The 144179-nt window shown below is 43.2% G+C and overlaps 3 protein-coding genes and 1 long non-coding RNA gene across 7 annotated transcripts; 2 read left to right on the top strand and 2 right to left on the bottom strand.

Moving 5' to 3' along the window:
- Positions 1-20520: 20520 nt before the first annotated feature.
- LOC310745304 (uncharacterized protein) lies at positions 20521-24866 on the top strand. The gene is made up of 4 exons (XM_083577489.1): positions 20521-20586; positions 21078-21218; positions 22706-22786; positions 24637-24866. Exons 1-4 carry the CDS (start codon positions 20542-20544, stop codon positions 24766-24768), a joined length of 399 nt encoding a protein of 132 aa, XP_083433615.1. The 5' UTR covers positions 20521-20541; the 3' UTR covers positions 24769-24866.
- Positions 24867-40202: 15336 nt separating this feature from the next.
- On the top strand, positions 40203-105574 carry PFKP (phosphofructokinase, platelet). 3 transcript variants are annotated; one of them, XM_083579433.1, is made up of 24 exons: positions 40214-40367; positions 46090-46578; positions 60153-60226; positions 67623-67700; positions 70144-70333; positions 72127-72292; positions 73548-73592; positions 73681-73789; positions 75244-75339; positions 77183-77275; positions 79429-79554; positions 80359-80423; positions 81517-81586; positions 86738-86884; positions 89079-89149; positions 89812-89899; positions 90806-90958; positions 95607-95759; positions 98401-98565; positions 98885-98946; positions 100479-100590; positions 102252-102351; positions 103978-104083; positions 104996-105574. In XM_083579433.1, the coding sequence occupies exons 1-24, from the start codon at positions 40358-40360 to the stop codon at positions 105132-105134; spliced, it is 2907 nt and encodes a 968-aa protein (XP_083435559.1). In that variant the 5' UTR covers positions 40214-40357; the 3' UTR covers positions 105135-105574. The 3 variants fall into 3 exon arrangements, with proteins under 3 accessions (XP_083435557.1, XP_083435559.1, XP_083435558.1); XM_083579431.1 differs by lacking the exon at positions 95607-95759 and having other exon boundaries at positions 40203-40367; XM_083579432.1 differs by lacking the exon at positions 90806-90958.
- LOC310746311 lies at positions 103753-104982 on the bottom strand. The gene is made up of 3 exons (XR_014540615.1): positions 104682-104982; positions 103933-104587; positions 103753-103853 (listed from the first exon to the last, which is right to left on the bottom strand). It is a non-coding gene; the product is annotated as an uncharacterized lncRNA (long non-coding RNA).
- Positions 105575-106420: 846 nt separating the features above from the next.
- PITRM1 (pitrilysin metallopeptidase 1) lies at positions 106421-140495 on the bottom strand. Of its 2 annotated transcripts, none has more exons than XM_083579353.1 (27): positions 140277-140495; positions 138270-138378; positions 136300-136406; positions 135794-135945; positions 134328-134442; positions 134134-134230; positions 132519-132675; positions 131461-131587; positions 129843-129931; positions 128446-128574; positions 126483-126596; positions 126198-126294; positions 124376-124510; positions 124014-124152; positions 123382-123498; positions 122207-122339; positions 119614-119734; positions 119259-119335; positions 115076-115241; positions 114602-114702; positions 113252-113372; positions 111655-111726; positions 110161-110273; positions 109051-109176; positions 108106-108251; positions 107597-107699; positions 106421-106985 (listed from the first exon to the last, which is right to left on the bottom strand). In XM_083579353.1, the coding sequence occupies exons 9-27, from the start codon at positions 129869-129871 to the stop codon at positions 106892-106894; spliced, it is 2133 nt and encodes a 710-aa protein (XP_083435479.1). In that variant the 5' UTR covers positions 129872-129931; positions 131461-131587; positions 132519-132675; positions 134134-134230; positions 134328-134442; positions 135794-135945; positions 136300-136406; positions 138270-138378; positions 140277-140495; the 3' UTR covers positions 106421-106891. The 2 variants fall into 2 exon arrangements, with proteins under 2 accessions (XP_083435479.1, XP_083435478.1); XM_083579352.1 differs by having other exon boundaries at positions 132519-132679; positions 140277-140421.
- Between the last annotated feature and the right edge of the window lie 3684 nt (positions 140496-144179).

Here is a 144179-nt window from a genome sequence, read left to right as displayed (position 1 = left end):
CAGGCCAATCCCACAGTGGCCAACCAGATGCCTGTGGGAAGCTTGCAAGCAGGACCTGAGTGCAACAGGATCCGATCAGGGTACAGTAATAGATCATTACACTGCATTTGTGCCTAGTACCATCCCCTCTGCACTTTCCCTCAAAACACAAGCTCCACAGCGTAATCAAATCAGCGATTTAAATTCATTTGACAAACCGAATTATTGCAGCTGAGAAAAATTATTTTAAACGGGCCACTTTATTTGGAGATCTAAATATGGGTAGCGTTGAAAAAGGAGCTCTGTTTAAAATACTACACGAGTAAATTACTTGCAAATGGACTAGATTAAATTTCAGCTGAATCTAATTGAAGGAACTGCTTTTGTTTTTATGAAAAAGAAGGGAATGGAGATTCGGTTGAGCTGTGCGTGGTCTCAACATAAGGCGAAAAGGGGAAGGATCCCAATCTATTAAAGCAATTGGTTAGTCAGGATTCATTGAGGACCCACTCTAAGTATGGCTGTGTCTGGATCCAGCCACACATACTGTATCCACCTATGCCAAGGGTGGTGAACCTTTTCAAGCATGAGGTACACGTCCTGGGTGTCACATGAGGTTCACGTTTGAGCATGAGGCAACGTCCTGGGCGTCACATGCCAGGAGTGGGTGGAGCTAGAAGCAAAAGTGGGTGGAGCAACAAATGCAACCTTTGTACAGTAAGCTAATTTCTACCTTCACTCAAACATCGCTCTCTATCTTTCATCCAGGCAAGCAAAGGCATTATTAGGGTTGAAGGACACTCAAGAAGGTCCAAAGTGTGGTATATTTAACATGCACGCAAACCACCTATCTTGCTAGATAGGCCCATGTTTCAAAGGCAATGTACCTCTGACAAGGGTTTCCATAGGTCGACAGCAGAAGTTGCCAGGCCCGTGGCATGGTTGTGGCTATTTTGGGATGCATGGGGCTAGACCCCAGGAAATATGATGCTGGGCTAGATGGACTCAGCAGCTCTTCCTTCATTCCCAGGTATCAATCGTATATTTTCACATTGATCTCTGAAGACCTAAGGACTAGAATCTTACTTTGTACTTTAAAAACACACACACAAACACCAAGTTGAGAATGCTCCATTAAGCGCCAAACTGTTCTTAATGTGGTGTGCCATGTTGATCATAACCACCATCACTTTTTGCGTGTTTCTTACTTCTTTAAAGGGACACGGGTGGCGCTGTGGGTTAAACCACAGAGCCTAGGACTTGCCGATCAGGTCGGCGGTTCGAATCCCTGCGACGGGGTGAGCTCCCGTTGCTCGGTCCCTGCTCCTGCCAACCTAGCAGTTCAAAAGCACGTCAAAGTGCAAGTAGATAAATAGGTACCGCTCCAGCGGGAAGGTAAACGGCGTTTCCGTGCGCTGCTCTGGTTCACCAGAAGTGGCTTAGTCATGCTGGCCACATGACCCGGAAGCTGTCTGCGGACAAATGCCGGCTCCCTAGGCCAATAAAGCAAGATGAGCACCGCAACCCCAGAGTCGGCCACAACTGGACCTAATGGTCAGGGGTCCCCTTTACCTTTACCTTTACTTCTTAAAATCAGGACTGCCCGGGGCAAGTTCTCAGTGGATTTTGCTTTGCAATGCCAACGATAAACATGCAAACTGCTTTATCGTTTGCTTCATTAACTGTTGTGAAAAGCCAGTTGGCGTCTTTTCAGGGAGTACCGCGGTGTGAGCAGGCCTTGACTTCCTTGGTGCTTCCACACGAACGCTGAAATGACCTTAATGGATTTTGCATGGCTGTATGGCAGTCTCTACTTCCAGCCTTTAAGTAAGGTAACTCCTTGAGCCTCAATATCTGCCACTGCTTGTCGCTGCAGACATCAGCCCTGGCGAATGCTGTCAATCAGGCAGCCTCCTCTTTACACATCGGAGCATCTGAAGAAACGGAGCAGATTGTGCAAAGGTGGAGGAGGCCAGCGCATGATATCTAAGCATTACCTGTGATTATTTTAATATGTAATTTGCTTGGTCGGCCACGATCTGCGAAGGGAGGTTAACTCAAGCATTGGAGAATGCTCCTTTTCTGTCTGTTATAGCGAGACGTAAGCACTCGCATTCATTTCCTCAGTCTATTCATTTTTATTTTTATTTTTTAAAAATGTTCCCATTAAAAGAGGGAGAGGAAATATCCCAGATTGCATTAGGATTTTTTTAAACAAATCCCTCTCATGCCTCTCCCTCTTTTAAAGCTATCGAAAGTTATAGTCTAGACAGCTGCTTCCATCTAGTGGTAAAAAAAACCACACACTTTAACTAAACCAAAGCTTAAATAACCAAGAATAAATCCTTGCTTGGTTTATCCTTGCCCATCTGCATTATACATTTAAAGCACTATCATACTGCTTTAAACAACTGTGCTTTCCCCCAAATAATCCTGGGACCTGTAGTTTTAAAGGGTGCTGAGAGTTGCTAGCAGAACCCAAAGAATCCTGGAAACTGTAGTTTGTGCTAAGAATTCCCTGGGAGGAAGGTCTGATTGTTAAGCTGTGGCTCTCTGAGAGGAATGGGGTTTCCTAACAACTTCCAGCACCTTTAACAAACCATGGTTCCCATGATTCTTTGAGAACACCAGACCTCCCCCCACGCTTGAATGCAAAGAACACATTGTCTTGTTGATTATGGATTAGTTTGTACCATTCGACTGCATTTGTTTTTGTTTCTTTTCTTTTTGAAAAATTCGTTAATTTATTAAGAAGAAGAATAAAAGCATTTATTCTCAGAGCAGCTGGAAATGAGCCAGCGTTTTGTAGTAATAAGAGTGTCAGGGTAAGTTTTAAGGTTTTAAGGTTTAGCTTGCTTTTCTATTAAAATGATACTCAAAGAAGCTTACAAATATTGTGATTTTACAAATAAAGTACACATTTTTTAAAAAATGCTAAGAGTCCATTGTTGCCAGGATGATTCCAGAGTAACAGAAGTGGCCATTGTTACTGAAGATATGGATGCTTTTGAGTAACACTGCACTGCATCTATGGGAAAAGTTAAGTGTGAAAGCCTATTTCTGCAACTCTGTTTAAATTAGAAATGAACAGGGAAAGATTGCCTCCTTGCCAGATGTTCTTTGAAGGAAAGAACCAAAATAGGTCAGCAGTAGCTATATGATTGGTTTCTCAGACAATTGTTTGGCTGGTCTCTGAACATGGAGAGGTGAATAGCTGTGACCCCATGGCCTGGGTTCAAATCCCCAATGAGTTGTAAAACATATCAGGTGAACTAGGGACTGTCTGTCTGTCTGCCTTCTCTCTCTTAGAGAGAGGTTATTGTGAGGATAAAATGCTGGGGCGTGTGGAAGAAGAACCAAGGGCTTCTTGGTGAAAAGGTGGCATATAAATTTAATAATGTATTTATAAAAATGTGGTGTGGGAGGAATTGTGCAATAGGGATTTAAGAAGAAGAAGAAAAGAAGAGTTTGGATTTGATATCCCGCTTTATAACTACCCAAAGGAGTCTCAAAGCAGCTAACAATCTCCTTTCCCTTCCTCCCCCACAACAAACACTCTGTGAGTGAGTGGGGCTGAGAGACTTCAGAGAAGTGTGACTTGCCCAAGATCCCCCAGCAGCTGCATGTGGAGGAGCAGGGAAGTGAACCTGGTTCACCAGATTACAAGTCTACCGCTCTTAACCACTACACCACACTGGCTCTCTTAAGGTTTTGTGCAGGTGGGATTTAAGAATCTGAAGGACCACATCTCCCTACATGAGCCTGCCTGGGCTTTGCCTCCGCCTGATCAGGCATGTTTGGTGAGGACACGAGAGAGGGCCTTCTCGGTGGCTGCGCTCAGATTGTGGAACTCCCTTCCATGGGCAGCTAGGTTGGCCTCGCCTCTGCTTTCCTTTCACCAGCAGACAAAATCTACTTTGTTCTGACAGGAACTTCAGCCACCAACCGGCTGTGGTGGCAGTGTCTTCTGAGGGTGGGTTCTACTAAGTGCTTTTAAATGTTTTCCCTATGCTGTTTTTAACAGGGGTTACTTATTTGTGTTCTTGAGATATTTATACTGTGGGTGGGTGCGCGTGTTTTAGCTGTATCTGTTTTAATTTACGCTTGGGTCCTGCGCTGGGAGAAAGTGGAAGATACAGAAATGTCACAGATACATGAACAAAGAAAGAAAGAAACAAGGCAGTTGACTGTTTCTTGAAAAGAAATAATGGGGAGAGAGAAAAGGAGGTTTGCTGTCCTTTCAGTATTCACAACCTTCTAATAATTGTGTATTAGAACCTTCCTTTGCTATTTATTTTGTCTTTTTTTCTTTCTAATTTCCTCCCCCAAGTCATTTGCATCTCATCCCACCCTTTCTAGTTTCTTTCTTTGGGTTAGGAAAATATTTCAGGGGAGGAAATGCTCACGGAAGTGATGGTGAGGCGAAGGTTCAGGAAATAAACTCTTGGTCTGCAGCTTGGTCTTATGCCTCCCTCTGCTGGTTGCTCAGCTTTATGCTGCTTTGAGACAACCTTTGGCCAGTCTCGGCCCCACAGGTGCTTTTGCTGTGATCCTGCAACACCAGAGGCTGAGGAATTGCCCTGCCCTCCTCTGCATCTCTTTCAAAGGGGACCTGCCGCCCCCACCTCCTTGGTCCTTTGCCGTCTTTCTCTTAGTAATGACTTCTTTTGTTTTATTTATCTATTTAATGTACATACTGTTCTTCATCTGAAGATCAATGGGAAGTTTACAACACGAAAAAGAAGATGATGAAGACAGTGGTGTGGAGGTGTTGCTATTAGGTAGCTCTTACGCGGACGAGGGGGGGGGATTGAAATCTTGAACCAAGGTATTTCCTCATGAGGAAACACCAGCGAAAGAACAGTGGCAAGAAAAATTGATGAGCTACGCAGAGCTGGCTAAATTGACATACAAATTGCAGGACAAGGACAACTGTGACTTTAAGGAAGAATGGGAGCTTTTTACAATTTATCTAAAACGACAACAAAATGAATTGGACTCCTTGGCAGGTTTTGAATAAACATACACAAATTTATTGGTGGATAACATGGTAGATGGATAATGTAAGGATATGTATAATTTTATAATATGCAGAGAATAATAAGTGCTGAGAAATCAGAGAGAGGAGCTGAGGGAAGTCTCAGGGGGAGGGTTTGAAGGGGGTGGGGGAAAAGGGGGAAATAATGACTATGATATGTTTCGATAATTTGTCATGTTGAAATTGTTAATAAAAAAATAAAAAAAATAAAACAGCTCAACCATTTTTTTTAAAAAAAGAAATCTTGAACCAAGGGGCTTGAAAGCAAGAATACAATGTGAAACCACCCAGTTACAGTCATCAGTTTGATCACCTGTGACTTGAATCTGGGTAAAGTGCTTTTGCTTTTTAATCACACGTACACCAATGCCAGGATCTCTGCATCACCACTAACCAATTTTGTGAATTCCCCCTGTTAATAACATAAGTATAATTGTGATTTCTGCACTTCATTTCCCTCTAGCCTTGCCATTCACTTTCGCTCTCTCTCCAACCTTATGTACCTGTCAACTCATTATAGCGCTGCATGCATCTAAAGAAGTAGACTGTTGTCTGTGAAAGCTTATGCCCTAATAAATGTGTTTTTAGTCTTTAAGGTGCCACAAAACCCTTTGTGGTTTTGTTTGTTTGTTTGCTGCAGCAGAATAACATGGTGAACCCTTTTGAATTTATATTTAATTAGGGTTGCCATATTTCAGAAAGTGAAAACTAGGACACCCCAAAATTCTTGAGTTTAAGGAAAACCCAGAAGTTGTTGAACCACAAAGATCCAGGACAAAACGCCACCTTTTGGAAATCCCCCCCCCCGAATTGGAATATAAGGTCCAGGGAAATCCGGACGTATGGCACCCCTAATTTAATGGTCTTTTATAGGGAGATAGTATGGATAATAATGTATCATTGTCAGTGTGTTGAAGTGCTTAGAGTGCTGGACTGTGCCAAGGGTCAAATGCCAAGGGTCTGTGACTATGCCAAGGGTCACTCTGAGCCAAACCTACCTCACAGGGTTGCTGTGAGGATGAAATAGGGAGGAGTGATATACATGCCACCACAAGCCCTTTGGAGGAAAGAGGGGGTATAAATAAAATAAATAAATACATAAATACATACATAAAGCCTCTGGATTGGTCACTCCTGGATTGGTCAGTTCTAGGAAATGTAGCTCATGATCAGAGCATCTGCTTTGCATATGGGTCCTAGTTTGAACCCATGGCATCTCCAGCTAGGACTGAGAGAAAGCCCTGCCAGTCAGTGTAGATAATATTGAACTAGATAGGCCAATGGTCTGACTCTGTATCAAAGACAGCTTCCTGTCTTTCCTACGGATGTGAGGGAACTGACTTTCTGCCTGGGTGATGCCTCATTGTCAGCAGTCCTGATCAAACATTGGCCCTTTCTCTGACTCAAGCATTTCAGCATCAGCTACTGACACAAAGGAAATCTGATGTGGAGAAGTTTCAGCTGTAGCCACATATGACTCCAGCCTGACCTTTTCCATGTCAAAGGTTTGGTGTCATCAGAACTGCAGGCACTATTGCCTTATTGACTCCCACTCTGATTAACTGGCCCTGGTAGCATTCTTGGAGGAGCTGGAGAGGAGCAAAATATTTTTAAGTTTCATTTATCAAAGGCTGCTCATTAAGGTCAGTAATGTTCATGCACATTTCAACATGTGCAGTTTCTTTTTCCTTGGGTGCCGCACTTCTATCTGCATCGAGTAGCTTCAGTTTCATTTACTCAACTTTTTTATATATATATATATATATACAGGTGCTTTTGTTTACAAGATCTGCTTTCTGCAGATGTGCTGCAGCGGACATGATGTCATGTTTCAAGTTGCCTGTCCTTGCTAAAATCAATATTGAGCTTCCGTTTGTTGACACAGAATTGTTCCTTGAAAAGGAAGAGAAATCTTGAGTCTCCAAGATGAGTAGACACACCCTACGCATTGCTGCAGGGGAATGCTTTGAAAAGCAGAAGCTGCCTTAAAACACACACATTCATAACACATTTCCCCCCCCCCCCAAAGGACTCTGGGAACTGGAGCTTATCCCTCACAGAATTACTGTTCTCCTGGAGCTATCCAAGGTGCTACCCATCTTGCTCATTGGCCTTTCTGAACTTAGACCTGCACTTTGACCGCTGTGTGCAACAGAGCACTGTTGCAGGAAAGCTACAAGAGAGCCTGTGGCGTTCGTATGGAGCCCCCGGTTGTCTCACGGACTATTGACCCGTACACCACTAATCCGCCACCACCAACCAGGTCCTCCCCGGTAAAATCACTTCAATCTCAGTCAGGTTCTCAAGTTAATAAAAAAGAGTGTAGTTAATTTCAGACACAAACAAACTTTAACAGCATTCCAAACACTGTTACTCTTTACTTTCTTAGTCTTATTTTCCTCTCTCTCCAACTGCCTTTCCCAACCAACCAACCCACTAAAACCAACCAACTAACCAACAACTAACTCAAACCTCGGGCTAAGCCCTTTTATAAATAGGTAGCCTCTGCCTCCGGCTTTCCTATTGGTCTACATTTTTAACCCTTTTTCTCCCCCCTGTTCAAACATTTTCAAATGAACTGGCAAACACCACAGAGCCTTCTGCACTTGAAAAGAAAAACAGATTTATTGTGGCATGAGCACCTATGGACTAGAGAGCCCATGAGATGGGTGGCATTTTATTAGAGGTGTGGGGAGACAGCTAATAGTGTCACCAATAGACCTTGAAATGCAAGAGGTAAATTCTGGGATGATTCAATACCTCCCTTTGCATGGTCTGCATGCAACATTAATCTCTGCTGACCCTCAACATCTCCACAGTAAGTGAGATGCCTGCATTGCAGGAGTGTTGGACTAGATGACCCTTGAGGTCCTTTTCAACTTTACAGTTCTATGATTCTCTGATTCTAAGTGTGGGTGTCTGACTCCTTCATGCATGTAAGCTGGCCTTTGTTTCACCAGGTATTTACATATTGAATATTCAGAATTTTCTGTTCATCATTAACTGTTTCATGTTTATATTTTGTGTACAGTGGACGCTCAGGTTGCGAACGTGATCTGTGCAGGATGCACACTTGCAACCGGCAGCGTTCGCAACCTGTGTTTGTGTATTTGTGCATGTGCAGGTTGCGATTCGGCGCTTCTGCGCAAGCGCAAAGTGTGATTTAGCGCTTATGCGCATGCGTGGCCACCGAAACCCGGAAGTAACCTGTTCCGGTACTTCCGGGTTTTGGCGGTTCGTAACCCAAAAAAATGCAACCAGAAGCAGCTGTAACCCGAGGTATGACTGTACTGATTTTATATACTAAAAGTTGTGTGTGTTTTTTTAAAAAAGAAGTATCTTTTTATTATCTATAAGGTAAAGGGTAAAGGTAAAGGACCCCTGGACAGTTAAGTCCAGTCAAAGGTGACTATGGGGTTGTGGCACTTATCTCGCTTTCAGGCCGAGGGAGCCAGCGTTTGTCCACAGACAGTCTTCTGGGTCATGTAGCCAGCATGACTAAACCGCTTCTGGCAGAACGGGACACCGTGATGGAAACCAGTGCTCATGGAAATGCAGGTGGCACTGTGGTCTAAACCACTGAGCCTCTTGGGCTTGCCGATTAGAAGGACAGCGGTTCGGATTCATGCAATGGGGTGAGCTCCCATTGCTCTGTCCCAGCTCCTGCCAACCTAGCAGTTCGAAAGCACGCCAGTGCAAGTAGATAAATAGGTACCACTGTGGTGGGAAGGTAAACAGTGTATTATCTATACAGTGGTACCTCAGGTTACATACGCTTCAGGTCACCTACACTTCAGGTTACAGACTCTGCTAACCCAGAAATAGTACCTCGGGTTAAGAACTTTGCTTCAGGATGAGAACAGAAATCGTTCTCCGGTGGCGCGGCAGCAGCAGCAGCAGGAGGCCCCATTAGCTAAAGTGGTGCTTCAGGTTAAGAACAGTTTCAGGTTAAGAACGGACCTCCGGAACGAATTAAGTAATTAACCTGAGGTACCACTGTAATTTATATATTGCTGCACATAAAATAAAATTCTAAGTGTTGTACAAGAAAAGTGTGCAGTCATAAAACAACAGCTAAAACGACAGCCATAGTTTCGAAAGACATTAGCCTACTAAGTCACAACACATTGGGGGGGGACATTTTATGAAGCAGGGAAAGTCTCAATAAATGAGTAGGGTTTTTAAATCTCGTCTAAAATCATAGCACCCTTGACAAGAGTCGGGGTGGTGGGTGCTTGAATTCACACTTGCATCACCCTTTGACCTCTGGCATTTTATCCATTCATCATTTCCCATCCTTCTTTATAAGTTTCCATTTCACTGAAATCCATGGGTCTCCAAAGTCGGTTTTGGTGACACCTTTCACTTCCTCTGGCAAAAATGAGCACATGCTATCTTTCAATGAAGACTTTCATGCAAGTTGAGACACAGGCACAGGATTTCCGGGCATTGTTTGAATTAGTATTTGGGGTGCAGGAAGGGAAAGAAAGGGTTGTAAATGAACTGCTTTCCACACCCTCCCCAAAACATCCTTTTATGCTTCTGACACTTGTCATGTTCTGCTCTCAAATGTGTTGCAATGAAGTGTTACTTAGGAAACTACCCTGTGGTTACAGTATCACCAGCTGAATGATGTTGTTAAAATAGGTGAAAGAAAGGGTTTCACTACTGCACTATCGAAGTTTGAGAAAGAATTGTTACAAAATAATGTGAAACTACTTTCTAAAATGTATAAACTATTGTTGGAATGGTTCACCAAAGATGAAGACGTTAAATCGGTAATGATTCAATGGGCAAGAGATCTTGGGTATAATATGCAGTTTGCAGCATAGGAAAAACTTTGGAGAGAGGATTTAAAATTCACAGTGTGTTATACATTGAAAGAAAATTATATGAAAATGATGTACTGTTGGTATTTAACTAGGACGCAGGTGGCGCTGTGGGTTAAACCACAGAGCCTAGGACTTGCCGATCAGAAGGTCGGCGGTTCGAATCCCTGTGACGGGGTGAATTCCTGTTGCTCAGTCCCAGCTCCTGCCAACCTAGCAGTTTGAAAGCATGCCAAAAGTGCAAGTAGATAAATAGGTACGGCTCCGGCGGGAAGGTAAACGGAGTTTCCATGCGGTGCTCTGGTTTTGGTATTCCATTGAGCCAGAAGCAGCTTAATCATGCTGGCCACATGACCTAGAAAAACTGTCTGCGGACAAATGGTGGCTCCCTCAGCCTGTAAAGCGAGATGAGAGCCGCAACCCCAGAGTCGTCTGCAACTGAACTTCACTGTCAGGGGTACTTTACCTTTACCTTTTAAGTTAGCAAAAATGTACAGGACTAGTTCAAATGTCTGTTGGAAATGTAAGGAAAAGGAGGGCACCTTTTATCTTATGTGGTGGAATTGTAAAATGATAAAGGAATTCTGGGAACTGATATATAATGAACTGAAATAAATGTTTCAAATAACCTTTGTTCAAAAACCAGAAGCCTTTTGGTTAGGAATAACAGGTGTAGAGATACCGAAGGGACTGAAAAGACTGTTTATGTACACTACAACAGCTGCAAGGATGCTGTTTTCCCAGAGCTGGAAAGATGATACCTGTGAGAGCGGACTGGCAAATGAAAATACTGGACTATGCAGAGATGGCAAGACTGACCAGGAAAATCTGAAACCAGGAGGATCAAAACTTCAATAGAGAATGGGACAAATATAGATCGTATATAAAAGAACACTGTAAACACTTGAACTCTTTGACAGGCTTCCAATAACTCTTGCAATAATACAAAGACTTTGGATAAAATGGAGGACTGTAATTTGGAGGAATTTATAATATGCAGTTGATAAAGGTATTTAAAGAACCTATGGAGGGGAGGAGGGGCATCCTAAGATTCGGAAGAATCTTGTTTTAATTCTAAGATTTGCAAGAATTTTATATGTGTGAATGAACTTGTAATACCAATAAAAACTTTATGAAGGGGGCGGGGAAATTACCCTGTGCTGAGTCAGACCACTTGTCTCGGTAGCTCAGAGTTTTCCAGATCAGATGTAGGCAATGTGGTGCTTTCCCTAAAGATGCTGCTCTCCTGCAACTTCCACCATGCCTCACCATTAGTCACGGGGGCCAGAGAGGGTGGGATTTGGAGTCCAAGAATATCCAGAAGGTCTCACACTGACTACGCCTGGGTCAATGACTGGCAGGTGCGCTCCAGAATTTCATACAGCTGCCTCTCCCAGTCTCCCTAGGATGCTTGAATCTTCTGCACACAATGCATGTGGTCTAGCATGCATGTGATTCAGAAAATGGCAACCAAGATGAAATAAAGAATGGAGAACGTGCCCACGCACCCCAAGGAAATGTTGCCACATTTGGGAATTTTTAGATTAAAGGAAAATAATATGCGACATAATAGAAATTTATAAAAATTATGCATGGCATGGAGAACTCGTGGACATCCAATGAAGCTGAATACTATATTTGTGTCAATTAATTCAACATTTATTTATTATAGTCGTACCTTGGAAGTCGAACGGAATCCATTCCAGAATCCTTTGACTTCCAAAACGTTCAGAAACCAAAGCGCGACTTCCGATTGGCTGCAGGAAGCTCCTGCAGCCAATCAGAAGCTGTGGAAGCTGCATTGGATGTTGGCTTCCAAAAAAAAGTTCAAAAACCAGAACACTCTCTTCTGGTTTTCGATCATTCGGGAGACGAAATGTTCAGCAACTAATCCGTTCAAGATCCAAGGTACGACTTTATATTTATTCCTTGCTTTATTTATATCCCACTTTTCTTCCAAGTAGCTTAAGATGGCTTGTTATCATCACATCTCTGTAGTGTAGATTAGGCTAAGTAGCAGTAACTGGACCAAGATCACTCAATGAGTTTCATGGCTGACTAGGGATTTGAACCTAGTCCAGCACTCTAACCATTGCACCACATTGGCTCTCAAAACTGCTGCACACCTTCACAAAGCACTTAAAGGACTTCCAACCTTCCTTTTGGATCAGTGAAAGTACTGCTTTTACAGCAGATGAAAAACATTGTTGCATAGGCAAGGGGGAATTCACCTTTTGAAAAGTGAGGTTAACACCTGCCAAGTCCATGCTGACCTGTACAGTGATTACACTCTGATAAGCCAGGAAATACACTTCTTAAAAAGAAAAAGGGAAAGGGGTTGGGCAGACAAGGAGCCTGTGTAAACTTGACTTCTACTGACAGAGACTTCCTCTCCTCCTCTCCCGCCCCAAAATAAAACCATTTCACTTTCAGGTTTCAGAAATTAAGAAAAGGAATAGAAAGAGAGAAAGACACACCGAGAAAAGAGTGCATAGATCATTTCCAATAATGGGCAAAAGGGACACGTGTGTGTCCGACTTGAAAATTTCGCATATAAAGTCATTATTTGCTTAAGTGATCTTCTTTTGGGAAATTTCAGGTAATATTACTTATGTAACATGCTCGTGTGTTTTTTTTTACTTAAATCGTTGTTCGTTTTCTTATTTCTGTTAACACAGCATTTACAAGAAGGCCCGTTGAAATGGATGTCCCTGAATTTTGTTCCGTTTGTGAATTTTGCTCCATTCATAAATGATTGATTTTTTAATAGAAATTCATTAGTTGATTGTAATCAAATCTCAAAGTGGCTTACAAAAAGACTAAAACAATAAAAGTATCAGGGAAGAATCCCAGTTTAAAAAAACTATTTGAAACATAAAAATAAAAAATAAACTAAAATTGGATTAAAATACATTTCTGTATATGCTTTCCGAAACACAAGAACATTTTCAGCAGGTGCGAAATGAATGAATTTTGCTGGAGGGAAGAGTATTTCTTTTCTGTTGTCTATTTCAGGGTAGTTCACAACCTAAAATTACAATACATAAAACAGAAAATGAATTATAAAAATAGAAGCAAATGGAAACCAATAATACCTCCTTCAACAATGCATTTAAAAGGCCATGAGATGTCAATCAGCCAAAGAGAAATGTTTTTGCCTGGTGTATAAATGTGTATAATGAAGGCGCCAGCTGAGCTTCCCTGGGGAGAGCATTCCACAAATGTGGAACAAGACTCAGACAAAGGTATAACTCTTGCATTTCAAGGATTCTACATGAATGGAAGATACTGTCAGGGGCTGGGTGGATGAGGAAGAATGGCGGAGACTGCCGCCCCAGGCATCACCTAGAGAGGAGGAAGGGGCAGGTAGCATAGACCTCCAGGAGTGGATTGGCACAGGGCAGACCTCAGAGGGAGATGAGGGCAAAGGTTGGGAAATAATGGGAGAGGAGGTGGACGACGTAGATAGCAGAGCCTGAGCAGCAGTTGAATGAGATGCTGTCACTGGAGAGAAACCCAGAACCCGTACCCTTGCCCCAAACCAGGCGTTCACTGAGAATAGCAGAACAGAGAGCTCAGAAGCAATTGTCACCGTCAGAGGCAGGAGGAGAAGTCATATTAATAAGGAAGTAATCCCCTGCTATGCAAAAATCTCCAAATGAATCCGAACTTCAGTGTCTAAAATTCCTGGTAGAGGACAAGGATCCTGAGAGCACATTAAAGGTAGCCAAATTCTGTGTGATTGCCGTAAAACTTAGGGAACAAGCTGTGCTATCATAATGATTAAATGATAATTTTAGGTTGTATGTTAGTGACTAAGTTTTAATTTATATATATTTTTTAACTGTTGCTATATTTGTATTGTCCCTGTTATACCTAATTGCAAATTCAAATGTATCCCTATCGTGTTTTAGGACTTCCTTGATATTGTATGTGAGATGGAACTGGTCTGTGACCGAAATAATAAATTCATTCATTCAATATGGAAGTAACGGAGAAGGGGGTGGAGCTTCACTCAGGGCAACGCTAGGCATTACGGTGCATCTCGCATTCGTCTTCGAATGAAAAAGCTTACCAGTTCCAGAAAGGATACCAGTTTCTCCCCTCCCACTGGCAATTTCCCTGAACAGTGTCTCTAGTGCCATGGGACCCTCCAGATTCACTTTGTATGCGGTACAGAGGACTACAGACTCACTGTCTCAAACCACAGAGTGGTAGAGAAAGTTTCATTCCACAATTAGAAGTCTCTTGCGCTAGTGGAACAGCAGTGTTTTATACTATCCTAGGCTATCTGCATATCTATTTTCCCCAAAAGATTAACATGGTAGAACAAGGGTTCCGATTAAGATGTATTTGCACTCATGAAACCAACATGCTGAAGGATCAATTCTGGGACCTTCTGCAACAAGCCACATGTTCTACCAAATGTGGGTCACCTTGACCCCATGGTTGAGGGGGCCTGGGGCCGTGAGACATCAGCACACCATGTGTGCACGCCCTGCAGTGTGCACGCATGTCATCAGCATGCTCCGCAGAGTGTTGACGTGTTGTGCAGAGGCACTGCAGCTCATGTGTGGGACACAAACATGCCCCATGTCATGCATACACTGCTGCCATGGAACTTTTGGGTGCAGCCCTTTCATAGAAAATATTGAAGAGCTGAGCCCCCCTACTTGGCATCCCTGCTGCCATACAGCATGGTAGCATGGGGTGTGGAGTTGGCCCTTATGTGGAGAAAGCTCGTAAAAGGGTCTTATCTATCTGTAATCTGTGCTTATTTGGGAGAATCCGGGATGCTGCAAACAAGGCCTCCAGAGCTATGGAATGGAAGGAGTCATTGGTTCAGAACTGTGGCTCGCAAACAAGCCTGCTTCGTCTTGCAGGGCAGAGCAAAGATTTTTCTCATCTCCTGGACCTCTGGATTCTGAAATGAAAGAAACAGCAGATCAAAGATTGCCAATGTGACTAGGCCTTGGCCAAGCTATGCTCCAGTGCCCCATGGTGTGAAGAAGATGTACAAAGATGGATAGGTACAGCAGGTTTTGTCCCAGAGTGTACCCTGATAGTCATGACCCCAGAATCATGTCAGTTGCTTCGGTTGACCCTGAGAACATGTCAGTTGTTCATCAACTGTAACATAAAGCGCTGTGATGAACACTTTCTTCTTCATCTGCCATTTACCAACTCAGAACCAAATTTGAGTTATGAGCAAAGGGGGAAGAAAAAGAACTCATCCGGAAGGAGGAATATATTTGGGTATGTTGGGGAGCAGAGAGTGGCTCTAGATTCTCCACTGAACTTCCTCTGAGCTTAATCATTTTTCACACAAGTAGTTCCTTCCTTCCTTCCTTCCTTCCTTCCTTCCTTCCTTCCTTCCTTCCTTCCTTCCTTCCTTCCTTCCTCTCTCTTTCTGCTGTTATTTCTCTCTTCTCTGGAACACACATGGCGAAGAAGAGAACTTTTAGCCGTCATCCTTGCTGATTTTAATAATTTTACACAGGGTTAGATTTTTTTTTCTGGGGGCTGCATTTTCCACAATCTTTCTTCGGACCTCTGATTAATCAGGGTTACTACTTTTGGAATATTTTACTTCTCCATTATCAGGAGGACTCTTCCTAGTGATTTTCACATAGCACATTTTCTGTGCAGGATTTTTTTAAAAAACCCACTTCTGATTAACTGTTACACTGAGCTAGAATTCCCTGGGCTTTGTGTTATGGACAGCTTTGAATATATTTGATTTTTATAGGTAGCTTTTCCTTTCTCCTTCTTTATTTCATTTATTGTGCGGAGGGGGAGGGCAGAGAGAACTAAGACTGTTTTATTCTTTTACGTATTTTTACTAGACACCGGACACTAGACTGATCTCTAACAGCTTGTATCTAAGACCACAGGAGCAGGGCTGACCCAGGATGCTTTGCTGCTTCAAGCAACACAGAAAATGACCCCTCTCCTGCCACTACCTCTCTCCTCCACACCCACCCGCCCCCTCTGTGCCCACCCAGGCCAGCTTGAAGGTGGCAGTTGTGATGACGGCAGATGGCTGCAGAGGAATACAATAGCTGACATGGCTAACTATACGTAAGTATTGGAAGGCTTTTTCCTTGGAAAGCTTTGATGGCAGATATAATAATAATAAAACCCCAGTGAACTACAGATGCTGCTCCTCAGCATCAATGCTGAGGGAGAGTTTATCTTGCATGGTTTTTTTTTTTAATCAGGGAGCTCGAAAAGGCTTACTATATCCTGGGTTTCTCTTTTGAGTCTCTTATCATCACTTTGCTTCAGGGTTGCAATAAATTTTTGAATACAGTGGTACCTCGGGTTACCGATGCTTCAGGTTACAGACTCTGCTAACCCAGAAATAGTACCTCAGGTTAAGAACTTTGCTTCAGGATGAGAACAGAAATTGTGTGGTGGCAGCGGGAGGCCCCATTAGCTAAAGTGATACCTCAGGTTAAGAACAGTTTCAGGTTAAGAACGGACCTCTGGAATGAATTAAGTTCTTAACCTGAGGTACCACTGTACAGCTGTCCTTGCTAGACCGCTTATGACTGCCTATTTTAGGTCAAGGTCAAGACTGCTTATGACTGCCTGGCAATAAATATCCCTATATTTTATTGATTTACAGTATTTATATACCGCTTTTTCAGGCAAAGCTCACAAAGCAGTTTTCAGGAGATTTCTACAACAATAAGCATCACTCTTTTTTAAAAAAGAAATAAGGTTACAATAAAATGGGTAAGACAAGTTATTTGTTTAGAAATAGCTGTTGCTGCTGCTTATCCCCTCCTCTCAGGGTAAAGATGCCCATTCAGACTCCCCTGTGGTAGCATTTGTGGAAAGGGAGAGACCACGATATATAATGTTTAATATTGAGATTCTGTGTTCGTTCCTTAGCTGTATTAACATGTGTTTCTATCACTGTTATCAGTTGTAATTGTCAGTTGCTCTAAAATGTTTTAACAGTCTGCTGGCTGCAGATAAAGAAAACCCTTCCATCACTGAAGTACTAATATTACTACTGATACAGTGGCAGGTTACTACTACTGCCGCTATTATTACACATAGTACAAATATTATTACAGGCATTATTTGCATCTTGCTAATATTACATGTCCATCTGAAATTGCACCAGATCAACATTTCAAATTCGGTTGTTGGCTCGTGTGAATATAATGCTGAATTCCAAGAATGAGGGTTTTTTCCCTCCCTCTCTCTCTTCTAACCTTGCCACCCACACATCACATTTTTTCATTGCCTGGAATTAAATTTACCTGAACAGGTGGAATACTGAAAGAAGGAAGTGCTTCATGCTTTATTGAGAAGTGGGCAGGACAGTGATGGAAGGGGAGATGGATATTTATAAGGCACTTGAGACAGCCTGCAGAATGGGGTCTCCAACTCTTCTCCAAAGCGGTGTGTCGAGATCTGAATCGCCTCAGCGAGGTAAGGGTCTGTCGACTTCTCTTTGAAAGCTATTGCCTAAGTAACATTCTTCCATCTCCACTGTGATGAAAAGGATAAAGCAGTTCCTTTGAATTGGAAGGACTTGTTTTCATATCCTCACTTAGGGATGAAACTCACTGGGTGGTTTTAGGCCAGATATTCTCTTGTCAGTCTAGTTTACCTCACAGGGTTGCTGTGAGGGTAAAAGGATTTAAGGATTTATGTCTCCTTAGCTCCTTGGAGAATGAGTAGGATATAAATGTAATAGATGGGTAGTTCCTAAACATTTTCTGCACCACAAACGTTTTGGGGAAACACCTAATGCTTTTTCTGCCTGTTGTAGCAATTGTAATGCCCTGTGCTGAATGATTTTTTTAAATTGTGAACAATACAACAGTAGAGGGAAAGTTTAGTTCCTCGACTGGTGGCTCCATTTTGGCTTCTTTGGGTACCTTCCAGCAGATGTGGCTTTCCAAGCAAGAATGCAAAGCAGGAAAGCAATGTGCAGAAAGGAAATGCCCATAAAAATCTGTGATTAAAAATAAATTTAAAAAACTGCTGCCTTCTCCAGTGCTTCTAATATTGGACAGCTTTAGCATACTCAGGAATCCAAAGTTTTATGTCTCTTTTGTAGGATATGTATACTTTTTTTGGCTTCTGCAATTTCCATTGCTCCTTTTATTTCATATATATTGCATTTTATTGTATTACTCAGATTTTGAATTGTAAAAACCACAATATAGGAAATCAAAGAAGCAATAAAAAAATAACTAAAATCAACATGAAGACTTAATGCGATGGATGTGCCACATCACAGATCCACAGACGTGGCATGGAGCACTTGAATGGAGCTCATGGACCACAGTTTAGGAACCTCTGATATAGAGGATGCCATGTTTTCCTTGAACCCGGATGAGCTGATGTGTGATGTAGAGCAAGGGGTTCACAAAGTGTGATCCATGGACCATCGGTGGTCCGTGAGCTTCATTCAGGTGGTCTGCAGCATGTCTGCATTCAATATTCATCTTTTTTTATTCCTTCTTTGATCTCTTATATTATATTTGATTGCATTGCAGTTTGAATTCCGTAAAATGCAACATAAGAAATAAAGGAAGCAAAGACGATACAATTAAAAATCATACAGCATCGAGCACAGTACATTAAAATTGTTACAAGAGACAGGGGGGGAAATGATGACATGGTCCGCAAAGACCACCAGCAGTTTTCAAGTGGCGAAAAATGTTTGGGAGCAACTGGTGGAGAGTGTGATGGAGTGCTGATGGAGCTAGCAGCTCTGCTTCCTTTCTCTCCTTTTCCTAGAGCCTGATGCTGCCAATTGGGAGAAGGAGGACACTGATGGAGCTAGTCTTTCAGTAGAGTCATTGGGATTAGAATAAATCCGTATTCCCAATGCCCAATGTGTTACCACTAGCAGCACAGACAACTATGCTGACATTCACTCTCATGATCAGGACACGGAAATGCAAAAGAAACTATGAGCCGTTCCTTCTTGATCAAAAAGGAGTTGAAACATAGGAGAAATCCTCACTAGAAGGCTGTGCTAGGGCAGTAATTTTTTTCCCCAGGTGGGGATAGCACAGAAAGTTATCCCATACATGCAACATCTTTTTGTCATGTGCAAAAGGGTGTTACAGTACGGTGGTACCTCGGGTTAAGAACTTAATTAGTTCTGAAGGTCCGTTCTTAACCTGAAACTGTTCTTAACCTGAAGCACCACTTTAGCTAATGGGGCCTCCTACTGCTGCCGTGACGCCACCGCACGATTTCTGTTCTCATCCTGAAGCAAAGTTCTTAACCCAAGGTACTATTTCTGGGTTAGCGGAGTCTGTAACCTGAAGCATCTGTAACCCAAGGTACCACTGTACTGGCAAACATGGGCAAAGATCTTTGACACTGTTTCAAAGCAAGCCACAGCTACTGTTGCAGTTGCTCAAGTTTGATGCGGGTTAACGTTAAGACCAAGTTTCTGTCTCTCAGAAAATGTGCTGGTTTGGAAAACTCCTTTTCTTGGCAACTGGTTGCTTCCTTGCACATGCTCTGCCGCATGCCAGAACCAATGAGGAAAACTGTCCCACGGTGAGGAGGTTGCGTGAAACTTGGAAAGAAATTGAAAAACTGGTAAGTTGCATTGGCACTGTTATGTGTACACCAATCTTTGAGAGACTTGGGTTTGGTTTCCTTGGAACAAAGGTCACCAGAGACTGAGGGAGTTTCCGGTGATAGAAGGTTTTTAGAAGGGGGGGAGTATAGTCAGGGCTTCTTTTCAGCCAGAACTTGGTGGAACTCAGTTCTGTCACCTCTCAGGTGGGCACCATTACCATTCTAAGAGAAAGAGGGTGGTGTTCATGGTGAGTTCTGGTACCTCTTTTTCTAGAAAAATAGCACTGGCATAGTGATTAGTGTGTTGGGCTAGGACCTGGGAGGTGGGGGTTCAAATCCTTGCTCCACCGTGAAGCACACCAGGGGACTCTGGGCCAGTCATAGTCTCTTGGCCCAACCAACCTCAAAGGGTTATTGTGAGGATAAAATGGGGAGGAGGAGCACCATGTATGTCACCTTGAGATACTTGGAGGAAATAATAAGGGAAAACAGATAAACAAAAATAAGGCGGGAGCCTCACAGAATTAACTCTCCTGCTCCCCTGTTTGGTATCTGCTCCACCATTAGATTTCTGCAGGTGGTCACCAAAGGCATAGCTTTGGGTTCTCACAGAGAAAAGCAGACCAGTTCTAGAACCAAAGATGTTTGTTTGCTTTCTTCTCTTTCACATCACCTCTAGTCAGAGGAGGAAGGGAAGCCCCCTTCCGCTCACCTTCCAGAAGGTTCTTTAGCTTTTAGCTCCAGTGACAACAAATCACCTGCACTTGGCCTACTTTTTGGATAAGCAAAGACCCATTTCCCCCACCAAAATGGAATGTGCCAAGCTATCTACTTAACAAAAGAACCTGTTTTGACCCTTTCCCCTCAATCCTCTTTTTTCTACAGGGTCAGATCTTAGAGCTGTAAAATTTCAGAGCTGGAAGCACAACACTATCCTCTCACAATACTACAATATTACAAAGAAGCCTTACACTTTCAATGATTTACTGGCTGCCTTGACATGATTTGTTTTTGTTCTGTTTTTATGAACCATTGAATGTGTTGTAAATGGTGTTCCTTTTCATTTTGTAAACCTTCTTTTCCTGATCGAAGAATGGAGGAGGCTCATCTCAGGAATGCGCATTTATGAACAAAAGCAGTTTGTGTGAACCAGCACAGATTGTGAAAATGGTAAGATGTTAAGCTTCAGTTATGCATTGTGACCCTTCTGTTGTTAAATGTTTTCGATGTAAGCCATGATATCAGCCTACTGCCTGAAAAGTGAGATAGAAATAAGTAATAATGCATTTTCAATGGGTATTTGTTTATTTCAGCAATTTATATACTGCTTCATTACAAGAATCTCTAAGTGGTGTACAAGTAACTCAAAACAATAAAAATAAAATATATTCCCCACCCTCATACTTTTAAACAAGTTTCACAAAGTAGTAGTCCATCTCAGTGGATTTTGTAGGAACAGAAAACACCCCAATTTTTTTTAAGTACAGTTCTCTAAATTCGGGGTAGTAGCCAGCACGATACTCCCCAAATATTATGTGCTAAAGCTCCCAGGATCCTTGGTGATGCTGGTGGCAGCTGATGTGAGCTGCAATTCAACATCTGAAATGCACCATTTGGGCTACCCCCTCCTCTAAATCATTCTTTTAACATTTATTTTGCAGGGTGTCTCTGATAAAGCAGCTATTGTTCTTCAAATCCTCAATGAAACAGCTATGCTCTTTGAAAGGAAGGACGTCCCCTTCTCCAATGTGAGAGGCGTTCTGGAGTATATCTATTATGTACATGATCAGCTAAAACCTTGTGTAAGTACTAAGAATTATTTTCCTAAGGAGTTATTATGGCAACATGAAGCAGAATGAAACTTGGTGTGCAGAAGAAACAGAGGGTAAGACAAAATGAAACTTGGATTTGTACATGGCTGTCTCTCGATTAATATAGGTGTGTCCACATGGCATATTCCCCAATGTTATCCCAGACCTTTCTCCTCTTTGAAAGTGATTCCCCAGGCCCTGGCCCTTTTGGGTTTTCTAAGTATGGGGGGGGACATATTTAAAGGAGAAAAGGTCTGAGACACCACTGAGTAGCCCCTAAATTTATGGGGAGACAGACAGATGCAAATCCACATTTTGCTCCAGTGTTGACAAGCCCAGAATGTGCATATTCCACACTTTAACTGCTACAGCATGGGTCGGCAAACTAAGGCCTGTGGGCTGGATCAAGCCCAATTGCCTTATGGATCTGGCCCACGGATAGTCCGGGAATTGCCGCATGGATTGCCAGCGCATGCGTTCTTTCCCTCTCCCTCACACGGCGGCGGTGACGCCTCCTCCCTCCTCCTGGCTTCTCTTGGCCCTGCCTAGAGAAGGATGGGGCCTGGGCTTTGTTGGTGCTAGCAGCAGCAGCGCTCGAGTGGCCGCCATTTTAAGCAGCCCCTCTCCAGAGCCCTTTCTCGCTCCACTCATTGTGCCGCCGCCACCAGCCCCTGCCACTCGCAAGACACAGGTAAGCAGTGTGGACAATTCACCCCTCCCATTGCAAGAATCTCATGATGTTTTCAGAAAGGAGGGGGTGGAATCTGCTCATCGCTTCTTCCGCTCCACCCTGACTCTTTAGGAGTCTGAGTGTTATCTGTGTAGAGATAATTTCACTGCATAACGAACAGTAACACTCATGCAGTCCGGTAGCCTCTATTAGTCTTTAGTTTGTAGTTTATTTCTAGTTTGCAGTAGCTGTAAAAGAATAAAGAAGCTAAGCTTCAGAGCCGTTGTTTGTCTAATTCATAATCTGCTGTGCTCCGCTGACTTTGGTGCTGAGTTTGGTGCTCACAGTTCAAAGTTGTGAGTCCATTGCATTTAGACCTTTTTTCCTGAGTGGAAGGTATCTAGAAGTGCTTCCCAGCTTGCCTAGCCCAACTGGGGCACTGGGGCTGAAGAGATTGAGCCCAGTCGTTGGCACTGGCTCAAAGGCGAAGCTGACAAGCAGCCACCGGGGCTCATGGTGCTCTTGCATTTATTTATTTATTTTCAAAATATAGTCCAGCCCCCCACAAGGTCTGAGGGACAGTGGACTGGCCCCCTGCTGAAAAAGTTTGCTGACCCCTGTGCTACAGGGAAGTCATTTGTCTTCAGTTTACTCTATAGCAGAGAGCTGAATAGAAACTGAGACTCCAACAGCCAATCTCCAAATACCACCTCTCTTTCTTTTTTCTTCAGAGGTGGGAAACAACGTGTTCTTGCCAACTATGCTAGTAAGGGTCTGTGTTCAAATTCTCTTCCCACTTAATTTACAGCTGCAATCCAAAACCAGTCTTCCTCTGATGGACAGCCGGATAGAAGATTGTTTCAAAAAGCTGCAGCTATTTTTGAACGATGTAAGTAGACTGAGCGTCTCTTCAACAAAGCTTTTAATTCTAGGAATGCTTCTAACTCATTCTGAGTTTACAGCTGATCACGTGGGCCAACTGCGCAAATCAAGAATGGGGCGCTTACAGGTCTTCCAGATGTTGTTGGACTCTAGTTGCCGTCATTCCTGAGCATTAGCCAAGCTGGCAGGGGCTGATGGGAGCTGGCATTCAACCACATCTGGAGGGCCACAGGTTCCCCATCTCTGCCATAAATGATTTCTCAAGGTCCATGGTTCCCAAACTTTGTTTCCCGTGGACCACTAGAAAATTGCTGAGGGTTTCCACAAACCACTGAGTGATTTTTTCTGCTTGTTGTAGAACTTGCAATGCACTGCGCTAGATGCAATGTGATTTTTAATTGCAATTTTATTGCTTATTTTTTTTTCTAATATACTGTGTTTTATCGCATCAGAATTTGAATTCCATAGAGGCCAAATTGTAATACTGTAAAATTCAAAAAGAAATAAAAGCAGCAATAAAAATACAATTAAAGACTCAATATCAATATTTAATGCAATAGATGTGGTGTCTCCACAATTTTCAACCACAAATGCACAGACACATCATGGACCACCAGAATGAAACTCATGGACCACAGACTGGGAAGCTTTCATTGATGTTTTGCTGCCACCTCCCACTATACTGCCTCATCACCAGGGTTTTCCAGATGACAGCTCATTGTTTTCATATGGGGGGTGGGGGCAGGGATAAAGTGTGCCTGTCCCTATATCTGCATATGAGGTCCTTTAAAAAGAACAGGATTGTTGTTATAATATGATTTTATCACCCACCCTTTGCCATAAGGGTCTGTTATAACAATTTCAAATACAATATTTAAAGCGGTTTTAAACAAACTACAGTCACAAGTATAGAGTGGGTCCTAAATATATAAGCCTACTTGATTTCAGTAGTGCACCTGAAATTCCCAAACAAAAATTAGGAGGGAAATTGCTCTCCTGATCAGATCCCAGCTTTGCAAAGCCGTGCAGGGCTGGTTTGGGGACAGCGGTGTGAGCATTGCACCCCCCCCAAAAAAAATGCATTTGGCAGCCCCCCCATGCTACACCCCTGCTCTCAGCCTAGCCTACCTCAATTGGGGATTCAGTTGGGAGGAGAACTATGTATTGAGCTCATTGGGGTATAAGTACCAAAAATAAATAGCAAATGAACCCAAAAAATCCTTTACCATTCTTCCTTGTTTTTAGACTGTTAGTGGTCCTGGGAAAGTAGGATATCAATGTTTTAAATAAATAAATACCGTATTTTTTCCGTGTATAAGACTACAGTGGTACCTCGGGTTAAGAACTTAATTCGTTCTGGAGGTCCGTTCTTAACCTGAAACCATTCTTAACCTGAAGCACCACTTTAGCTAATGGGGCCTCCCGCTGCCACCATGCGATTTCTGTTCTTATCCTGAAGCAAAGTTCTTAACCCAAGGTACTATTTCTGGGTTAGTGGAGTCTGTAACCTGAAGTGTCTGTAACCCGAGGTACCACTGTATATTTTTTCCTGAATTTTTGAAGTTTAAAATAAGGGGTCGTCTTACACATGGATAGTGCCTAGTGCATTTTCTTAATTTTGAGTCCCCCCGAAATAGTCTTATACACGGGGGCATGTTATACATGGAAAAATATAGTAATACCTGCAACAACATATTCCACCAGATGACTAAAATGGACCCTTGACTATATGAGAGTAAACAAACCACCTGCCAGAGAGCAGAACAGTATATAAAGGGCTGTAAAGCGGGTAATAAATATAGAAACCCATTAACGAGGATTCCATTTTTGTGTGTGTGTTTGCCTCGCTTGAAACAGGGGAGCAGTCACTGCACTTGGCAAGTGGCTCGCGAAGATGTCATGGTGGTTTTCCAACAACTTGAACTTGACATTTCAGCTTCACAGCATCGACAGCGTAGAACTGAGGTGAAGAATCTTCTGCTTCCATGAGTCGGCCGATGCTGCCACACAGCCTTGTAGCATTGAATATACCTGTACAATAATATTTGTTTCCAAAACTAATTATAATAAATATATTTTGAATAGAACATCAGGTGTCACTCATTTGCTCCATTTCAGGGCTGGGGAAATGTTTTCATCTCAAGGGCCACATTCACTTCTGGGCAATTTTCCGAGGGCCACATGGCAGTGGTGGTTGGGAAAGTGGGCAGGACAACCAATGTGCAGTTTACCTTTCTACAGTACGCTAGTTTCTACACAAACTCTTATTGGCCAGAAGATATACTGGCAAGCTCCTAGACTATTTCTTACTTGTGTGCATTGAATTTGTTTGCAAACTACTTTTCCCAGCAGCATCATTAGCAAATTTATTTGCAAGCAACTTGTTGCTGCTGCTGCTGAATTTATTGGCAAAATACTTTTTTTCTTTCATCATAATTGTTAAGTTTACGTACAAAATATAAAAACTACTTTTTTATTCAAAGTGCAGAAAGTGATGTACAATTAACTCAAGTTAAAACAACACACACATACACAAAGAGAAATCCAAATGGAAGAAAAACGTATCCTAATGTTATAAGGAAAAAACTGCTCCCTTTCCCTTATGGGGTATTCCAGAGCCCTTATAGCAGGGGTCAGCAACCTAAGGCCAATGGGCCACAAGAGGCCCATGGGTGTCGCTTAACTGGCCCATGAGCTGCCCTCAAACCAAGCTGCCCACTCGGTGAGTCCCCGGGTGCTGCACTAAACCAGTGCGGTGCAATGCGGGGACTCGCTTTCGGGGTGCTGGAAATCACAGGCACGCATGCGATCTGGCCCATGGAGGGATCTCCACTGGAGTGAACCAGCCCAGGCGAGGTAAACCTTGCTGACCCTTGCCTTATAGAGTCCTTAAGTGGGTTCCCTATCAGTAGGAGCAAAATAACAGAGGCTAACCAGAGTATATTGAGAAGCAAAGCTGCTAGTAAGCCTGATCTTTATTGAAGGGAAATAAGCTGTTGCAACATGGTCCTCACTCACCACACGCAGGAGTAACTTAGTATCAGCAACAATATGAAAACAAAGCAAGCTAAGTACAGTGGTACCTCGGGTTACAAATGCTTCGCGTTACAGACGCTTCAGGTTACAGACTCTGCTAACCCAGAAATAGTACCTCAGGTTAAGAACTTTACTTCAGGATGAGAACAGAAATCGCGTGGCAGCAGCGGGAGGCCCCATTAACTAAAGTGGCACCTCAGGTTAAGAACAGTTTCAGGTTAAGAACAGACCTCTGGAACGAACTACGTTCTTAACCAGAGGTACCCAAGGAAAGCTCATTTGAAACAGCCAAATTGTAATTCAGTGGGGAGGGGAGCATAAAATGATGGAAATAAGTTGCACATTGCAAAGCTCTGTCACTGTTGTTACTGGTTTATTGCTAAAATGTTCAAAGCAGTTTCTTTGTTGAGTAAATGGTCCTAGCTAGGTCTGTTAAATATCTGCTTTGTTATGTAGAAACTAAATAGTTGGGAGATAAACAGAAGGGGGTATGCGTTTTCTCCTTCCCCTGGCTGTGGTCATCATGGGTGCAAGTGTATGAAAGGGAACAACAGGCTGGCAGTCTTGTCATGGAATTGGCTTGGAAACAGAGAGACCTAATTCTCTCTCTGTAACAATCAAGTTCCATGACATTGGGGAGTCCACTCCTTAGATACCTGTTGGGAGATATCTGCTGTAGTGTCAATGCTGTGAATCTTTCACCTTATGCTCAGCCCATAGCTAAGTGTAAACAAGCCATATATCACAGGAAAACCCCATCTACCTCCAGTGACCTCCATTCCAAGGAAACCCAACCCAACATATGAGCTTGGACTCTTGAGATTTCTCACCGCTTAGAAATTAGGGTACACCCAATTTTATTTTGGGAAATTAATTAATAGCACTTAAGGCATATTGGTAAAGGACAATATTAGGCTAAGTGGGCAATCGGATGGAGATGGTGTAAGTAAGGCAACTCATAACTTTGTTTGGAACACTGTCCTTAACACTATGCAAAGATTTGTTGGCTCCCAAAACTTTTACTGAGTTTGACTCTGCAGAAATTGTTGTGCTCCAACTCCCATGGGTCCAGCTAGCATGCCAGGGAAAGTAGGAGTTTAATTCAGCACCTTCTATCTAGAGGGTCATACAGTTTCCCTAACCCTGTTCTAAGTACTTAAAAAAAATCGGAAAGCATAATTTTGTACAATATGAATCGTTGTAACGCATGTCTATTGATTTTTCTAGCAAAGCGAATAAAATAACATTCCAAACTTGGCTAATGTGTGTGAAAATGCGGGAGGGAGTCATGAGAAGGAAGTTTTGACCAAATAAATTGGAAATACAACATCTACTGGACTGCAGATTACAAAAAGCTCATCTTTCCTGTGCCACCATGTGGTTTCAAGCAGGAGGGAAATCTGAAAAAAAACAACAATGTCGCTGTTTCAGAGCCAGGCTATATATGAAACTCGCCACATGAGAGCAGTCTGGAGCTGTCTATTGAGAATGACTTCCCTGCTGAAAGAGAAAAAGAGAGAGGAGACCACAGTAAAATACCAGGATGGGAAGAAGTCACTGGCTGCTCTGCTCTTTCTTATATAGTGGTACCTCGGGTTGCAGATGCTTTAGGTTACAGACGCTTCAGATTACAGACGCTTCAGGTTACAGACTCTGCTAACCCAGAAATAGTACCTCGGGTTAAGAACTTTGCTTCAGGATGAGAACAGAAATTGCATGGCAGCGGTGTGGCAGCAGCGGGAGGCCCCATTAGCTAAAGTGGTACCTCAGGTTAAGAACGGACCTCCAGAACGAATTAAGTTCTTAACCCGAGGTACCACTGTACTCTTCCCCAGTCCCCCCCCCCAAACACAGCAATTTGAACTCTATAAACAACTCTAAACCAAGGAAAGTGTAAAAACTATTAAAAGTGGGCTCATATATTAAACAGTTAAAAACAATTCCATATGCAAAATTTTAAAACAATTCCACATAAAAAAACAGCTAAAAATAAGATCCAATACTATTACGCACCACTCTAAGCTCCAAGTGGTGTGAGGTTCAGGGTTTCCCAAACTTGGGTCTCCAGCTGTTTTTGGACTAAATCTCCCACCATCCCTAGCTAGCAGGATCAATGGTCAGGGATGATGGGAACCGGAGTCCAAAAGCAGCTGGAGACCCACTAAGCTGTGACAACATTCACATGAACTGCTAACCGTTTCTTACATTATCTTTTTGCCAGTTTTGTGTCCTCAGTGGTATTTCTCCACTTCTTTTTTTTTTTTAAGAAGATATTTATTAAGATTTTCCATTTTATACAAACAAAGAAAAAAAGGAAAAAAATTAAAAAGAAAAAATATTAAAAACACATAAATTTCATAACTTATTTTTCAATAACATATTTCCCTGACCTCCTCATGCCTCCCCTTCTTGTATTCCAGTTCAAATTGATCATCCAGCAAATCCTTATCTCGTAGCATTACAGCTAAAAACCTTATTTTCTATCCATCTTCTTAAATTATTGTAACTTATACTTTTACTTATATACAAAAAAAAGAACTATTTTTTCATATTCTTTTATACCATTACAGCTGATAACCCCTTAATTTCAATCCAACATCACTCAATATTCCTTAATATTACAATATTTTTGCAAATAGTCTTTGAATTTCTTCCATTCTTCTTCTGCCAATTCTTCTCCCTGGTCACGGATTCTGCCAGTCAATTCTGCCAATCCCATAAAGTCAATCAACTTCGTCTGCCATTCTTCCAGAGTGGGTAGATCTTGCGTCTTCCAATACTTTGCGATGAGTATTCTTGCTGCTGTTGTAGCATACATAAAGAAAGTTCTATCCTTTCTTAACACCAATTGGCCGACCATGCCCAAGAGAAAGGCCTCTGGTTTCTTCACAAAGGTATATTTAAATACCTTTTTCAATTCATTATAAATCATTTCCCAGAGGTATTTCTCCACTTCTTCCTAAGACTGGAATTCTTTTCTTCCCTCTATTGATGATGCTTCACTCTTAAAAAATACTGTACTTCTTTTGACGAATTAATTTTCTCTTGCTTTATCCCCTCTGACATTTCTCTTCTTTGTGTGTGTGTGTGTGTGTTGCATATATCTCAACCAAAGGAAATTTCCATCAATTTGTAACACTGCTTGTCCATTTTTATGAAGGCATTTGCTTTTATAAATTATGCATTATCTCCTCCCATACTATCTGATTCCCCTCTCTGTTCTTCCTGCTCTTTTCCAATTGTGTCATGACTATTCTTAGATTGTAAGCCTTGAGGCAAGGGAACAGTCTCCTGCCAACCTAGCAGTTTGAAAGAACAAAGTGCAAGTAGATAAATAGGTACCACTCTTTCCGTGCACTGCTCTGGTTCGCCAGAAGCGGCTTAGTCATGCTGGCGACATGACCCGGAAGCTGTACGCCGGCTCCCTCAGCCAATAAAGCGAGATGAGCGCCGCAACCCCAGAGTCGGTCACAACTGGACCTAATGGTCAGGGGTCCCTTTACCTTTACCTTAAGCACCATCTAGAGTCCTCAACCTTATTGGGCGGGGGGGGGGGCATTTTGAAATCTTAAGGAACTGTAAGGGCTACCACAAAATACCCATTTCACAGAAGGGAAGCAGGCAATGCTCAGATTCCTCTCCCCACCCCCACCCCAAACAAAACCCCAGTAGGAAGAACTCCTACATCACCCACAAACAACAAGTAAAATACAAGGGAAAGATTACTGTATTTTAATATTTTGTTGGAAGCCACCCAGAGTGGCTGGGGAAGCCCAGCCAGATGGGCGGGGTATAAATAAATTATTATTATTATTATTATTATTATTATTATTATTATTATTATTATTAAATAGGCAAGCCCTCCAACAAAATAACAACAAAATTAAAAAGAAAGACAAGTGAGAACAGAGGGCTTTGTCAAGTTCCAGTAGTGTGTGTGAGGGCACTGTGGAGCCTATGGTTGCCACACTTGGGACACCAGCACTATAATTTGGGTTGCCAGATCAGGAGCATCCCAGACCCTGAGACTTGAAGGCTCAACCCTAAGACGTGAGGAAGCTCCTAGCAATGTCATGGGGTGGGCCCTGGAGATGGAGGTCAATTGGGAGAGGGGAGCAGAGAAGGGCAGACTCCTCCACCAAAGTGTCTGACAATGTAAGATGCTATTTATGGTGTCAGTTATAAATTATGACAAGGCATTTTTCTGACATGTTTAAGGGCAATGTTTGAGGAGAAAGTGCTGTTGGGACAGCAGAAACAGCCTTGAAAAGTATCGATGTTATATACATAGAGGAGTCTTCTGGGAGAACTACATGATTCAAAAAAAGAAGATAAAGTAGTTTGAGCTCAAGTATAACCACATCTTCCTGCTCAGGCGTCTCACAAAGAAAACCGGAAGAGGCAGGGCTTCCTGCTTCCTAAGTTGTTGACATTCTGACACCCTTATCTGAATGGAATAGGAATAGGAATAGGGATAGTAGATTTCTTTAAACAATTTACTTGTTGGCCTTTAACCAATTAATCACTTACATGCAGACAAATTTACATGCAGTACGTATCACGTATCCTAAATAACTGTCTTTTCTAAAATCCTGACAGAAGGGGACAGCTTCTGTTACTAGTGAGATAATATTCAAATTTAACAAAAAAATTACACTAATCTTTTTGAAGAACAGGGCATCTTTATAATGATCATTTGCAGTTATGAGGTATTTTAGTGTTTTGATTTCCTGTTGAGACTAATAGCCACCTTATTCTTTCTTATTTCTGATTCTATTATATTCCTTGAGGCAAAAGGCCCTGGAAAATAAAACAAAGTCAAGGTCCATCGTTGTGAAAGAGGGACATTTAAATGACATAAGAGAACAGGCAGCTTCATCTACCAGAAGTTGTTGTAAGGAAGGAAAGCAATGGCACTTTTGTCGGGAAAGGAAAATTACATTCCACCCTCTCTAAACCGGAAAGGTGTTTTGGCACAGAGCAGCTGGAAAGAACGAGTGCTTCTGGCTGATTTCCCAGGATGCAACTGGCTCATGGGGAAAAATAGGTCCTGGGAGAATTCCTGTGCTCCTAATTGTACACGGTACCACCAAGCAAGGTTTGTGAGGAGCTATCTTCTTGATGTACCCTTTAAAAGGAAAGTTCATGGTCACTTAATGGAGAACAGGTTAGCTGTCCTCAACACACTATAACAAAACTTTTGTGGTCATATAATTGGGGTGGTGATCAATCCATGCTAACAGGTGAAGTAGGGAGTCGAGTATGCCTTCCTGATTGTGAATATAGAACCAAAACGGTGTTTGCTTTTTCTGGCCAAATATACTGGACATGATGTCTGTGGTGTAAGATTCGGTGAAGCTGGAATACTATGAGGAATGCTATCCCTTATTAAAGAGGTAATAAACGTTTAAACCACAGAGCCTAGGACTTGCCAATCAGAAGGTCGGCAGTTCGAATCCCGGTGACAAGGTGAGCTCCCATTGCTCACTCCCTGCTCCTGCCAACCTAGCAGTTCGAAAGCACGTCAAAGTGCAAGTAGATAAATAGGTACTGCTCCGGCGGGAAGGTAAACGGCGTTTCTGTGTGCTGCTCTGGCTCGCCAGAAGCGGCTTAGTCATGCTGGCCACATGACCCGGAAGCTGTACGCCAGCTCCCTCGGCCAATAAAGTGAGATGAGTGCCACAACCCCAGAGTCGGTCACGACTGGACCTAATGGTCAGGGGTCCCTTTACCTTTACTAAACATTTCAGAAATCTGCTGAGCCATACATTTCTGTCTGTTTCACTCTGCATTTCTAGACATGCAAGCGATTTGAAATCTTTGCCTTGTCTGTGTCACAGAGGCAATCGGGTTTTTTGGCCTGCTTTTTTAAAATTTAAAAACTCTCCCCATTCATGAAGGCTGATGTTTGGAACAAAAAAAAAAAATGTAACACGGCACATTAAGTGGCCTGGCTTGTTCAGCAGCACAGAAGGCAAACTTAAAATAGCACAAGATCTTAAGATGCACTTGAATGAACACATCCCCCAAAGGGGACCATTTTTGAAGTTTTATTAGTAAGTGATGTGGAATATTTAAACGACCAATGCTGGCGTGATGATGTGGCTTAGTGAAAGGGATTTCAAGCAGCATTTATAATTTGCACTACATTGAAAAAGTAGGTGTGAAGAGAAAAAAAATAGTAGGATAGGTGGGTAATAAGGACCAAAAATGTCCCCGTTAAAAAGACCAAAAAGGATAATCAGGGGTAAAACTGGGTGATTTTTGAGGTTGGTCTTGAAATTTACTGGTAGATTTCAGATTTCTTCGATGCTTCCTATTGTGTTCTTCATCATCTAAGAGAGCCTTTCTCAGCCTTAAGCTGCCCAAATGTTTTGAAACTACAATTCCCATAAGCCCCATCCAGCATGGCCCATGGTGAGTCGTGATGGGAGTTATAGTCCAAAGCATATGGGGGGCACCAGTTTGGGGAAGGCTGAGTTAAGCAAGAATGGTATATTATGTCCTGCCTCAGATGAGATGAGGCTCTGCAGGGAGCAATGGTCATTTGGCACTGGTTAGCCTTATCAGGTGTCAGGCAACAGGATGCTAGATTCCAGATAGCAGGAATCTGCAGGACCAGGGAGGGAGAGATCTCAGTGAGAGCATCTCTGAAAGACAGATGATGCTTCCACAAACAAAAGCAAGTCTGAGATCAAATAGCTGAATTACAATGGAGACATGCTGAGTGTCCCTTAGATGCAAGCCAGCAGGAATTTAAAGAGACTTTGAGCTGTGAAAGATTGCTGGGCTTTCCATATGCATGTCAGGAAGATCTTTTGGAAGAATGAGGCTGGGGGGCATTTAGTGAGGTGGTTCCTCAGTTGAATCTGAGCCTTGGGTAGACTATGGTGTCACATCCTTTTCTACTGGCTTAGATTCTGCGCAGTAAACATTAAGGCAGGCTCCTGCTGACCTCGGTCAGATGTCTTTGCTTTGCTCACTGTCCAAGCATCCAGGAATTGAGACACGCAGACACTCAATGTTCACTGCATTTCCAACATTCCACAATATGATAAAACATATTGGTACCCCCTATGGGTTTTCAGTGATGAAAATATACTCTGAAAAGTGCACTGTGAGATGCAGCACAGCACATAATGTAGATTTCACAGGCAGGATGCCCAGCCACAAGCAAAGCTCTTTATGCGCTTGTCTGTGCTCTCTAGATGCCTCAGTCGACAAGATGTCTCTCTCCTGAAGCTGAGTCATCGCAGATCCTTCCTTGAACTGCCATGAATGACTCAGTATATGATGGGGCGGGGGGATATCTGAAGAGGTCTTCAGAAGCTTTGCCAAGGATGCTTTAAAAAGCAGTAAACAAAGTAGCAAGACAGTGTATTATTGATTTGATGAATCTTGACCACTGTTTCTCTTCTGGAGAACTGACCATTACTAAATGATAGGTGTGATCAGAATGGAGCATTCCAGCAAATATATTGAAAGCTAGGAATTTCAGACTTCACATTTTAACAAGTCTAAAATGGGGCATTTCACATTGTTCACATTTTATTACAGAGCAACAAACGTCTTATGGAGAGGCTAATGTTATCCAGTCTTGGCTATTTGTGTATTTCATACATCCATGATTGTTCCACTTAAACTCAGAATCTGGATACTGAGAATGTCAGCTTTCATTTAGAGAAAATAACGAGATTCAAGCCCTTGTGTTATGGAGATAAGCTTGTAAACATATTGGTTTGCCGGTGCCCGATAAAATCTCAGAAACCAGGGAAGAGCTTGGCAGGACTTACATTGAAAGGAGGATTAGGCTAGCGATAAAATATTGTGCTCTCCAGATGTTGTAAGGTGATGACTCCCATCAGTTCCAAGCAGTGTTGCCAATGGCTAGTGCTGATGTGAATTGTGGTCTGCAACACCTGCAGAGCATCATGTCAGCTGGATTTTGAATTCAGTGCTCTGGCACAGCCATAGCACCTTGCTGTTTGTCATGCCTAGGCAAATAACAATACATTGTGGAGAACAAGTGTACATAATACACAATTGCTTAACAACTAAGTCATGTAGTGTAGCCTTGCATTTCTTGCTCATCATTCTGGCTATTGTTGTTGTTGTTGTTGTTGTTGTTGTTAATAATAATAATAATAATAATAATAATAATGGTAATAAATGTATTTCTAAATAGCTCTTCATCTCATGATCTCATGCATGGCATTCAACAATGCAGGAATATGCAGCTGTCCTTTACCTGAAACCTTGGTGTTGTCCTATTTTTTTTTCAAAAGTCCTTGCATTCATAAGGACTAGAAGATTGCTCTTTTTTAAAAAATGAAAGTGGACATGGTCACGCCACCTTTTGTGCTCATGAAAATGATGGCATATTCACAATCCTCTGTATGAGTAGCAGCAGCCAAAGAAATATTTCCTTGGGAATGATGTGGATAGATGACTCCCCCCCCCCCACTAGTTAGCTGATAGGTTCTTGGCCTCTGTAGTGACATCTGTATGCACAATTGAATTGCAATTGTGATCGTAATTAAGTATAATAGATTTCCCCCTGACAGGTGACATAATAAAAGTAACCTTCTCATTTGCTGTTGTTTCTGGTCAGTGCAAGACAACATAATTTATTATAAAATGAACCTTTCCATTTGCCTTACATAGGATCAATACAAGATACTACTATCCATTCAGGTTTTCGTTGCCAGTTGGAACCATTGTAATAATTCCTTCCTAAACCGTGGGAGCAGCATCTTCATTCTAAAAAGTTCCAAATCCTTTGCTTTGGAAGATCTCCAGTAAAGTAAACCAAAGGGTTGCCTGCTTATTTTTAAAAGGTGATGAAAGGCATAAGCATCATGGTTGTTTTCCTTCACTGTTATTAGGCTGTTACTTGGTCCTTTTCTTCACTGAGTGTTTTTACCACTAAAAGGATCTGGAAAAGTCATTTTGGAACAATGCAGGTTGGCTTTTAAGAGCCAGCTTAAAAGGAATCTCTGCTGATAGCACTGCTGATTCGATTCTTGGATACTTTCTCTGATTCTACAAGTTAAATGTTTGATGCCTTGATTTTTCACTGATGCTCAATAAGCACTATGAAAGCTCTATCACTAAACAGGGAAGAACAGCTACACCTGTTTTAAGATGCATTACCTTAATTATTATTTTCTTGAGGAGATCTATATCCCTCCTTTCGTTTTCTAAAAAAAAATACTCAAGGCAGATTCTCGAGCAAACCTTATAGTTAAACAGAAAATTACCACTGGGTTCCATACAATGCCTGCAAAAGTTATGGGCATATCTAGCAGGGAATGAAAGTGCAAATGTAACTTAGACTAAGTATTTTTTAATACTAGATCAAATTAAGTACTTGACATTACTCAGAGGTAAACATTGTGAACATGGAAATCCAAGCCAGTGTGAGACAAGCTCTAAATATTGTGCAGACCGTTAGTCAGGTAAAATAGATATGCATTCATAATCCAATAAACATTCAAGGGATGCATACTTTGATATGCAGAACCTCCTCTTCTATCATCCATATTCCATTATTATATTCTATAATTCAACCAGAAAGCTTAGTCCTGTTGCTGCAGCAGATTGGTGGATATGTGAAATGTGTTGCGGCCACATTGTGCTCTGAGGGGCTCTTATAGATCAATGTCTTCCACTGAGTTGAAGGTGCAGAATGAAAATAGTAAACACAGACCAAGTGTTGATTACAGGTTTTGGACTCTAAATATTGGGTTAGTTTTACCTCAAAATGTTTGCTTTGAATGACTGTTGTGAAAATGATAGAACAGAGAGTTGTTTGTCCACTCCCTCCCAGACTCTTTTGTTTCTACATGGCTTCTGACCTTGATGAGATACAGCAAGCTGATAACACTCAGGCTGCAGCAACAGTGAGTCTTAGAGGATGTTGTTATATGTAGCTATTAAAAAACACAGAAGCCACAACTACGTCTCAGAGCCAGACTCAGGGCAATATTGGCCTAAGTGCTTTTCCTTATGATTATATATAATTGAACATGGAAACCTCGGCTGGTGCCACTTTTTATGATTCTAAGATTGTCCTTCCACTGCAAATGGTTTCTCAGTCATTGATCTTCAGAAGACGTGTTTCTCAGTCTCAGTGGGTCCCTATAATAAACTTGCCAGACCGTTTAGAGAGCCCTTTGCCTGGCGAAAATGCGTCCCTGGACTCTTTGCATGGAAGACTGAGAGGGCTGTGTGAAGACAATAGGTATTGCTGTGTAGAGATGTGAAATATACTCAGAGTCGCAAAGTGATTTCATGCTCTTTATTCAGCTCATAGTGGTGAGGAGGAATGAATCAAAGTCCCCTCAAAGTATCTGCTTTATATACATTATTTACACAATGGGCTGCACATGATTGGCTAATTCCGGAATTCTACTGTAAGCCAATCAGGTTGTGGATTCACTTCTATCTGGAGCATGATTGGGTGGTTCCTGCCAACCAGTCATACTGCTGCATTGTTCTAGGACCAATCAGACTGCTGCATTCTGAATCCTATTGTTCTAGGACCAATCAGACGGCTGCCTTTTGGATCCTATTGTTCTAGGACCAATCAGACTGCTGCAGTTTGGATCCTATTCAACTCAGTACATAACAAGATGAAACTTACATTTGTTGCTCTGATCACCGCTGGCAAATGACCTTGATGCTCAGGCCTCAACAGCAACCTGTGAACCTAACAGGATATTATTATAAATAGAGGAGAGGAGAGGAGAGGAGAGGAGAGGAGAGGAGAGGAGAAACCACAACAAAAGGGGAGGAATCTTTTTCAGCCTGAGGGCTATATGGAAAATATACGGAAGACATGTTGGGATCACAAGGAGAGAGTTGGCATTTCAATGGGTTTAATTTTTGTGAGCCACCTTGGGTCCTGGTTCTGGGGGGAAGGTGGGATGGTGATGATTTCATCTCTCTGAGGCCTTATGCAGCTAAACCCCAAACTAAGAAAGAGCTAATAATAGACTCTTGCATCCTACATAAGTTGTGTAGAAATGTGTGGTCTTCTGAGGAAGGGATGTGGTGTTCTGCTAAGACCACAGGGTGAAAAAGTACACTCATAATGGTGGTGTGTTCCCCTCAGACACTGCCAAGATAAGGCACCGGAGAGCTGCCCAGGGTTCACTGATGCACGATGACAACATAGAAGTAATGAGCCACCCCCCTTGGCCACTGGCCAGGCCTCTGCAGTCCCCTGTCGGGAGAGTGGGAAAGCTTGGTGATATCACCATAGGATATTTAAGAACAATATAAAGCCCAGTAGTATCCTTGCTTAATTGAAGATCCTACTGCCAGCTGCAGTGAAGGAATAGGAAGACATGCTGCTGTTCTGGAAGAGCTTTCCCAGAAACTCAGAGGGCTGTGAGATCTCTTCTTTCATCCTTATATGCTTCTTGTTTAGCAAATAAACCCTGTTAAAGTCTCCGCTTGGTGTTCCCTTTCTTGCTTGCCCTGGTGTGAAAGTCTCTCACACAAGTACAAACGGTCAAAAGGAAGCAGCTTGCTCCTCTTCAGCAATGGATCAATTTTTTAGGTCCCACTGGAATTTTTGCACATTTGAGATAAATGATATCTGTATGCACACTATGTCCCCTGTGAAAAGGAAGGACAGGCAACATCAGGGCCTGCTCAGGTTCGACTGTTCCCTCCTAGAACACAACGGCCAACTTTACATCTTATATCCTTTGTTTTGGTATTTTAAAATGGTATACCTCCTTGGGTGCCTTGGCAGAAAGGTGACTGGCAAGTGCAATAACTACCCAAATACCCAAAGTAAAATGTCTTTGGGTATATAAATTATGCTGTTGGAACTTGCTACATTAGGGGCCATATCTTGTGGCCTTCCGTGGGCTAGAAAATTCCCTCTATTCTCCTGTCCCAGTAAGGGAAAGCAAAAAAGGAAAAAAAGGGGGGCACCAGTTGTGGCAGGTGGATTAAAGTCTTTTTGGTGGGTTGTACAAGTTGTGCAGACCCTGTATATCTTCACATATCCAAAACAATCTCAGGGGAAAATTAGCTAGGCAGAAGCTTAGGTGCAATGGGTTTTAATAAAAGGTAGATTTATATTAAACATCAGGGGGGAAATGTCTAAACTAGGAGTTAGCCAATAGAAAGAAGATCACTGAAGCTTTTCCCTCTCTTGAGGTTTCAGAGGAAATGTTGGGCCACACATTGGGTCCCACCCAACTCTAGAGTTTGGCATATTTATATCTATGCAACACATTATTTCAGTTCAGTAAACACGTTATACAATGATTACACCCCCCCCCCAAAAGGCAAGAATTTCTGCTGTCTCAGGCTGAGTGCTCTTATGTAAGTGCCAACATTGCCTTTCACACCCACTCTGTGTGGATGGGCCAATTTTCCACACACACATACACACACACACACACACACACACACACCCTCCCTCCCTGCATCATGCGCCCTATAAAAAGAAAGCATTGTTATGTGAATTTGGGTCTCTGACTTGCAGAAAACCAAAGCTTTTCCTCTGGTTATTTTGTAGCAAACTGGGGTGGTCATTTGCTTCACTGTTTATATTGTTTTTAAAGAAAATATATAAACCAAAAGTCACAATTCTCAGCTACAACGCCTCACTATCTGTAGTGCAAGGCAATACCAAACAGAATTGTTGCAGATATTTCATAGTTAATGTATGTGATTGCCTGTAATGTATGTACCATTTAAGGAGGACAGGAGGCAAATGATCCTTTGGACCATTTGTAATTATTCCCCAGGTGAATGCTAATATAGCCTATGCAGCTTTTTAGTAGTGCACTTTTGAACATATCCAAAACAGGCTTTTGGACCTTGCACCTTAAAGCTGTCATATAAGTATACATGTATAACTTCATTTATACTATCACACTGCTCCTTTATTAACCTGGGACTTAATCCCTCACTTCCTTCTCCCAAGGGAATGTTTATTTTCATTTTTAATTAATTTCACCCACCGTTTTTTTACGCTTAAAGCATGACTCAAGGAGCCCAAGTAAGCAGCAAAGGCCTTGTAGCTACGTCACAGTAAACTATAGTTAGCAGTTTGCTGCAAGCACACTGAACTAGTTCAGTTTGCTCCTCTCTGCTAGCGTGACAAAAGAACCATAATGGCATTTTCCTCCCTCCCTCCACCATCGTTTTTACTCTCCAGGAAAACGGCTATGCAGACCATACTCCTATCATGCATGCTGGATGAAGCCCCTTCAGATCCTGTCCCATGGAAGGCAATAGCCCATTGAAGCTAAGGAAGGCTGATTCCTCTCTTTAAAAGGCCATTTCAACCTGCTGCACAAATGGCAAAATAGGGTTGCCAACTTCTCAACCTGCCTCCTGTAACTATGCCTGTAACACTAACATCATCTTGAGAGGCAGACAATTAGCAGGTGAATAATGTTTATTTCCATGCAGAATCAGCTGCTGACAACTGGCCATCAAGCTGCAGTTCAAGAGAAGGCCAGGCTAAGTGCCCTCCTTCCCCATCTGGCAACCATATTTGCAAAAGGGCTCCGTGGAACATATTGCAGTCTGTGAGCCAAATGAATTTCACACAAGACAGCGAAGTTTATGCTGTATAAATATTTGCTTTCCCTTACAGAGTTATGGTTTCATAAGTGAGACACGGAACAATCCTATCCACAGTCTCCAAATTTTGATCAATGAATGCTCAGGTTTTGTAGTTTTTTTAAAAATTTGGTGTGAGGATAGGCCTGCTATCCTGTTATTTATTACATTTATGCCCCATCTTCTCCCCCAAGGAGCTCAAGGTGGCACGCACAGCTCTCCCTATTTTATTCTCACAACAACCCTGGGAGGTAGGTGCGGCTGGAAGACCAAATGACTACCTGGAGGTCACCTAGTCAGCTTCAGGGCCCGAACCACGACACCCCATTGGCTGTCAATGTGCTCAGTGCTCGTTCACACCATGAACAAGACACACATATAATATGAATGCAAACAAATCCAACGGAGTAAATTAAAAACACTTAAAAATCTCCCCTCATTGGTGACCTTACGCACCAACCACCCCAGCCACTGCAAGACAAGTGGCTTTTGCCGGGTCAGCAGACTCCCTAGACAGGCAGAAAAATGCTGTTGTTTTTTTTAAAAAAAAATGCAAGTAATAACTATTGCTAACACACACATACATACACACACCTCCCAATGAGGGCTGCCCATGAGAAAAGCTCCACGTGAGCTGAACATTGGAAACAGTGTATTTTTATTTTATTTTATTTTATTTTATTTTATTTTATTTTAAGGCCTGGTTTATGCTCACAACAACCCTGTGAGGTAGGTAGGTCAGGCTGGAAGACAGTGATTGGCCCAACGTTCACCCAGTGATCTGACAGGGATGAAATGGAGGGAGGGCGAGTGAGAGCAGGGAGATGGCAGTTGTGACAGTTGATGGCAGTTGGTCTGGGGGTGAAATCCCAGCAGAGCTCAATAGGTCTTGTAGGGTTTTGGAGCAAGGAAAGGTATATACAGCAGCAGCAGCAGCAACAGCAAGATGTCGGAAAGTAAGTCCATAAGGAAAGGTTTTTAAATGATGTAATTGGAAGGGAATGAGTGATGGAGCGCAACATTAGAAGAAGGAAGGTGGGTGACATTGTAGCACAGAGGAAGAAAACGGGGCCCTGGCGGTTTCAAAGCCATAGATATGGCACCTGCGTTTGGGGAGCAGCAATTGCTCGGCGTTAGAAAGGAAACCAGAAACCCAGGTAAAGGAAAGGTATGGATGCAAGTGGCAGAACAGAAATTTTGTGAGGGGGGAAATGAAGGCAGTTGTGGAACAATTAGGTATTATACAAAGTATGAACTTGTATATGTGTGTGCAAAAAATAAAAAGGGTTTTGTAAACAACTCCACTCCAACATATAAAGGCAGTGTTGTATAGTGGTGAGAGGAAACCCGGGTTCGAATCAGCAGTCAGCCATGAAGCTCACTGGGGTGACTTTGGGCCAGTTTGCTGCCCGTCCGCCTAACCTACCTTACAGGGTTGTTGCAGGGATTAATTGAGGAGAGGAAGAACCATGAAATGCCGCATTGATCAACTTGGAGAAAAATAGCAGGATATTAAGGCAAACCCAGTGGGAAAGAAGAAGACCAAAACCAAAACGGGTTTAGTTTAAGTTCAGTTACTGGCTGCTAATAATAGTCCAATAAGATATTTCTGGGGCCCTCCCGGAGATTTCTAAAACAGATCAAAGTGATATTTGAGAGCAGATTGTCAAAACTACACCCAGAATCAAAATAATAACAATGGTGAATAATTTCAGTTTATTACCTGCCTTTTACCATAAGGCCCCATGGCACGCTACAGTAATTTAAAATACAATATTAAAAGCAGTTTATAACACTAGCCAACTGTATGTAGGTTAGCAGACCTGTTGCCAGTTTAGTAACTGTAAGACAATGCTTTACTCAGCTGTTTAGTATAGCAGCTCTCTTTGTACACCTGAAAAGGAGATGCCTAATTTTGGCCCTGCTGTAAGGGATTTAAAATCGTGTTTCCACTTCTACTCAACAACTTTCGGAGTGTCCTGGTTTTTACTTTTTGAAATATGGAAATCCTAAAAATGCCAGTTGTCATATATTGGGACTTGGACTGCGTATGGCTTGGACTGCAGACTTTTCTCTGCTGTCAGCCCAATCATAACCATGCAAATTCTCCTGAATTCATTGAGGCTTGCTCTCAGGTAAGTAGGGTTAGGATGGCTGTCTTAATTCATGAGTTTTTCCTTTGCTAACTTCCGAAGAAAGGATATAATAGCAAAGTGACCATAATAATTTACTTTAGTGAAAGAAGATTTAATTTGATGGTAGATCTGATGTTACTATAGTATAACTGCAGCTCTAAAACGTACAAGTACATTTGCTATCATGATAGGGGAGAGGCATGGAAGGGAAGGGGTGAAGGACATTGCATGCATTTCCCTTCATGCTCCCTGGAGTCAATGTCCATCCTGCACTTACTAACTTATTCTAGGGACTTTTTGGCAGGGGGCTGAAATCTGAAGAATCACAACTCTAGCAACTCACATGAAGAATTTTTTTGGAAGAAAGGCACCCTCAAATTTATCCATAACGTAAAATATGGACCAAGGATGAATAATGATTTATCAATATAGGTACCAGAAAACAGGGACTCTTACCTGGTAAAGGGATGATACAGATCATAGACTCCAATCTAGTTAGTCTGGACGAATCTCTAATATTTAATTGGGCTATCATGCAAGGCAGGGAGTGGAGAGAAGGTTTGCAGGCTTGAGTAAAACATATAAGCACAAGCTTCAACATATTTACTAGGGATGTGGGTGGCTCTGTGGGTTAAACCACAAAGCCTAGGGCTTGCCGATCAGAACGTCGGCGGTTCGAATCCCCGCGACGGGGTGAGCTCCTGTTGCTCGGTCCCTGCTCATGCCAACCTAGCAGTTCAAAAGCACGTCAAAGTGCAAGTAGATAAATGGGTACCGCCCCAGCGGGAAGGTAAATGGTGTTTCCGTGCACTGCTCTGGTTTGCCAGAAGTGGCTTAGTCATGCTGGCCACATGACCCAGAAGCTGTACGCCAGTTCCCTCGGCCAATAAAGCGAGATGAGCGTGCAACCCCAGAGTTGGCCACGACTGGACCTAATGGTCAGGGGTCCCTTTACCTTTACCTTTAAGCCCCATAGAGTTCAGTGGCATATACCCACAGAAAGCTTCAGCTCAGTTTCCTCTGCCTGTCCTCATTGACTCATAAACTTGGTTTATGTGTGTCTCATAGACACATATTTGAAAGTAATTCCTGTTAAATACTCTGTGGCTTATTTCTAAATAAACATGCATAGGACAGGGCTATGAGTGTGTTTATCTGCTTGCACCGATAATTTGATTTAATTAATATAATTAAATCCTTCTCGTTTTTTCAGAGAAAACTTTGGTGTAAACAAAAAGCAACATAAATGCTTTTCTTTAAAGTGGTAGGCATACTCTCCTTACAGATCATCAATACAAAAGACATTAAAAAGATACATTGGGACTGTTAAACAAAACATCATAAAAGAGTAACAACATAAATGCATTATAGGGAACAAAATATTTCCCAAACTTGGTTACTGCATGTGAGTGGGTTGCACAGATAGCTGCATTTCACACTTTTTTGTGTGCATGATCCAGGTAGGATTTAACTAGATTAGCTAACGAAAATCCTATTATGCACCAACCATTATAAAAGCTGCTCTTAAAGCCTCTGCCACAGTCAGACAGTTCAGGCTGGCAATAAACTTAAGGTTGTAATGGTTTCAGCAAGCCGCTTTAACTGTTCCTTTAAACTATGTAAGACAGATTTGTAGATGGTGTGAGGTACAGTTGACCCTGGAGCTGGTGGATCTGGGTGACATAGTATTCCTTCTGAAGGTTGAGGTCCACAGTTTTTGGTGACATGGTAAATCCTTCATTTGTTCTGGAAACTCAGGTAGCAGTCAGACCCATGAATCTGAAGTTGGTTTGCCAGCTGTAACCAATCTAAGAAAAGGGTGGCCTAACTATATGACACACTTCCTGGCAATCTCTGGGCTGTAATGTGTGGGGAATTGTCACTGAAGACTGCTCTGAAACTTCGGATACTTCCAAATGCATTGGCCTCTGTTTTAGTGGGAATGACTTGCTAGTAAGAGCTGTGCAATGGTTCCCAGTTTGTTTCCAAGCAGAATTCAAAGAACTGATTGTAACCTTTGACACTGTAAATGGCACTGAATTGGTCCAGAATGTCCTGAACTGTGGGAAACTGCTCTCTGTGTTACCTTTCTTGGAGGCAAGACTAATGATAACAAGAAAGCAGGGCATTTTTGGTAATGGAACTTCGTCCCCAAAGAGGCCTAGCAAACCAGATTGGTTTTCATTTTAAAAGCTTTGGGTTGTTGCTGTTTCACTTAAGAGTGCTTCCTTGGGCCTTTTTGCAGGTGACACCTGCTGACCAGCTAGGATACATCTTGTTAACTTGCTCTGCTGTTGCTGACTATAGATACAAGAGAGGTTGCTTATGGGGGCATTTAAACCTAACTTTACAAGTGATCATGTAAAGTGATCATGCCATCCCTTGGCAACATGTCCCCCCTAGCCCTTTTCAACCTATTTATTTATTTGGGATACTTGTTTTCCATTTTACAGACCCAAGAAGCTCTCAGAAAGGGCATACAAAATATGTTTGCAATAGAAATCACATTCAAGTCTGGCATAAGGAACAGAACCAAAGTCACAAAGGAAGCCTATGCCACAAAACCTTTGTTAGTCCACAGTGGGAGGCAGTAATGCTTCTGAATGCCAGTTGCTGAGGTCCAGCGCCGAGGGCCTTCTGCCAGTTCCCTGACTGCGAGAAGTGAGGTTACAGGGAACCAGGCAGAGGGCCTTCTCGGTAGTGGCACCCGCCCTGTGGAACACCCTCCCACCAGATGTCAAAGAAACAAACAGCTATCGGACTTTTAGAAGACATCTGAAGACAATCCTGTTTATGGAAGCTTTTAATGCTGGATGAATCATTGTATTTTAATATTCTGCTGGAAGTTACCCAGAGTGGCTGGAGAAACCCAGCCTGATGGGCGGGGTATAAATAATAATAATAATTGCTACAAACCCCAGGAAGGGGTTTTGCTCTTGTGCTTGGGATTCTCCTCGCTGGTTTCCCACAGGCACCTAGCTGCTGAATTGCAACTCATTACCAAACTTAAAACCATGGAGAGACCTGGTCTGAACAAAGACATTGGATTCTTATCTCAGTATACATGACAAAGCCATTTTTCACCTTCTCACCCCTTGCTTTTTCCTGTAAGACCTATTGCAGTCGTTAAGAGTCGTCAACAGGCTCATCACAGCTATCTGCCAATCACCCATTCCCACCACCCTTCTGAGTAATACCCCTCCCCACCTTCTCACTATATAGAAGGATCTGGCAACTTCTGTTTCAGTGTATCTGAAGAAGTGTGCATGCACACGAAAGCTCATACCAAGAACTAACTTAGTTGGTCTTTAAGGTGCTACTGGAAGGAAAAAAAATTTTTTGTTTTAGCTGGCCACTGTGAGACCAGGATGCCGGGACTAGATCAGGGCTGGATTTAGGTTTGATGAGGCCCATAGCTACTGAAGGTACAGTCATACCTCATGTTATGTTTGCTTCAGGTTGAGTGTTTTCAGGTTGCGTCCCACGGCGACCCAGAAGTACCGGAAAGGGTTACTTCCGGGTTTCGCCTCTCGCGCATGCGCAGAAGCAGCGAATTGCAACCCACACAAAATGACATCACGCGCATGCGCAGAAGTGGCAAATCGCAGCCCACGCACACGCAGTTGCGGGTTGTGTTCTGCTCATGTTGTGAACGGGCCTCCGGAACGGATCCCGTTTGCAACCAGAGGTACCACTGTAATGGGGCCCTTGGTATTTCCAGCTGTCCTTTGTCAATAACAAATTGTCTGTTTTTTGTATTGAATATATGCTATATGGCAATTTATGGACCTAATAGGTATCTAAAGCCATTTGCGCATGTTGCCATGCAACCAGTCCATGCAGAATGTAGGCACCCTGTAAACAGAAATGAGCAAACCAGTGATATTTTAGGGAGCAGGCTAGCAGGCGGGGCCCATTACTTACCTCATAGGCGCCTACACAACACAAAACACTGTTGCTGTATGTAGGTTTTATTTCATTTGCTTTTTATCTTATATTTTGGAAATGTACATCCAGTTTTTTCCCCTTTATTTTTTTTGGGGGGGGGCTCCCAAGAGAGTGGGGAGAGAGTTTGTTTAGCTAATACCCAAGAGAGTTTGTTTAGCTAATACCTAAATCTGGCATCTTACTAAGGTGCCACTAGACTCCCCCCAGCCCCTCTTCTTCCCTCCTCTCTGCTCTCCACGCGTTATCCTCCCTTCCACTCCACCTAAGCATCTTTACACCTCCGAGCCCAACGTCACTCGCAACCCGACGCAAGATCTACCTCCCGCCCCTGCCTGCGCCTCGCCATTGGCTCTTTCTTCCTGCCCGTCAAAGTGCCGACAAGCGGCTTTCTCCGGGGTGGAGGCGGGGCTGCTGCTGCTTGGCGTAGAGCTGTCACAGGAGGGAGAGAGGGAAGGAAGAGTCTATATCGTGTCGCCAGTGCAGGAGGGGGGGGACTCCTGCTTTGCGCCGCCCGGTTTGCACGCACAGCATCTCTCTCTGCCGGGTTTCATCGTTTCTCTTTCTCTCCCCCCCCTCCCTCCTCCCCGTGATCTAGGAAGCAGCCAGGTCTATTATTCCTTCAAAATCCAAACTTTGCGCGTGGAGTCCGTGCACAGCCCTCCTCCGGCCGAGGGTGCCGTCCAGCAGCAGCAGCAGCAGCACTCCGAGGCGCCGCGCTCCGCCTCACCGAAAGAAGCAGCCGTCGCTTCACCCAAGGAAGGAGCGAGACCCAAGGAAGCGGCGCCCCGCAAGGAAGCTCCTTCACCCACCGAAGGAGCCAGACCCAAGGAAGCCGCTTCGCCCAGGGAGGCTCGTTCCCCCAACGAAGGAGCCAGACCCAAGGAAGGCACGCCAGTAAAGCAGGGCTCGGCGCCTGCGCTCCAACAGCTCCTTTCCCCCGGCGACAGGGACAAAGCCGCCCGGGATCCCGCCCCGAAAGTCTTCATCCCTTCCACCGACAGCATGCCGGACAAGAAGTTCTTCGAGAATCTCTCCGGAAAAGGGAAAGCCATCGGGGTGTTGACCAGCGGAGGCGATGCGCAAGGTAAGACAGTTACCCACGATTTTATTTTATTTTTTGTTGGGAGGATTGGGTAATGCTATGCGCACTCCCCAACCCCACCGAAGGGGGGAGCTCATTGCCAGATGCCTCTAGGGGGGTGGTTTGAGGAGCAGGGAACGACCTGAAAGGGGACTGGACGTGGCTTCCGTGCAGGGAGGGTTCAGCTGCGCACGCATGGCTCCGGGAAAGAAACTGGAAGCGTTACAGGTGGAAAGGGAGGGGTTCATAAGAAGGCATAGGGTAGTGGACGTGAGACGGCTGGGCCAGAAAGCAGTGGGGATTCATATATGCAGGAGCAGGGGGGAAAGGGTTGGTGGGGGGTGCTGACAGGTGAAGATTGCAGGAATAAGCATAGGTGGTGGAGGGATAAAGTAAAAGAGGGTACGCGCTGCGTAGCTAAGATTATTATTTTTTATATTTTTCTGCTGGTTGTAAAGTAGCTAAGAACAGAGCTCCAGTTTAACAGAAGAAAAACCCAAACCTTTTTGCAAAGGTTGAGTTAAAAATGTTCTTGGAGTGAGAGTGAAACAGACTCGGGGGGGGGGTTGCTTCTGACATTCCTCCTCCCTCTCCCATCACATTCCCAAACGTGTGACCTTCCTCTTAAAGGACCAAGCACCGCCAGGCTCTCTGGGAACTCGGTTATCATTCAGATGAGGATGCCTTTCCCCTCTCTGGCAGGAGAGGGAAGACCAGAGGAGGGGGAAAGGCCGAGGGAGGCCTTTGTTGTTTGGGCTGGTTTTGGAAGTGATGGAGCTGCCTGCTGCAAGAGTGAAGAGGAAACCCACTGGGTGGTATTCAACTAACTTACTCATTTCAGAGCTGTTGAAACTAAGGGACCTAACTTAGTCATGTTCACTGATTTCACTGGGTCTGCTTAGTCAAATACCACCATCTGTGGTATTTGGTTCTGCCAGACCTGATATCCTCAGGCTTTCCCTTCACTTTATATAACACATAATTGATCCGGAATAGACAAAGGGCTCTCCAAGACAGCCTTATATGGCTAAAAACAACAAGCCACTTACTGGAAATAGTAGTGTGACTTGTGTGTTTGGCCAAAGAGGAAATCGATTTTTAATTCTTAAGAATTTAACAGGCTGCTGGATGAGGCCCATCTAGTCCAGCATTCTGTTCTCACAGATGCTTGTGGAATACCAGCAAGCAGGACCTGAGCCCCCTCCCTTCCTGCGGTTTCAGCAACGAACGCGTTAATTCTGGACAGTTAATTCTGGATTTACTTCCTTCTGCATTCATACAATTTGAATCATGCACTTCAGAGGGCGAAGACAGTGGCGGTTAAGTGAACTTGACCATGTACCCTAAGAGGAAGAAATGGCGGTGGCGCGGTGGTAAACGTGCATGGGAATCACGCACGTGTCTAACGAGGGCCAGGATAGCATCCTGCGTCTCATTCATAACTTCCCCCAACAGTTGCAACCGGTGACTAATAGGGCTGCATGGGATTTCCAGGGGGTGGTAGAATCGCGTTGCAAAACGCCTGGCTCCTCCTTGGGGGGCAGCCAACTGGGGTTTGTTCTTCGCCTGCTCCTGTTGGCATCTGTCTGTCTCGGGAGGCAGTGGAAGATTAACACCTCTGGAATTTGCAACACGATCAAGAGCCACAATTTCCGTTAAGGGCTGAACCGGCTCAAGATCACTCCCCTGCGACTAACTGAGTCGGTTGTTTCCGTTGAGATTCCTGCATTGTAGGGGGTTGGACTAGATGAGACTGCCCTGTGCAGCGGGTCTACTCAGAAGTAAAGCCCACCGACTTGATTGGAGGTTTCTAACCGGAGCTTGGATAGGCATCTGTCAGGCATGCTTTAGCTGTAATTCGTGCCTTGCAGACTGGATGAGCCTTTGGGGTCCCTTCCAAGTCCACGATTCGGTGATTCGATTATTCTATGACTCCGCTTGCAGCTCGCGGCCCCCGCGTGCCCTTCTTCTCGGTATCCTCGGAGGCAGGGCTCTTCTGGCCGGCGCAGGCTCCGCCTCCAGTGTGTACGTGATCCTTTGCGAGTCGCTGCGGATTGTGCCTCGGTACGTCACGCTCGCATGTTGGAAGCATCGGCGGCACATCTTCTCCCCGTCTGCCTTGCTCCATCGGGAACGTTGCCCATCCATCAGTTAGTGGCTGGACCAGGGCTTGCTTTGAGACCGGGAGCTAAAGCCTGCGGGTTCTCCTTGAGTACATGCGAAGGAAAACCGTTCTCCTGAGAGTGTGCAGAGGGCAGTCGCCTCTCCAGTGCTGTGAAGCTAGCGTTCCAAGCGGAAGGTTCTTAAGTGGTATTATTAAGTTGCACAGAAGCAATTTCACTGTACTACTTGGGGTCAAATAATATTATTACCCCTCCCTCCTCCACGCGTTCTCTCTGCTTACTTAAGCTTTCATCATGTCATGCCGGCGGAAGAACGTGACTAGGTAGCAACCCGAGAAATCCACACTCAAGTGCTGCCTCTGAGAAGTAGGAGGAGGGCAAATCCTGGTTTTTCCAAGGAAATAAACTGCATCATTCGGAGGGCGAGCCCTGGCACTCATTCCAGCGTGACTGGGGCTTATATAATAAAGGCAACAGCGGCGGGGCGGGGGTGAGAGAGACGGAGAGGAAAAATACATTTTTGCCACAAGGCAGTCCATTGTTACATTTAAATCTTCTCCTGAAATTGTGTCTCGATTTGGTTACCTAAATGGCCTGTTGACAACTGTAGCATGTGAACAGCCAAGAGGGAAGAAGAAAAGTTTGCATTGCAAAGGCTGTGGGCATCAGCCAAACCCTTTTGTTTTCTTCCAGGATCCGAAGAGCACGGGCTGAATCCAGCCTAAAGACTTGGAATGATTATTTTTTCTGGAGGGAGATTAAAGAGACCCCTCTGGGAAAAGTAGGTATGTGTGTGTGTTTCTGTTTTATTAACCTGCCAGGGAAACAGAAACACAGGCAGGGTTCTGTATCCACATCCCGGAAGGAGAGAGTAAGCATGCACTGGTTGCCTTTGAGTCATAATCTTTCAAGGTCATTGAGACAAGGTGGAGCAAGTGCAACTTCTGACTAAAAGTTGCAAGCTTGGAGGTTACAGAGGAAAGCTTATGCAAAGCAGCTCTTTAGATCCACTAGTTTTTCCTTGTTTGCTGGTCCTTCAGTGCCCAAACTTTTTCTTTAACAGGCTTTATAGTCGGAGATATGTCATTTGTACGCATCATTAATCGGAACTGGAAATTTGAATGCACATTCTTGTTCTGAAAGACAACCGCTGATTTAAGCTTCACATTTGCACATTTCTGTTATATCAAGTTTCTCCTTATTTCCTCCTGTATATTCATACAACCCTAGAATTTTAGTTTTGCATGTGTGTTGAACTAGACTGGAGAATACAAACAGATATTACTACTTCATATTTTAAAGCGAGGACTAAGAACGTTGTCATGAACACAATTACTTAGGAGTAAGTCTCACTGACTTTGGCAGGACTCTCAATTACGGATGCATATGATTTGGGCTGCATATTTTCTAAGCTGCACACTGCTATGGCTCCTTTTCAGTAAAATAATTGCCAATGTCTTGTCTGAAAGTGAAGACAGTACGCTCATGATGTGTGAGACATTCCAAGGCTGCCTTTTCAGGCACCGCAAAAAAAGTATCTCAGGGCAGATTCCGGAATTGTACCAGCTCCTTATGGTATGCTCAGGGATATATTCACAGCGGATAGAAATCAGCATCATCATTCTGATGTCAGGTGACAAATGGAAAGGGTCTAGCATTTGAAGTCCATTTGCGGTTTTGGTACAAATTCTTACACAAACTCCTACAAGAGATGTCTCAGTGCCCATCAACTGATCAGAGATGAGAGAGGTCCATTTGCAAACAGTTTATTATTGATAGGTAGCTCATATTGGGAATAGGGCAATATTTATGACAGCTGACATAAATACTGTGGTTGAGGATGAAATTTCTTTGTAATTCACCAACCACTAAAACCTACCTATACTAAAATGCCACTCTTTCTGTAAAATCCACTGTATTTACTCCTGTATTTGTCCTGCTGAATTAAAGGGGACAGGTTGTTGTAAAAATTGGTAGTACTGAATTGTAAGTTATTTTGCATTATCATGTCACACGTCAAGTAGTTCCAGCCATCAAACAAAGGGTATCCATCTATAAACTCCTTCACAGCCAAAATAAAAGGCTCAGCATACTCATAAGCTGCTGCTAAAATCTGATGTCTGTGGCTGTGCAGCAATGACTGAGCACTGTTAATGCTTGAGGATAGTTTTCTCTATATGAGAAGATAATTACATTATTGTAGATATAATTGAATTTCTATTACGGCAGTGAAGAAACCAAAGGTAATAAAATAAAGCCTTGCTTTCCATGGCCTCTCATTAGCCCTCTAACTAAAATACCATTCCTCTGTGTCTCTGCATATTCTTGTTGCCTGGTTAGAAGTTTCAAGATTAAATTGAAAATGTGAACAGTGACAAAAGTCTTAGGTTCTCTGAGAAGTAACAAGACATTTAAAAGTGTTGAGAGCTGACATTGGATTGGAGTTAATTGAATTTTGGTCCCATTGAAACCAGCCTGACGTTAGTCATACCTAACCCTCTTAATTTCAGTGGGAACAAAGACTAGATCCAACCCAAATGGTTTTGAGAATATGTTTGGTAAAAGGAGCCTGTGGAAACAACCATTTAAACATTATTTTTGCCTAACAATAAAATACAAACCGTGTTTCTCGCAGCTAAAGGTCAGAGCAATCTGAAAATAAAGAAACATTTCCATGTGATATATACAGAAATAGAAAGCAAATGTGCAAATAATGAGCCTTTTTAAGCACTTAAAGCAGGCACCCCCCACCTCGGCCCTCCAGATGTTTTGGGACTACAGTTCCCATCATCCCTGACCACTGGTCCTGTTAGCTAGGGATGATGGGAGTTGTAGTCCCAAAACATCTGGAGGACCGAGTTGGGGGATGCCTGACTTAAAGGATACCAGCATGTCTGCATTTCACCTCCCCACTACATGAGGTTGAGGTAAACGTACAATTATTTACCCAGTGCCAATGTTATGCTGTATCTCTGAAAATTTTACTTACCGTCTTGGCCCGAATATAAGCCGCATCCGAATATAAGCTGCGCCTTTAAAATTAAAGGGGGGAAAAGAAATGACAATGCCCGAGGAGGAGCGGGGGCCAAGGGGGGCCAAGGAGGCAGCATCTTCACTCCACAGCCACGGGCAGCAGCGCTTCCAGAGGGTCAGTGCCACCATGGTCCCCCAACGGGACGGGTGGAGAGAGGCGGTGGCTGGCAGGACTCACGTGCCCCTTGGTGGGCTAAAACCAAGGCAGCACCTTGGGCTAGCGCCAGTCCCAGCACACCGGCTGCATCTCCTGTTCCTCCTCCTAGCAGACTTTCTTTCTTGCTCTTGCTCTCACTCTCATCTGCGCTCCTCCTTTCCTTCCTCCTCCTTGCCACCTTCTGGCTCCCTCTCAGGGATCTCCTTGCCATGCCGCCATCTTGGGAGCTGGTCCAGCCAAAACCAGGCGACATCCGGGGACAAGCCCACTCCAAGCCAATTTTTATAAGGTCGCAAATATAAGCCGTACTTTAACTTTTCACAGTCAGAATTTGGGGAATATTATTATTATTAATAATAATTTCTTACTTATACCCCGCCCATCAGGCTGGGTTTCCCCAGCCACTCTGGGCAGCTTACAAGAGGAGATTAAAAATATATTAAAACATTAATTAAAAAAAGTTCCCTGAACAGGGCTGCCTTCAGATGTCTTCTAAACGTCAGATAGTTGTTTATTCCTTTGACATCTGATGGGAGGAAAAAAAGTGCAGCTTATATTCAAGCCAATACGGTATTTTGTCAACTTACAGACAACTTACAATATATAAAAAACAAGTAGTTCGCAGTAAGGAGTTATTGACTCTAGAATACTAATAATGATGTATGCACATGGACCTATGTTTCTGAGTGTCTGTTAGCCACGATGGCAAGTGCCAACAGGACTGGAGTCAAAACAGCCACCCTGAGAAACAAGAGGAAAGCACCAGCGTTCTCGCATTCTCTGGGAAACATCAAGGCTTTCAGAAATACAAAATATATTTTTCAGGAACTCAAACCCCCTCCTCCAAAGCAGGCCACTGACAACTGAGCATGTGTAGCAGGAACGGAATTTTGAAAAATAAAATAAAATTGGAAAGGGGAGATGTAGTTAACTTTGAACAGGGACCCTGAGGATCATCTAGCAATGCAGGAATACGCAGCTGTCCCATACAGTGGTACCTCGGGTTACAAATGCTTCAGGTTACATACGCTTCAGGTTGCAGACTCCGCTAACCCAGAAGTAGTACCTTGGGTTAAGAACTTTGCTTCAGGATGAGAACAGAAATCGTGCTCCAGCGGCGCGGCGGCAGTGGGAGGCCCCATTAGCTAAAATAGTGCTTAAGGTTAAGAACAGTTTCAGGTTAAGAATGGACCTCTGGAATGAATTAAGTACTTAACCCGAGGTACCACTGTATAGGGAATGATCCTGCAACCTTGGCATTATCAGCACCACGCTCTAACCAGCTGAGCTATGCTGATGACAAACTATAGGGCCGTTACCTTTGTTTCCTGGTTGTGAACTTCTGGAGGCCTGTGGTTAGCTCCTGATGGACCTTTGGTCTGACCCAACACGTAGCACATTTAAATGATCCTGCATTTAGTATCTCTTGAGTTCCAGCCGGGTGATCCAACACAATGGTGCTTCATTTCTAAGCAGGAAGGTGTTAGGGCTTAAGCCATATCCCATGGCCTAGAAATCTTGTCCCTAGATTCATACGCATAGGAGTCAGCTGCAGTCACTCAGAAATGACACCCTGGTTTTCTGCTGCAGGTCCTCCATGGCTGAGCAGCGGAATAGAGAATAGGGCCTGGTAACTAAACTATAGCTTGGAAATAATAGGGGAGGGGAAATCAAGCTGCAAGAAAACAACTCGAAGATCCGTCCGGACACCTTCATTTTAGTTGAAAATGACATGTTACCTAACGAGAGCAATCAGCAGCCGAGCTTCATTAATATAGAAGGCATGCAAGGGGGGGGACCCCATTAACCTGCCTATTCCGTTTTACTTTTCTAATTTGGGAGAAAGCTTATTATAGAAAAGGATTACCAGACAAATTCATTAAAGTGAGGACACTACTTACTAAGAAAGGCAGATTTTGGGTTCCCTTTGGGAAATATAAATTATGCAGCTTTAATCATGGTTTATGAGATTATCATGGCTGTAGGATATCTGATACTATTTTTATTGAAATACAGCATGGCTTTGATTAAAGCACCTTATTAGTTCTGTTCAAAATGAAACAATAAGTATTGTCTCATTTTATTGGAGACCTGCAGGTACTGTCCGAGAGATCCAGCATCACATCAGCAGGCATGGTTGGGCTTTTCCTTCTTTCCTCCTTTTGCAGCCTTCACATTCTCAGTCTTCTCCGGAAAATTCTTCAACCTGCTGGAGCAGATTTTGGGGGATGGAGTAGGAACTGTGGCATTGGGGCAGAGGAGAGGAAGGGAAAGCCCCATACATGCTAGTGGAAGTCTGTTGTACAAGTGGGATCCTGCAAGTGGATATAATTCAGTACATTGGTACCTTGGGTTACATATGCTTCAGGTTACATACGCTTCAGGTTACAGACTCCGCTAACCCAGAGGTAGTACCTCGGGTTAAGAACTTTGCTTCAGGATGAGAACAGAAATCATGCTCCAGCGGCGCAGCAGCAGCAGGAGGCCCCATTAGCTCAAGTGCTGCTTCAGGTTAAGAACAGTTTCAGGTTAAGTACGGACCTCTGGAACAAATTAAGTACTTAACCTGAGGTACCACTGTACTATGGTGTGTCATGCTGTTGCATTATGCAATATGGCCGATCCTTTCTTTTGACTTTGGTGTGGGCTCATTATTGATAGATAATGAACATCAATGAGCAATTGATTATTTTGAGCTGTTGAAATTTGAGTTGTCACCATCGATCAGGATAGAGGCTGAAACCGTTTTGTCTGACATGGTTTGCATCAGAAGGGCTAGACATCAGCAGGTTTTAAGTTTGGTTTGGAGAGAATTGATCTGTATTCTTGCGAATAGGGTGATACCGCTGAATTCAGTGCTGTATTTTCTCCTACACCCACACAGTGAGCACTCAGAATAAAGGCTGCACTTGACTTCCCTGGGGTTGGAGGCAACATGAAACTGCATAATCCAAGCTGTCTGGATAACAATCAGATCAGATTCAAATTACTGTAATTGAGGGTTCAGGAAGAGGACTAGGGAAGAATGCATTCACACTAGGCCAAAGACAACAAAGAACCCTGTGGTGTCTTCAAGACATTTGTTGTTATTGCATGAGCTTTCGTAGACTGAGGCCCAATTAGCTACTGTGGCAAAATTATCCTAAGACTTAATAATGTCATCTACAACATCAGGGATTCTTTCACTTGTTCATTTTCCAGGGTGATTTGTGCTATGCTATCATCTGCTCACAAGGGATGCGGGTGGTGCTGTGGGTTAAACCACAGAGCCTAGGACTTGCCAATCAGAAGGTCGGCTGTTCGAATCCCCACCCGCGACGGGGTGAGCTCCCATTGCTTGGTCCCTGCTCCTGCCAACCTAGCAGTTCAAAAGCACATCAGAGTGCAAGCAGATAAATAGGTACAGCTCCAGTGGGAAGGTAAACGGCGTTTCCATGCGCTGCTCTAGTTCGCCAGAAGCGGCTTAGTCATGCTGGCCACATGACCCGGAAGCTGTACGCTGGCTCCCTCGGCCAATAAAGCGAGATGAGTGCCGCAACACCAGAGTTGGTCATGACCGGACGTAATGGTCAGGGGTCCCTTTACCTTTACCTATAATCTGCCCACACTGCCCTGCTTCATTCTGCATAGGCCAGACCAGTGTTTGAAACTCCCATTTTTCTAGACGCATTTTGTGACAGGGAATTTCATTAGCGTGAGCAGTTTCCGAACTCTGGGTGCAGTATGGCACCTAAGATTTCAGATGAAAACTGCAACATCCCCACTTCCAGCTACTCTCTGAAACCCTCCTAAGAATATTATGGGGGTGGGCAGGGGAAGGACTAGATCATGTGAAAAATGAACATAATATTTTAGCTGCAGTTCATTCATTTTCAGCTTTGCATTCTTGTTATTAAAAAACATGCCTAGACATTCTGTTGTGACGCCTATAACCTAGGATTAAGGTGCCATTTAGCTCCTGCTTTCACATCTCAGTTTCTAACACTGGGCCAGATAGGTCAGTCTCTATGCAAAACAATGAATGGACATCGATTTCAGAAATGACAGTATCTATAATCCAGTGGCAGAATGTTTTGATGTCCCAAGACACTTTCTAACTGCTCTTAATTCAGGCAGCTGTTCTGCAATGAAGGAATTCACATGGAAGAATACAGCATGAAACAGCTGAAACACAATTTATCAAGAAGTTCAGTGCCATCACTTGTGGGTTAAATACAGACAAAGGATTTTTAACACACTACATGTGTTAATATTACCAATGCCTGGACATCTGTGCTATCTATAACTGTAGCTTGTGATTAGCTCCATGCCCAACTGCAGGTATTAATTCACTCAGCAATGCTGATGTTGATTGCATTATCACCAATCTGCTTCTGTAAAAGGTTAAAGGTGTGTTTATTTAACATACACTTAAATTCTAATTAACTCTGACTTCAGTCCATCTCATTGCAAGGTGAAAGCAAAAGGCAAAATACATGAAGCGAAATCTTAGGTATACAAAGCAGAACATTGACAAAGTAGACTTAAGTTCATGAAAGCTTATGCTAGGGGTAGTCAGGATTTTGCCTTTCAGGTGTTGTTGGTACACCTGTTGGAGTGCCTTGTGAATACCACATTGGCTAACACTGGCATATGCCATAAATTTTAGCTAGTTCTTAAGGTAAAGTAAAGGTAAAGGGACCCCTGACCATTAGGTCCAGTCGTGACCGACTCTGGGGTTGCAGCGCTCATCTCGCTTTATTGGCCAAGGGAGGAGGCGTACAGCTTCCGGGTCATGTGGCCAGCATGACTAAGCCGCTTCTGGTGAAGCAGAGCAGCACACAGAAACGCCGTTTACCTTCCTGCTGGAGCGGTACCTATTTATCTACTTGCACTTTGACGTGCTTTTGAACTTCTAGGTTGGCAGGAGCTGGGACCGAGCAATGGGAGCTCACTCCATCGTGGGGATTTGAACCGCTGACCATCTGATCAGCAAGTCCTAAGCTCTGTGGTTTAACCCACAGCGCCACCCGCGTCGCTTAGTTCTTAAGGTACCCCAATATTATTTTCTGGGTTTCTTGAGGGGGGTGACTGCAAGGGTTCCCCTCTGGAAATTTTTACTAGGTCGTGATTTTCAAATCCAGATGTCAATAGTGGCTTGGGGGATGACCCTCCTAAGCTCCGATGACTATCAAGATCCAGAAACTCCTGAGGCGTATGCAACTCGCAAATAAGTAACCTAGGTTCTGACTGTAGTCTTCGGCAGAGTGAGTATTTTCTGGCAAATTTCTCTGGAATTTTGATGAGGCTCTTGAAGCAGAACAATAGTCAGACAATTTCCCCTCTCTTCATTTAGCGCTGAGAGTGCAAGGGGGCCGTTCACAAATACAAACACAAAGCTACCTTATAACGAGTCAGGTATTTCCAAATCTTGCTGACTAGAGATGCCTGGGACTTCCTTCATGTGAGACACAAACTTTACAGCTGAACTGTAATCCCATCAAAGGAGGCATATGCTGGCTGCTCCCCGATATCTCTGTTTCAGGCCACATGTGGTTACTCCTCTCTGGTCAACTCACCGATTCTCAGTGGATTTTAGAATAATTGAATGTGTACTAGCTGTGCACTTGTGTTGAAGGCACAGAACCATGTGCTCCCCAGATTATGTGAGAGAATTGTTGCAAGAATATTCTTGCCATGGCACATGCTGAAGTTTAGATCTGCTCACACATGTCCAGTTGATCATGGCATTTAAATAGTCATAATTTTAGGGTTCTCTACATGTACCAAATGACTCAGGGAAGGGAGGCAACCGACTCATATCATACTTCTGTCTGCGTCAGTTTTTAGTGTGACTCTACCCCACATTCTCTTTTTTTTTTAAATGAATATTTATTAAATTTTCCAATTTTATATAAAGACAAAAAGAAAAAGAAAAAGAAAAATATTAAAAACCATTCAGTTTCAATAACAGTTTTTCAGTCACATGTTTCTTTGACTTCCTCATACCTCCCCTTCTTGTTCTCTAGTTCAATTTGTTAATTCAGCAAATCCTAATCTCTTAACATTCCTTTTAAAATATCACCTTATTTTCCACTCAACTTTTTTAAATTTAATAACAGAAACAATTATAATCCCCATTATCTTTATCATAACAGCTGGAGACCACCACAGTTCAAACCAACATCTTTTCAAAGTTCATTAATTTTATAATATTTCTGTAGATATTCCTTAAATTTCTTCCAATCTTCTTCTGCTGACTTTTCTCCCTGGTCGCGGATTCTGCCGGTCATTTCTGCCAGTCCCATACAGTCAATCAACTTCATCTGCCATTCTTCCAGAGTGGGTAAATCTTGAGTCTTCCAGTGCTTTGCTATAAGTATTCTTGCTGCCGTTGTAGCATACATAAAAAAGGTTCTGTCCTTCTTTGGCACCAAATGGCCGACTATACCCAAGAGAAAAGCCTCTGGTTTTTTCAGGAAAGTATACTTAAAGTATACTCTACCCCACATTCTCTGTGAACTTATGTGATGGGCACTGTGTGCTGCTGGACATGCTGCCTTGCCAGGGCACAAGGGGCATTTGTCCTTCACAAGCTGGTATTGGATTCTTGAAGATCTATTTTCCGCTGTTGTGGGCCTGTGCTCCCAAGCCATAAATGATCTTCAGTGCATAAGATCCCTTCAGGCAATTAAAACCACAGTTGAATGTTCAGGAAGGTGAATGGATCCAGCTACCTATTTGGCAACAGCACGTTGCTGTCATACAGGCAGTCAGGCCATATTAATGTTCATCATCAGTGATGGGATAAGGTATTTGGGTCATCTTGTTCACTGATTTGCGCAACTGGTTCCAATGATGCCATTGGTGCATCTTTGAAGCCTTGTGAGTGGGTCATCAAGTTATTGGAAAAGATGTTGATCCAGGGAAGCGGACAGGAAAAAGTTTTCATTTGGGGCAGGGGGTTACAATTCTGTTTACAGACCCCTTTGTAAAAAAGCTTGGGAGCCACTAGCCTATGTTTGTCTTATGCTTTGTAAAACAAGAAACTTTTAAAGTATTGAACCCTAGTTTTTGGAACAAGGATATAAGCAAGTAGTTTATGGTAGCTTGCACAGCCTTTTGTTACTAATCAGTGAAACTTGCAAACAAAGAAAGCTCTTATGAACCTAACTGGGTCTGTACCATCCACACAGTAAGGCTGGAGTTTGGAGTGGTGTTCTGGAATACTGCCAGACAGGACTACTTTTTCTTAAGATAACTGGGGGGGCGGGGGATTTTGGTGTCGATTTTACAGTATGACCACTGCCACTAGCTCTGTCATCTACATCGTTCCACTTCCTGATTTAGATCCCTTTGTGTTCCATTTACAAATTCCTTGATATGTAACCCTCATACCCAGTAGGGTAATCCTGCACTCCACCACTTAGAGATTACTGTGTGCTATCCAGGGCAAATGAAAGCACATTACAGATATTGGAAATTCTTTATTGTGACATATTGTAATATCTTTATACTGCCTTACACTTACCCTTCAATTTATCCTTAAAGGAAATTGCTGTTCTTGGAAATTTGCTGTCAGGACTACTCAAACCCAAATTCTGCAGAGCTCTGTGGTTCACAGTTGAGCCCTGGGGTTATTCAGCAAACACATGGTGACTTGTCACACCACACGCAGAACATTTTGCAGTTTACTGAAGAAAGTGGGACAATGTTGGAGGAGATCTAGCTATTTTGTTCGTATCTTGCCTTCCCCCATGGAGCTCAGGGTGATTGATGTACATGAAGAATTCAACTATTGGTTGAAATAGTTCAGGTGAGAGGTAGTAATTGGCTCAGGCTCATTCAATGATCTTCATGGTCGAGTAGGGAATTGTCTCTCTTGTATCTCTGTCCATGCTGGCACTGTGCAGGCCCGGCGGTGTGATGGCTTCCTGTTGGTTGTGATTGGTCTTTGGGACATCCTGGAATTTTGCATCAACAAATGTTCCACCATTCCTTGATGCCGTGTGAATTTCATGGGGAGACTGCATATTTCTACATGGGCTTCCTGTGCCGGTCATCTGCAGTGCATTGCTTCAAGCATTCATTAATCTCTCTATATATGTCAACAAAGCATATAATTACAATACACAGTGTCCTTTCTCCAGACACAATCAGAATTAGTTTTGTAACGTGCCTTTTCATGCTAAAAATTACAGTTTGTTTATCGTTAAAGACATTTCAAGTTACTGTTTGTTTGGTAACAATCTTAACCTTGCCTCTCTTTGCTTTCTCCTTTCCAGGTATGAATGCAGCAGTCCGTGCGGTAGTGCGTATGGGAATTTATGTTGAAGCAAAAGTATACTTTATCTATGAGGTTGGTGTTCACATTTGTTATATGTATGCCCCCACGGTCCATCTTTTGGTCTATGCAGAGAGAGAGAGAGAGAACACTCCTTTGGAAAGTGTGGAATGACAAGGGGAAAAGCAGGGACAAATTGGGAAATGCAGCCATTGTCTCTCAGTACTACATGCTTGACTGAAAGTATAGGAAACAAAAAAAGGTAGGAATCAGAAAAATACGGCAACACAGAGAGGGAAAGTAAGGATTTCCCCCCTAATTTTATTCTCCTCCTCTGCTCCACACCTTTGCTCCCCCCCCCTTGATCCAACACATGGAAGGAGCCTTCTCTGTGTGTGACACTTGCTCGATCTGAAGCCAGGAGCCTAAACTGGATGTGCATGTTGGTGCTGTCTGTCCATGCCACATAAATTTATTTATTACTCTTTTTCATAATCTTATAAACTGCTTCACTCCCTGAAGCCACCAAAGTGGTTTACAGTGAGATAAAAACGAGCTAAAGTACAAAAATATGAGTTCTAAAGGCAATGAAAAAAGGCATACAATTATTATTCCATTAATGACTGGGTTACATCTCAGTGGAAGCCTTTTTAAATGAAAAAGGTATCTCCTGTAGGTACCTAAATATCATGACACACAGCACCTGTCTAACTTGAACTGGTAACTGAGGGCTGGACCTGCAACACTGAAAGCCCAATTTCGAGTACAAACAAAACACCTCTGGGGCATGTGGTACTCTTTCTCGATCCAGCTCTGTTACTGGAGGCTGAGGTAGTCTCAGTGGCCAGAAACACCTTTTAGTAGCTGTTTAATAATATTTGGCCTCCCAGCCCATGTCTCTCACTTGGGATGTAATGACAACCACACAAATAATGGTTCTGCTCCCTACTCCCCACTGCAGCTCTCACCCTATGAAGGCACGGTTTTTTTCTAGTACGTTCTCACCCTGTGGGACGCACACCACTTTCTTTCTCCTTTGTGACAAGACTTTGTACATCCTCTGCTATGTCAGGCAACATATATCGAGCCCACAGCAAAAGTAACAACAATGAACAAACCTCATAAAGAACACCAGTAGCAAGGGAATGGCACTTTCATGACAATCGGAAGTATTGGTGTTCAGTGGCGTAGCGTGGGTTGTCAGAACCCGGGGCAAGGCAAGTAATTTGCACCCCTAATCCATGGATTTGCGCCCCCTAACCCGTGGATTTGCGCCCCCTAACCCCCAGATGTTGCGCCCGGTGCGGCCGGCCCCCCCTGCACCCCCCACGCTACGCCACTGTTGGTGTTGCCCCTCTGAGGTGACCCACAAGTGCACCCATAACATGGCTTAATGTAAAGTAATAAGGGCTTCTCTCCACCAGTGAGAAACTTGGCCACAGGTTTTCTGGCTCAAACATCACTGCTGCCTATGCAGCTGACATTCAGGCAGCCCAACCAACACAAGGCTAGTGGTTTATGAGGCAGCAAGGAGGGCAGATGACGTTATTTACCGCTCCGATGTGCCATGTAACCTGCTGCCAGCAAGAACAGATTTGCGCTTGAGTGTGCATCCCTATGAACATGTGCATTTAGGTGTACATTCAGTCGAAAGCCATGTAATGTGGATTACTGATACCTGTACACCCCACACTCCTTTCAACTTCAAGGGAAAATCTCTTGTGATGTGGAAGGTAGACTTTGTTTTATTTTGTAAACTAACTTTGGTGATGGTGTCTATAGGAACTTAAGGGTAGAATATACATTGGAAAATTCCCCTCTGCCCAAGTTCATGAAGCTCGATTGCTGGTCCTAAGACTTCATTCTGCATATCCATCCAAGTTGTTTTTATAGTGGGTGGTATCCTTATTGTAGGACATAATATATATTTGAATCTATGCATGCTGAACGTTCATTGGACTTCTTCCAAAGCCACACAAAGAGCCTATTGTCCTTAAGTTTATAAGCTAATAAAGCATTCAGCTCTTGATAAAGTTGCATCTGAATTGATGTGATTGTAAAGATTCAAAGTGCATTAGGAAGTGTTTTTATACGGAAGAGTATTTTCCCCCGTCTGGCTCTTTGTCTTTGCTGGCCCATGCCTGTCTACTTCCATAACTTGTGAGTTGAGGAACTGTAAAACGTATGAATATGCAGGCAACCGGAACTCGGTGCACCACAATCCTTTGTAGTATTGCCACAGCAACTAAGCAAGTATTTGTGTGTCATGCCAGCGCTGGAAGTTCCTGTTTTACTGAAAAGTATTTTGCCACCTTGCTTGAAAGAAGCTGGGTGCTTTTATGGTTGGAAAGATTTTTCTTTCCCTTATCTCTGCAAAGAGTTATCTCAAATCTGCCCTCTTATAGTGCTGGCTGACTTGGGGGCGGGGGCGGGGGTCACATTCTGAACTGAGCACTTGCTCTCCACAGAATCTCTGAGCTGAGGTTCAGGCAAAGGGCCTCTTAAGCCCCACAGGCCCCTCTGATGACCCACATTACATTTAGCATGAGATACATACTAAAGAAAATCTCTCTAGCTGTTCACCCTGGAGGAGAGTGTTAAACAGCCCTTTGCCTGTCTCTTTGCTCAAGTGGCAAAAAGCAACTGATACAGGAATATGGAGACTATACAGGTGGGCAGATCGAGTCACTAATGGTTTTTCCCTGGCATGATTTCATTGGCGTTCTGGATGCAATCTTCCTTTTCTGTATGCCATGCATTTGGAGTGCTGCCTTTTTTTTTGTTCATGCAGAAAACTTATTCTGTAATGGAAGTTATTTCAGGCCATTAACATTCTTTTAAGCAAATGCTTCAAAAAGATTCTTAAAACATCTTAGTAGTTAAAAGATAATTTCCTAAGTTTATGAAAAGATAAACTTCATGGTAGAGCACCCATTTTGCAGGCAGGAGTTCCCAGGTTCAGTTTCTGACATCTCTAGGTAAAGCTAGTCAGACAACTAGATGCTGCCACTCCATGTAGACTGTACTGTATAGATGCACCAATAGCTGACTTGGTAGAAGGCAGCATAATATCTTCATATCATTAATTAACCTAACTATGCTCTGGGACTATTTCCTCTTTAGTTCCAAAGGTCAAAGGAAAAACTTGGGAGGTAATAGCTAACTCCTGCTTGCTTCCAGTGTTTTGACCTTTGAAGGGTTTGACCTTTGAAGGTGGGAAGGTTGGCAAATGTTTGATACCTTTTAAAAAGTTTAATTTGACTAATAGCACAGCTTACTCCAAAGTAAGTCTCACTGATTTCAGTGGGTCTTATTCCCTGCTACATAGAATTGCAGCCTATTTGTTTTTTAGGATAATTGTACCCTGATTAGAGAGCCAAGTCGTGGAGTTCCGGGTCTTCCATTGATGTGCTACAGAGTTGTAGTTCCTAGCGTCTATTCTGCTTCTTTTTTTATCCCATTTCCTCCCAGCGAGAGTTTTATTTGTTCAGTGAAGTAATTATGCGTCGAGGTCGTGGGGAAAAGTAGCCCCCATGTCAGCACTGCCGCCGTTTTGTGTCAGCTGTGCATTCCAAGCTGCGATAACCTGGAAGTTGCGCTGACTGTAACTTAGCAAAGGCAGAAATGCAAACGGGCTGTGGACAAGTTGTGGGGTGGTTTGTCTTCAATATCCCTTTCTGTTTAAACACACAAGTGCCTATCAGAAACTGACTTTTCCCTAAGAGCCCCCTGGAATGATGGAAGTGCTTGGTGTGTAAACCTTTTGTATTAGTGATGATGAATAGATTGGAATCCCATCTTGGCATAAAATAATATAGTAAAAACACCTTGAGCTATTTATTTTGATACCACTTTTCTGGTGAATCCTACAAATCTTACCAAAAAACCCCAGAAAGTAATAAAAGTATAAGACAAAACAACTTTAATTTATTTTTGTTTTAACCTTCTGGTGGCTACATGCCAGCCAGCAGTGGGTGAGGATCCAGAGGAATGGAGTCATAGATGTGATCTTTGTAGGTAAAGGTAAAAAAAGATAAAGGACCCCTGGATGGTTAAGTCCAGTCAAAGGCGACTATGGGGTTGCAGCACTAATCTAGCTTTCAGGCCAGCGTTTGTCCACAGACAGCTTTCTGGGTCATGTGGCCAGCATGACTAAACCGCTTCTGGTGCACTGAGGACCGTGATGGAAGCCAGAGCGCACGGAAATGCCATTTACCTTCCTGCTGGAGTGGTACCTATTTATCTACTTGCACTGGTATGCTTTAGAACTGCTAGGTTGTCAGGAGCTGGGACAGAGTAACAGGAGCTCACCCCGTCACGGGAATCCGAACCACCAACCTTCCAATCAGCAAGCCCAAGAGGCTCAGCTAGCAATGCTCCAGCCACATGAAAGCCAGAGGTTTCCACTCACACAGCCACTTTCAGGCGAAAGCACTTCTGTAGAGCTCAGAGCAGGATTAGTAAGGGGCATGCCCTTGGAAGAATCTAGAGGGCTACATACAGTATTGCATTTACCCCCACTCCAGATTCCCCACCCTGTGGTAAGGTTTCGGGATACAATGTTTATGAGGAGAAATTATAATTATTGCTCATTAATATGGATGAGCAGGTTATTGAGTGGCTAATAGTCTCTAGGTATAAATCTTTTTTTTCCCCCAAGTGAATTTTTATTGTTTTTCTTACATATTCTTTTCCAACAAATTGTAATAGCACCATACATTCCCTTTGACTCTGCCAAGTCACAACCCCCCTCCCTCCCCACAACTGGTATATTTATCCTCTTTCCATCACGCACATCATTCTCATATTAGTACTATTATATATTGGAGGTATTATGTCAATCCTGCTAGTGTCTTGACCTCTTTACAATTCTTCTTTAAATATTCAATAAATTTACTCCAGTTATTTTGGTATCTTTGATCTCCCTGGTCCCGGATCCTCCCTGACAGTTTGGCAAGTTCTGCATATTCTGTCAACTTCGCCTGCCACTCCTGAATAGTTGGTATATCTTGTACTTTCCATCTTTGGGCCAGAAGGGTCCTCGCAGCAGCTGTAGCATACATGAACAAGTTTTGATCTTCTATTTTAATTTCTGTTCCTATTAAGCCTAATAGACACACTTCCGGTCTTTTGGGGAAGGTATATCTAAATATTTTTTTGAGTTCATTATAAATTGATTCCCAAATTTTTTTTACCTTATCGCAGGTCCACCACATATGGAAATAGTCGCCATCTGCATTTTTACATTTCCAACATTTTCTTTCTTTTTTCCTATACATTTTAGCTAATTTTACTGGCGTCCAATGCCATCTATACATCATTTTTAGCAAGTTTTCCTTTAAAGCCATGCATCCTGTAAATCTCAAACCCTCCTTCCATAATCTTTTCCACGCATCCAATTCAATGTTATGCCCAATATCAATTGCTCATTTTATCATTGATTCCTTTACTTCTTTGTCTTTTGTATACCATTCTAGCAATAAACTATACATTCTTGATAAAATTTTATCTTTACAGTCTATTAACTCGATTTGGAATTTCGATTTTTTATCTTCGAACCCATTTCTCTTTTTATCTTCCTTTAATAAGTCACTGATCTGGTGGTATTGCAGCCACCCTGTTAACATCTTTTCAGTTTGGTTGAAAATTTAAAAGTCTCTAGGTATAAATCAAGAGAAATTAGATATCTGGGAATTTGTCAGATTATGCCTTTATTAAGCATAATATTTTTCAAGTATATGAGAAAGTATATGAGAAAGTATATGAGAAAGTATATGAGAAAGCAACATTAGATAAGAAAAAGTGGGCCACTTTAGCTCAGCAAGTGTGTGTGTTGTGATATATTCAAGAAGAAAAGGATGCTGAGTATATTTAGACTGCAGCGGTTAGCTTGTCCTAAATGAGAAGTTTAATACACTGCTTAACCTCACAATGGATCAGGATTTACTATAGAATAGATTTAATTCAAACACATTCAACACCATCTATTATCTGGATAGAAGGGTGTTGGGGGAATAGAGGGAGAAGTTTATTTGCAATTCTGTCCCCCACCCCACCACCCACAAAAGTCTGGCCATTGGTTTTTCTTTTAAGAAGTGTGTGATATGAGATTCTGGTAACTAGAAAACCACAAATGCCTTCTAGCATTATAACCTTACCAGCTACAGTCTGTGAAATAATCTTTGCTTAAGAAGTGGCGTGCATCTGCTTCTAGAGACTTTGGAGATGGTGCCGAAATGTAACAAATGGAAAATGTAGCAACTCTAGTGCATATTGTACCAACTTAAACATTAAAATTAAGGTACTCCCCATCCCAAACCTCAAAAATCAAAACAGTGAGAAAATCGACTCACTCTTTTTTGGAATAGGGATCAGAAATTCAGGACTACCCTGGGAGAACTGGAGCATATGATGAGATGCAGTTTTGTTTTTTTGAATGCTTCATTAGCTGAAGAATAAATCATAGCCAACATCTCTTGAATGCATGGGTCTGCCACAAAGAGGTATTTGTTGTAGGTACCAGAATATAATCGGGCAAATCCGGTGCCATGGCACGTAGGCTGGGAAATTCCAAAGGATATGTTGAAAGGACAGAGATTTCCTCCGTTCCACTTCAGAAACCATCATGAGCACAACAGCTTCAATGGACGTTGTTGTTCTGGTGATTCACCCTCTGTCTGCAGTGGAGAGTAGCCATGGTTGCTGTAACATGCTTGTAGTTGTAATTAGTGTAGAATTTTCTGTGTTTGTGTGTGAACGCCTTTGTCTCTATGCTTACTCTGTCTCTGCGAACACTGCAACATTCTCAGGTTTATCAGCTGCAAACTTGTTTTGATTTACATTACCTCAGCTGGAAGTACAGTCAAATTATGTAGGGAATGGATACACAGTAAACATTAAGGCTTCCAACAAGCAATCAGCTCTTTTAAAAGAAAAAGCAACAATGTTTTAGAGAAAATTATAGATAAGAGATTTGTTCTGAAATGTGTATTCAGAGAAAGGAACAGATAGCACTTAGGAGTTTTGCAGATAATCACAGTGCCCTAACACCATATACATAAACCAGCCTTTTTACCCAAAAGGTTTATCTACACTACAAATGTATAGTTCTTAACATGTTTATGCTCTCATAGCTTCCCCCAAAGACTACTTGTGTGTGGTTCTGCCTTTTTCCTTCTCCTGCAGCAATGGGACCTCTTTGAATTTGCCCTGACTGCATATAACTGCCCCTAAGAGTTGGCTCCTGTGGTTGCTGATATTATAAACTGTTTTAGCCTTTCATTTCAAATCTTCTTGCTTGCAATGGTGACACCATTCTCGTTCTTTCCTATCCATCTTACTTTACTTGATCATAAACTTAGCTAAGTTTTATCATAAAAACACTTTTATGTTACAATTGTCTTTTATCCCCTCTTAAATAAATGCTCTTTTTTATATGTCAGGTTTCTATAATGTTTCTCTCTTGTCACAGGGTTACCAGGGCATGGTTGATGGAGGTGAAAACATTGTTGAAGTCACATGGGAAAGTGTTTCAAGCATCCTTCAAGTGGTAGGTCCTGAATTAAGAATCATTTTCATGCAAGTGTGTTACTTTTCTAAAAACCATCCCTAAAGAGCTAATGAATAAAATGTTTTAGTAATTAAGCAAAATGCTTTGCACTAAACAGCTTTGTGTTTCGGTCCCAAGCCTGTTTATTTGAAAGTAAGTCTTAGATACACTTACTTAGAATTTTTGCTTCTGTCACCATCCAACATTTTCAGTGCACAAATATCTGGGCAGCCTTGTTCTCTCTTTTTTTTATGCTCAGAGAAGAGAAATGGAGCAGCATCCAAGCAGAAGGATGCCAGCAGAGCTCGGTGTCTCTCTTTGCTTTTTATTTCCCCCTCCTAGTATGAGTCAGTATAAAAAATGTTCCTATGTTGCCTTCAGGATTTAATAACTGTTTTGTGTTGGCTTGAGCTTGGTTCCTCTTGCAGGAAAATTCCCTGCCTGCCGTGACTTGCATCACATATGGGTATGGTAGTGCCAAGAAATGATTTCAGCGTAGATGAGCCCTGTACCACAGTAAATTGACACCGTTCTGAGAGCAAAATATGGACATAGCTTTAAGTCTTTTTCCTGCATCAAAAAAGAGGAATTAATATTGCGTAATCAGCAACTAGCATGTTTTCAGCAAAGGAAATTACATAACACTTTTCTCTTATATTGACACTCTTCTAGTATGCAAAAAATACTTCTGACCGGTGGCAGAACTTCAGTCAAGGATAATAAATGTGATTTAAACCTTGACTGAAGGGATTTATGCTTTTGAACCATATACTATAAAACTAACGGAACAGATTATCTGTTTCTTAAGATTCAGCTGAAACACTGATTCTTCCTGACTTTTAAATCTTGCACAGCAGTAGTTCTGAAGGTGTGGAGGAACAGAATATCAAGTCCAGATTGAAAAATAGATAAAGAAATAAAGGAAATTGTGCAATGATAGCAGGAAGGCAAAAAAGAACCTGGCTGAAATGCTACTTTGTCCTATAGTCATGAGTAACAGTAATGTGTGTGTTACTTATTAAGGAACTTGTCATGAATGTTGTTTATTCCCCAGTAGCAATCACTTTATTATCACATCTGTTATCCATAATTCAAGTTTATATATAACTGACTACCAGCCATCATTTTTAGTCACCATCTGTACCAGACGACCATAAATGCTGTGCTTTGTGCGTAAGCCAAGTAAAGAGGATTAAAGTCCGTTAAATGTAAGATATTGGATCTTCTGGTCAATGTTGTACTTTCACACCTGCATCCTGCCCTTTCTCCGCGGAGTTCAGTGTAGCACGCATGGGCTTATCCCATTTTATACTCACAACATTGACCCTAGCCTCTCCTTTTCTTGTTTCTTGCTCCCTCCCCCAAATATCCAACTGATCTGAAATGAAATGACCTCTGCAGAAAACCAACATACTGTTGCTACTCTGTGTCAGACAAGCACTGCACATGGTGTAGGGAACCATGGTGTATCAATGCTTTCTGTTTTTATTTTAGCCTGGATCTCAGGCACGAGAGGGAAGCAGCAACTGCTGAGCTCCTCTCTCCCCACGCTCTCTACTGCCCTCAACATTTTACCAGCTGAGGCTTCCAGGACTGATCCTTCTTGTCTGGTGCCTAGCTGACTTATGAACAGGTTTGACAGGAAACCCACCCTTAGCTACACACCCCCTGGTCACCTCCAGGCTTCCTGGCAAGAGAGGAGCTGTCTCTCTTGTTACGGCAATTGAGTCAACTCTCCCTGGCACCTTGCTCTCCCTCTCTGCCATCCTTAGTTCTCAGTTCCCTGCTAATAAAGGCATTGCTATGCCAAGTAGCAACCATGTGTCAGAGCCCTCGCGGGTTGTGAAGGTGACCTTTTGTCTCATCATTGGTGTTGTTGTTTGACCTCTAATAATGAATTTTGTCCCTAGAATAAAAGGAATAGTTTGGAACCAGTGAGCTACAAAATAAGCGCAATGGCTTAAAATCATTTTCAATCCCCCCAAAACAAGGAAATGTATATGTGTTGCATATTTCTTTAACCAAGTAGTGTTTACATCTGACAACAGACGTAGGAAATGTGTACAGACTATATCAGGGGTCAGCAAACTTTTTCAGCAGGGGTCAGTCCACTGTCCCTCAGATCTTGTGGGGGGCCAGACTATATTTTTTGGGGGGGGGAATGAATGAATTCCTATGCCCCACAAATAACCTAGAGATGCATTTTAAATAAAAGGGCACATTCTACTCATGTAAAAACATGCTGATTCCTGGACTGTCCACGGGCCAGATTTAGAAGGTGATTGGACCGGATCTGGCCCCTGGGCCTTAGGTTGCCTGCCCATGGACTATATACTCCACCATACTTCTGCCAGCACCAGCTTCTGCATTAGTGTTTATAGCAATGGAAGTAACATCTGGAGAGCTTGTTCCCTCAACCAGATTCTTCTCTTTTCTCTTGAAGGGAGGAACGGTCATTGGCAGTGCCCGCTGCAAAGCTTTTCGGACCCGGGAGGGCCGCTTGAAGGCAGCCTGCAACCTGGTGAAGTGTGGCATCACTAACCTTTGTGTGATTGGTGGGGACGGCAGCTTAACAGGGGCTAATCTTTTCCGTGAGGAGTGGAACGGCCTTTTAGAGGAACTGGCACAAAATGGTAAGTCGTGGTTAAGCTTTTGGGACATTAAGCACCTCAAGTTCTATGTCATTTATTTTAGTATTTTAAAATTGCAAACCACCTTTGGTACATCAGCAGAAAAGTGCACAGAAAACGTATTTGTTGTGCTGTACAAGTGCTTAACGTTGTTAGTTTATTGTATAAGATTTATATCCTTCCCTACATCACCATGATCTCAGAGCATTTCGCAATTAAATAAAAACCAAGTAGAATATACTTTAAAGTGCAACCTTCTCCCTTCTGTTAAATATATCTGTCAGATTAGATATGCACCGACAAATATCACTCAGACACATGACAGCCCATTTAAAAAACCCTTTGTGGAATAGCAGAGTCTTCAGCTGTTGTTAAAATATAACCAAGGTTTGTGCTGGTCAAAGCTTGGAGGGGAGAGTATTCCATACCTGGGGAGCATTTACACTAGGATTGCAAGTGGATACAGAGGTGGAGGTGCTTGGATTGAGGTACTAGTGTTACACAACAATGCAGTTTGTCACTTACTGTATTTTTCGCTCTATAAGACGCACCAGACCACTAGACGCACCTAGTTTTTGGAGGAGGAAAACAAGAAAAAAAATATTCTGAATCTCAGAAGCCAGAGCAGCAAGAGGGATTGCTGCACAGTGAAAGCAGCAATCCCTCTTGCTGTTCTGGCTTCTGGGATAGCTGCGCAGCCTGCATTCGCTCCATAAGACGCACACCCATTTCCCATTATTTTTTAGGAGGGAAAAAGTGAGTCTTATAGAGCAAAAAATACGGTATTTCCTTACTGATTCCAAGAAGGCATCTGAGAGAAAAACTGTACCTAGACGGTTCTGTTCTCCCACTTGCCTCTGTAACAGAATTAGGCTCTTAATCCTAGCTTTTGTCCTTAAAAGCCAGTACTGATAGCCACTGCTGTGTAATTTTTACCCTGGTTGAGAATGAGTAGCACTGTGGTAACATCTTATTTGGCATTAGAGGAGCTATAATGGCCCTTGATACAATTAACTGGTTTTGTGAAACTCTTAATAACAAATAAAGAGCATATGGCTGCTTTGAAAAAGGCCAGCATTTGTAATACATGGATGACAAATGAGAATTTGAGTCACTATTTCAGGCTGGCCAGCTACTGTATTCTGCAATGGGTGCTCTCTTGTCCAGCAAGTGCTCTGGGGAACAGAAGTGTATTTTGCCTCTCAAGCAGTACTCAGTTTGGTCAGACTCTGAAGTACAGTTAGTGACATCTGGCAATCATTTTTTCACACCACAAAACCTAAAGGGTTTTAAACCTAAAAATTTCAGTGTGAGCTCTCTTGTGTGAAAACAATTGCTTTTTCTTTGGAGTGAAACTCTGAGCAAGCATTCTACCTTTCTAAACATTACTTAGGGGGCAGAAGTGGCTCTGAGGCCACCGGTTGGACCACTTTGTGTTGTATTAAGCACAACTGATTACATTTAAAGGTTAATAGTTGTTGTTTTTTGTCTATTCATACAAGCACAGTCTTATCAAAACTTCAGTTCCATGACCCCAATAAAGTGAGGACATCTTTGGTCTCCTAGCCCACTCCCCATTCTTTCCCAATAACTGATGGCAGAAATAAAACTCCCATTCACTGGTGAAGCTTCATGCAGCATTAATTCACTTAATCCTTTCTTCACGAAGAGCATTTTCTTGCCTCTTACACACGCCAAGCCAATAAATGCTAAAGCTACATTGGTTTAAATTCACTGGAGGGGTGTGGTGTTTGTCAGACATTTCTGGATCTATTTTTCTCTTGCTTTTTTGCCAGGTGAGATTGAAAAAGGGGCTATCAAGAAGTACGCTTACCTCAACATTGTGGGAATGGTTGGCTCCATCGACAATGACTTCTGTGGTACCGATATGACCATTGGCACTGACTCTGCCTTGCACAGAATCATTGAAGTTGTGGATGCCATTATGACCACTGCTCAAAGGTACTTTGAACTCAGGATGTGAAATTTTAAGATAGCCACTTGGGCAACGGCTAAGAGCCATGGTTCTTTTATTTAGCAGTATTAAAGTGCACTGAAGTTGTATTAATTTCATCCTTTTGCCAAAGACGGAAGGGTGGTTATGTGCACACGGCAAACCTGCCTGCGTTGCATTTTATGACAAAGAGAGCAGCTAGATGAGAATCCAAACAAGGATGTCAAAAATGGCATCCCTATCTTTCTTTCCTGTAATGTGTATTTGTGGAAAGATCTGGCAGTCTTTGACTGCATCCACTATTATTTTTTTACCCTGCCACCACTGGCATGCGCAGAATGCTGCCCTCAGGACAAAAAGGGGTTATCGCTCTCAGTTTAAACTAACTGGAGCTCCCAGTTCTGATGGATTGAGGAACTGCTTAGTTTAAACTAGGAAGCACATACAGTACCTCCAATCTCCTCACAGCAGTTCCAGAGGAGGAGCAGGGAGCAAGAGAGGTCAAGGCTTACAGTTACTCATTCACACAATGCTAAAACACAGATTGGCGTTGCATTCAAACTTTTGACCGTAGTCTGCTTAAATACTATTGAAATCAATGGCATTGAAGCAGCTTCTGTGGAGGTTTGCAGCCTTCAGCATTGTGTAGCCAGAGGAAAATGGCGCTCTGGAAGGCATTTCTGGATTCCTGGGAATGGCAGCTGAGTCCTGTCACCTCTTGGGCTGGTATTTATCACATCATCAGACACATGCAGTGGTATGAAAACTGCATGTGGAGGTCAAAAGAGGGGGAAAGCCTCTTGCATAGGTCAGGGGCTTTTAAGTTAGGCTTTGCTTTAATATTGCTTTTTTGTATGTAGTTTAGTTCTGTGAACAAATGGGGGGGTTTTGAGATTTGATTGTGAGGACTTGCCTAGTTTTGCAGTTTTTCAAATAGTAGGCATCACTGAAAGGCAATTAAGATTTGAGGAATAACCTGTACGCTCTCTTAAATGGCATGACTTCATTAAATTTAGTGTGACACAGTGGTCTGCAATCTTAGTTTGGGAGGGAAATAAGAATGCAAAGAATAATGGCAATAAAAGGGGAGTATGCTGCAAACCAGAGAGTTAAGAAGTGCCTGGGGGAAGACGGAAAACGCAAGCGCAAATGTAGTTTCTGCAGTGCCAAACAATCGTCTGTCTTCTTTCTGTGCATTTGTACATATCACTTCATACTTTGATGCTGTTGTGATGCTATTAATATTTATTGTAATTGTTACAGCCATCAGAGGACCTTTGTCCTGGAGGTGATGGGGAGACACTGTGGGTACGTATGTCTGCCAACACCACATTTAGTTAAAATTGCCGAAATATATAGTTCACACTCTCATTTGGATTTTCTGATTCTGTTCTAGGTACCTAGCTCTTGTTAGTGCCTTAGCCTGTGGTGCAGATTATGTTTTTATTCCTGAATATCCACCTGAGGAAGGATGGGAAGATCATATGTGTTCTAGGCTTTCTGAGGTAATTATTTTCTGCAGTGGCTTTCAAACTCTGTCCTGGGATCTCTTAGTCTTCGTTGAAAGCTTACGAGGTTCCTCAATGAAAAGATCAGGGATGGCCGGAAAGCTTTCAATCCTGCAGTGTCCTAGGTAGAGCCAAAATGGAAGAAGTGTTCCACAGCATTGTTTTCCTACTGCAAAATTGTCCTCCTTTTTCATTATCTTTCCATTTCCACCTAGTAAAGACCACCCACCCCCATGGGGCAGTGTAGAGGGAAGGCACATCCAGGCAAACTCAAAACATTTTGGCACCTGAGGTGAACCACAAAATGATGCCCCCTCCCTGCCAGGGAAGAAGGGGTGGGTGAAAAACTACATCAGGAACAAGGGGTGGGGGTGGGATAAAGATCTACATTGGAATCTGCTGCCCCTGTGGATGCTGCCACCCGAAGTAGTCACCTCGCCTCATGGGTGGGCCAGCCCTGTCTGTGGAACATGTTCAGGTAGCAGGCACCCCCTTGCCAGCAGGCACCTGGCATTTAGGTGACCAATGACAGCACTCCCTTGTGAACTGCTTTGTCGTCCACCTGACTCTAATCTTTGGTGCTAATGTCCAGAATGGAAGATATCGCTAGTGTTGAGGATTTAGACCTGATCGGCTATATCAGGGATCAGCAAACTTTTGCAGCAGGGGGCCGGTCCACTGTCCCTCAGACCATGTTGGGGGGCCAGACTACCATATTTTTCACTCTATAAGACGCACCAGACCATAAGACGCACCTAGTTTTTGGAGGAGGAAAACAAGAAAAAAAAATTCTGAATCTCAGAAGCCAGAACAACAAGAGGGATCGCTGCACAGCGAAAGCAGTGATCCCTCTTGGTGTTCTGGCTTCTGGGATAGCTGCGCAGCCTGTATTCGCTCCATAAGACGCACACACATTTCCCCTCACTTTTTAGGAGGGAAAAAGTGAGTCTTATAGAGCAAAAAATACGGTATATTTTGGGGGGGAAATATGAACAATTTCCTATGCCCCACAAATAACCCAGAGATCCATTTTAAATAAAAGGACACATTCTACTCATGTAAAAACACGCTGATTCCCAGACCGTCTGTGGGCCAGATTTAGAAGGCGATTGGGCCGGATCCAGCCCCTGGTCCTTAGTTTGCCTGCCCATGGGCTATATGATGATGTTACTGTTGCAAGAAGGAAGGGTTATCTGCCAACAAGGCAGTCCACAGCTGGCTGGAGTTGCCAGCAGTAATGTGGTAAAAATGTGTTAGAAAGCATTATTTTTATCCTGGTTTAGCAAGGTCTGTGGGGTGATTAATGTTCATTTTCGAAACGGCAACAACACAAGTAGTTGCAATAGTCTGAGAAGCTTTCAAGGTACAGCCCAGCTTTGAACTTCAGCTATTTGCTGTGGTCTCAGACCATGAGGCAGATTTAATGACTTTTCTGCATTTTTTTACCCTAGAACCGTGCACGAAAGAAAAGGCTGAATATCATAATTGTAGCAGAAGGTGCCATTGATTGCCACAATCAGCCTATAACTTCAGAGCAAGTTAAGGATGTAAGTATCAAGCTGCCAATCAAATCTTCTACCAAGGATATATGTAACTGAATGCTTCTCTTCCACATAGCGTAAAGCGTGTATCATTTCTCTATGAACATAATTAGCCTTTCTTTATATGGTTGATTGCATTTTAATTATTTCAGGCAATACAATAAATATTATATCTGTGTCCTTTAGCAGTAATGTAATCTCAGTAATTATGATTATAACCTAGTTGCTGCCTTTTAAAAGGCATAAAACAAACATACAAATACAAATGAGTATACTGTGTTATTTGGCTATTTTGTAGGACCTAGTCAAAACATTCAAAACAAGGAGGGTGCCTTCAGTTCTCAGTGCTGAACTGATTTTTGTTATCAAATTATATCCATTATATGAACTAAGTTTGGCACTTATCAACTTGGCTACAATCCCGGCAATTTGCGCCTGCTCTATCATCAAGGCTTCTCAGAACAAACTGTTACACTGTTCAGCCAGACAGTGACCCAGAAGTGCTATAAAAGGGAAGAAAAATCTTCACTTTATTGTGGATTGGAAAATAGTTCCAAGATGAGTAAGATGCTGCTGCACAAACCACAAGGAGGCCATAACTTACCTTGACATAGTATGGGTTTCTTCAGTGTTTGCAAGTGGGGGTGGGGTGAGCTTGAACACACAGCCTTTCAAAATTGTGTGGCCATTCCCTGCTGCATATGCTTTACCTTTCCTTCTGCCGCCAACACATTTATACTTGTAAAAATTCTTTGAAACCACCTCTGACTCAGATGTAGAGCCTGGACTGTTCGACTTTACTTTCTGTCACCTCAGCACACTGCAAACTTTCGAGTGCTTTGTGTGGTTCCTTACCTCTTCTCCACTCCCTCACAATGTACAAAAGGGAATGCCAAACAGGGAGATCCCACAGTAGCTCAGATAAAAGATCTCTCTCTAACAGCATATACCAAAACCCCTTTCTGTATCACTTTCTGCATCCTGGGTCTTGCATTCAGGCTTTCACTTCTGTACCTCAAGGCCTTGTCCTAAAGTTACCATACATGGAGGTAGGTGAAGGATTAATAGCCAAACAGTCCCACGAAGATGTCCAGTCAAAGTCTGGGATTACGGGGTCACCCATTGTCAGGTTGTAATTCTTAATTTTGATTGGAAAGAGGCCAGATTCTCAAGGAATCTTGCCCCACAAACAGAGCGGACTATTCCAGTCTGTTTGTTCAGAAACAAAAGTTTTCACAGATCTGGAGTTAGGAGAGTACAGACTTGATTGTAACAAGGAATAGGACATGACTGGGTTTTTTCCTTGCTATTACTCCTCTGTATACAATGGTAGATATTTTTACCTCAGCCTTGTAAGATACATCAGAAGTTATTCTTTTGTTAGTGTAATATTTGTGCACTAGAGTTAAGTAATTTCAGAATGTTCTTCTTTAATTACTATTGGAAACAGTCTTTCAGGATGAAGCTAAACAATAGTTTTTCAAAGACTTGAAGTGGGAGTAGTGGTGACATCGTTGCCAGTGCTGTACACATTTTTTAAAAAAATTATTCTGCTGTTGCTTCTAGTCAAACTGGTTCTGAAACCTTGCCACCTTCACTTTTTAAAAATACTTGCTTACATAGGGATCAATTTTGCTTGCCTTAAGGTTAAAGGGATTTGAGAGCATTGCTCCATCACTATTAAAGAATCCTAACTCTTCATAATCTTTGTATTGTATGCATTCTTAAAGTTTTAAACTAGGATTTCCACCTACTGTTCAGGCACAATAGTACCCCAGTGTGTTTCTGCAGCTGTTATAACTCATAATCCTATTCTCGTCTTTAACTTGACACTTTGTCTTTTTTGCAGCTTGTGGTGCAGCGACTAGGGTATGACACTCGCGTGACTATCCTTGGCCATGTGCAAAGGGGAGGCACTCCCTCTGCATTTGATAGGATTTTGGTAAGTAGCTGCAGGCAGCTTGTGTGTTCAGCGCCGCTGTTTAGGGTGTTACATAGTTCCTTGTCCTCATTCAGATTGTAGAACAGTCACAAATGCCACTGGCTCTCTAGTATGTGGGGTAGTGAGAAGAAGGTCATACATAAATGAGCAAGTCATGGATTAAAATTTGTACTCAGCCATTATGTTCTCTGGCTTTTGGACAATAAGTCTCAGCCAACCTTTAGGATAAAACAAGGTAGAACCATGTATGTCACCCTGACCAAGGAGGACTAGGTAATTCTGTAATACACATACAGCATCTAACACTGAAATCTGTCTGTCTCATAATTTCCTGTTGCGACATTCCATCAAAATGGCTGGTCCAGAGTAAATGAAGCAGTCTGCACCTGGCAGCCCTTAGCACAGAGCTAGCCTTCTGAAGGGTGCTATCTGCCTACCGCTCATTGTCTTCTCCATAGGAAAAAGGGGAGAATGGATAAGCAATATTTGTGGCAGTGGGGATTGGACTTCTTTTTGCCTACCGTAATTTTCGCTCCAAAACACGCACTTTTTTGCTCCTAGAAAGTAAGGGAAAATGCCTGTGCGTGTTATGGAGCGAATGCACGGATCGGAGCCATGGCTGCCATCAGTCAAGCAAAGCGGGAGCCGCTTACACACTCTACGAGGCTCTCGCTTTGCTTGCTTTAAAGCGACCTGGAGCCGGGGAGGAGGGAGGGAAGGAGAGTCATGCAGCAAAGCCGGCAGCAGCCGCTTACACGGGAGGAGGGACGGAGCTAGCAAAAGTCCGTGCGCTCTCTAAACAGAGCAGTGAGGCTGCAGAGGGATGGCAGGAAAGATAAAATTTAAGCAACCAGCAGCAAAATAAAACCAACCTCGAGCTCTGAGCCAGCGCAGTGAAAACCAGGAAGTAAAAAAAAAGGCTGGGGAGGGCATGAGGGAGAGGGGGAAACTTCGCAAATCCGCCCCCGCGTCTCAGCTGATCCGCGGGGACGGAGCAGCTTATTTTCAGGCAGGATAGATTTGAGCATTGTCTGGGTCCTAGTGCCCCTACCGCTTTTTTGTGCTCCATTCTATTGCTGCTGGTGGCTGCTTATCATTCAGGCTGCAAGGAGGAGCGCTTTTACACAGCTAATGGCGAATCCCCTGCAATCCAAGTCCTCCTCACTTGCTCAAATCTATTCTGCCTCAAAACAAGGAGCGGAAGGAAAAGGCTGCAAACTGTTAAATGGAAAAAAAACCCAGGCACAGGGCAAATACCTTAAGTATACCTTTAAAGCAACAGTGCTCTTCCCCCCCCCCCCGCTCAGCTCGCAGAAAAGCTCCTTCTCCACACACCCCACGCGTGCTCCTTGTCCCTTGAGTTCTTTTCCTTCCCTCCCCACTTAAAACGTGGTTACAAAGCATGGATCCACATGGATCCTCAGGATTTTTGCACTGGGTCACCCCAAATTCACCATCAGATCACATAGCATTTCCATGGCTATAGCCTGCACCAAAAAACACACACGCACCCACTGTTTCATGGGGCCGCAATGGCGCAAAAACGTTACAAAGCATGGATCCACATGGATCCTCAGGATTTTTGCATTGGGCTACCCCAAACTCACTGTCAGATCACATGTCTGTGGCCACAGCATGAACCATAAAAATCATACATCCACTGTTTCGTTTAGAATATTTTTTCCTTGTTTTCCTCCTCTAAAAACTACATGCGTGTTATGGTCAGATGCGTGTTATAGAGCGAAAAATACGGTATTTCCTGCAAGATTTGACCTTCCAGCACAATGAGTTGCTGATCAGGGAATAGCATCGGAACTTCCAAGGCCGTATATAGGTGCTTAGCAGAATGGAAGTAGAAGCCATATAGATAAAGAAGTAGACTCTTGATCGGCTATGGAATTATGTACATGATTTAGGGGTTCTTTGCTTTCTCATCTGTTCCACGATAGATTTTAAAGCAACCTGTGGTCATTTGTTCTTATAGTATTGTAATAATTATCCCTCCCTATTTCTAATTCTGTGAAAATGCTCTTTACAAAGAACATTCTGTAGATGCTTGCTGGCATGTATCAAAGTCGGCATAGCCTCCATGCAAAATGTTCACGTATGGTTAAAGGTTTCTTATGGATTTCTTTTTTTCTTTTCTTTTTCAGGCAAGTCGCATGGGTGTGGAGGCTGTCCTTGCCCTTCTAGAGGGCACACCTGAAACTCCTGCTTGTGTGGTCTCCCTGTCTGGAAACCAAGCTGTCCGCCTGCCTTTAATGGAGTGTGTGCAGATGGTGAGTTGCTGAGAAGAAGCAGTTGTGTTTGTTCATTGACACTCTCTTGTTGGTTAGCCATCAATAGTTGGTTGTTACTTGGAGCCTGGAAAGATGTGAGCAGAACTCTTATCCATGTTGGGCACAATGAACTCCAGTCATTCCTTCAGTGACAGTAACTGGGCTATTCGTTACTGCCCCATGAATCTTGACAGCAAACAGCACTGCTTACCTTTTGTAATGCAGATGCCTTTAACATAGTAGCTGCACATTTATATTCGCAATGAGTCTCTTGCTATCTAAACTCTCATTTCTTGTGGCTAGTTTAGTTTAGTGACTACACAGTAACACCCACATACCATAATACACATACATACCAATGAGCTGCATGCTGAGATTATTCTGGTTTCCCAAAACCTTCGCAATAATGTTCAATTGAGGCATTCTGTATGTTGCAGTCTTATAATGCATGATTTGAGACCATGAACCTAATAAAATATAGTCCTTTCCTGTTTATTTCTGATTTTAAAATTTATGCTTTAGCTTTCCCAGGCATTGAAGTAACATTGGCTGAAGTGCTGGGCTGGTTAAGAGTCCAATTATATACATGTCTACTGAGACACCAGTCCCATTGAACTCAATGGGGCTTATTTCTAAGTAGACAGATTGCATTATAAATCCCACTGAAATAATTTGGATTTACTAACCTGAGCAAGGCTATAGCGATTGTCACCATTCGGATCTACTTCATAGCCTTCTAGCATTGTGATAGATAATATCATTTTCTAATAAATGATGACCTTTTTTCTTCTTTATTTCAAAAAGACCCAAGATGTACAGAAAGCCATGGATGGAAAAAGATTCAGTGACGCTGTGCAACTTCGTGGAAGGTACTCCTCTGTTGTTTATTTCTCTGCTGGCAGCAATAACTTTTCCAATAAATCATAGCTAATTGTGTTAAGGCAGGCATAGGCAAACTCAGCCCTCCAGGTGTTTTGGGACTACAACTCCCATCATCCCTAGCTAGCAGGACCAGTGGTCAGGGATGATGGGAGTTGTAGTCCCAAAACATCTGGAGGGCCGAGTTTGCCTATGCCAGTGTTAAGGGATTATTTTTCATGGCTAAGGAACAGGGGGGAATAGATTCTTTTACTCTAGTTTCTAGTGTACACATTTTAACCCCCCAAACCCTCCAAAGTTATATGACTATTCTAGGCCAATTCTATACCAGAAAAGGAATTCTACCAGTATTATCTCTGCAGAATTTAAAATGCCATTTCATCAGAAATGGTGCTTGCATTGCTTTTCGCAGTTCATAGAGCACATAACATTGAATGCTAAGTGGGTATCAGTTGTGGAGTTGCACAGGGAGGAGCAAATGTAATTTCTGAAAGATTCCCTCAAATGGCAAATCATAAGTGGTCATTTGCCTGTCTTAAATGTATATGAGACATTTGTTGTTGTTGGCATCTGTCTATCTCAAGAGACATGGGAGTGCGCCTCTGGAGGTGAAATCAAACCGTTGAAAGCAGAGTGAAGATATTTCCCATTCAATCCTCTCCAAAATAAAATAAGTTGCACGAGGGAAAATCATTCACATTCCATGATTTGTATCCAATGAAGCTGAAGGGCTGATGATGGAAAGCACTGGTGGAAATGGAGGAGTCTACCAGCCTAGCCGGGAAGCGGGGAATTTTTCACCAGTTCCCCCTTCCCCCTTCAGTCCCCTAAACCACATCTCACATTGCTCCATTGGTTCCCAAGCCAACTAGAAGCGGAATTGGTGACTCTGTCAGCAGAGCGACACCAATGGCTACAACCTATGTCTCAAATACAATCTACCAAGTAACAAGTAAAGATATATAGTTACTAAATGCTCTGAGTGACACTTTAGGTTAGAAAAATACCTCTCGGTATTCTCTAACATTGTGAAATAGCTTTATTATTCAGACAACAGCGTGAAAATATCGTTTTCTGTTGCAGGAGTTTTGAGAACAACTTGAATACTTACAAGCTGCTGTCTACCAAAAGGACTGCTGCTGACCTTCCCAAGGTACTTCTTAGATAGTTGTCAAGTTATCTGGTTAATTCCTCATTCCTGTGTCCTTAGGGTGGCCAATTAAGTGCATCACCAAGAAAGGGCATGCCAATTTGCATAAAAATTGAAAATGCTGATGTATATGAATTTAAAAATAGTTGCTACAGTTTAAATAGAAACACCATCCTGCCATTGTGGGGAAGACCTTTCTCCTTACTCAGTTTGCTGTCCCAGGAGCTAATAAATGGATGGATTACAGCAAACATGCCAATCTGTAGATTGGCCCTTCCTCTTCCTCCTTACGGTTCTTTACACTTTTCTTGCTTTTCAACTGCTTTCAAATAGAGGACTGTCCTCTGTGTAGTAGAAGACGCTACGTGTTTTGTTGAGAAAGCATCTAAACACACACAGCAGGTTGTTCAGAATTTTGAAAACAGTCTCCATGGAAACATCTGTGGACTATGGACTTGTATATTGAGTTGGAGCCTGGCAGGCAGTGATCTAAATTTTGTAAATACAGCATTTTGTAAACAGTCTAAATTTTGTAAACATTGCCATGTCTATTTCCTTGTTTAAACTCCCAAAATACAATTTTTCCTGAAAGGTCTAGGCCTCTCTCAGATAACCAATTCCATGTCTAGTTGTGAAATTCAAAGGTGTACCTTACGAGAGGTACTGAATGCATCTATATACCGCAAGCTGTGTTACAGTGGTCTACCAGCTGGTCAGCTGAACAGTTATTTTAAAACAAGGTTTTTTGCCCAGTGCTAATGTATGTCAGGAGAAATGTACATACTGGTTTTGCAAAATGGCTCAATAAGTAGGAAATATCTGCAGCTACAGTTTTACTTTTAAATCTTTCTGTTTTCTTTAACAGGATGATATCTCATGTAGCGTATGTAAAAAATAAATAAATAAAGTGACTAACCTTAGCAAGGTCTTTTGCTTGCTAGGTTGGCAGGCACTATTATTTTTGCATGGCAATGGGATTTGCTATATAGTTATTTTTGTTTTTCGACTGTGCACCTTTTTGCTTAAAGCTGGACAACCAGTATGCTCTTCAGTTTTGCCACAACTTTGATTTACACCAAGCGTAACTTTGCAGAAGCTTTAATAGAGTGAATAAGACGTGCTTCTTGTGAAGTTGAAAGAATTCTCCAGAAAATGCGAAAGGTCCCCATTTATTGTCATGGTGAAAAGGTAGAAAAATGCCATGTATTTCAAGAATCGCTTGAAATACCACATGACTTTTAGACCCCTCATTTTCAGTTCCGCTCTTTTTATATGACTTGGCATAGGCAGACATGGTCCTCCGAAAATACCCCTTGTTGTGAGGCCTCCTCATTTTCCATACAAAAAGTGACATAAATGGCTCCACGTGAGGCCTGGCATACTACCAGACTCTCCCATAGGGCTGCCATTTTTGTGATTAAGAAGGTAGAATGAACATGAGCAGGTTGTGTTTTATTTTCTGCTTTCTGAGACTCATAAGAGGCAGATCATACATTAAAACGGCCTTGAAGTGGCTCTCATTTTTCATTTATGCCACAGAAGCTGGCAGGCTTAGGAGAATTCCAGCCATTCTTGCAACATTTGGAAGCATGAATTAATTACCAGAGACCGTGAGAGCCATAGGGAAGGAGGGATTATAAGGGAACCAGATTTCCAGGGAGGCACTCCCAACATAAGCTTCTTTCTTAGAAAGTACAAGGAGAAAGATTCTTCAGAAACATGATCTTTGCTGAAATGCTGTGCAGAGGTGGGCCTCAGTCAGAGGGGTGAAATATAGGCCTGTGCTTTCCAAGAGCCCAAATTTTCTCTCAAGGGGGCTGGTAATTGCCAATTTAGTCAATTGTCTAGATAAGAGTAGACTAGCCTCCTTAAAGACATGCTCACATTCCAGTGCTGCTATGAAACAAGATAGAAAATGGACAGTAGATAACGAAAGGAAAAGATCATGGAGACAAGTGGGCGGTCATGGCTTATTTTGATCACACATTGGCCTCCTTCTCACAGGCAGTTCATAAGGAGGCAAACTTCTTTCTGCCTTTGTCATTTCAGGTTGGACAGAACTTTCCACGTGCAGGAAACTTTAAAGAAATGTGAAGTGGCATTCTGTCACATGAACATAGTCCTGTTGTCTGAACTCTCACAGTCCAGACATAGGTTTAGGGGTACTCTCATTTTGACTCAAGAAAATCACCATTTTATAGTACAAATCAGGAAAAATAAATACAATAAATGAACAAAAGTACAAAGATTCACAAAATGTTTAGGGGTACCCCTGCACCCCCTCCCCGGAATAAAAGCACTGGGTTTAGCACTTCATCTGCTGTTTACGAGAACTAGGTCATAGTTGCTATTGGAGACAGGAGGTATATTATATTGCCTGTGAAAGAGCTTGGGGAACATTAACTGCATGCCAGTTGTGCCCCCAATGCAACTAAACTTCATTAACTCAGAACCACAAATAGGATTTAGAATTATTTTATTTAGGGATGATTCATCACCCCTTGTCTGTGTTTAATGATACTACGTAGGCGGTCCTTTAAATGACTTGATGTGGTGGCTGTCGCCATGTGAGCTATTTGTATAGATCTGCTTTAGAGAAGCCATGTTTCTTCACATCAGTGCAAATCTTTCCTTCTCAGACATTTCTGCTAGCAGTTGGGGTTTTTTTTTGGGGGGGGGAGATGCCCCAAGCACATGCTGAGTTGTCCCACATAAGTGGCTTGCCATGTATTGACAGGCAAGTCTTGCAAGCCACAGAGTGGTGAGCAGTGCAGTCCTATACATATCTATCAGATGTAAACCCCACTGAGTCCAATACAGCTAAGTCCCAGATAAATGGGCACAGGATTGCAGCCTTGAAAGTAGCTATGACATATCAGTCAGCCTTGATTCTGACATCTGAGTTATGAGATCCAACTGCATAAATAAAGTGTATTGTGGATAGGATTACAGTGGTACCTTGGTTATCAGACTTAATCCGTTCCAGAAGTCCATTCCAAAACCAAAGTGTTCCAAAACCAAGGCACACTTTCCCATAGAAAGGAATGCAATATGGATTAATCCGTTCCAGACTTTTAAAAACAACCCCTAAAACAGCAATTTAACATTTTACTATCTAACGAGACCATTGATCGGGGTCAGCAAACTTTTTCAGCAGGGGGCCGGTCCACTGTCCCTCAGACCTTGTGGGGGGCCAGACTATATTTTGAAAAAAATATTTGGATGAATTCCTTTGCCCCACAAATAACCCAGAGATGCATTTTAAATAAAAGGACACATTCTACTCATGTAAAAACATGCTGATTTCCGGATCATCCGTGGGCCGGATTTAGAAGTCGATTGGGCCAGATCCGGCCCCCGGGCCTTAGTTTGCCTACCCATGCCATTGATCCATAAACCGAAAGCAATAAACAATGTACGGCAGTCACACAATCAATCAATCAGTAGCTGAACTGGGTTCCACACAGCTGCAAAAACAAAAAAGCCACAAAACCGCAAAATTGATAGCAAACATAGACAGACCTCCAAACGGAAGTGTGGCACTCAAAACAAGCATGTTCGGCTTCCGAAAAAAGCTTGCAAACTGGAACACTTACTTCTGGGTTTGCATTGCTTGGGTTCCAAGTTGTTTGAGTACCAAGGGGTTTGAGAACCAAGGTACCACTGTACAGGAGAGAGAGGAAGCAGACGGAGATCCCCCCAGTGCCTGCTCTAGCTGCACTTTCTCTGCCCCTCGTCGGGCTATCTAATAATGTAAGGGCCCATATTAATTGAGTCAAGCAGCTTTGACAAGATCCAGGATGTGGGAAATTTTAATGTGAGGAAGAAGCCAGAAAAGAGTGTCGCTTGCTTGAGAAAAGATTTCTACATGCCACTCAAAATTTCGACATGTGTAATCTCCTCCTCCTTCCTTTTTTCTTATTTGCTTTTTAGTTTGCTAGGATGGGGCAGTATAGTTCATGACAATTTATCTGAAAGCAAAAGAGGGGATAGTGGTGTTCTGTCAATCAGCATTTTGAGTACTTAGGTTACAGAACTACAACCAATAATTACTTCATTAAATTTGTTTCCAAGTGTTAGATACATGAGGAAGCAGCATCTAAATGAAAAAATAGATGTTATTATTATATTATAGCTATTCCTAAGCACAGCTACATTAAATTTATATATTCTGTATGTGAGTACAGAATTACTAGATACAAGCGGTGCTTCCTTGAGGGCAGTAGATGAAGAAATTAAACATCAATCTGAAAATCAAAATCTTGTAATACAACATTTTGTGCAGCATATAACCCATTGTGACAGACCGTATTCTACTCAAGAGAATTGCTTGTGGTAATTCTGTAGTTTGAAGTTTGTATTTTTACGTTGCGAACTGCCTTGCGATCTTCGGATGAAGGTGGTATACAAATTTAATAAATAAAAATAAAATTCATGTACTACCTTATGTACACATCAAAGGTGCTAGAATAATGTTATATCCCACACTTGAGCAAGCTAAAGGCAGATGGTATGGCAATAGTTTTATGACACTGAAAAGAGTGGTTGTCAAGTGCCAAACTGATAGGGTTCTCACATATTTTAAAATGTTGATAGGTGCTGGCAATAATGAATCATTCACTTGTGCCATAGCTCAACACAATACGGCATGTGGCATCACATACTTTGGTTGCAGTGGGCCAAGGAACAACATTGCACAAAAGCCATGTATGCATGCATATGGTTATTTGGGTTACAATTCCTATTCTGTATAAATTTGTTTCTGTATGCAATGCATGTGCTTGTTTCTCAATGCTGGGTTATTGTTACGCCAGAATCTGGACTGGCTAGTTCAATGCCTCACATTTTAATTTGGACCTGCTGCTGATTGCAAATAGCTGAACACTCCCTGAGTACTATGAATGGTTGACCCCACAAGCTAAGATTAGTGTTTTCTAATGTTTTAAAATTAAGTTTTCTATAATCTGATGGGGTTCAGAAGGTAAGGTGTGTGTCTTGCTTTCTTTTGATGCACTTTTATATATTTGTCACTGGATATACGGTTAGCAGCAGGATAAAAGGTAAACTGGATGTTCAGATTTACCGCTTGATGATTCCTTTTTCCTGCCATGGGGTTTATGTTCCTGACTATATTTTCTCTCTCTTCTGCTGCAGACTAACTTCAATGTAGCTGTTTTAAATGTTGGTGCTCCAGCAGCTGGCATGAATGCTGCCGTTCGCTCTGCCGTGAGGATCGGTATAACCGAAGGACACAAAATGTTCGCTGTTACTGATGGATTTGAAGGCTTTTCTAGAGGGCTGGTTCGTATATCCCAAAGATTGTATTTTTTAAGAAATCTCAATACTATGGGAAGTGTTCCAGTTGCTGGAAATCACAGGAGGGAGAAGAGTTATTGTGCTCAGGGTCTTGCCTGAAGGTTTCCCACAGGCGGCTACTGTGAAAACAGGATACTGGATAGGCCACTGGCCTCATCCAGCAGGCTCTTCTTATTTTCTTATTCTTAATTTTGTTTTAACTTGCCCTCTGGCAGGCCCCCAAAACTTAATTTTCCAGCTTTCAAAATGCACTTTCATACAAAGATTGGAATTCAAAGAAACCAGAGCTAGGTTTTCCACTGATAGCTACAATGCAATGGGAATGGAGAAGAGAGGGTCCTCCTTGGGGAGAATATATGTCGACTGCAGAGATAAATTTAGTGAAATTTGTTGCGGGAGGGGTGTTTGTGAGGTATTTTTAGAACACTAAGCACAAGTGACCAACACCACCAAACAACACGGAGCAGGAGTCTTGTTATGACAGATGGATATTGTGCATCTCCCACGGGAGCTCTCCTCATAGAGGCAAGACCAGTTTCAAATATAGTAAAAGCATAACGGTTTGATCTATTTTTGCTTGGATTGCAGCTAATTCTACCCCCGTACGTCTAAAAAAATACCCTTAAAATCTTCTTGAAGAAGAAATGATTAACTATGTTTACATGAAGCGTTTGCTTCTTTGATACTTCGTGAGAAATCTTCCATATCAGATTCAATATATTTGGTCTCAAGGGTAGCTTTGAAGTGACCTTGGCAAGAGGCCATATTTGGCAGTTTGCCTATCCTGGAATAGCTGTGGGAGTATGAAATCTATGGAGATAAGAATACATGCTAGATAATTATTTCTGAAATTATATCACAAAATCTGTTGTGTTTGATTCTTGTTTTTCAGTTGTGGTGGTGTTTGTTGAATGCTACATTTATAGTGTGCCCAGTCCTGGGACTCCTGATGTAGCATGCTTATGAGTCTTTAATATATTATATATGTTAATATAAATTGTTCAAAAGAAATCCATATTGCCTCTTCATTAAACAGGTAGAAATTGGCTTGAACATTTCAGAGCATCCCTCAACTGCATCACATTGTGACACTTGTTAGGACTGCAGAGTGGTAGTCAACTTAAGTTTTACTCAGAGTAGATCTATTGAAATTAATGGACCTATCATTTCAGTGTGTCTTCTCTGAATAAAACATAAATTAATACCACCTGCAAAATTTCATTCCCAAACCATTGACGAGTTTAGGCTCAGTCTGCTTTCCACCATAAGGAGAGATCATTGCTCAAAAGTACTAAAAATATAAATTTATCTGTAGCTTTTATTATTATTATTATTTATTGAATTTATATACCGACCTATACCTGGAGGTCTCTTATTAGAATGCATTTGGACTTCCATTTTGTTTAACCCATTAGATAAAGTTAGAGCTGAGCCAAAATTTATCAGAAGACATTTTTCTGAGATTTTTCTTTTTCTGAAACCCTCTGCCCCGCAAAAAAAGAAAGCCACTCCAAATGTTCTGTGCCATATTTTTGTTGGAGTCACCGTTCTCTGTCCCTCCATGTCCTTGAATGTCACTAGATCTGGGGCTTTGTGGAGGACACAAAATGGTGGTCAGACTACCAGCACAGTTAGCACTTGCAACAACAGCAAAACATACACCCCCCACCCCATTGTGGGAGGGGAGAGAAAGAAACTGTGCTTCTGCTATTGCTAATACCGAGCCACATTGCGGAGAAGCTGTCACCGTCTTTATCTCCCCCCTAGAAAAACGTGTTGATTTCCCCAGTTTCTCTGCTCATAGGGTGGAGAATATTGAGAGGCCATCTGCACACGAAAAACATCTGAAGGAGTGCCAGAGCCCCGTGCCACATTCTGTGACCTGCCATTGTTTTTGTTTCTCTTCTCATATTGAAGGAGTGCAATGTTTTTGTGCAATTGTTCAGGACAGAAGGCGTGTAGCCCTCCCTATTTCATTAGATGGTACCCTGGTCTATTATCCTCTCTGGAAAAGTGGAAGTCAAAAACTGAACAGCAAGAAACACTGGTTTGGACACGCTGTACAGTGTAGGGCTGAATGAAGTTAACTTTTGTATCCATTGCAGAAATGACCTACAATGTGTATCTAAACTAGGGCATAGTAATTCAAAAACTATGTCTTTTTTGTTTTGAATGATAGATCAAAGAAATCAGCTGGGGAGATGTTGGAGGTTGGACTGGCCAAGGCGGGTCAATTCTTGGCACAAAACGGTAATGTGATCTTTCATATTAATATCTTTGAGAAAACTGACTTTCACACACACGTGTGTGTGTGTGTGTGTGTGTGTGTGTGTAATTTAGTGTGAAGATTTATATACAGACTTGATGCAGCAGTCAATAAAGGGGAATTTTTTGTGAACATTGCTAATGCAGACTTTGGAAGATCATAGGGGCTGCAGAGCGAGAGAAGAGGACTGTGAAGTCCCAGTTCTTGAGCAGATCTGCTTATACAACATTGGATTCTGCCTCATAGTTTTAATTAATGCTTATTATAAAAAGGAAGAGAAGACTTGCTTAATGGTGTGATAGAAGGAGTGTCTATAACTTGATCCTGAAATTTAAATGTTTTTACCTCTGCATGTATTACAGATATTGTAAAGGGGAAAATAGAATTTTTTAAGGAACATAATTGATTTTCAGTTACATTTTTATGAGGCATAAAGTGTGTGTAGGTCGGACAATGTCAACCAGTCATCACAGGAAGCAAAGGCTTTTCACAAAGTGCTATAACGTAATAGTTTAGAGATTGGGTGTAACCTTCGAAGCTAAGATATGGAAAAACACTTAGTGTAAAAAATTATAGTCTCTTTTAATCATATAGCCTTAAGTGCCCTGCAAAAAGCCTTTTTAACAGAGATGTGTATATATTTTAGTGCACTTCCTGGAAAGTATTTGGAGAAGATTGCAGAACAAATGCGAACTCATAACATCAATGCCCTCCTGGTAATTGGTGGATTTGAGGTATGTCACTTTGTTTTGTTTCCCTTGTAAATTCTTGTTAAATGAGCATGTAACAGCTGAAATATTGTAGTCAAGGATGAATGCTAGAATTTAGATTCCAGTAAGACCAGCAAGATTATTTAATTTAAACCTTATCAATCAGTCTACAAGGTTCCAATATGTTAAATGTCTAGATATTAACTAAGTTACGTTACAGTTATGTAGTAGGAGTTGGAACTCTATGCGGGGTTTCTATTTTCATGTATCTTATTATGCTTAGAATTATGCAGTGGGTATTTTTTTAATGAATTGCATTTAATTAATCTTCCCACAGCATGGTGCCAATTCTGAAAGCCAAACTCCTGTTCAGGAGTCCAACTTTCCTAAACATGGCTTTCATAATCCTGTTATTTAATCAACATTATTGAAATACTGATGTCATCCATGTAGGATTGGGGGGGGGGGACCTTAAATTTGTAAGATTTTATTCTCTGTGTTATACAAAACTTGGAGGAATGCTTAGATGTATTTACAGTATTATGCTTGTCTGTTGTCTTATATATTCTGTTTTGGCCTTTCCTAGTGTGTCTCTGTGGCTGGCAATAGATAGTCGTTTTCAAGTGAGTTGAGAGAGAGGCTTCACTTCCCATCTAGTACACATTTGTTTCTGTTCTACTAACATCTGTAGTGAAACAGAATTTTGAAACATTGTGAAAGCCTGTTTACCAAATGTGTCATGAGCAGTGATTCCCTCTTTCAAATCACTTTTGACTCTCTGGGAAAAAACCAAGCAAACCACTATTTCCAGCATGTGTGTGTTTGTGATACAGTAATCAAACCCCTCTGCCCAACCCCCATCCATGTTGCAAGCCTTGTCCTCTTGTTGTCCCCTCTAATTCTGCATTCGTTACCACATGTGCCCATCAGGCCTACTTGGGACTTTTGGAACTGTCCGCTGCCCGGGAGAAATTTGACGAGTTCTGTATTCCCATGGTTATGGTTCCTGCAACCGTATCCAACAATGTACCGGGTTCTGATTTCAGCATTGGTGCAGACACTGCTCTGAACACTATCACTGATGTAAGTTTCTCTTCTCTTGGTGCATGCTCACTAACATAGCTATCCCAGGTGCTGCTGACTATGGCTGGAGCTGGAGACTTTTGTGAACCAGAACGCCCCAAAAATACGATTGTGGCAGAAACTAGCCGTAAATACATATGCGTGCATGCACACACAGAGAGAGAGAGAGAGAAAGAAAAAAATTTTGATTAGCCCATCGATTTCAGAAAGTTTGAAAACTACATTTTTACTTTATTCATTCATACAAAAATTATATTGCACCTTTCCAAAAATTTGATCTTCGAGGTTTTTTTATAAATACTTAAAACAATGTAAAAACATATATAATAATGGATCCAATCAGAAAATAGCAGCGAAGACAGATAACCATTAAAAGCTCACAGTTAATTTGGCATTTAAAAGATTGAAATTATGAATTGGGGTGAATGGTTTTAGTTAATCATCACTCTTTGGCTATTTACTCTCTGAGGATAGAAAGAAGTCTGTTTATTTCCATCACACCTCCAATGTGCTTGTGCACATCTGTGTGACTTGAATTCATGGCTAGCATGCTCAGGATTTCTGATGGAGGATTTACCTTTTTAAATAGAATTTTCTATTTCTGTTGCAAAGCAGACTGCTGTTGCATCACTGGAAAATAAATGCACTGTTGCTTCTCCATCTCCAAGGACACTTGTTGTAGTTTTTCCTCAAGCAGCCTCTTTTCTCCATTCTGTTTGGCAAACTGCTCTTTCCGGTGTCTCCAAAACATTTTATGTCATAAATCTGCTTTTACATGTGTTGAAAGGCAGAGCATCCCTCAGCAACATGTAATGAGCTATATAAATCTTTAAAGAACCCTGTAAAATGTACATGTTTGATTGTAACAGGTTTCGTAGGTGCAAGCCTGCTTTATTAGGTGCAAAAAAAGAGACACCGAGAGCTCAAAGCAGTTCTGCTTTTTCCTGCTGACGTCATTCTTGGCAATTAAAGTTTTCTCCCTCACAAGACACTTAACGTATTTCCAGTTCTGGTACATAACATTCTCCACCTCTAGTTTTATAGGCAAACTAAGGTGAGTAATGGTCTCCTGCATGTTTCTTGTTATCCTCTCTGCTTCATGGATTTTCTTGGGACCTGTAGATCGCTTTTCTGAAAGAAATGGTTTCTCCTTCTTTTGCATTATACTCAAAATGCAGATGTCACTAAGTTGGACTAGACTGTAGGTAGATGGTAGTTTCTACATTTCTTTCAGTAGAAGCTGAACCATCTTAGAATCGCTGTGGCTTCTATACGAGGGAAGCATTGTGGCTGGTTTAGCATTTGTTTTCTTCGGTCAGTAGTTCTCAAATGGTGGTAAGGAAGAGAGGTTTCTCACCACTGTGATCTTCTGCTACCACGTTCAGCCACTGAGGATTATGGAATGCATACTCCGTTTCCAACAGGTACAGCTTGCTCCACACAGGAACTGACCAAGTGCCCTAAAGATACCTCAGAATCCTCTGCAACCTGGAAGATGTTGACGAAGAAAGGAAGTTCTAAAAACACTGGCATATATATTGCTTCCAGATGGAGGTTTAGCTTTCAAGCTTTTATTTTGGCCTTGGGCATCTGCCCATCAGGCTGCCACCTGTCGTCCAAAGACAGGAAGTGCAACATAGTTGAGAATTGCAATGTCGTTACCTGTTCTCACCTGTCCTTTCCTGTCTTCATCTGAGATTGTTCTCTCATAGTCCTAGCTGTTACATTTGATTTTGTGAGATCTTAACCTGTCTGTCCTTTTGTCCATTTTTCTTCTCACACCATTCTTTTCCCCTCAGTTTCTCTGTCCATCTTGTTTCCTTTCTGCTTCCCTCTCTGTCTCCTTTTCTCATTCCCTGCAGCCATCTTGGGCTCAGGAGTGATTGGTTTTGTGCTTTTTAAAAAGACAACTCTAGTTTACAGCCACCTCTTTCTGCTCATCTGCCTCCTCCACTGTGGTGGCCGCTCTGTTGAAGGCCACTCCAGGCCACAACTGATCGCCAGTTGAGCAAGTCTTACTGCCCAAGTGAAATGGCTTGTAACCTTGGGAAGAAAGTTACCGTGTCATGTTGGAATTTGTAGCAGTAAGCAATGTGAAAATTATGTATATTTGGAGGTGTACCCTGAACATTAGGAAGAGCTCAGATTAAAACTGAGTACAATCCCATGGCCTGAAATTTTGAACGAGAAAAATGTTCAAGAGGGATGAGAGATTTTAGAAATACTGAAGTCATAGTAGCAAGCATTTCCAAGGAGGAGAGAAAATGGGAGACATCTAAATAATTCATTGTGGCTGTGCAGGGGTATGGAGATGGGAGGGAAAGCATTTAACTAAGGGCAAATACAGCAGAGTGGCTTGAACCCATAAGGACTGTGTCAGGAAGGTTAAATCTCAGAATGAACAAAGGCTTCTGAACACAACAAAAATGGATTCTGGAAGGTCAATAAACAAGCAAATTGCCTGTTTAGGAAAGGTGTTAAAGTGTTAACAGAGGATGAAGAGAAGGTAGAACTACTTAACTCCCATTTCAGGAAAAGTTAGACAAATGGTATATGGATGGATTTGCAGTCCACGATAGCTAAGGAAATAGCTGGAGAAGAGAACACATAACAACTTTAAATAAGTTGATGTCTCCAGGGTCAGATGAAGTACATCCAAACGTGCTGAAGGGGCTTGCAGAGTTTATTTCAGAACTGCTCTCTGTAATCTTTGAGAATTCTTGGAGAATGTTTGAGAGCCTGGACAGAGACAAACATACCTATTTTCAAAAAGGTGGGAAAGGTGGATCTAGAAAACCACAGACCAGTTGGCTTGATGCTGATACCTGGCCAAACTCTAGTCTAGAACATATTATTAAGCAGTCCATCTGTGAGCATCTAAAAATGAATGCACTGATTACTAGGAGCTTTCACAGGTTTATCAAGAATGAGTCCTGCCAGACAACCGTCTCTCCTTTACTGATAGAATGACTACTTTGGTAGAACATGGGAATGCCATGGACATAGTATATCTTGATTTCATTTTGTTGGCTGAACAAAACTACTGTTAAGCAGATTCACAACTGGTTGAACACTTGTACCCAGTGCATGCTTCTTACTGGCTCTGCATCAAACTGGGGATCAGTATAGTGATATGTGTTAGCGTTGGACTTCGACTAGGGAGGCTGGGCTCAATTCCCTATTCAACCATCAGGCTCATTGACAGTGCAAAGGATAGACTATAAACATGAATAAGTTTTTTACATTTAATTTGCAGATTTATAAATCGCTTCACAACCAAAAGTTAACAAGGATAAAAACAGGATAAAATAAGATAAAATGCAAAAGGCACTCTGTAAACCGAAGAAGACGAAACCATTTCTAAAATCACACAATTAGTAAAATAAAAGGACTGAGTCAGACTTCATGGAAATCCTTCTTAAACACAAATATCTTTATTAGCTGCCCAAATATCAAAATACTCAGGGCATGTCTGATTCCAGTTAGTAACTCATTCCAGAGGGTTGGAGCTGCAACACTAAAAACCTGCTTTCTAGTGAATACAGTACAATGCAGGAGTGTAGTTGACAGGCACTGATATTTAGGGAAGGCAATCCTTTAGGTCACTTTGTCCCAAGTTGTTTTGGGCTTTTAATGCTAAAAGTAAATCTTTGACTTGTGGTAGGGTTGCATATTGGCACCCAGTACAGTTCCCTCAGTAGGTGTTATACAGTGTGAATGGCATGTCAGAGCCAGCGACCTAGTTATGCACCAGCTGCAGTGGGAGATTTAGTGCCTATACTTCCGGGAGAAACTTCTTTGAGAGGAATGAATAAAATAGAACTACACGGCCAACAACGGAAGATTTTCATTGCTTGATAGAACACTGCTATATAAAAAGTTCAGTTCTGTTAAGTTAGTGGTTGCATCATTCAGAAGTAAGAATTTAAATGCATTTTGTCAGGGATAAATGCATCTTGCAATAGTGCTGCTCTTGACAGGCGTTCACCAATCTGCTGACCTTTTGCTTTGGCCCTCTCACGTGGCCTGAGTTCAGCATTACATGAGAAACACCCTGTCCCCTTGACTTTGGAGACAGAAGAGTTGTTGTCTCATGTCGTGCTTTGCTTTGGCAAGCCTTGGCCTGCTCCACAGCCCAGTGTAATGATATGGCTGTCCCTAGTCTCTCTGGCATGTGCAGAAAACTGGGGACGAAGATTAGTAGTGCCCACAAATGATGGCCGGCTACTAAGCTGTGCCTAGCTTCTTCCGTGCTCCTAATCCATTTTGAAAGCTGAGATTGACAAGCAGGGTATAAATAACCTCAATGGTTATTTTCCTCAACCTTTCAGAAAACAAAACTGTTGCTAATTTCCTTTACTACTAAACGACTTCAGTCTCTCTGTGCTTTCCACGTTCTGCTTGTTTCACCTTTCTACTAACTTCTGCCGATCTTTCTTCTGCACCAATGCAAATCCAGCAACCTTTGGTGGGTCTACACGAACGAAGCCCTTCTTAAAATCACCAGCTTGGGAAGCCTTTGCACCCTCGGAAAGTCAGACCTTCCATTGCCACGCACAAAGAGCCACTAGCATAATGCCTAATCAGTAACTATGCAAAGCCAGGGCACCAAGCGTGTTGCTTATCATTCCTTGTACCACCACTTCAGGCCTTCGATGGCTGTCTGCAGTTATTTGAAGCACGCCCCCGTTTTGAGGAGTTTTGCATTCCTATCTGCATTGTGCCTGCTACTATTAGCAACAATGTGCCCGGCACTGACCTCAGTATTGGTGCTGACACTTCCCTGAACGCCATTGTAGAGGTAAGACGGAAAACACTTAAACCCATGTCTGCAAGACGAAAGAGAAGAAACGTTTCCCTTTGTTTTTATGCCACTAGGTTATTGGGGCTGAATCAAAATTGTGGTTTCAAATTCTGAAGGTCACTGCATCGAAACTCCTGAAATTTAGACAGGATCCCATGCACCAGATCTCTTCAACAAGATCAGCCCATAAAATGCAGGTGCTGGTGGACAGGAACAAGTAGGATGTGCTATAAGATTGCACAGAAGGAAGTCAAAATGCCAAGTTATGCTCCCAACCGTCAATCATTTTAGCTCCCTAAATTTTAGTTGCTTTAACTATGCATTTTTGGAGCAGAAAGGTGGCATGAGCATTTAATTGCAACAAATTATTATTATTATTATTATTATTATTATTATTATTATTATTATAGCATCATCATCAGTGATTTTTTTGGGGGGAAGGTGCTGGTACTCACCATGAAGTTGTTACAATAAGTTGTTACACTTGTAACATTTGGAGAGAAAAAAGGTGCTGGTACTGCATATAATAAATAATAATTATTAAATTATTATTTTTACCCCACCTATTTGGCTGGGTTTTCCCGGCCACGCTGGGCGGCTTCCAACAAAAGAGTAAAAATACATTAAAACATCAGTCATTAAAAACTTCCCTAAACAGGGTTGCCTTCAGATGTCTTCTAAACATCAGATAGTTGTTTATTTTTTTGACATCTGATGGGAGGACGTTCCACAGGGCAGGTGCCACTACCAAGAAGGCCCTCTGCTTGAGTACCCCTGGAAAAAGCTACTGTTGTTGTTATTAAAGATACTTCCTTTGTGGTTGCTATCCTGCAGGAATTCAGAAGAGTGTTGTAAGATCAAAACAGAGATGTTAGAAACATCAGTCTCCTACAGCTGAAAGCAGTGTTCTTTAACCTTTGGTGGATCACAACTCCCATCATCCACAGGCCAAAGATGATGGGAGTTGGGTTTCCAGATGTGGGTGAGTTAACAAGGTTGAAGAGCACTGATCCTAGAGGCTAGGGCTGCCAGCTGTGCATCAAACTCCCTCCTTATGGAAGAGTAAAGATGAGCCAGCACAAAGACAGGTGCTTTTGATGTTCTAAATAAATGGGCCCTGTGGTGCCAGGTTGGGGGGTGGGGTTTGCATTCTAGGGACAATCAAAACCATGAGATCTTCTCCAGGTGGAAGAGAAAACTCTGACTTCATAGAGGGCAGTTCTGATGTTGGATTCCCATTGTCTGCAGTGCGAAATTTTCCAATGTCACAGCTCCAGATGGTGATGGGGTGAGAAGGATATGTGTGCTGAGGTCGACCAGAGGAAGGCTCGATGATGATGATGATGATTTATTGAATTTATATACAGTGGTACCTTGGTTTGCAACCGTTTTGGATTACAACCACATCAAACCCTGAAGCATGTGTCCCTTTTTTTTTATTACAACCCATTTTTTTTTGGGAGGCCCCATTGGTGAAAGCGCACCCTGGGTTACAACCTGTTTTAGTTTACAACTGGACCTCCGGAACAGATTGTGGTTGTAAACCAAGGTATCACTGTACTGCCCCATGCCCGGAAGTCTCAGGGCAGTTGGATCTGAAGGACCCAACACTTTGCCACTCCTCCAACTCTTTCAAGCTAGCCCTGAAGCTGGTATAGCTCAGTCTCTTTAATTTACTTGGAGGGAAATGTTTTGTTCTTGAAACATAAGGAGTAGGGATGTCCCCAAGAGCATTTCCACTCTGCTGCAAGAATCTTTCAGAGCACTGGGTATGCTAGGTGGACCACCTTCAGTTCTCTCCCTTCCCTGCCCAAGACACATGGTCCTATAAAACAGGCAGTTGAAGAAACTGTTAGTTAATATTATGACAATATATATCACATGTCAGACTATTAAGTTACCCAACTGATTGCTTTAGAAGGTAGTAAAGTGTAAGTAACAATTCTATCTGGATCCATATATTATAAAGTATATAACATCTGTTTCCTTGCAAGTTATATACACTTTATTTCCATGAATGGAAGTGTGTTTCTAGAATGGGCCTTTCCTGCTTTCCTTTCCTACATTTACCCAAAAAAATCAAATCTGGAAGGTTGGGGGGATATATTGTATTTTGGGGAGGGGGCTGCAGATGAAGGGGAGAGCAGTTGGAAATGGTCGTCTCTCTTATATGTACTGAAGAGCAACTTTGGATCTGGCAGCACAATGTTAGCCATGCTTACTCAGAAGTAAGTCCTGTTAAAGTCAGTGGGACTTACTTCCAAGAATGTGGGGTTAGGATTGCAGCTCAAGCCCGTGTCATTAGAGGGAAAAGACTTGATCTTGGTCATAGCTTGGTATGTTGAAATCTAAGAATCAAGAGGAGTCATGGATTTTTGCTCCAGAAAAACGGCATTTGTAAGATTTTCTGGGGGGGGGAAAGTACTGGTTTTTTATGCCAAGTTTCACCTAATATTGTGTGAAGCATTGCAAATGACTTGTGGAAATCTCAGAGAAAAGTTTTCGAACTAATTATCTTTAGTTCTCATGGTGCATGATAAAAACAAAGCAGTTGTGGTCTGAATGGTACTAAAATATCATCCTTAAAGGGTGGTGAGCACTCTGGTTTGAAAGTCACTAATAGACCATTCTTTGCTAGACATGCGACCGAATCAAACTGTCGGCAAGTGGGACAAAGCGACGTGTGTTCATCATTGAAACTATGGGCGGCTATTGCGGCTACTTGGCAAATATGGGTGCCCTTGCTGCAGGAGCTGATGCTGCGTACATCTTTGAAGAGAAATTTGATATTCGAGAGCTCCAGGTATGCAGATCCATATTTTACCTATTGACTACCTCGGGATCCATTGGGAGGAAGGGCAGAATGTGTACTGAACTCAGTAAGTAATAATATGTAAAGTCAATGTCTGTGGAGCAGGTATATCAACAGATTTATCACTGGCTGGTGGCTCAATGCTGCACGTGAGAACTCTTCTCTCTTGACTAGAGTTGCATTAGGGGTGATATAAAGTAATGGGATTTCTGTCTGGCAGGTCACCTTAAGGATGTGCACAAAGCAAAGGTTAGCAGTGGGCCAATTTACATCACTTGACTCACAGTCATAAATGATGCATTCTTTTTAGGCCAACGTGGAACATTTGACTGAAAAGATGAAAACCAGCATTCAACGTGGTTTGGTGCTGAGGTAAGCTGACTGCTCACTAAAGTGCACTGTAAAAGGAAGTTAATTTGTTGTTGGGATGGTACTTTGGATGGGGAGAGAAGAATGGCAAATGTCACCACTGGAAAGTGCTGTAATTCACTGACAGAGTGCAGGTTCAATCCCAGAGTGCAGGATGAAAGGAACAGCAGAGACCTCTGCCTAAACTCTTGGGAGAGCTCTTGCCGGTTATAGGAGACCAGACTGGAATAGTTGGACCAATAGTCTAGCCTAGTATAGGAGTAAGCATGGACCAATAGTACCAAATAGTATGGGAAACAGCCTTACTAGAAAAATTAACCAATAAACTAAAACTGACACGGGGACAAATGTAAGAAGACGCCTTCACCCTTGTATGGCTCCCTTTTATCACATACACAGCCCAACAAGACAACGACAAGAATCCACCAACAGCATACGAATCAATATGGCTAACCTGATTCAAAAACACCCACCTGCCCCTTCACACATGTAAACAAAGATCCCCACAGCCAATCACAAGCAAGCAACCGCACCCTAAGCCAACCCCAATTTCTCTCACCACCAAAGGAACACAAGCAAATAGCAAAGAGAACCTGCACGAAGGACACTGACACAAAACCCCACACTTACATTAAGTAAAATAGAAACATTGCCACCCAACCCCATCCCTACCCACCATGGCCCCCTCTACCTCTTCCCCCCTTTTCTTCCCAATGTAACAGTAATGTCTCAACAAATGAAATTGACCTGTAGAAAATGTAGCTTGAAAAAAGAGACATTGCACATATTTTGTAAACCAAAAAAATCGAGAGAGAGAGAGAGAGAGAGAGAGAGAGAGAGAGAGAGATTGAGAGCGCCTAGCCTAGTATAGAAAGAGCCGTCTCCACGTCCAAAGGGGGCACCCTTGAAAATTATGTTGGCTGCCAAGTCAGTTCACCCACCCCCATACCCTGGTGAGCTTGTTGTGGTTGGCAGTAGCAGTGTAATAGCCCACCACAAGCAGTGGCAAAGTCCTTGCCATTTGAGATTTCACTCAAGAAATTTTGGAATGGCAAGCAGCTTCCAGCAGCCACACAAACTTAAGAAAAGGCCAGACTGGGACTACAATTAGACCCAAGCCAGCTCAGGTGTCAGTGCCATACGCCAACACTGAGCCTGATTAAAGGGCAGTTATATATGCTCATTCATTGTCTCTCTCCCTGTCCTCACATTGCAGCTGGACAGCTTTTATTTTTTTTAATGTAGTGTCCTATTTCAGTTTTGAAGGCGATAAGCTGTAGGGATTTGTACTGACAATTCCCTTCAGTCGTATTTGCACCACTGTTATTGTTACTTGTTTGAGAGTCAAGTTTAGGAGTACGAAATTCCTTCGGGATTTTGTTTTGCTTGGTTTTGTTCTTTTAAAAAAAGCTCAGGATGTTTGGGTCTGGTCCATGCCTGGGTGGAAGACTTGGGTTCCATAACGAAAAAAAGGCAGGATATATATGTAACTCGATAAAATATAAGCCAACCACACTTATGCTTGTGTTGTACAGGAATGAAAATAGTAGCGAGAATTACACAACTGACTTCATTTACCAGCTCTATTCCGAAGAAGGGAAAGGAGTCTTTGACTGCAGAAAGAACGTACTGGGTCACATGCAGCAGGTAGGCATACCTTACAGATTCTCCAGGATGAAGCAGGAGGCTTAAAATGCTATTCTAGTGCTGTAGTTGTGAGTGTAGAAGCTGGTTTCATGTTTCCTCCTGGACTGGAAACCTCCCAGGACAAATGCTGCAGTGCTTAATTTCTGCATCCATCACCTGGGACAAAATCTGCCATAGATGCACATACATCTACATAGCTTGAAAGGGACCTTTTTGCCTACTTCAGTGTTGCAGATAGTATTACATAACAAATAGCTCCATTGGCAGAGTTGTTGTTGTTGTTGTTTAGTCGTTTAGTTGTGTCCGACTCTTTGTGACCCCATGGACCAGAGCACACCAGGCACTCCTGCCTTCCACGGCCTCCTGCAGTTTGGTCAAACTCATGTTGGTAGCTTTGAGAACACTGTCCAACCATCTCATCCTCTGTCGTCCCCTTCTCCTTGTGCCCTCCATCTTTCCCAACATCAGGGTCTTTTCCAGGGAGTCTCCTCTTCTCATGAGGTAGCCAAAGTATTGGAGCCTCAGCTTCAGGATCAGTCCTTCCAGTGAGCGCTCAGGGCTGATTTCCTTAAGAATGGAGAGGTTTGATCTTCTTGCAGTCCATGGCCTGCAAGAGTCTCCTCCAACACCACAATTCAAAAGCATCAATTCTTCGGCGATCAGCCTTCTTTATGGTCCAGCTCTCACTTCCATACATCACTACTGGGAAAACTGTAGCTTTTACTATACGGACCTTTGTTGGCAAGGTGATGTCTCTGCTTTTTAAGATGCTGATTGGCAGAGTAGGAGACTCTTAATCTCAGGGTCATTGGTTTGAGCCCCACGGTGGGTGAAAATTGCCTCCCTTGCAAGGGGGTTGGACTGGATTGGCCTTTGTGGTCCCTTCCAATTCTACAATTCTCTACTTCTAAGTTTAATAGCATTTAACTAGTTTTAATACTACCGTATTTTTTTGCACCATAACACTCACTTTTTTCCTCCTAGAAAGTAAGGGGAAATGTCTGTGCGTGTTATGGAGCGAATGCCTGCGGGTGGCGGGGGGGATCTGCTGCAGTCGTGAGCAGAGGATCCATGGTTCCCCTTCCTTCCCTCCTCTGTGGTTACAAAGCATGGAGCCACATGGATCCTCAGGATTTTTGCATTGGGCTACTCCAAACTGTCAGATCACATGTCTGTGGCCACAGCATGAACCACAAAAATCATATATCCACTATTTCGTTTAGAATATTTTTTTTCTTGTTTTCCTCCTCTAAAAACTACGTGCGTGTTATGGTCTGGTGCGTGTTATAGAGCGAAAAATACAGTAATTCATTGGTAACACCGAGGCATGAAGATATTAGCACTGGGACCACAACCATTGAATTGAGGTCTCACAGCTCTGTATGAAAGTACGATTTAAACTATAACTATCTGATGCTGCACAAAGAACTGTGTGCAGAAGCAGTCATTTGTTTATGATGCTGCCTTTGTTCAGTGGAGACCAAGTTCACTGCAGGCGCAGGTAATCTTTCAACCTGGATCCCTAGTTGCTGTCCATGACTATGGGCATGCGGCCATGCCTCAATTTCTGCCTAAGTGCGAGGCAGGAAGTCTTGTAATTGTTTTGTAACTCCAAACAGAGTCCTAAAACTTCAACTCACTGTTAACGTTGAATTTCACAGGGTGGCGCTCCTTCGCCATTTGACAGAAACTTTGGGACAAAAATTTCAGCGAAAGCTGTGCTTTGGCTCTCCAAGAAACTCAAAGAATGCTATCGAAGAGGTAAGGAAATGCTGGTGGCATTAAAAAAATAAAAATTAACTAGTTTAATGTGTCAGCTGCTAACATCAATAGGAAAGTGCCAAACATGTGATACTGAGTCTGTGAGGCACACCTGCTTCTTCTCTCATATGTTATCACATCTATGAAAAAAGGCTTAGCTGCCCTGTTTTTTTTCTCCTTAGCTTGCTGGAAATATTGAAGCCAGGGACCAGTGAATTGTCTATTTCCAGTAATGCACCTCATTTGTACAGTGCTCTTCCAGTCTGAAGACTGGAGTCTTGAATCACAGTTGGCCTTTTGAAAGCAGGCTGTGTTTTGATGTGCTTTTACAGGGGAAAGTATCTAATCCTGCTTGCTTACATTTTTTTCCCTTGACTTTAAAAAAGATTTCATAGTTTATATTGCTTGCAAACTGCTTTGCAGGCCCACTTCAGGGCAGAAAGACAGTATAAAATTATTAAAAGGTAATATAGCAAACATTTACAAGCGGCCGTTAATATTTCTTAACCAAGTAGGCCAGCTCCCTTTCTTCTTTTGAAAAGGCATGTTTAAGACCAAGGTTGCATTCTCAAGAATATTTGAGGCTGATAATTCAGAAAACTTAATCCACAATTCTTTATTTACAGGGGCTAAAGTATTCATGCATGTTAGCAACAGAACTAAGTAAAAACCTGCCAGTTACTAAGGAATCTTTTCACTTAACTGACTTCTAATTTTCCAAGCAAAACTAAGTCTAGACAAGCTTACTTAGGGGGTAAGATCCACCAAATTCTAATGGTACATTGTTTGAGTAAACCTGCGTAGGATAAGGCTTCAGATTTCTTAGAATATTAGGCAAATTACCAAAGCTTGCCATGATTTGGTCATGATGATTGCTATTTTACTTCAGGGTAGTCAACTTGGTGCTGTCCAGTGTTTTAGACTACAGCTTCCATAATTTCTGGCTGGTTAAGCTGGCTGGTTAAGCTGATGTTTATAATTCAAAAAATCTGAAAGGTACCATGTTGGCTATCCCAGCTCTACTTTTTTTGATTATGACTGATTCCTCAAACTGTGCTAAAATGTGAGTAATCTCAGAATTCCAACCCCAACCCCCCAAGACTTAAAAGTTCTTGACAATAATTTGTAAAAACATAGGAATGCACCACGTGAGTTACATATATTCTTCCTTTCTTGTTTTGTTTTCTTGGTTGCTGCACGGATCACAGATGAAGGTAACACACTTCATTCTTTTGCAATTTTATCAGGTTTGAGGAACAGTTCTTACTGTAATGTTGAACAATTTCTAACGAAATTAACCATGGCCAATGACACCAGTTATTTATCCATTCTCTTTCACTCTAATTACTGATTTGAAAACCATGCCCTCTAACAGTTTCAGTCCCTTTTTTTGTTGTCGCTCTTCACTGTAATATTTCAGTTAACCAAATTCAATTAAAAACCCTTTGTGGATTCTTTAACATTTCATCACCCCCCCCCCCGCACACTATTCCCGTATGTTACTTTTTGTATAGCTAAAAGAAGAAATACTTTTTGTATTGTAAAAGAAGAAATACTTTTTATAGCTAAAAGAAGAAATACTTTTTGTATAGCTAAAAGAAGAAAATGTATGTTTTTTTTTCAAAGGAAGGGTATTTGCCAACACTGAGGACAGTGTTTGCCTCCTGGGAATGCGCCGGAGGAACCTTATTTTCCAGCCTGTGGTTCAACTGAAGGATGAAACAGACTTTGTGTAAGTAAAGACAGTGTGGGGAAAAACACTGGTGTCCACACGAAGATTAGAAGTAAGAATTGGTATCTCTTTGGGGACAAACGGTAGACTCTAGTTCAACTTTAGACTTGAAGTGCCCTCCCCCCCCCAAAAAAAACTCCTGGGATTATTGAAAGGAGAGTTTCTCTTTTACAAGGATCTGGCAGCGCTGAACCAGACACAATCTTCTTTGACCCCCTTTTTAATCTTTTAATAGCAAATGCTTCCAATGTACTGTTGCTGCTGTGGGTGGTGCCCAGCTATTGGGTAGCATGGCAGCTGCTGAATTTTTCAAAATTCTCTTAATCCCTGCATCATCTCTACGGGGTCTTTTGCCCAGCCAAGCTAGGTGCCAAGTCTGAAGTGTGGATTTTAAGAGAAGCAACATGCCCCCAGTGGAAGAGCATAAACTTTGCATGTAACATTTTGCTTCTGCGGTATTATTTAGTGGCATCTGTAAAGACCTCAGCCTGAGCCATTTGACTGCTTTGGCTACCTGCACTAGACAAGCCAAGAGTCTCACTGAGCCCATGGTAATGTTGGCAGACTTGCGTTAAACTGCTTTTCTAAGCAGCAAAACCAGCAAATTAGAATCTTTGTTTTAACGGAAGAAGGGGAGTGTGTTTCCATTATCTAATGGCTCTCCTATAGCATCGCTTGTGCAAATAGGCAACTAGTTTATCTGCTGGCCACAAGTTGACATGACAGCATGTCACTAGCACTAACTCTCCACATAAACCAGCTATTTATATGAGCAGAGTGACAAGACCCTATTGCAAAGTTCCTGTGACTAGTTTCAAGTTGATCAGCACCCTCAGTTGTTGGTGTTCCTTAAAGCCTGCCTATAAGCTTAAATGAGTTCTAAAAGCATTTCCCCTCTCTCTTGCTAAACAGGCACCGAATTCCCCGTGAACAGTGGTGGCTGAAGTTACGGCCTCTGATGAAAATTCTGGCCAAATACAAGACCAGCTACGATGTGTCAGATTCGGGCCAGTTGGAGCATGTGCTCAGACCAAAACAGGCAGAAGCGTGAGCCGAAGGGTCCAAGGTGTCCTACTGTTAAAAGGTTGCAATAGCTCTCCATTGTGTGTCAACGATGCTTTAGAATACTTGTTGCAGCTTCGTTTTGTAACATCTAAGTTATTGTACCAGCACTTTTATGTAGAAAAACAAAAAGCCGCCATCACAGACACTCTCTACCTGGTATTGTCCTAGGCTTCTTAAAAAGACACCACACAAAACACCCTAGAGCCTAACTTAACAACAAAAAACCCAACTTACCAATGTGTTCCTTACCAATAACCTGTGCAAAAACGGTTCTATGCACTCCGTGTGATGCTATTCATCTCTTGCACTTTTACCAGATAGTGTTTACACTTAAAGAGTATGTTACAGAGGCTTAGTTTTGTGTCAAACTAAAAAAGGAAACTTATATATGTCCCCCAACAGAATAAAATACTATATTAAAAGTAAGCTCTGGAGTCATTTGTTCTGTACAACCTGGGACAAGCTTGCTTCATCCTACCCACTGGCTAGAGCTTCTCAGGGCTACCCCATGTTACCAGCCCTAGCTAATGTGACCAATGGTCAGAGGTGATAGGAGCTGTAGTGTGGCAACATCTGGAAGGTGCCACGTTGGCTAACCTGCACTAGCTGAACGTGCTCTTAAAAGGAAAAAAAACATTGTATTTCAAGGCCTACAAATACAAGGCAATTTCTTGCTTGTGTAGCAAGTTTTTTATGTAGTGCAACCAACTTCATCCCAGCTGCTTGGGTATCTAAGGAGCAAGAGCAAAAGTAGCAAATGAAGGTTATGATTTTTCTCTGCTGTAATTCCAAAGAGAGACCCCAGCTTCAAAACTAATGTTTGCCACAACCCCTGCAGTGGCTTGGATTCCAAAGCAGATGTAAAGATAGCTTGTTAGATCTGCTCTGGAAGAAAAATGACTTCTCTCTATGCTTAGAGCCCTCAATCGGGGTGGAGTTAGCAGAGCAGCCACATGGTACCCAAGTAGGCTGGGGCCAAGGAACAAGATAGCTGGAATGCATCCTCATGCATAAAATCACCACCTGCTTGAGTTGCATATATATTAAGATGGTAGGAGCAACCCTGTATTCAAAATTCCCAGTATTGATATGAGTGCTTCTGCCAGTACATCCTTTACTACCTAAAACACCAGGGAAGAAAGGAGTAACCTCTCGCCAGCTACATCCCTAAACAAAATGGGGCAGGCACAGACTTGCCTTCTGCTGTGTTGTCTCCAAAGATAAGCTACCTGATGCAGAATAAGAAGTCCCATGACTAAGCAGAACAACTCATCAGAGGCTGGAAATATTTAATGGCACAAGGTTGAGACACACAATGTTCAAATAAGAGTACTGAAGATGGTCAATGACAGTAATCTTAAAAAAAAATAGGAAACCCTAACTCTATTAGACATGATTTAAAGAAAACAGAAAACTTAATTGTGTGCTTCTACAAAGTGCAAGGTACCATCTAGTTAAAGTTAATCATGATCAGCTAGGCAGAACCAACAGTAGTTCCGGTGGGAAATTAGTCAGTTATTGAGCTAGTTTGGGACCATAATCCAGAGCTTCAGCTTGGCAAATAGTGAAATATTGACAGAGGGTGACATCCTGCTTGAGAAGTAAGCACCACTGTGGAGTCAAGCTCTTTAAGATGACACAAGTGTATTGCTGTCCGGTCCTGATAGCACTGCTCTAGAGGACCCCAAGTTATTTTGGTATCTGTCACACACGATTGCATCTAATCTGAGCCGGCAGCAAATATCATCGTATAACCCACGAAGGGTCTTTGGCAGTGTGTGGGTTTTCTGGGCCAAGAATAGCCAGTCCTTTTGTTCTCTTCCCAGCGGCAAGATATCTGAAAGTCAACAAAGCATGCACCATTAGTCTACCGTTCATTTGCAATTGTCTGTTCAGCGGATAAGTGTAGGGAATATTAGGAGTCTCCAATTCTCAGGACTCAATGGGCAAAAGTGCTGCTTTCGTTTTAAACTGCACTGGGATCATTATTGATAAAGGGCAATTCAGAAAGTGAACAGCACAGGTCATTCTGAAAAACATTTTAATTTTAGACAGCATCAAAGTCTCTGGAGCTCCCTTTCACTTGATGCTGGAGGGTTGTTCAAACTGGAGAAGTAGAGCATATTTGTATGTACGCATTGCTCAGTCTGCAATTCATGCTTGGCTTGCTTATGAGTTATTCTAGGGCTTCACCACAGTCCCAATGACACCTTAGCATACTGCCATCCAACTAGCCAGATTTGATTCACAAATCTAGGTTCTGTGTAAGTTTTACACATCCAACTGTTTTGTCCCACTATTCCATTCAATAGCCCCATGCCACAGGAAACCCACAATCCTGAAAATTAAAGGGCTGTGTGGCAAACATCAGTTCCCCCCACTCCCCTTTTGGGTTTCGGAAAGCTATCTGAGAAGTCTCACACTTCCCGGTCAGGCATACAAACTCACTTGTTGGCTACATCTATGAGGTTATCTTTGGAGACTGCGAAAAGATGCTCTCTGTGCCTCTGCTTCATCTTATCGGAGATGCCGTACAAAAAGGTATTCATCCCTACAAAGAAGAATTCACAAATGTTAAGAAAACTAACTTGATTCTTAAGAGTGAAAGCAGCAGGTGGTAAACCCCCCCTCCATCCTGCAGCTCCTACTTTCAGATAGATCTCTTTCGTAACGCATTGAGATCACTCCCAATTCTTCTGGAACGGCACATGTAGCCAAGAATTATGCAATAAATTTTAGATAATTTCTCCATGTTGAAAATGCCTGATATGTCAGAAACTCTTTTTGGCTACAATTTAGACATATGAAACTGGGTCCAACCCCACTCAAAAGCATCAAAGATAACTAAAATATGGGCAGAATCATATTTTGGCTTTCAGACGGATGGCTCTTTTGATCCAGGAAAGGTTATTCACTCTACTCATTTGGCTCAATCCCAAGGTGAGAAGTCAACATACCTTTGTCCGATGGTGCTTGGGGAGCATCCACAGATGCAAACATGGCAAGCTTGGCTTCGTCAATGTCTTGCTGCGTGAATTTTCCTGCCTTGGCCCATTCAGCGGCCTTTTCAAAAGTAGACAGGGTACCCATTGAATTTGGATCCCTAAAATGCAAGGAAGGCACAGGTAAGTTTATACAGCCAGTTTTTTTTACAGAGAAATGCCCTTGTTCAAGTGGTTGCTTTTTCTAGCTTTGCCTCACACTGTGATCACAGATAGATGAAAACCCAACTGCTAAAAAGCAGTGTTGACTTCTGAAGGGTAATTCTGTCCCAACGACATTGTATTGAGCAGGTTCTTACAACAAATAAATCTGTTTGGTTCACTGAACTTAGAAAGCTTGAAATCATAGGAACATAGGAATGTGCTTTAAACTGAAATAGACCTTTGGCCAATCTAGCTCCATATTGTCTACACAGACTGGCAGCAACTCTCCAGGGTTTCAAATGGGGGCCTCTCTTATCCCTACCTGGAGATGCCAGGGATTGAACCTGGGACCTTCTGCATCCAAAGCAGATGCTCTAGCGTTGAGCTACAGCCTTTCCCTGCCACTGACCTCAGGACCTGATCCATATATTCAGTACATCCCAACACTTACAAGCCTTACAGTGCTGGCATTCTGTTCAGCACTGCAAAAGTGGAAAGCAATTAAGCAGCTCTCCCACCACTGACGTGTTCGTGCTTTTTTATGTTATGGGATTTCCTCGCAATTTAAAAGCACTGATCTGAGTGCTCTGGGGCAGATAGCAATAATCTACTCTCCCTTTACCACTCAATGACTTGTACAATTCCAGTTCCTGAACTCATTTTATTTGGCAGAGAATGCTGGTTTACAAAAAAACCCCCCAAAAACCAAGAACAGTCAAAGGAAGACATTGTGGTTCCACTCAGTCAACTAGTTACCTATAGGAGTAGAAACTGAATATGCCATTACTGGCAAGTTGTGCACCACCTCCATATGCACCTCCTTTCTCTCTAATTTCCGTATGCAGAAATTTAGCCGTCATTAGCCGGGCGAGGATGCGAAGGCTGAAAAAAGAGAGAGATCGTTAGTGAACAAGAGATTCCTACATTGCAGGCGGTTGAGGCTAGATGAACCTTCCAACTCTTCAATTCAGATTAAGATGCCCTTTTTTCATTAATAATAATAATAATAGATTTAAGTCTGCATGAACAAATGTACCTAATTGGCAAAATTTCAGACTCTGTAAGATTTCATACCTTGTCTCCCCACAGAAGTCAGGATCTCCACATTTCCATACCACATTTTTTTCTCCTTTTTAAAAGCACAAGACTTATGCATGTAAGGGAATGTGCTTCTCCAAGTAGAAGTTTTAATGCACTTGCTAGATCATGGTGTCCTCTAGCTGCTGCCAAGACTCCCAACTCCAATCAGCCCCAGTCAGCAAGGCCAGGTAGGGACGATAGTAGTAGCAGTGGCTACCCCTGTCCTAGACATCCCTTGGGGAGAGTGAACTGGGGACCCTACAGGCAGAATCAGTGCCAGCTACCTGGTTCCTTCTTGCTGCTCCAAAGCAGCGCCTCCACCTAATGAGTGCCAGGAGAGCGCAGGTGTCATTAGCTCAGAAGTGGTCCCTTATCAGCTGCTGTTACCTTAGCAGCAATGCCCCCTGAAGACACACATGGGAAGCAGTGTTGCTGAAGCCACACCCCCAAGCAAAGCTTGTGAGCCAAACCCACCTGTGCCCCACAGATGCTCTCCTGAGCTGAGAAGCAGGCAGCAACACAGAGCAAACAGGGAGGGGGAAAGAAAGCCTGATTTTGTGCACTGTGGGTCACCCTGCCTGTGAGTCCAGACATAAATGCACTACTTGTAGCAGCCTCTAACTCAGAAAATATCTGAGAAAATATGAAAGCAAATGTCTTCCCGAGAGCACCGTTGGTTATTTCTGAATGCAGTTCTCAACACAGCCGCAACTGGAGATCTAATTTATTCAACTCTGATCACGCACCATTTCCAAATCTATTTGGCAGCACTTCCCATCATCTTACCTTGCATGGTCCGGGGCTGTAAAGGGAACTGTCCGAATGCAGGCGCCAACGTAATTGACAGGGAAGGGAAGAAGGAAATGAGTCTTCATCTGGCATGGCTGGAAAGTGGGATCCTAGAGGAAAAGTCGCAATGTGTTTCGTTTAGATCATCTCTGGCAGAAAGTGTGTAGGCAGAACAGCGCGGGCACTCAGTTTTAGGTGACTGCCTCTTCTTACCCATTCAAGAGCATCAAAAGGAGTCCAGAAAAGTTAACAGTCAATTCTGCATTTGGTTACTTGGAGAGAGAAAGAAGGAGGAAAATGAGACCGCAGAGTCTCAATGTGATTGCTTGGAGAACAGAACAGAACAGCCAACAGCAAGGGAGAAGAGGGAAAGCATTTTAAGAATTTGATATGCCCCCTATTATTGTTTTTTAAAAGCAGTAGTTGTCAAAGGCAAGAAACAGCTCAGCATAGCCCCACATTTGAAGGGGGCACAGTTTGCAAAGGGGATGTGCATTCCCCAAGCGTACAACAGAATACACTTTCACTTGACATGTTACTAACTCTCTTCTCCCTCCCTCCCTAGCCTAGCGTTGCCTTTTATAAGCAATGAAGGCAGGGCTTGGGTTACCTCTAATTTCTGGACACAGCCCAGCAACGTTAGTAGCTTTAGAAATATAACTTTATGAAGGCCCAAGTGGGGATAAATCAGGAGACAATCTTTGGAATACAAGAGCAGACTGTTTATATTCGATTCAACTTTTTTAAAAAAGATCTTGTATGCCACTTTGAAGAACTTTCTGGAGGCAAAAAATGTTTCAGAGATGGGTCATAGCTAAGTCGTCGTCCTCCAACCAGTTTGTGGGGCAAAAATTGCACCCTAGATGCACCTGCCATTGTTGAATTTACATAGAAGGAGGTCTACAACGAAGTCTTTCTTGGGTAGGGACAGAAAAGTCACGGCTCCAAGAATCTGCTGGACTCCAACTCCCATCAACCCTGACCACTGGGCTATGCAGACAGGGGCTGATGGGAGTTGGAGACCAACAACAATAGGGCACAGGATTGCCATTTTTGTTCTAAGACATTTTTCCTGTGCAGGTGACAAACGACATCCTCGATTGCCAGCCACTTATCACTGACCGTTCTTCTTCTCATAAATGAAGAAAGCACTCAAACAAAACAAAACAAAACAACTCTAAGAGATCTTGATTTTTGCCACTGGGGTGGTTTTTTCTTTTCTGTCCAGCCAGTATGGAGAAATATTTCTAAAAGAAAAACCCACTCATGGAAGCAGAATTGGGTGCCACCAGCACACAATTGTTTTTTTGGGATGGGGAACATTTTACTTCCCCAAGCTTCTACCCGATTTTAGCTTCCTGCTAAGGTTTCAGGTTCCCGCAAAAAGTGACCATAAAGGAACACATTAATCTTCAGAGCAGCAAGGCTCAACTTGGGGAGTAGTGACAAATACTGGCAACTTCGACCTAAGGCAAATGAGCTAAGACTCACCGTAATGAGCTTCCTGGTGATCTGGGAGCAAGCAAGCGCCTCACTGCCATTGGTTTTGGGGTCTGAAGGTTTCTACAAAGAGAAAACTTGGTTGAAACAACAGAGATCCGATTGGTTTCTCCCAAGTAACCAGCACATTTCCTTTCTGCTGTGTCCAATATTTTGCTGCTGATCACACTAAGGGTTGCATTCAAAACATGTCCTGCAGGCAATGCTAATGTTGGGGTACCCTGTGAGGATTACAATGTAAGACAGGGGTGGGAAGCCTCCGGGTCAGGGGCCAAATGTGGCCCTCCATGTCTTTCTATCTGGCTCTCCAAAAAACCCCTCTCCCCAGGCTGAATCCCTCTAGGGCATCTGCTGAGCCCCCAGTGTTTCTGCCTAACTTACACTGTAATAATGCATGAATGGAGAATGGGGATATGAGTGTGTACAGGAACTTGGGATTTGGGGCCAAAATGCAGCCTATTGCACAAAGCTAATGCTTTTGATGCTTTTGAATTATGGTGCTGGAGGAGACTCTTGAGAGTCCCATGGACTGCAAGAAGATCAAACCTATCCATTCTTAAGGAAATCAGCCCTGAGTGCTCACTGGAAGGACAGATCCTGAAGCTGAGGCTCCAATACTTTGGCCACCTCATGAGAAGAGAAGACTCCCTGGAAAAGACCCTGATGTTGGGAAAGATGGCGGGCACAAGGAGAAGGGGACAACAGAGGATGAGGTGGTTGGACAGTGTTCTCGAAGCTACCAGCATGAGTTTGACCAAATTGCGGGAGGTAGTGGAAGACAGGAGTGCCTGGCGTGCTGTGGTCCATGGGGTCACAAAGAGTAGGACACGACTAAACGACTAAACAACAACAACAAAAGGGTCATGGCCATTGCTCTGCCCACACCCAACTCTGGCATGTGGCCCCCAGAAGGTTCTCTATAAAGGAATGCGGCTCCCAGGCTGAAACAGGCTCCCACCTAGGCAATGAGAACAGCCAAAGCAGAAGTGACATGGGCTATCAGAAGTGACACCCCCCAGCCTTCCATCCCTCCTCTGGCTTTAAAAAAACTGCTGCAGGGGGCTTCATACATTATTGGGGCTCTGTAGGACATTTTCCCTGATCTAAATCCCCATCCCACTCCCAGAAGCTATCTGGCCCACTGGGGAGAAATACAAGCACTGTTGGGGTATCTCCCTCTACGGAGCTAACAGCATCTTTGGAGGGAAGCAGTCTATGTCTTCTCTCCCTCTCAATACCCCTCAAATTCTATTGCACAGATCAAATTTGGACACCATCAGCAACACGTAGAATTCAGCTGTAGTATCAATGAACCAAAAGGCACTGCCCCTTCTCATCTCAGCCTCAGCTCCCTCTGGAAGGGATGGAAGAATAGTACTTGAAACATGCTAACATTTGTAGGAACCACAGCAGGAAGGAAATGTGAGAGAGCAGGGGGAGGTGCTCTTGACAGCCTGTGTTGCAGTATTTGTATTTCCACAAGCTGCAGAAAAATGCACCGGATATGTAGCCAATTCTGCCTCTCACTTGCATGAGAACTGGAAAGTCACCTGCAACGCAAACGCTTTCTCTGCTAATCCTGTTTTACCTCAATCACATGGGGGCGGACGGGCTTGCGTTCCTTTTTACTCCGGGCGATGCCCTTTATGAACCTTTCGACGGCTTTCGCAGCGTGCGGCATCTGCTGAGGGGTGGCGTTCACTGAACACCTAGGCAGAAATAAAATTGCATCTAGCTGCATGCACAAACACACCGTCTGCGAGGAACAAACTGTGTTTTTACACCTCCCCAATTTTCTGAATCGAGTTCTGTTTAGCCATCAAATATCACCGGCTTTAAAAAATGCTGGGCGGACTTTAATTCTGGTCTCTGAGTGCTCTGCATGGCGAGGGCAGTATGCAGCCAGGCTTCCCTCCGACTCTGAAGCTGAAGAGGCTCAGCAGGGAGGTTTCGGTGGTCCTGGCAGCAGTGCTGCAACTTCCCCAGCTACAAAGCTGGGAGATTATTTATTTACTTTATAGCCCACCTTTTTTGCTCCGAGGTGGTGTACATGGTTCTTCCTCTCAACATTTAATCACTATGCCCCGCCCTGCAAAGTAGGGTTAATCCTAGGGGCAGTGACTGGCCCAAGGTCACCCAGTGAGCTTCACTGGTCAAGCAGGGATCTGAACCCTGGTCGCCCAAGTCCCAGTCCAACACTCTAATTGCTACATTATGACACTCCCCTGATTGCAATGCCTTCCCAAGCTAGGTCAATGCACTTGATGCTGCCTAAAATCAGAAGCTGTGTTCAAACCGCGGTAAGCCAAGCAATCACACTCCCTTCTTCTCTCTGCTGGTAAGAGGGATGGAGACCAGAATTCTTGCTTTGAGCAGCGAAGAGTTGTGGACTCCCAAGGCCGCCGTCTTGAGAAGTAGTATGTTATTTGCCAGCTGCATTTATACAGAACCTTCCTGGCCAAGGAACTCAAGGCAGTTCAGTTTTAAAATACTACGAACAAGCAAATAGTGAAACACAGAATAACAGTGTTCTCTCGGGTCAATGGAGGGAGGGTGCTCAATAATTCTCCTTTGTTGCTGATGGTTGCATCGGCAACAGATTTCATGTACTCCCCCCCTCCTGCAGACCAACGAGCAGTGTTTCCAAACTATGTAAAACTGTAATTTACTTTCAAAAAAATCCTTATTTAATGCTTTCGTTTGGCACTAGAGTTTCGGATGCTTGAATTCCTGGATAATGCTCAAGAAGGCAGACTATATGCTCTCTTAAATGCTCACTGCCTGCTAACTGAATGCTCTGTGGAGGACCTGTCTCTCACACAGTTGTATACATGCAAGATTCACCATTACGAGGTATGGGGGGAAGCCAGCAAAGGACTTAGAAATCCACTCGGGACTAGCTTAGGGTCGCATCAGGTGAACATTAACAGAGCCTCACCGCATGTTGTCACTGTTTAAGAGGTATTTCTTGATGCGTGGCAATTTCCGCAGCACTGGCTTAATGTCAGACATTTCTGCAATCCTCTTCATCAGTCTCACCTGAACGGGATTGGGGCAGCAGGGAGGAGAGAGGGAATGAATAGTAAAGCAAAAGCAATGAAACCCACCAAGCAGACCTGAGACCTTAAAACATGTGACTATAAACCGCCCCACACATCTTCCCCACATATGGCTGCTGGGAATTTTCCCCTTGTTTCAACGTGCTTCTCTAGAAACCTCAGGCAAGAACCCCAGTCAGAACTGAGACAGTGGTGTACAGGCTACTTGAGAGATTGCTTCAATCTCTGTGGAGTTGCTGCTGTTAGGCAGAGCGCACAGCACTGGGCTGGCTAGACAAATCAGGCACCTTCATCTAAGCCAGTTCTCCTCTTCCAGAATGATGGAAGCATTCTCCTTTCGGCTGTCCCCTTACCTGCTCCATGCCGTTAAACATTTCCTGCAGCTCTCCGGCTGGCGTCAGGGTTCTGCTGGCTCTAATCGAGGCGTACATGTGCCCAGAATCGGGAATCCCATTCGAGAGCTCTTGAGCCGTCATCTTGACTAGAACCTTGAAGTGTTCCTCATCTTCAAAGTGAGGGCTGCAGAAAGTGGAGAGAGGAAGCAGAAAGGCATCAGTTTGGGGGTGGGGGCGGAATCACGGCAGAAAAGCACTGAAAGGGCTTAGAAGCTGCCATCGCTGAAGACCAACTTCTTCCAAGCATAATCACCAAGAGTTGGGCAAAAAACTTCCAGCTATCACCACCAGCCCTGGTTGTTCTGCTGGAAGGTCTAGAGTGCTTTTCAGAGATGCTCTCAGCAGCTGCTTAGTTTTTAGGGCAATTTCTTCTCCTGAGCATTCAAGTGGCCTGGCTACTGTGTTCTGCACCAGCCACGGCTTCTAGATTAGATATACAGTTGTACCTTGGGTTAAGAACTTCATTCTGGAGGTCCGTTCTTAACCTGAAACTGTTCTTAACCTGGGGTACCACTTTAGCTAATGGGACTTCCCGCTGCTGCTGCGCAGCCGCCACACAATTTCTGTTCTCATCCTGAAGCAAAGTTCTTAACCCAAGGTACTACTTCTGGGTTAGTGGAATCTGTAAGCTGAAGTGTCTGTAACCTGAGGTAAAGGCAGCCTATTTCTGGGCTCAGATAACCCAGCAAGCTACGTTTGAATCAAAAGCTTCTCAAGTACTCCATCCACCTGATGTGACTCCCACACAAGGAGAGCACTGCTGGATCAGCCCCACAGCCCATCTAGTCCAGCATCCTGTTTGCAAACCAACGCCCTGTGGGAGGTACACAAACAGGGACTGTGCATGACAGCACTCATTCCCAGACACTGCTAATCGGGGGGGGGGGGGGGGGGAGAAATACTGCCTCCGACAGGGCGTGGCAGCTTGTTCACCCAAGTTTGTTCACATCATGCTGAACGATGGCTGCGCATGACATCTTTAAGTGCTTGTGGACTGGGCTCATAGTTTGTTGGCAGGGTACATACCTTGGATGTGAGAAACTCCAGTTTAAGTCTGTTAAAGGGGAGGATCTCAGGCATTCAGGGAAACTGCTTTTCAGCCTGAGACTCACAAGAAGGACTGCCAGTCACAGGAGACAACAGGCTGCCCCATGGACCGCTTCACTAGAATGAACCTTCTTATATTCATGGAGAATCATGGAGTTGGAAGGGACCACAAAGGTCCTCCAACTTTAGGAACCTTTTGCTCAATGTGGGGCTCAAATCCATGACCCTGAGATTAAGAGTCTTAGGCTCTACTAACGGAGCTATATTCTTTCTTTTTTAAAAAAATAAGTTACACTTCCTGGAGGCGGCGCCTCCGACAATGGCGGATTCCCTCTAACTCAGAGGGAGACAGCTCCGTGGAAATCGGGTCCTACCGCTGCAGCGAAGCGGGGACCCTTTAAAAATCGCAGGCGGAAGAAGCCTGCGGACCTGGGACTCGGCGGGCACCGTTTGCGCCCCCCCGTTTGGCAAAGGAACCCTATAAAGGGCTCCGGAGGAGACGGGGGTTGGTGTGGTGCTGAGAGTCAATCGCTATCTCTGCGGAGCGATGCTGCACAGCTGTTGTCGGAGAGCGTTCTCCTTCTTCCTATGACAATTCGGATTCTAAACAACAACCCGTGAGTAGGACAATTGAAAATTTTGCATGAAAATACAGCCTGGAATTTGACCTGAAACGGGAAGGTGTAAAAAGGAAGTCCACCTCCCGTCCTTTGTATAAAGATCAAAGCAAAGATTTTACAAGCTAAAAGCCGGGAAAACAGATAGCCTGAAGGTTCCTGCATTTTTAACCATCAAAACCCCCCTTGACAGCAGGAGGAAAGGGGGGGAAATTTGACTTTTTAAGCCTGCAGAGAGAAATTTAAGAAAATAAGTTTCCACTGTCCCTAACCTGGGGACGGAATGGCAGGAAAGAAGGAAAGAAACGGTCGGTGATATTTACAAATTGAAAATAGAAAAATTGATATACAGAATTGGAAAAGGGAAAAATAATTCCAAAGCCGCTTTCTGCCTGTTTGTTTTATATTGAAAGGAAATAAAGTATCTGGAAATCGAAAGGAATTTTTCCTTGTTGGATACAATTTAAAGATGGATGCCAAAAAGTAACTACACCCCCTAGAGGAAGCCAGCCAGTGTGCCTGTTTTTCAGTTATAAAGAGAACATTGTATCAGGGAAAACTAGAGCGTGGGATCAGCTCCCTGACCTTGACAGAAATGAATAGAGAGGAAGTCTTATCTGCTCTGAACAAAATATATGATGGGCTGCGACAGCTGGAGGAGAAAATGATTTTGATGAATCAAAAGAGGGACAATACAGCTAAAGTCAGTAAAGAGGTGCCAATGGAAGATGCCACAGAAATTGTACAACAATCTATGCAGGAGACAGATTTAATAGGGCAAATGCAAGGTCAGAGAAAGATGGAGACACAGAGGATGGATTTTGGAGGACACTGGCCAAACTTTGGATTTAAGAAAATTTTTATCTTTGGTGGGACTGTGAAACGAGTGGAAGAATTTTTTTGGAACAATTACTTCTTGGATTACAAACTAAACACTGGGGAGTGCAACACCGGGGAATTGGACAATTGGAGAAAAGGAAAGGAAGAATGTTACTGTACGGAATCACCCGGTGATTGGACTCCCAAGGAGAAAGAGAAGGAAAGGCGAAAGAACTCAACAGGGATCAAGGATGTATGTAGCTACATACAGGAACAAGAAAACTTGCAGAAGGGGCTTGGAAATGATTTGAGGGCATCTGATATCAGGACACCTGACTGATAAGGACATAATGATATATGGACTGACATTGCCGTGAACCAGGAAAAGGGGCGCTGGACTAACCTAGAATGAGAAATGTCTTGTGTAATTAATCTATATCTATGGAATTAGTTTAATACTAATGAAATATTAAAAGATGTTGGAAAGGATGTAATCGGCTCTAGCAAAATTTAGTCTAAATTTTGAAAGTTTAATGGTTTGTTTTTTTTAAATAAATTTTTATTAGAGTTTTACAAAAGAGAAAAGTAAAACTTCACAAAATAAAAAAGAAACCACAGATAAAAATCGAGAATACAAAAAGGAAAACACACAAAATACACAAAAAACAGCTAATTAAGAAAAAAAGAAATTTGAAAAAAATAAAACAAATCCATTTTTCTCAATATCCTCAAATTCATATGCTTGTATCCTTGACCTCCTCACACCTCCCCCCTTTTGTGTTCCCATTTACATACTTAATTCAGCAAATTCTTACCCTTTTTCAAATATCTTAACTTTGTGCCATAACATATTATACCTCAATATTTTCAACCATTTATCAATACATTTTTTAACATAATCTTATTAACTTTTGTCACTAGTTACCACTTATTACCAATCCAAGCATAATTTTAACAGAAAGTTTAATGATTTGAGGACAAGATAAAATTAATGAAATTAATGAAATTATTGTAAAAAAGAAGTGGTTTGAGAAATAAGGTGAAATAAGAATTGGCAAAAACGGTTTGATTAAAAATGAAAATATGAGGATATTATATGGGGATATATAATCAAGGGTAAGATAAGAGGTATGAATTTGCTGAACATATCGTTAATTGGAATACAAAGAGGGAGGTGGGAGGGAGTCAGGAAAATAAGTTAAAAAGGGAAAAATGGTGAGAAATTGAAAAGAGAGATTTTTTATTTTCTTGTTTTTTCTTCTTTTTTTGTTTTTCTTCTCTATGTTTTTTCTATGTTTTTTGTGTTGAATTTATTGTTTAAGATTTTGTAAACTTTTTTTTCTGTTTTGTTAAAATCCAATAAAATATCATTATAAAAAAAAAGTTACCTTGTTATGAATTAAACAAACAAAACAAACAAACAAAACCCATGCTTAACCCTGTGCACATTTAGCTATGCACTTATTTCATTTTCACGGTGATATGAAATGAATAGCCATGTTTTGTGGGTGTTATTCTATTTTCTAGTATCTCCAAGCTTTGTGACATATATCAAAAGCAAGCCAATTAGCTTTTAGCAGGAAAGCACACAACTGCAAACAATACACACACACACACACACAGAGAGAGAGAGAGAGAGAGAGAGAGTGTGAGTGTACCTGTTGAATATTTCACTCCAGATGTGCATCATGGCAGGCAGATTTCGATCCAGGCAGAGAGAAGAAAAGAGCACACCCTAAAGGAGAAATTTAACAAGAAAACTCAGATCAGTAGACAAACCAGTAAGAGATCCTCAAATAATTACTTAAGGAATAACAGCTATCTGCTCAGTTGTGATTTCCAGACAGTTATTTACTGGGCACGGTGCTTTAGAAATAGGAAGCAACATTGCCAGTCATTAATTAGGTTTGCATCTCTTCTGCAGTAAGGGAGGCACTCACATGTCTAGCCAACACAGCCCCAACATGAAAGAGGACCAGGGCCACGTGACACCCGACCTGGAGACTGACTTACCTGCTCATACATGTCCAAGTGGGAGTCGTCCACGGTGATATGAGGGCAGACGGAAAGGCCCCCTGTTTTCAGATCTATCTCTTGCGCCTGTTCTCTGTAACTGAGAGCGCCACAGCCCATTCTGCAAGGAGAGAGCAAGTAGAAGAAGAGTTTGGATTTGATATCCTGCTTTATCACTACCCGAAGGAGTCTCAAAGTGGCTAACATTCTACTTTCCCTTCCTCTCACACAACAAACACTCTGTGAGGTGAGTGGGGCGGAGAGACTTCAAAGAAGTGTGACTAGCCCAGGGTCACCCAGCAGCTGCATGTGGAGGAGCAGAGACGCGAACCCAGTTCACCAGATTATGAGTCTACCGCTCTTAACTACTACACCACACTGGCTCTCAGTAGGGTGTGGACAGCAGGCCAAGCGAAAGCCTGCAGCATTTAATTATGTTCTCTCCTTGCATTTATTTTACACATGTTGGAAGAAGGGTTTTGGAAGCCGAGCCCTAAGAGGAATGGTAGAAAGAGATGGGAATGAGTAGCCTGGGGGCAGTGGCAGAGCTTCAAGCTCCGATGGGGGCGGAGAGCAGGTGGGGGTGTGGCGCGCTGCCAGCAGGGGCGTGGCATGCGTCCTGGGGGCGTGGTGCCCAGCGTGGGGGGGCAGCCCACCGGGATCGTGCCGCCGGGCGATGCACTCCCCCCGCACCCCTGTTCCTTTGCCAGCGCCTGGGGGAATGGAAAATCTGAAGATTTAGGCAACTGTCCAATGGCAGCATTAGAGGAGGAGCCAGGTGTCCTCTTAAAACCTGCTGGTCAAAACAGCAGCAGAAAGGAAGAGGGACTGCTGGAGCTTAGAAGGTCGCTGCAGCTTCTACGAGTAGCATAGCAGATTTGGGGGCAGCAACACTAAACTTTAGCAGCCAAGAAGAAATTATACCCAGCTCTGCGCGATCCCAGGGATGTAGCTCAGCAACCAAGTCTAGACAGCAACAGCTTCAGGGTTGTTATTTCTGTTACTGGATGCTGCATGTTGTCGAAGTAATCTTGTTGCATTTTTAGTACTGAAATGCAGTTTTTTGGTATGTTATTATATTTCTGCTTGCTGCTACTGTGAAATGGGTTTTGCTACGTTGTTTTGAAATTGTTACTGTGTTCTTGTTTTGCTATGTTATTATGAGACTGCGGTGTTTTGTTTTGAGATGTTTCTTTGTTGCAAGCCACTTTGAGCATGCAGTAAAATGAATGAATGAATGAAAGGTTCCCAGGTTCAATCCCTGGGCATCTCCAGGCAGACTTGGGAGAGACCACCGCCAGTCAGTGTAAGGGAGGGATGGCAAAATCACTGGCCCTCCAGATGTGGCTTGACTGCTGCTTCCATCACCCCTGGCAGACAGCTGCAGCTGATAGGGGCTACACCTGGAAGGCAGCAGGTACAAATGGTACAAGGCACCTTCCTTTAGAACTAGAGGATCACAGAACTGTGGCGTTGAAAGGGACCCAAACGGTCATTTAGTCCAACCTCCTGCAATGCAGGAATCACAGCTGTGCTCTTCTTCTCCCGAGAACTTGGCACCCCAAGTCACCAGCCCCAGTACCAGAGGGCCTGCCCCACAATTGCTCGGAGAACTGTTTAATAACTTTCTTGGCCAAGGATATACATATTTCGTTCAAGCTCATTACACTATAAAGATAGACTGTAGTACAGGGAATGGAAGGGAATGTAGTACAGAAATGGAAGCAATGAAAGAAGAATGGCAGACAAAATTAATGGACTACGCAGAACTGGATAAAATTACAGGAAGGATTCAAAACCTGTGGGACCAGAGATTTACAGAAGATTGGAATATACGAATTATTTGAAGAGCAATTGTAATCAACAAATTACGCTAGTAGGACTACAAGAAGTTTTGTAAGGAGAAATATATGAAATATTGCAAAGAAGGGAGATATTAGTTATGAGATTTAAATGTAATGGTGAAAATAAGAAATGTAAATTAAGTAAATAGATTTGAAAATTTTCAGATGTGATTGATGGAAGTCAAAAAAATTGTATAAGATGTAAAAGTATGTTCAATTATTGTTGAAAATGATACGTTGAAAAACTAATTAAAAATTATAAAAAATAGACTGTAATACCATTAAACGAGCAATATCCACAACCTGCACCCCAATAGTCTTCCGGCAAAAAAATAATAATTTGAATTTAGGTCAACTCATCAACCCCAAAAGAGGGAAGAGATAGTGTTCATTAACCACCTTTGCTGGAATGAAGTTTATTGCAGAGATAGCCCATGGGGTGCCCTGCAGATGTTCACAGAATCTTAGAATTGTACAGGTCCACAAGGGTCATCTAGTTCAATTCCCTGCAATGCAGGAATCTTTTGCCCAACTTGGGCCAGAACTCACGACCCTAAGATTAAGAGTCTCGTGCTTTACCAACTGAGCTATTCCAACCAAGCTGTTGTAGGACTATGCATCACATCAGCCCAAGGGAGTATGGCCGGTGCTCAGGACTGATGGGGAGCTGGCAGTCCAACATCTGGAGGCACCACATGGGCTCTCTCTGGAATAAATCCCCAAAGCACAAATAGAAAGCTCCTCCTTACTTGGTGATGACGTTGCAAAAAAGCGGGACGTAAGGCCGGAGCTCTTCCGGAAGAGTGTTCAGACTGGAAACTGCTCTGAAATACACCATGCCGTTTGTGGGCTGAGCGCAGTACTGGACCGGGACATCCTCAGCTACAGACAAATGAGAAGAACTCATCAATATATGGTGGCAGAATTGGAGAGTGGAGGGAGCAGTGTTTCAGAAATAAGCCCGGCCTCCTTCGGAAATATAGAGCGCCGTACAATTCAAGCCCAAATTCTTCTCTTGCCTTGTATAAAAGCTGAAGACCCACAGATCCATTCCAAGCTGCCCCACCTCCCAGGTTCGATCCCTTACATCTCTAGGTAAGAGTTGGGAGAAACTCCTTTCTGAAACCCCAAAGAGCTGCTACCACTCAGTGTTGAAAAATCTGGACTAGATAGACTTGTGGTCTGACTCAGGAGGAGACAGTTTCCTCGGAAAACATGGGAAATGGAATGGAGCACCCAGAAAAATGGACTGGCTGGCTGCAACCCTGGACAGGAGCACTCACTGTGCAATGTTACGCAGGATCCTTTAAGACAGCTGCTAAAACCTCCCTGTCCCACCACAGTCTATCTGGATGCAAAAATCATTTATGTATACAGTGGACGCTCGGGTTGAGAATGTGATCTGTGCGGGAGGCAAGGTCGCAATCTGCAGCATTCACAAACCGCAGTGCCGTGTCTGCACATGTCGCAATTCGGTGCTTCTGTGCATGCACAAAGCACGATTTAGCGCTTCTGCACATGTGCCAAAACCCGGAAGTAACCAGTTCCGGTACTTCCGGGTTTGGAGCGGTGCGCAACCCGAAATCACGCAACCTGAAGCGCCTGCAACCCGAGGATTGACTGTACATGACTTTAAATTGCAGTAATTTTATCTGTATGTTATTGATAATTATTTTACTGTCTTGAGACTTTTTGATTAGGCCATTTATAAAATTTACTATATCCAGCAAGCATTATGTTGCAGAGCCCTCTCATACTAAACTGACGGCTGCCTGCATTTCCATCTGGGAAGGAACCCAGAGCGGTGTCAACAGCCTGTACCTCTGAGAAAGAGCTGCTATTCCAACACAAGGCTAACTACGTTCACAGGCTCTACGTTTTTTGTTTCATAATGGAACATCAGCATTGAGTGACTCTGTCTTACCTGTAAGTGACGTCTCCAGCTCAGTAAACACAATCCTAGGCTCAATATCCGAGACCTTCAGAGCCGGGAGGCAAGATGTGTCTTGAGGCTTGCTTTGCAGATCAAGCAGTTCCAACCCTAGAAGGAAAAGTGGAACGTCGGTCAGCGGTTCTGACAAAAACTATCTAACAGGGATTCAGGTTCAGCGGCAACAGGAGGGATCTGACAAGGTTCTCCTGGGAATTTAATGAATTTACTTCCCAAACAGCTCCTGGTGGTTTTCAAAGTTAAGTCCCCTGCTGCCAAATTTTGGAGAGGCAATGGAATACAAATGGATACAAATCTCCCCTCACTTATTTATTTCATCTAAAACATTTATATTGCCCTTCATTGAGGGCACAGGGTGGTTCACAATATAAAACCCCAAAAATAAACGTCCGTTTACTAAGTGCGCGTTGACCTCAAATGGGAAACCGCAACAAATGCGGTTTATATTTCTGTTATCTTTTAATACAGAAACGGGGGAAAGGGGAACAAGAAGTGCACAGGGATCAACCACCAACTCAAGCTGCAGCTGATTCACATCCTCTGTCTGTCCATCCCTCCATCTACATAAACATAAGAGAGTCAAAGCAGGCAGAAAAACGCCCCACCTTTTTCATATGTCTGCTTCTTCTCTTCTTCAGAAAGAGCCTCAAGTTTTTCTTTCAGCTTTGCTGCTTCCATCGAGGTTTGCTTCTCATAAAAAGCTCCATCTGGACTCATCGACAACGTCAGCCTATGGGGGTTACCCTTGTTGCCCAGGACCAAGGCGAAGAAAACAGAAAATGGAGTGCCCATCAGTGCAAAGAACAGCCTGCTATTTTAAGACCTATCCTGACCGTCATAGGAGAGGAGAGGGGTGGTCTTCAGCCTGGGGCACTTGGCTGACCACTGTAAAGAGACAGGGTGCTGGACGTGATGGACCTTTGCAAGTCCAGAGTCGTCGTCCCCTGCCCTGTAACTGGGTCCTTACCTTAAAGTACTGCTTCATCTTCTTCTGAAGAAACTGGGGGTCCTCCTTAAGGCACTGCCTGAACCGAGCCACTTTCTCGGCGATCTTTAGAAGGTCAACGGGGTCTCCTTCGTGGTTCCAACAGGAGGCAATATACTAGAGGGATGAGAAGAGGCGAGGAATTAGAAGCCAGCCATGGAAGGCAGGAGGGACTGCTGCACAGAGCAACCCTTGAAGAAGCGGCCATTTTGCCATCTACACCTGAAGATGCCTCTGCTTATGGAGCCCAACTTACAGGCCAGGCAAACACCCGAAAGGTAGGCCACAGACCAGGCTCTGCATGAGGAGAATGAGCCATAGTACAGCCACAGGACTTGAATGCACTGGTCCATTCGTCAGTAACCCCAGTTAAAAGAACTTGAGTGTTTTGGAAGACCTCTGCCTCAGGTTTTGGATAGCCTCTGTCATTTGGAGCAGGAACATAGCCTGACGTGGCAGAAGAAGGTTTGTTCATCTACCCTAGTTCTGTCTACTCTAAGCAGCAGTGGCTCTGCAGAGGCAGGGAAAGGTTTTTCCCACCACCAGCTGCAGAATGATTTAACTGGAGATTGCCATGGGTTGAATCTGGAACCTTTTGCATGCAAAGCATGTTCTCTCTGCCCCCAGTTTCCACTTGACCTGCCCTCCAAAAAGGTACTGAGCTCAGGTCTAAGTATGGAAGGTATCACTATCTAGCAGCTATCCGAACTTTATTCTGAAGTGGTAGAGCCCCCTAAGAGAGGCTGTTCCAGAACAAAAAGACAAAAAACAAAAACAAAACACCATTTCATGCACATATGTAACATATAGAAAAAAAGGAAAAATGCATAACCAGAGTGGATAAAAATCAATGATTTTTTTAAAAAAAAATAAAATTGGATTATTTTGATTTAAATTGATTTTTTTTAAAAAAATTAAATCAGATTTTTTTTTATTTAAATCAGATTTTCAAAATAAAATGCTTTTGGATGAAAAATCTTTCTAAAGGTAGTTTTCTGTTTAAGTTACATTATAGTCCAAAAAGGCTATTCATCAAGAAATAAGGATTTGTTTTAAGTTTTTCATGTGTGCTAAAATTCAGTTTAAGTGTTTTTTTTAAAAAGTTTAACCACATCAGTTAACAAACATAGATACACATGCTATAATGTTATTGCTTTAGTTAAATACATTGTTTAAATTGTTATTAAGGAAATGATTATTTTTCTCCTTCCAGTAAAGTACAGCAGAAAAGTTGCCCAATATAAACAATAATTTCATAATTATCCGTCTATGTATTTCTAATAGTATAACCAAATCAGTAATTTTTGATATAACTTTAAAAACTACTCTGAAAAATTATTATTCCAAAAATGAAACTTTCCTCTGGTTGTAAATATTAAGATTATACCAGCAAGAACGAGTCTTTCTGTAAGAAAAACGATTTAAATCTAGTCTTACTGACTCGTGATTTAAATCGTGGTTTGAATCGTGATTTAAATCAATTTGATTTAAATCAAATCCACTCTGCACATAACCAAAGAAATACCAATGCCTGCAGGGGAAATCTGACAAAAAGATGATTTAGTTTAAAAACCAATGGCAAGATGGAACTCTTGACGTGATTATCCTGAATAAGGAAGGTGAACTTTAAAAGCTAACTGGACTTGGAACTGGTGAAATGCTGTCATTTCTACCTTGTGATCAACCCATTTCCTACCCTATTACACAGGAATATGACCAACGTATTAACAGGGTATTGTTAAGAAATGCTGTTAACTCGAAAGGAGACAAGCCATGGACCCATCACTGGGGAAACAGCACTTACTGAAGTCAAAGCAAGTCCAAAGCTAGTTGACTGATGCTTCATCTGGATTTCAATCTTGTGAAGCAGTGCTTCAATCCTTTCTTCCTCAAACCCATTCCTTGGGAGAAAACAAACAAGCAAGCGGACAGTTAATATTGCTCTAAAAGCACACACGGAAGGGAGACTTCCACTCCCAAGAAAACATTAAAAAAACAGGGAAAAAGAAAGACTCACACACTCAATGACTCACATACTCCCCAGCCGCTACAAAACAAAACAGAACAACCCCACACAGCTTCTACTTACTCAATAACTTCATCGACAGTCCTGGAAATAATTTGTTTCACAGTCTCAATGTTCTCTTCAGTGATCCCTTGAAGGCCAACGCTGAAATAAGCCTCTCTCGTGGAGCCATTAAACCTGCAGAACACAGAAAATGAAGGGAAAAATGTCTTGGCTGCTCACAGCAGGCAATTCAAGGGCCACATCCTTTGAATTGTAGCCTCCTTGGGGCCACGAGACAGTTATGGGTGGAGCCTGAGAAAGCTGGCGGGGCAATAAAGGTGACTTTAACTTTGTAGAGAAGGCGATGTACCAGCTGTGCGCTACATAGGTCTAAGAGAGACATACTTATTCTCTCCATCCAGGCAAGGAAGAGGCGCCATCGCAGTTGAGGCATGTGTCCCAGCCAGGCAAAAACACCCAAAGAAGGTGAACAGCAGGACTACCAAGGAGTGTGGCTTGCAGACCACATGGAAAGGCTTGGAAGATCCACATTTTGTCCCTAGGGATTGAGATTCCCCACTTCTGGCTTTCGGCCTTCGCTCTTGGGCAGTTGAGTCTTGAAAGAGTTGTGCCCCAGGAAGGGAAGGGCAAGTGAGAAAGAAGTGGCACGCTGCATTAAATTTGTTTCAGAGGCAGAAGAACAGCAGAGCCCAGACAGGGTGCATAAAGGCAAACAGTGAGGGTAGAAACACAGGCGAACAGCCCATTCGCCAGAAGGAAGCTATAACACACAGCTACGAAGACTAGTTCTAAAATTTCAGGAAGCCAGAATGCTTTTAGTGTATTTAGCACTAGTTAGAAGCGGGAAGTCCAGAGATTCCACAAACTGAGATCCAGTCAACCAGGAATCCTGAGAAGGCGTGGGTCTGATCCAAGTTCCCAGGAGATTTTATCCATAAAATTACAGTACAGGTAATTTGCAACTGACACACATTTAACTTATGCGCATTCAGCTTTATGCACTTGGCAAAAATGTTTTAGAAAGTTAAAAAGGCGGGTGGGTATCTGGGAGAGACTTTGGCAGTCCCATCTGAACCCAACGTTTTGACTATACGTGATTCTGGCTTTGCACGCTCTCCATCCCGGAACGTAAGCCCAAATTGAGAATCGCCTGCAGTTGGTGTGTTTTCACTTACTTGGCTGGTCTTGGCCTGAACTATTTTCTCCCCCTCAAAGAGAAATCAGAGAACAGCAGTGTGAAGTATTTCATTTGTGTCAGCCTAGTGTGACTAGATGTATGGAAGTGAGAGCTGGACCATAAAGAAGGCTGATCGCCGAAGAATTGATGCTTTTGAATTATGGTGCTGGAGGAGACTCTTGAGAGTCCCATGGACTGCAAGAAGATCAAACCTATCCATTCTGAAGGAAATCAGCCCTGAGTGCTCACTGGAAGGACAGATCGTGAAGCTGAGACTCCAATACTTTGGCCACCTCATGAGAAGAGAAGACTCCCTGGAAAAGACCCTGATGTTGAGAAAGATGGAGGGCACAAGGAGAAGGGGACGACAGAGGATGAGATGGTTGGACAGTGTTCTCGAAGCTACCAGCATGAGTTTGACCAAACTGGGGGAGGCAGTGGAAGACAGGAGTGCCTGGAATGCTCTGGTCCATGAGGTCACAAAGAGTCGGACACGACTAAACGACTAAACAACACCAACAAAGTGTGACTGGCCCGAAGTCAATCTGTAAACTTTGTGGCATGAGTGGGGATTTTGAACCCGGGTCTTCTGGATCCTAGACCAACACTCTGATCATAACATCACATTGCCTTATTGCAGCCTTACTTCATGCAACTTAGAAGTCACAGTGTTAAGCAGCATATAAAATTGTTGGGTGGATGCGGGGGAGGGAGTGAAATAAAGAGCAAAGTGTGCTTTGCCCCTATTTTAAATGCCCAACCTAAGTAACTTAATTAAAAAACAACAAGTTGAACTAAAGTTGTGGGGCGAAGTCCTACACTGCTGCACGCGGCCAACACACTTACCCAACATCTGGCGAAAAATCTGAACCCAGACCAGCCTCGATTAAAGCTTTATAAAAGGGGGAATTGGGGCCACCAACCAACAGCGAAGACAACAAGTTCAGCGTGAAGGATTCAAAATTATCTGTAATGCTAAAAAGAGAAAAAGTTTACAATAGTACCGTGGGATTCAGCATATAAAGGACAACGACGGCAGTTAAGACCAAACCAAAACCTGAATCCAGGTGCAGGGTTACACAAGGCTGGTCAAGTTATTCTGGCAAACAATGCAGAAAATGGGAGAGAGTCTTCTGCAACATTTTTATAGGTTCCAGAAACATTCTTAGTAGCTGTGGATTATAGAGAGGAACCTCTATGGATTACGTGCCACTCCCCACATTTGTTGTCATAAAAATACGAAATCAATGAAGAAAATGGCCAAATAATTTGCCCTTTCATGACCCCTGAAATCAGCTGGCTGAGGAGCCATTTCACTCTACCCCAGCAGAAGGCTGACTGACCTACCTGATCAGGCTGTGGTAAGTTTTATAACAAAGCAACACACGTGAATCACTTTCAACCTTCTAAAATGAGAATTGCTAAGGATTCTACTGGTAATTCCATGGTGTCCAGTGCTGAGTTAGCTGTGGATTCACGGAACATTATGAGGGTGGGAAAGTGGCAATGGTGCCACAAGCCTATAGCTTTTGTTTTCTGTTTTTGCCCAAAGTTGTTTGCAAAAAAAGCCAAAATCACCAAAATCTATACTACTGGCATGGCCGATTTCTGCCCAGACACTGCTTAAGGAGGCTGAATACCAGCTATGTCCAGAAAATTCCGGACCTATGGCAACTCTGCTCAGCCATATTCTGCAAATGTGTAATCCCAGCTCATCATATAACTGCAGGGATGTAACCTTCATGGCTTTTAATTGTCAGAGGACTGATAACTTGGCAAAAGACAGCAGCGCCCCTTGGTGACAGCTCCACATCACTAATCAACCACGAAGCCTAGTGACTTTCTATCAGTCATATACTGCCTGCCACTGAGTCTTAACTACCTGGTAGGATAGTTGTTGGGAGACAATGGACACTGCCCCAAGCTTTTGGGAGATGGGCAGATTGCTTTATAAATAAAGAAATGCAAGTTAGCCCTCTGAAAAACAACCACCACTGTACCCCTTTCTCAGCTAAGCCATGCTGAAAAAAAAGTATGGGGGGTGGGGAGCCAGGATCCCAAGGGGCGAGGCTAAGCATCACCAAACTAGTCATTTTATGCTTTTGGTGGCTTGGGTCAATATGCACTAAGCACAACTGGAGAAGGCAGAGATGATGGGAGCCCAATGCAATGCATTTCAGGGTTCCCTGTTCAGCAGGGAACAGCCAGCTGTTTGAAACTCATCCATTTCCCGTTCCACATACTCTGATAGGAGGTAGCTGACGCTGACCATCGTCTGCTTCTTGGAGTCTGCAGCAAGTGAATCAGTCCCGCAGGTCACATGGTGTTCCCTCTGCAAAAGAGAAACCAATGATTTGAGAAGGCAGGGGAATGCAGCCCTCTCTCTCTCTGCCTCCAATATATGGAAGCGCCAGAGTTAAGCCCACTGGCAAGAGACAGCTTTGAGATGCTGTAGCTGAGCATGTGCAACATTACACTGAATCAGACCATCAGCCCATCAGACATAAGAAGAGCCTGCTGGATCAGGCCTCAACCCAGTATACCTGAAGGAGTGTCTCCACCCCCATCGTTCTGCCCAGACACTAAGGTCCAGCTCTGGCAGCCTTCTGGCGGTTCCCTCACTGCGAGAAGCAAAGTTACAGGGAACCGGGCACAGGGCCTTCTCGGTTGTGGTGCCCGCCCTGTGGAACGCCCTCCCATCAGATGTCAAAGAAATAAACAACTATCCGACTTTTATAAGACACCTGAAGGCAGCCCTGTATCGGGAAGTTTTTAATGTTTGGTGCTTTATCGTGTTTTTAGTATTATGTTGGGAGCAGCCCAGAGTGGCTGGGGAAACCCAGACAGATGGGTGGGGTATACGTAGTAAATTATTATTATCTAGTCCAGCATCTTGTTCTTACATTGGTTAACCAGGTGCCAGTGGGAAACCCAAGGAGCAGTACCTGAGCAGAGGAGCACCCTCCCCTCCTGTGGTTTCCAGGTATTCAGAAGCACGACTGCCTCCAACTGTATAAGAAGAATCACCCAGCACAGTTGAGGCTCGACTGGCTGTGGATCCCCAAAGTCTCAGGTAAGGGTCTTTTTCCAGCCCTGCTTCCCCAAGATCTATTCACTGAAGATAGCAGTCTTTCAGAGCATTTGCACTGCATGCAGAAGGTCAGAGGTTCAGTCAACCAAACAGGCATCTTCAGGCTCCGGCCTGAAGCACTGAAGAGTTGCTGCCAAACAGTGTGGACAATTCTGAGCTACATGGACCAATGGTGTGACTCAGTGTAAGGCAGAGCTGCCCATGAACCCAGCCTCTTCCACCCGAGGTAAAACAGGCAGCTAAAAAAAATAGAGACAGGGCCTTCTCTGCAGTGGGGCCCATACTGTGCAACTCCCTCCCCTATGCCTGGTGCCTTAATTAACCTTAATTAAACAAGGCCCTGGATCTAGTTCAGAACCAAGGCTGCACAACCCTAGATATTATCTCTTTTTCTTGTTTGTTGTTATTATGCTATTGTATTTTTAAAAATTTTTAAAGCCACATTCCTATGCATTTGTGGGAAATATGGCACGTAAACAAACTGAGTGTTTCCTAGAATTTTTCCCACATTCAAAATGTACCAGAAAAGCCACATCGTTACGGTGGGAGGAGATGAAAAAGCCAGGCAGATTTTCATCTTTCCTCAGTCAGGAACTATTCACAAGATAACCAGAAGCCACACTTGACTTGACTGCGGCTGTTACAGTCATCCCTGCTAAACATTTGGGCTGGAAAGTGTTCTTTGGGAAACGACCAAGGACAAAATGGCCTCTGTGTGGGTTTCAAGAGTCACCTATGGAAATCCAGAGTAGAAATCTTGTGGTACTCACAGGTTTATCCCAGAGCTGTTGTATCGGGACAGCAGTGTTCGGCTCAATTTTCTGGAATTTACTCAGGGCATCCTCATGGATCTGTTGCAAGTGTTGTTCCAGTGGGAAGTTACCGTAAGTGAAGAACCTGGAATGTTATTTTTTATTATATACAACTATTAACAGGCAAAATAAGGTTGCACATTCAAAAGCCTGGATCCCAAAACTCCCATTTGCACATATAGATGCCACAAGATTTATGTTCCATGTTTTAGACCATGGTCAAGCCCAAAAGCCCATCTCTGACTCAAAGAGGTTGGAGGACCATCTGCCATGTAAGATCCAGTTGAGATTCCTGTCTTGCAGAAGGTTGGACTAGATGATCCGTGCTTCCATCTCTACAATTCTATGATGCTATTATTCTGCAGATCTTTCACTTCTGATTTATATTTTACCAATGCTAATGATACACATCATTAATCCTAAAATGACAATTCATAGAGCAGTATACCTCAGCATCGCTCCTAAGCAAAAAGCAATTATTTCTACACTTAATCTTAGTTGAAAGGCTGCAAAGCTACTGAAAACCAGTGATTTTTGAATTCATGGAGAAGTCTAGAAAGCCATAGAAAAATAGGCTGGAAAGTGAACAGAGCCTCGTTGCTCCAACAAGAGCTCCCTCACTAGAAGCACAGAGATAGGAAGTTGGGGCATGTGGTTGGGAAGAAACATGTACCTTATTTTAAAAAATGGCTCATTGCTTTCTCCGGCCACAACAAAGCACTCATAGAAAGTGATAAACTGAGTGTCTCATCAGAGGAAAGCAGCTTTGGCCTAGTCAGCCTTAGCCAGCATCCAACATGGCAGAACAACTTTGCTAAGCCCCACCTGGGGTAACCTCAAGCCCTTAAAACTCCGAGTAATTTGCTCAGGAAATTAAACACACACACCCCACACCCAGCTAGGATTGACTGATTTCCTGGCTCCCCCAACAGAGAACTGAAGCTGCATCAGCTGTGTTGGGCACACCTGGGATTATTACAAAGCACTCTTTCCCCTTTCAGACGCACCCTTCTCACCTTGCATTACTAGGGTGGTAATGTGTTGCATGGAATTGCTTCAGCTGTTCCCAGGAAAGATCGGGGATCTTCAGCGGGTCGCCACCGGACACAACTGCGTACGTGTGGTCAGGGAGAATCTTGTTCTGAAGGTGCTGGGAGAATACTCTCTCGTTGTCTGTCTTAAAAAAAAAATCATTTAAGTAAGAGTAAATAAGCTTCAGCAAAACTCACCTGCAACGACCACTGTGACTTCAGGAAGCACGTCAGGTAATACCCACAGTTTTCCTGGAGAACCCAATAATCCCCAGAAAACAGGAAAACAGTGGAAGGAATCACAAAACTGTAGAGTTGAATGGGTTCCTGAGGGTCATCTAGTCCAACCCCGTTCTTAACCAAGACTCAGGGTGGAGTTAAGAGTGCATGTGGCCCTCAGCAAGTTTCCCAGGAGGGACAGCGGCCCTCAGGCTAAAGAAGCTTCCCCATTTCAGCATTAAATTGTGGAAAAATATATAGATAGATAGGAAAGGACTGAATTATGCTGTGAACGCACTGAAACATTGTGATGAGTGAGTGTCGCTGGCTTATTATGGTTTGTTGTGAAGAAGCATCATACTGGTACATGCTGCCTGATCATTCCTGCGTTACTCCTCTGACATGAGAAAGAACTGATCTTACCTGAAGTGCAGATTTAGGAGTGGCTCCAGCATCCCATGATGTAAATGGCTGCCCCCTACAAGCATGGATGACCATCCAGACTTAAACAATGGTTTGTTGACAGCTTACAAATCCTGGCTTGTTAGGGATTCAGGATCCCGTATTTGGGCCTCACAGGAAGCCGAGCTAAATCATGGATTCTTGGTTTGTTTCCCCAGCTCATGTCAGGGAGAAGCGATGCCAGATTGATGGAGCTATGTGCACTAATCTAGTGCTTGTTTCACAATAAACCACAGTTAGCTAGAAACACTGGTTTCCTACAAATACAGCCAATAGCTCAATTGGACATGATGTTGATGATTATGTTTTTATTATTTATACCCCGCCCATCTGTCTGGGTTTCCCCAGCCACTCTGGGCAGCTTACAGCACATTAGAAATTGTAAAATGTACTATATATAAAATGTGCTGTATATATATAAATATACAGGGCTCATCCAGACTTCTGCATGTGCTGTGCATAGAAAGCACACATCCTGGCTGTTTTCCACTTGACCCACGCTTTCTACGCATGGGTCCAAGGAGATTTTCCCTTGCCCTGCTCCTTTCCAATGGAAAAACAGCTCTTTAGTGATATATTAGAACAAATGGCAATCTAGGGAAAACCCAAATTCCTGTTAGCTCTGACTGAGCACTAAAGAGCAGTTTTTTTCCAGGAGGGTGATGGAAGCAGCAGAGCAAAGGGAGGAGTGGATAAGCCAATCTGTATGCATGGTTAGGAAAGCTTAACTATGAATGTCCGCTGCTGGGAATCACAAGTAGAGAGTGTGCTCTTGCACTCAGGTCCAGTGTGTGGGCTTCCATAGACATCAGGTTGGCCACGACAGTACAAGATGCTGGACTTAGATGGGCCTTTGGCCTGATCCAGCAGGACTCTTCTTACGTTCTTAAATTAAAAGGATTTTGAAAAAGGAACTTACAAATGCTCCCTTCATCTCATTGAAGACAACTCCTTTGAAGACTAGCGGTGTCTGAGGGTCTGCTGGATTCTCATGTTCTAATCTCCAGCCTTCCTGCCTGTGCAAGATGAAGACACGCAACACAGAGGGGTCAACACTCCTTCGGGCAGCACCACCACGTGTGTGTATATGTGCCCAAAACGTGAAAGTCTTACCAGAAGTCAAGGTGTCTCAAACAAGGGAAAAACACGGCGTCCAGGTATACAGACAGAAGGTTCTGGAAATCTTTGGGATTTTGGGTGGAAAATGGGTAGAGAGTATAGTCGCTAGCTGTGGGGAAAGACAACAAAATAAATATTAAGAATTTAATGAAAGTGTTCCAGGGACAATGCGATTCCATGGTTCTACCTTTCGAGGAGGGAGGCCTGTCCTCTGAAGCCCCTTCCTAGCAAGGATTGCTACTGCAACCCCCCTCCTCTGTTGCAATTCTGAGAAGGGTGTGTGTTCTAGGGCGAGGTTTTAGATCCACTGGATCCATGCTCCCAGGATGGACAGGAGATGGTGGGGCTATTGCTAACCTTTCGCTCTAATAGTCTTGCTCATCTCGTTTTATGAACAGAGCTCCTCTCAGATATTATAGTTAACAGATCAGGGTGGCAGGTTTTTTTTTGTAACTCGCTCCCCAAGACTATGATTCCATGGCTATCTATGCCCAAAGCTGCCTTACACAGAGTTGCAGCCGTCCTCCATTTACCCCACTACCATCTGCAACGATTGGGAGGGGCTCTTCACGATCCCCAGCTCTGCCCCCAGAGACTCTTAACTGCAGATGCCAAAGGGTTAAACCCAGAATCTTCTGCTTGCAAATGATATATTTTGCTCCGCCCTTGAACCAAACAGGGCGGGCACATTATCAAGGGCAGCAATCGTCCCCAGATCTGAGCCAGACCTGAGCCAGATGTTAAGCGGAAAGTTTTGCAGAAGCTTCCCAGCACTGCACTCTCGTCTCCTTTTTCCAAGTCAGTTTTCTTTCCGTCAGTAAACAGACACAAAGCATGTATTGATGGGGATCTTGGGGGCAGGAGCAACCTTGCCGACATCCCGAATGGGCTGTGCATCAAAATGGGGCTGCTGTTTGCATTTTTCCAAGGTCTCAATGCAACGTGCAGAACTCCAATTGCTGCTTAAGGAAAGCGCTGGGTCTCTCAGTAAGTCGCATAAGGCTCCTTCCACGTATCTGAACCAGTTCTACAGCAACTGACATGTAGGTGAGGCCTGCAATAAAATGTTGCTGTATTTTCTCCTGCCTAAAGGGAGTTTAATGTTCCAGGAACATTCCAAGCAAGGCACTTCATTCTTCTCCCTCCCTACCATGTTATTTTCCAACTGTAAATATACATTCAATATCTGCAGAGCATGCTCAGTCCTGATTGCTGGCTTTTTTACCCTCTTAGTTTTCTTTTCTTTATTTTTGCTCTTGTGCAATGATACACACCGCCCCAAACATGCATTTACCTCCCCTCTTATTTCTCAGCAGCCTTGGTTTGGCTACAGTCCTGCCGGCACTCTCCACTCAAGTTTGGAATTGGAAGGAGCGACAGGCACCATAGATTTCATCATATGAGTAAGTTGCCGTTTGCACGGGAAAAACGCAAGAGGCTGCTTGTTCCCGTTTGCTCACCTGTAAAGGCATTCATGAACGTGGAGAGTGACCTGTTTAGCATTTTGAAGAAAGGATCTCGGACAGGATACTTCTGCGAACCACAAAGCACAGTGTGTTCGAGGATATGGGGGACGCCTGTACTGTCCATTGGAGTGGTACGGAATTGAACACTGTAAGGTGATCAGGAAAAGGTTGGAGAGGTTAAAATACAGAAATAAAACATCACTGTACACATGAAAATAATTTGTTATTCCTATAATGCTGGACCCCAGATTTCCCCTCCTTTTCGTGGGAGCTGCATTCTCAGTGGCACCTTAAGAAGAAAGGAGTAGAAACTCACGAATTCTTATACTGACCTCTGACCTTCCAGGGACCTTCCACACAAATTGATGGCAGAGGGCCCTCTGATGCAGCTAGGAGGGTCTCAGAACATACCTGCAAGCTCTAAACGGCACTCCCATAAAGTCACGATTCTATCTCCATCCCTAGCGAGACTTGTCAAACCCTGATCCCAACACACCTACCTGAAGAGATTGTTGGAATCCTCTCTTGCCACATGCAAATACTTGGCTCCCGTCTGATCATGGCTTAGGTTGACAGTAGTTAAGAATAACTCGGGTACAGCTGTCACCTACAGTGGGCAAGTGCACATACACACATTTATTTCGGTTAATACAAATGGCCACAATCGTTTTAATTATCGTTAGAATAGAATAGACTTTATTTGCGTAGCCAACAGGCCGTTGCATCGAAGGACAGACAGAAACAAAAATACATTATGGAAATAGTTATCATAAAATAATCTCAGTACTTAAAACTTGGCAGAGGTAATGATAATAATAATAAGATCCTAGGCGACGACACTGATGTCATTCAGACAGCAGCTCTCAGTCTCATTGCTCTCTCAACAAACCTGGCAACCTTCTCTGTTGTCGAGCTGCTCTGGTCAGCTAGGAGTGAGAACAACTTCGCTCTTGAGCGGCCCGGGATGGCAGATAGTAGCGGCGTGATGGTCTCGTCCCTGAGATCTTTATACAGGGAGCAGGACAAGAGAACGTGTGACACAGTCTCCACGTAACCAGCTCCACAGGGGCAGAGCCAGTTCTCGAATGAAATTTTTTGATATCTACCTTCAAGAACAGCTGATGGTAACATATTTAGTCTGGCCAGTGTAAAGGCCCGCCTAAGTTTTGGAGTGGTTAGGGTAGACAAATAAGGTGCCTGAAAATCAAAGTGGGAGGGGGGCAGATAAGCGTACCAAGCACTAAATTTCTTAATATAGGCCAGATTATTCTGTTGCTCAATATCCTTCATGCGCTGGTCAATAACGGTTTTTGCCTTGGGTAGACCCATTTTCAGGAGATGCTGTGCTTGGGGGTCACATGTAAGTAGTTTTTGATGCACTACTTTGGACCACCGACTATCGTTAATTATCGTTAAGCTATTTGACTCACACTAACAACGATCTCAGAAGCTGAACAATGCACAAATAAATAAAGGCAAAGGTAAAACTTCAGGGTCTCTCCAGTGAGCACAAGCTATTCTACCAAGTTGCCTGTGCACAATTCTTACAGAAGGCAGGCAGGCAGTTAAGCACCAAGCAAAAAAATAAAAGGTAAATGAGGGGTTAGACATTAAATAAGAGGCGTATGAAATAACGCACGGTGTGTAGAACGTGGATACAGATAATTTGTTCTCCCTCTCATAACATTAGAGTCTGGAGTCACAGAATCAAAAACATGTAGGGACCATGAGGGTCCCTGCAATGCAGGAACCTTTCATCCAATGTAGTGCTCGAACCCAGAACCTCAAGATTAAGAGTCTCATGCTCTACTGAGGGATGGAGCTATCCCTCCTATACCCAATGCTAGTAATTCTCAAGAGCAGGCACACTGAAATCAATGGACTTAAGCAACCTCTCCATTGTTTTCAATGCGGGGACCAGCATTGGTTATCGCCCAAAGCAGCCGTATGGTAGGAATTTTGGGACAGACAAAGAGGACGTGCTTCTGCCACACAGTGCATAGCTTGAACTATGGAATTTGCTACCGCAAAATGCAGTCATGGCTACCAGCTTTAAAGGGAGATTACACGGGAAATATATGGAGGATGAGGCGATCCTCCATATATGCTGGGGAACCTTGAGCAGGAGAATGCAACTGTTCTCATGCTATATTTGTGGGCATACTACGGGCATCTGGCTGACCACTGTGAGAACAGAAGGCTGGACTAGATGGGTCTTTTAGTCTGACCCAGCAGGGCTCTCCTTATGGTTTTAGCTGTTTATAAACTGACTGGTTGAGCCCCCAGAATCAGCTGCAAAATGCAGCGTGTGTGTTCCTCCGCCGAGAAGCTGATGTGGAAAGGCCTTCCTGAGTTTTCAAGCTTTTTTTTTTTTACCGTCAGATCAGACAATACTTTCTTGGGAGACCCCAACTTTCTTGGGAGAAGAGAGCCAGAGAGCCCCGAGTGACCAGGAAAACCAGACAAGTACCTGGTTTACTGTGAATCCATGGATGCAATCTCCAGTTTTGTACTGCAGTGCCCTTTCATTGGCAGAAGTACTCTTCCATCTCCAGAGTCTCTGATTAAATGGCCTGAAACTATATACACAAAGAGAGAGAGGAAGAGGAGAAAGCAAACAATGAGACTTCCTTTTAAAAGAATAATTGGGGTGGGGAACATCAGGCTCAGGAGCCAATGCATCAAGTTAAGCAAATGTGTGAGCACAGGGCAGGTGGCACCCATTTATTTAGTTATATAATTAATACAGCTTAGACTAATTAGGGCACAGGAAAATGGAAGGGGGGGGGGGAGTGCTAGGAGCCAAATCCTGCAATAAGTACATATAACTCCGGAGCTAAATTCCAGGGATGTGAAATCTATAAGTTGGTGTTTAGGGCCACACTAGTAGGGTACCTTGGTAAACAAGACTTTTAAAACTCCCAGTTTTGGAGGAGTAAAAGTAAAGCCCCACTGTGCACACCCTTCCACACAGCACAGCTCTAGCTAGTGGGAGAGTCAACTTAGTTTTAAGAAGGTGAGGCCTAGCCTTCTTTAAAAACACCACTTAACAGGAATGGAGAGTGTTGATTCAGGACTTAAGAGTCAGAGTTGGAAGGGGCTTTTCTAGAGAACTTGGAGGTCCTCTACTCCAACGTAGGCTCTGCAGCGTGAAATGCAACCACAAAACCCCTGGCCTAACCTCTGCTCAAAGTATCTGCAGGAAGGGAGAGCCCACTATCTCCCAAGACAGCCTCTTCCATTGCTGAACAGCCCCTTACCGCACATTTCTCCTATAAAGTTTAACTGAAATCTGCTTCCCTCGCACCTTCAGCCCATTTGTTCTAGGTCCTGGACTTTGAAAGCACCAGCAAACAGGTGAGATATAAGCGCAAATCCTTAACTATATCAATCTTAGCTCAGCCCAAGTGTTATAAGGCAAAGCATTCACAAATCAAACTATGCAATCCAGGCTACAGCATAAAACCATTAAGAGAGTCCTTCTGGATCACACCAAATCTTAGGATAGGGAAACCTGTGGTCTTCCGGTTCTTGGGACTACAACTCCCACCATCCTTGACTGACTGTTTTGCTGGCTGGAGCTGATGGGAGTTGGGGGTTCACAAACATCTAGACAGCCACCCTTGATCTGGGTGCAATGTCCTGTTTCCCAAAGTGGCAAGTCCGATGCCTCCATCCAGGAATACAACATAGGCAGCAGGCCTTGCAGCACTGTGGATTCCCAGCATTTGGTGTTTAGAGATAAACTAGCATGACAGCCAGAGTCAGAAAGTTGGGCTTCTTACCCCTAAATAAGACCACTGTTCCCAATACTTCACAAAACCCAGCCGCCAAGAATTCCAGGGAGAAATGTGGGATGTTCCACCAGCGCCTTCCACCCACAATTCCTCTTTTCTTTTATCAGTCCCAGGCCAGCAGAGGAGGTAGGTGTGGCAGCAGGGAGAGACAGTTAAGACAAAACAGCCTCCTTCAGGAAAAAAAAGTCAGAAAGCAAGCTTTCGTCCATCAGATTTTCCAGAAAGGTTACGGGCGGCCAAATACCTGAGCTACTAAAAACAACAAGTGCTGGGGTCAAAGACAACCATATAAAAAAGAAAAAAAAAACCTTTTCCCCCAGATGCAGAAAGTGGAAGGCATTCTGCACATGTTCAGAGCCTCCCTTTACCTCTCACTCTCCAGTAAGAAACTCAAATAATGGAAAACGGGGGTTCTGGGCGTCGGTTCCCCAGGGGTTCCTCCTAACACCCCCCACCCCCCAAGCAGTATGACCCATGGAAAAGGATGAGGGAAGCTACAGCCCAACCACTTCCAGGGAGGGCCCCACGGGATGAAACCCCGGCTCGGAATACGGGGCTTCATAACCGGGGGAGAAAGATGAGGATGAGAAGAGGAGCCTCTGAGCACGTGCAGAGTGTTTCTTCGCCCCGCCCGGAGAAGCCCCAACCCCACGAGTCGACCAGCGGCGGACGCTGCTCACCGGCCGGGACTCGTCCGCGCCAGTCGCTGCCCCGCGGCGCAGAACCGGCCCCACATGGCGCCGCGCGACCTCCCCGGCGGCCACCGCGGAAGAGAACGGAAGAGGCGGACGCGCTGCCCCGGACGACCCCGCGGAGCGCATGCGCGGGCCCTTTGCGCGTCGGGGGCGCGTCGGGTACCAGATGGAGGCTAGCTCCGCCCCTGGGGCGGGGCATCTCGGACGAGGGAGGGCCTCGGAGCTCCGCCCCTTTCCCTAGCGAAGCTGCTTCCCTGCCTGCTCCTCGTATCGCTCTTCTTCCCCGAGAAGCTTTGCGATGGGGCTGCCTGGCGATTCAGTCCTGCCCGCGCTTGCTGGGAGCTGCTCTATCCGTCCTCCCTTTAAAGGGAACTGGAAGTTTTAGTTTGTTCAGGGTGCTGGGAACTGTAGTTTTTTTTGGGGGGGGGTACAGCTCCCAGGATTCATTTGTGCTAGGTGGGTGCAGTGCCAAATTTACATATAAGCTAAACAACCTATAGGTACGCGGGTGGCGCTGTGGGTTAAACCACAGAACCTAGGACTTGCCGATCAGAAGGTCGGCGGTTCAAATCCTCGTGACGGGGTGAGCTCCCATTGCTCGGTCCCAGCTCCTGCCAACCTAGCAGTTCGAAAGCACGTCAAAGTGCAAGTAGATAAATAGGTACTGCTCTGGCAGGAAGGTAAACGGTGCTTCCGTGTGTTGCTCTGGTTCGCCAGAAGCGGCTTAGTCATGCTGGCCACATGACACAGCTGTACGCCAGCTCCCTCGGCAAATAAAACGAGATGAGCACCGCAATCCCAGAGTCAGCCGTGACTGGACCTAATGGTCAGGGGTCCCTTTACAAACAAGCTATAGCTTAGGGCCCCACTCTCTTGGGGCCCCCAAAAAAAATTAAAGGAAAAAAACCCTGGATGTAAATTTCCAAAATATAAGATAAAAAACAAATAAAATAAAACCTTCATACAGCAACAGTGTTTTGTTTTGTGTAGGCTCCTATTTGTTATGTGCAAATGGCTTTAGATACCTATTAGGTCCATAAATTACCATATAGCATATATTCAACACAAAAACAGCAACTATTTGTTGTTGGCGAAGGACAGCTGGACATATAAAGGGCCCCATTACCTTCAGTAGCTTAGGGCCTCATCAAACCTAAATCCGGCCCTGGTTTCTGGGTTCATAGGATTGCAGCCTTATAGAATCATAGAATCTTAAGAGTTGGAAGGGACGCCGATGGTCATCTAGTCCAACCTCTTGCAATGCAGGGATCTCAGCTAAAGCATCCCTGACAGATGGCCACCCAACCTCTGTTTAAAAACCTCCAAGGAAGGAGAGTCTCCCGTGGCAGTCTATTTTTTTTTTTTTTTTGGTTATTATTAATTTATTTAACATAATTATTACAAAATATAAGCAAAATATTGCAAATACATACATACATACATATTTCAGATAAGTACACATGTATAAAAAGAACAAAAGAGAAAAAAGGGAAAAAGAAAAAGAGAAAATAAAGATAAAAAGAAGTCTATTCCACTGCTGACCAGCTCTTGCTGCCAGAAAGTTTTTCCGAAAGTTTAGTCAGAATCGCCTTTCTTGCAACATGAAGAATATATCTTTTTAATAACGTTATAAAGGCCAGCGTAGATCCAGCCCAGGTGAGGTTCAGCAAAATGTATTCTGATTTGCAAAGAAGGTGACACTCCGGTTGCCCAAGTTTATTTTAATTAGATTGCAAAGTGTGTCCTTTGACGCAACAAACAGAAAGCTTATTGCAAAATAAAATAAAATAAAAATAAGATTGGTTGCCAACCACAGAACGGATTCCTCCGAACAACAAAGGCTGGCGTAACTGCAAAGCAGGAAGGCCTTGATGCTTCTGCTCTTAAGTGGGCAGCTGGTAGGTCAGTGTAGGTCAGTCTTGCTCTAAATCATCTCCCAAGTAGGAAATGTGCCCCTTGAAACCTCAAGACTGGCAAAGAGCTTGTCAGTATAATTATAACTTGGGGGGGGGAAATAACCCTAACCACAGTCAATGGATTGAAGCTCTGAATTAACACGCCCAGAATGCATGAATATTCTTGTTTCATCTTCACCGCGATACCCAAATGAAGGGAATGATATCACGTACTCCGGTGCAGAATGAGGTTCATTATGTTCTGCAACATGTCTTTCCTACCTTCCATTGAAGCAGAGGATTCTCTTTCATCTCCGCTCCTAATGAAGACCTGCTACCTCTCGCTGCTTAATTATTAAAGGCACAGACTACTGAGGAGATATTCTGTCAGATTCTTGGCTGGATTGGTAAATGGGGAGGGGGGAATTCTAATTATTATTTCTGATCCATCTGGAAGTGAAGCTGGAGGAGTAGATGGGAAGGGGCAAGGGCTCAAGGATCTCTTCTCTGCACTATATATATATATATATATATATATATATGCAAAAAACACAGTGCTACTGCCTGACTGCGCAGCCCTATACATGGGGAAGTGATGTAGCTCTGTGGTAGAACATCTGTGTTGCAGTCAGAAGGGCCCAGGTTCAATCCTTGATGTCTCCAGGTAGGGATGGGAGAGATTCTCCTATGTCTACTCAGAGGTAAGGCCACATCTGCACCATATATTTAAAGTTCACTCACTCCCATCTGGAGATTGAAGTCCTCTCTCTGGTACCTGGAGGGTGCCAGGCAAAGCTGGACTTCTTAGTTGACCCCCAAGCTCAGCGTGAGTGTGATGCTGCTGCAGCAGCAGCAGCAGCAAAAAAATCTAGTGCTATTCTAGGCTGTAGCAATAGAAGTCTAATGTCCAGATCAAGGGAAGTAACAGTACCACTCTATTCTGCCTTGGTTGGACCACATCTGGAGTACTGTGTCCAGTTCTGGACACCAAAATTTAAGGAGGATATAGACAAGCTGGGACATGTGCAGAGCAGGGCAACCAAAATGGTCAAGGGTCTGGAAACCAAGCCTTATGAAGAAAGGATGAAGGAGCTGAGTACAGTGGTACCTCGGGCTACAGACGCTTCAGGTTACAGACGCTTCAGGTTACAGACTCCACTAACCCAGAAACAGTACCTCAGGTTAAGAACTTTGCTTCAGGATGAGAACAGAAATTGTGCAGCAGCGGCGGCGGCAGGAGGCCCCATTAGCTAAAGTGGTACCTCAGGTTAAGAACAGTTTCAGGTTAAGAACGGACCTCCAGAACGAATTAAGTTCTTAACCCGAGGTACCACTGTATGTTTAACTTGGGAAAGAGGAGACTGAGAGGAGATACATGGTGTGACCGGAAAGTTCGGTCAAGGGTCACAGAAATCGGACTGCAAGAAATATGCAAACATACATGCCTTCAATGTAGGCCCCCTCTGATACAATGCACCGTTGACAACGTTCGTAGAACTGTTGGAAACTTCTGGAGAATTCCTCTTTTCATACTGCTTTCAGTTCCCTTGTGAACAGCAGCTTGGACGTGTGAAATGTTGGGAAATCTGTGCCCTTTCAGTGCAGATTTCAATTTTGGAAAAAGAAAGAAATCTGGTGGGGCCAGAACGGGAGAATATGGAGGATGGGACAACTCAGTAACCTCAGTAACAATTTCACGTGGAATATGCAATTATTCCGTCACCATTTGGACGGACAAACACCAATCCTGCACCAATAATTCACAAACTCTGTTGACACTTGCCGCCATTTTGCTCATCGACTGTCTGCCAGACTGAGGGCCATCTTCGATGGTTTGCCGCCCTTCACGGAAACGCTTAAACCACTCAATACAATGTCTTTTGAGTTACTGCTTCATCTCCGTACACAACTGTGAGCATTTTGTGGGTTTTCAATGCCGATTGTATGTGCAAATATTTCTCGCTGTCCGATTCCTGTGACCATTCACCGAACT

This window comes from Podarcis filfolensis (genome assembly GCF_964270895.1).
Source record: "Podarcis filfolensis genome assembly, chromosome: 12".
NCBI lineage: Eukaryota > Metazoa > Chordata > Lepidosauria > Squamata > Lacertidae > Podarcis > Podarcis filfolensis.
Note: the sequence above shows the minus strand (reverse complement) of the source record. Positions and strands in the feature narration are given on the sequence as shown.

What these genes read in the sequence shown, in the direction of transcription:
- LOC310745304 (XM_083577489.1), top strand. Translation starts at nt 20,542, where the DNA reads ATGAACAAAAGCAGTTTGTGTGAACCAGCACAGATTGTGAAAATG. An exon ending in CAGCACAGATTGTGAAAATG is followed by an intron (nt 20,587 to 21,077) that starts GTAAGATGTTAA and finishes TTTATTTTGCAG; the next exon opens with GGTGTCTCTGATAAAGCAGC. An exon ending in TGCAGCTATTTTTGAACGAT is followed by an intron (nt 22,787 to 24,636) that starts GTAAGTAGACTG and finishes CGCTTGAAACAG; the next exon opens with GGGAGCAGTCACTGCACTTG.
- PFKP (XM_083579433.1), top strand. An exon ending in TAATGGAGTGTGTGCAGATG is followed by an intron (nt 79,555 to 80,358) that starts GTGAGTTGCTGA and finishes TATTTCAAAAAG; the next exon opens with ACCCAAGATGTACAGAAAGC. An exon ending in TCAATTCTTGGCACAAAACG is followed by an intron (nt 89,150 to 89,811) that starts GTAATGTGATCT and finishes TATATATTTTAG; the next exon opens with TGCACTTCCTGGAAAGTATT.
- PITRM1 (XM_083579352.1), bottom strand. Translation starts at nt 140,332, where the DNA reads ATGTGGGGCCGGTTCTGCGCCGCGGGGCAGCGACTGGCGCGGACGAGT. An exon ending in GCGCGGACGAGTCCCGGCCG is followed by an intron (nt 138,379 to 140,276) that starts GTGAGCAGCGTC and finishes TTGTGTATATAG; the next exon opens with TTTCAGGCCATTTAATCAGA. An exon ending in ACAGCCCCGGACCATGCAAG is followed by an intron (nt 109,177 to 110,160) that starts GTAAGATGATGG and finishes CTCTTTTTTCAG; the next exon opens with CCTTCGCATCCTCGCCCGGC.